The 141,994-nt window shown below is 38.4% G+C and overlaps 14 protein-coding genes across 18 annotated transcripts in view; 9 read left to right on the top strand and 5 right to left on the bottom strand.

Moving 5' to 3' along the window:
• Positions 1 to 6,141, top strand: part of LOC114548566 (cadherin-related family member 1) — an 11,690-nt gene extending 5,549 nt beyond the window's left edge. Inside the window, exons 13-17 of the mRNA XM_028568552.1 lie at positions 420 to 584; positions 1,185 to 1,252; positions 2,662 to 2,890; positions 3,529 to 3,783; positions 5,611 to 6,141. Coding sequence (XP_028424353.1) covers positions 420 to 584; positions 1,185 to 1,252; positions 2,662 to 2,890; positions 3,529 to 3,783; positions 5,611 to 6,141 — 1,248 coding nt within the window. The remainder of the gene's footprint in view (positions 1 to 419; positions 585 to 1,184; positions 1,253 to 2,661; positions 2,891 to 3,528; positions 3,784 to 5,610) is intronic.
• A 12,925-nt stretch (positions 6,142 to 19,066) lies between these two features.
• On the bottom strand, positions 19,067 to 21,087 carry LOC114547623 (leucine-rich repeat, immunoglobulin-like domain and transmembrane domain-containing protein 2). Its single transcript, XM_028566891.1, has 3 exons — positions 21,053 to 21,087; positions 20,066 to 20,847; positions 19,067 to 19,854 (listed from the first exon to the last, which is right to left on the bottom strand). Exons 2-3 carry the CDS (start codon positions 20,832 to 20,834, stop codon positions 19,067 to 19,069), a joined length of 1,557 nt encoding a protein of 518 aa, XP_028422692.1. The 5' UTR covers positions 20,835 to 20,847; positions 21,053 to 21,087.
• Positions 21,088 to 22,724: 1,637 nt separating this feature from the next.
• On the bottom strand, positions 22,725 to 25,512 carry lrit1b (leucine-rich repeat, immunoglobulin-like and transmembrane domains 1b). The gene is made up of 4 exons (XM_028568147.1): positions 25,391 to 25,512; positions 24,583 to 25,037; positions 23,935 to 24,240; positions 22,725 to 23,788 (listed from the first exon to the last, which is right to left on the bottom strand). The coding sequence occupies exons 1-4, from the start codon at positions 25,510 to 25,512 to the stop codon at positions 22,725 to 22,727; spliced, it is 1,947 nt and encodes a 648-aa protein (XP_028423948.1).
• A 3,287-nt stretch (positions 25,513 to 28,799) lies between these two features.
• Positions 28,800 to 33,232, top strand: rgrb (retinal G protein coupled receptor b). The gene is made up of 7 exons (XM_028568148.1): positions 28,800 to 29,247; positions 29,491 to 29,647; positions 30,446 to 30,567; positions 30,924 to 31,077; positions 31,321 to 31,438; positions 32,357 to 32,470; positions 32,807 to 33,232. The coding sequence occupies exons 1-7, from the start codon at positions 29,172 to 29,174 to the stop codon at positions 32,945 to 32,947; spliced, it is 882 nt and encodes a 293-aa protein (XP_028423949.1). The 5' UTR covers positions 28,800 to 29,171; the 3' UTR covers positions 32,948 to 33,232.
• A 5,631-nt stretch (positions 33,233 to 38,863) lies between these two features.
• On the top strand, positions 38,864 to 40,432 carry slc18a3b (solute carrier family 18 member 3b). The gene has a single exon (XM_028566913.1). The coding sequence runs from the start codon at positions 38,864 to 38,866 to the stop codon at positions 40,430 to 40,432; it is 1,569 nt and encodes a 522-aa protein (XP_028422714.1).
• Positions 40,433 to 42,688: 2,256 nt separating this feature from the next.
• On the top strand, positions 42,689 to 53,230 carry chatb (choline O-acetyltransferase b). The gene is made up of 14 exons (XM_028568696.1): positions 42,689 to 42,733; positions 43,588 to 43,779; positions 44,447 to 44,565; positions 46,477 to 46,530; positions 46,696 to 46,876; positions 48,909 to 49,086; positions 49,196 to 49,365; positions 49,442 to 49,542; positions 49,642 to 49,770; positions 49,876 to 49,998; positions 50,110 to 50,251; positions 50,522 to 50,584; positions 51,382 to 51,519; positions 52,964 to 53,230. The coding sequence occupies exons 1-14, from the start codon at positions 42,689 to 42,691 to the stop codon at positions 53,228 to 53,230; spliced, it is 1,902 nt and encodes a 633-aa protein (XP_028424497.1).
• Positions 53,231 to 69,020: 15,790 nt separating this feature from the next.
• Positions 69,021 to 89,520, bottom strand: LOC114548459 (poly(ADP-ribose) glycohydrolase). 2 transcript variants are annotated; one of them, XM_028568431.1, is made up of 18 exons: positions 89,182 to 89,520; positions 88,933 to 89,060; positions 88,738 to 88,826; positions 87,907 to 88,655; positions 87,215 to 87,337; positions 86,657 to 86,743; positions 86,328 to 86,402; positions 82,842 to 82,922; positions 81,712 to 81,866; positions 79,467 to 79,546; positions 79,302 to 79,362; positions 79,052 to 79,127; positions 77,655 to 77,802; positions 73,614 to 73,692; positions 73,036 to 73,144; positions 71,063 to 71,168; positions 69,889 to 70,017; positions 69,021 to 69,623 (listed from the first exon to the last, which is right to left on the bottom strand). In XM_028568431.1, exons 2-18 carry the CDS (start codon positions 89,046 to 89,048, stop codon positions 69,448 to 69,450), a joined length of 2,439 nt encoding a protein of 812 aa, XP_028424232.1. In that variant the 5' UTR covers positions 89,049 to 89,060; positions 89,182 to 89,520; the 3' UTR covers positions 69,021 to 69,447. The 2 variants fall into 2 exon arrangements, with proteins under 2 accessions (XP_028424232.1, XP_028424231.1); XM_028568430.1 differs by having other exon boundaries at positions 88,933 to 89,520.
• Positions 89,521 to 92,262: 2,742 nt separating this feature from the next.
• On the top strand, positions 92,263 to 101,212 carry adam9b (ADAM metallopeptidase domain 9b). Its single transcript, XM_028568040.1, has 22 exons — positions 92,263 to 92,491; positions 92,863 to 92,969; positions 93,057 to 93,133; positions 93,234 to 93,312; positions 93,394 to 93,470; positions 94,303 to 94,495; positions 94,617 to 94,685; positions 94,933 to 95,004; positions 95,125 to 95,294; positions 95,431 to 95,521; positions 96,356 to 96,483; positions 97,158 to 97,329; positions 97,736 to 97,828; positions 97,966 to 98,167; positions 98,403 to 98,511; positions 98,838 to 99,018; positions 99,187 to 99,273; positions 99,356 to 99,461; positions 100,075 to 100,216; positions 100,333 to 100,432; positions 100,592 to 100,629; positions 100,878 to 101,212. Exons 1-22 carry the CDS (start codon positions 92,425 to 92,427, stop codon positions 100,999 to 101,001), a joined length of 2,484 nt encoding a protein of 827 aa, XP_028423841.1. The 5' UTR covers positions 92,263 to 92,424; the 3' UTR covers positions 101,002 to 101,212.
• A 531-nt stretch (positions 101,213 to 101,743) lies between these two features.
• Positions 101,744 to 104,062, top strand: pstk (phosphoseryl-tRNA kinase). 2 transcript variants are annotated; one of them, XM_028567823.1, is made up of 6 exons: positions 101,744 to 102,082; positions 102,510 to 102,765; positions 102,988 to 103,189; positions 103,309 to 103,384; positions 103,479 to 103,572; positions 103,668 to 104,062. In XM_028567823.1, exons 1-6 carry the CDS (start codon positions 101,855 to 101,857, stop codon positions 103,883 to 103,885), a joined length of 1,074 nt encoding a protein of 357 aa, XP_028423624.1. In that variant the 5' UTR covers positions 101,744 to 101,854; the 3' UTR covers positions 103,886 to 104,062. The 2 variants fall into 2 exon arrangements, with proteins under 2 accessions (XP_028423624.1, XP_028423625.1); XM_028567824.1 differs by having other exon boundaries at positions 101,744 to 102,073; positions 103,668 to 104,059.
• Positions 103,908 to 111,467, bottom strand: LOC114548100 (zinc finger protein Pegasus). Of its 3 annotated transcripts, none has more exons than XM_028567820.1 (4): positions 111,394 to 111,467; positions 107,247 to 107,403; positions 106,970 to 107,158; positions 103,908 to 106,186 (listed from the first exon to the last, which is right to left on the bottom strand). In XM_028567820.1, the coding sequence occupies exons 1-4, from the start codon at positions 111,400 to 111,402 to the stop codon at positions 105,264 to 105,266; spliced, it is 1,278 nt and encodes a 425-aa protein (XP_028423621.1). In that variant the 5' UTR covers positions 111,403 to 111,467; the 3' UTR covers positions 103,908 to 105,263. The 3 variants fall into 3 exon arrangements, with proteins under 3 accessions (XP_028423621.1, XP_028423623.1, XP_028423622.1); XM_028567822.1 differs by lacking the exon at positions 111,394 to 111,467 and adding an exon at positions 108,488 to 108,503; XM_028567821.1 differs by lacking the exon at positions 111,394 to 111,467 and adding an exon at positions 107,721 to 107,812.
• On the top strand, positions 108,782 to 115,332 carry acadsb (acyl-CoA dehydrogenase short/branched chain). Its single transcript, XM_028567818.1, has 11 exons — positions 108,782 to 108,972; positions 109,244 to 109,403; positions 109,751 to 109,851; positions 109,948 to 110,154; positions 111,412 to 111,582; positions 111,947 to 112,072; positions 112,157 to 112,249; positions 112,369 to 112,458; positions 112,579 to 112,716; positions 113,411 to 113,510; positions 114,031 to 115,332. Exons 1-11 carry the CDS (start codon positions 108,940 to 108,942, stop codon positions 114,105 to 114,107), a joined length of 1,296 nt encoding a protein of 431 aa, XP_028423619.1. The 5' UTR covers positions 108,782 to 108,939; the 3' UTR covers positions 114,108 to 115,332.
• Positions 115,333 to 118,106: 2,774 nt separating this feature from the next.
• Positions 118,107 to 119,365, top strand: hmx3b (H6 family homeobox 3b). Its single transcript, XM_028568651.1, has 2 exons — positions 118,107 to 118,447; positions 118,765 to 119,365. Exons 1-2 carry the CDS (start codon positions 118,168 to 118,170, stop codon positions 119,355 to 119,357), a joined length of 873 nt encoding a protein of 290 aa, XP_028424452.1. The 5' UTR covers positions 118,107 to 118,167; the 3' UTR covers positions 119,358 to 119,365.
• A 1,610-nt stretch (positions 119,366 to 120,975) lies between these two features.
• On the top strand, positions 120,976 to 125,373 carry bub3 (BUB3 mitotic checkpoint protein). The gene is made up of 8 exons (XM_028567635.1): positions 120,976 to 121,184; positions 122,381 to 122,575; positions 122,664 to 122,733; positions 122,872 to 123,023; positions 123,396 to 123,554; positions 123,680 to 123,857; positions 124,057 to 124,273; positions 124,959 to 125,373. Exons 2-8 carry the CDS (start codon positions 122,381 to 122,383, stop codon positions 124,966 to 124,968), a joined length of 981 nt encoding a protein of 326 aa, XP_028423436.1. The 5' UTR covers positions 120,976 to 121,184; the 3' UTR covers positions 124,969 to 125,373.
• A 15,175-nt stretch (positions 125,374 to 140,548) lies between these two features.
• The window catches only part of si:zfos-911d5.4 (uncharacterized), a 15,948-nt gene continuing 14,502 nt past the window's right edge, over positions 140,549 to 141,994 (bottom strand). The window contains exon 7 of the mRNA XM_028567935.1: positions 140,549 to 141,994. Coding sequence (XP_028423736.1) covers positions 141,827 to 141,994 — 168 coding nt within the window. The 3' untranslated portion in view covers positions 140,549 to 141,826.

Genomic DNA, 141,994 nt, shown 5'->3' with positions numbered 1-141,994 from the left:
GCAACACATTATTATCTTACCTTTTTCTTGTTATCTTTTGGATTAATCAATTAGGTGCTTTGCTTAGAGCCCAAGATGACATCTTAACTTCAAATTGCTTGTTTTCTCTGGCCAACAGCCCAAAACCCATAGATGTTCAGTTTACACTGACCCAACATTTGAGATGCTGGAACAAGCAAATATTTGCCATTTTTTTCTTCATAATTAGAAACAATTGATCCATTATCAAAATTTTTGGTGATTTATCTTTAGCCACGCTATCAGCATGGCTCTAGGGATGGCCAAAGACTGAAATATCGTAATGACAATGGAATGAATTTTGGCTTCACATAGCTGCTATGGTGACTCTTACAATAAACTAATCAATTAATAACTTTTCAGCACTGATTTAATTACACTTTGCATGTGTCTCTCTGCAGCTGCTGGCGGTGGAGATCGACACTCCAGAGAGGTTCAGTGCAACAGCTGACATAGTGATCAACTTGCTGGACACCAACGACAACATCCCAAAATTCACATCCGAGTATTATATCGCCAGGGTCCCTGAGAACTCTTTGGGAGGCTCCAGCGTTGTGTCTGTAACAGTGAGTCAATCACGATTAAACTCAGCTTTAACCGACCAAAGTGATTATATAATCCATCAATCCTCCAATAAATGCATATTACTTGGTGCAGTTCATTAGATTAAAGCAGGTTATCGGCAGACAAAAAAAGCTTGCTGCTCCCTGGTTTTGTTTTTGTTGGTCCTGAAATTCGTGCCCATGTGGCATTCTGGCATATGCTCTTTTTTATACGTCAGGGAGGGCTTTCATTAATAGTAATATTGGCATGCTTGTTTCTTCCTTTTCATTATAGTGTATCTATCCTGCAATCAGGCAACATGTCCAAGTATGGAGTAAAAAGCTTAATTTTGCCACAAGGTTAATCATGCTGACCTACACCTCCACCCCCACTCACCACAGGAAGAGACTTATAGCCTGCCCCACCCACATGAGCTTAAGACCCTAGCTGGTTATCCTCAGCCAGTGGCAGTAATAATTCTAGTAATAAAGCCAGAGTAATTCTGTTAAATTAAATTTATCAAATTTGTAAATAATATTGCTTACACAGTATACATGTTTCACTATATACTATATGTGCTATAAGTATTGCCTTTTGAATCTCTGTCCTGTCCCGTCCTCCAGGCAAATGATCCAGATTCAGGGCCCTGGGGTGAAGTCAAATACACGATTTATGGATCAGGATCAGATTTGTAAGTAAAAACCTTTCACTCTTGCCAGTTTAGGTTTGGTCCGATCAGATACTTAATTCTTGTACTTCCACTAAACACATTTACATAGACTAAAAATTACTTTTTTATGCATATATGACTCAAGATTGCTCAGAGGTTCAGGGTGTTTGGTAAACTCAGCATGACACCAGTCCTGATTCATCGTTGTCGCTTTGATGAAAGAAGTAAGCAGGAAACCAGTTTGATTGGCCCCTCTGCTGCACAAACAGCTCACTCTAAAATGGCTGCAAGATGCGGGCTAATCTTCTAATTGGATTGGTGGGTTAAAAATAGACAGCCTGGCTCGTCTCACATAGAGAGAGCCAATTAACATGCAATGTGACAGCTGGAGCCACAGAAACGGCAGCTTTGAGAAGCAAGGCAGCATGCAGTGAAGGAAAAGTGAGAATTTATGCTCATCTTCAGGCAGCAACCTGAGTTAATTGTGTGAAAGTTATCAGCTTCAAGGAAACTTGTGAATTTTCACAGTGGAAAAAACAAGACAGAATTGGTGGCTGAATAAAATGGCAGCAAGCCCAATGTTGAACAAGAAAGCACTTTTGAAAGCACAAACCTGCACCTATGCTGTAAATTCATTTCTTATGTGTAAAACACTTATTTTCATCTTTGAAGTTATTCTGATAGCAAATCTTTTTGCTTCTAGAAAAACTACACAATCTTGGTAGAGACGGCTCAATGTTGGTGCTACATGATCCAGATCCGGACAGGAAATTTATTTATTATTCACTGACCTATCCTAGGCTTTTATCAAATGTCGCTGAAATCTGTTAAGGAGTAATTCAGTTATCAGATAGAAAAAAAATGCTGAAAAGAAAAACACACAACAGTATGTAGAAATCAACCTGAATTTGAAAAAGTACAAAGCTCATAAGAGTGTAGCTGCCTAGAAAAGGCAATACAATTAAATCTCAATCAGAATCAGCAGGCAAACAAATAAACAAAAACTTCATAACATAATTGGCAGAGATAACTTTATTTATATTGATAACTAAGACACATGAACACAAGACACAAGAGACACAAGAAATTGACCTACATTATTTAAAATGAAACAAATTAAATGAAAAAGTTAAAGAAATTAAATTCAAAAGCTATACACATTACAACACTTTAGGCAAGGATATATTCGCTTACTCTATCTTCCTGATTTCTGAGACAAATGGTGATAAACATTTTAATCTCTTAAACCATCCGTTTATTTTCACAATAGAAAGTTTTCTGAGATAAAGGACAGAAACTGCTGTGTACTCTTAATGTGAGTCATGCTGAGGTTCACAGGATGTGATGTGCTGTTAATTAGGACACCTGGTTTGTTTGACACAGAATGGACAACTGTGGTTATGACTCATGCTCTTTCTCTGAACCTGCAGGTTTGCCATCCAACCGTCATCAGGCCTCATCTCCACGCAGCCCTGGACCAGCCTGGACGCAGAGGTCAGGTCTAAATACAACTTCTACGTCAAGGCTGAAGATTCAGAGGGAAAGTACAGCTTGTCTGAAGTCTTTGTCACCATACTGGACATGAACGACCACTCTCCAGCATTTGATGAAAAACTCCTGGAAAAGACTATGATAATTGGTATACCTGTCAGAGTAGAGGTACATCATGTCTAATCATTCCTCTTGTACTGAAAGTTGATAAAAAGTTAGTTAGTTGTTTGTGATCATACTGACATTTAGAGAACATTGTATAGAAGTCCAGGACTGCCAATAAAGAAAGGAAATGATCTCAAATGATTAGAATTTCAATTGCCATTAGTGTGCACAGATCATATATAACAAAACTGATTAAATAATGTTACAAAATCTAAAGTTTAAGAGTTAATCGTAACTGCCAAAACTAAAGGATAAAACTAGTGATGTTCTACACTTGATCCTCTTAACAAGTGCTGTCTGTGTATCTAAAAACTAATATGGTTTATTCCTTTGAGGCCATTGGGGCTCCATTGTTGTGGAAGACATGATCCTTCATTACGACAGATAATCCGTGCATGAAAATATTCCTGAATGAATGCAGCGATTGCTTGTGTTTGAGTGCCAAGCTGTTTTAGGCAAATGCTTTTTTTTTTACTTAAAATATGTATGTAACAAAGGTTGCTGTACATACTCTTCATGACGATACTTTTATGGGCTAGTTTTTTGATTTACAAAACAGATATTAAGCTTTCAATTGAATAAATTGACTTAAAGTTACCGAAATATACAATAATTTTATGTTATTCTGCTTCTTTCTATAGGCGGTGGATGAAGATGCAGAGTCTCCAAACAACGTCATTGAGTACTCCATAATGACGGCTGATCCTGACAACGCGTTTGATATCAACGCAGATACTGGAGATATCAAGCTGAAGCCATACATCAAGTCCATGGAGATTGTGCAGAACATCACCAAGCAGAAGCACTGCAAGTGGTCTCTGGTGGTCCAAGCCAGGGACAGAGGCTCTCCATCCTTCAGCACAACAGCCGTTGTCAACATCGATATCACAGAGGCGGTAAGACTTAGTTCTGACTTGCAGCATGCTTGCAGCACTTTCTATTCCAAGCTTAAGGCAGCACGAACTGTAGATTCAAGCAATTAAACATATGATAATAGGCATTGTTGTCATGCTCATAGCTGCTAATTCAGCATCCTTGTTTCAGCCAGTCACACGTCATTGATCTCATATTCTTTAAGAGATAATGCTGGTAATTTGTATGCTTGTATTATTATCATCAACAAGTCAAATGAAGAGACCAAAACCAATGATGAATTTATCCTACTAACAAGGGGAAAATATCTGGCTCGTAAGCTGTTAGTTATTCCTCTTTCATCACTAACCAGTTGCTAACTTTATCTGTCCATAAAATCATCTGCCTGCTACAGCAGGAAACATTAAATGTGACATGTAACATACAAATGAGGCTAAAAAGCTCCATAGAGCTGCAGTGTTGGTAATAATTATCTGTGGGTTTGTTACAATGAGCCACACTTTCTTATTACACATAATTGTAATAAAGTAGCACTTTCTAATAGTTATCTAGTTTGCAGCTATACATGTTAATATGTCATAAAAGATGTTTAATCTATAAAGTCTGCAGTTGTACATGGTTTTTGGTCCAAGCACCTACTCAAAAGGGTTTTTCACATTTTGGTAGCCCCAAAGGTTGTTCTCATTAAGGACTTATAACTGATCTTTAAAACATTAGTAAATGGTTGAAAATGCCATTACAAACCCTTTATAAAGGATGTTTACTAGAAAATAATTTGTTTTGCCAAAACACAGCTACTTTAAATATATAAATTCATACTGTTTTTTGTCTCTGCGGTAAATTTGAAGATATAAAATAACATCAGCATTATCATTTAAAGTTTTCAGTCATTTACATGAACCCATATTTTAATTTTTTCACCATGTTTTTATTCCTTCACTCTACATGATGAGATGACTCAGTGTCTTTGGTGTTGTTTCTATGTTGTGCATCGTGCTTTTCAGATCAAAGGTCGAATTGTTTCATACTTCATGGGCCTCAGCAAGCGTCCCCTGACTGTATTTGGGATTTGTCTCAGCATTGTCACTTCCCTCATTTTACTCACAGTCTGCATATCCACAATCATGTACTGTAACTCAGTGAAAAAGTCCCGAATCAACCCAGAGAGTAACTATATCAAAGTGGTGCGCAGAACCAAGTGAGCAATATTTGACATAACCTTTAAAAAGATATCTATTTTTTTACCGGTTAGCTATTGATTGTTTGTCTGTCAAAGAGTACTGAAGCACATTTGAAGGAATAATAAAACAATATAAATTTTTTTAAATTCCTATTAATTTTTTTATTGGAAAATATTTTAAAATGCAATAATTTTTCTTGTTTTTACACTACCAAATCCTCTTTGATTATCTAAAACACGTTTTTTGTCTAGAGCATGACTCAGAGTATAAAGCTGTCAAAGAGACAAAGATGGAGCCTTTATCTTTGGATCAGTTAATCTTGTCTCACACAAACATGCACTTCACTCCATCTTATCCTTCTTGTTCAGACCTCATCATCAGTCACATGCCAAAGAGAAATCCTAACGCACGCACTGCCAGACGCATTCCCAACAACTAGTGTTGTGCATAGTTTTAGCTTTGCATCAGCAGTCCTGTACTGTAGGACAGGAGGATGACTGAGTGTGAGTGTGGGAGTGTCACATTGTTGGTAGACATGTTGTGTGGGCCTCCTCTGTCAGTGCTTTGCACATCCATCTCATGCATGCATGTTTTGGAAAAATGCTGCGTTAATGCTTGGATTCAGTCCCTTGGACTTGATTTAAACTATTTTATTGTGCTTTTTCACAGACTCCTTTCAAGGGGCCTATGGCGGCCTTTTTATTGAAAAGTAGGGACAATCCAATGAAAGCTCTAGGGATGGTCACTGTTATCATTAGCTTATTGGTAGGGGTGACTGTCTTGATCTCTACGGCTATGTACATGCGTAACTCAAAGTCAAACAGGATTATGCCGGCACGTCGCATCATTAAGAGGCGACCAAGGGACCAGCAGCCCTGGAACGTCAAGATGCCTGTTGTCAGATTCATCAACCCTGCAGATAAGTTCCGTGTTCAAAACCAAGAGGGCAGCCACCAGCGGGGCACCAGCAGCCCCCGGATGAAGCCTCCTCTCCCCAGCGCTCCTCCGCCCCCATCTAACACACGGTCTAATGAGAGGCCCCGGGCAGTCCCAACAATATCTGGTGTGCTGGCCTCCAAAGGATCAAAGAAAGCTAAATCTAATCGCCGCAAAGAGGGAAATGTCAGCTCTGCTTTGGTGTCTGAGCTTAAAATGAAGCTTGAGCAGAAAATCATTGAGAGCAACCAAGGCTATTATTAACTCTGTCATATAAATGTCTTGTTTAAGGTTCTTTGACGAGTCTACTGCTCTTAGCCTATCTACCGTCCGAGAGTTCTCACCTTCATGTGATGATCTGGTAGTGTGGGCCTACCTGTAGATTATTCACTGCTAAATGGTAACAGAGGTGTTACTGGAAGGTTAACAGATATTTATATATTTAAATGAGATATTAAACAAGTGGGCATCCTCAGTTGACTTAGAGAGGAGACTGGTCGAGTCTGTCTCTGGTACAAGGGGAGATAATTCACCACACTGCCATCTTGAGGAATATTACATCATTTTAGGAAGTATCACTGTAAATTGCCCAAGGAGAGAATTACTAAGATTTGCTGTGTATACATAAGTTGCAGAACTTCCTGAAAAGTGTATTTAATGGTTTAAACACATCTAGGATTTCATCCAATAAATCATACTAAAAAAACATTTCTTCTTGCTCACTGGAGCATGCAGCTGAATGACACGGTCATGAAGAACGACACTGCTTCTTATAAAGTGCTGAAGGACCTGTGTGTTATTTTTTTTACTGTTACATCAGCAGCTTAAAAGCTACGAGGTTGCTCTTTTGTATGATTACAATGTGCCACTGTAGGGTTTCACAGTTACACAAGCTAATAGAGTTGCTTCATTTGAGTGTGTATTTCTAGAAACAAATGTTTTTATATACATAACATGGGTCCATTTTAAATGTATATATATATATATATATGCATATATAACAAGATATGACCATTTCCCAGTTGTATCTTGCAGCAGTAAATAACATATGGTACAAAATAAACTATCTAACTCCACTTAATTTTTCAAGCACAGATCACTATGTACTGTATATAACCAGGACATTTCCTTTACAAATATAATTATTGAAATATAGAGTCTGTGTTGAATATTTAGGTTCAACTCCCAGTTACTTTCCATGTCACTCGTCAATGCTTTCAAATGTAGACAAACAGAATTATTTTAATTGCTGTTATCCATATCTTGTGTCTGACTTTAATCTTAACTTATAACTATCTAAATCTCCACTATAAATTACAATTGCCTGGTCCTTGGAAGTAACATATTTGTACCGTCTTTGTACTGTCTTGATTTTGAATAAATATTTGAAAATGATTTGGTCTCTGCTCCATTTTGTCCAGAGGTTACTGTTAGTTTAAGTTAGTTTAGTGTAGTTTTTACTATACTACATACTATACTATTACATTTTCATTGCATTTATTGGGAATACTATATTATGACTTTTTATGACATTATGACATAATATGCTATTACTTTTTTATGGCATTTTTTAATGACATAATCTATGACTTTGTATCACTTTTTTTACTTACTATGATTTTTTTTAAAGCATACTATATACTGGTTAGAAAGTATTAGTTTGGGAGTTTGATTTCGATCAAGAGCTAAATATTATTGAAATCAGATATGACTTTTATTACTTGGCATACTATGACTTTTTATGACATAGTAAATGATGACTTTCTTGTGACTTTTTATGGCATTCTATACTATAATGTTTTTTTTTTATTAATTATATTATACTTTACTATAGCTCAGTGTGTTCAATGACCAATTGGGGAGTCTGAGTTTGGGAGTTTGATTACCATCAACAGCTATTTATTATTAAAGTCAAATGTAACTTTTTTATGACTTTTTACTGCATACTATAATATGATGTTTTCCAAAATACTGTAGTATGACTTTTTTTGACATACTATACTATGACTATTTATGACATTTTTTGACATACTATACTTTATCGGTTTTATAACTTTTTTCTACACACCATACTATGACATTTTTCAAAAAGGTATTCTTTAGCCATTTTATTTGGATAGAAACAGGTCCCGGGCTGGAATTGAACCACAGGAGCTGAGATTACAATTGAGCCTTAATGGTACACAACCTACCCATTGACCTGTTGCTGAAACATTTTTCACCATAATTTACTATGACTTTTTTTTTTATCATTTTTCGGCATACTATGACTTTTTTCAACACACTAGACCATGACTTTTTCGACATACTATACTATGATTTTTGTATGACTTTTTTCGACATACAATACTGTGACTCAACATACTTTACGATTACTTTACGATTGTTTTTGACGTACTATACTATGACTTCTTTTACATTCTATACTGTGACTGTACTATGACATATTTCAAAAAGGCATTCTTCAGGCATTTTATTTGGACAAAAACAAGAACACATTCAGCAGGGTGTCCAGGGTTGAATTTGAAGACGTTCTGCAAGGTGTCCAGGGTAGGAATGGAACCATGGTAGCTTTGATTAGAATTGAGCCTTAATGGTGCAGGCCCTACCCATCGAGCTACTGGGGTGCCCTGTTTCTAAGACTTTTTTCCGACATACTACACGTAGACTTTTTAAGATTTTTTTTTGACATACTATACTTTGACGTTTTCATAATTTTTTTTGACATACTATACTATGACATTTTTCATAAAGGTATTCTTTAGACAGAAACAGGAAGACATTTAGCAGGGTGTCAGGGGTGGAATCGAAACATGGCAGTGGTACACACCCTACCCATTGATTTAGTAGGGTGCTGTGTTTGTAAAAGATTTTTTTCGAAATACTATACTATACATAATACGCTATGGCTTTTTTATTACTTTTTTGGACATACTATACTTTGACTTTTTTCAACATACTATACTATGAATTTTTTATTACTTTTTCGGACTTACTATACTGTGACTTTTTATGACTTTTTTGGAAATACTATCCTATGACATTTTTCAAAAAGGTATTCTTTAGGCATTTCATTTGGACAAAAACAGGAATACATTAAGCAGAGTGTCCAGGGCTAAATCAAACCCTGGCAGCTGTGATTAGACCTTACCCATTGAGCTACTTGGGTGACCTGTTGCTCAGACATTTTCTGACATACTTTACTATGACTTTTTAAAATCTTTTTTCGACATACTATACTATGACTTTATTTCGACATGCTATAGTATGACATTTTTCTAAAACATTTTATTTGGACAGAAACATGAAGACATTCAGCAGGGTGTCTAGGGGTGGAATCGAACCATGGCAGCTGTGATTACAATTGAGCCTTAATGGTACAGGGCCTACCCATTGAGCTACTGGGGTGCCCTATTTATAAGACTTTTTTCCGACATATTACACTTTGACTTTTTATGATTTTTGTGTCCAGGGGTGGAATCAAACCATGGCAGCTGTGATTACAATTTACTTCTTAAAATCTTTTTTCGACACACTATACTATGACTTTTTTCAACATATTATACTATGACTTTTATGACTTTTTTTCCAACATGATATACTAAGATTTGTTTTTATGTACTTTAATATTACTTTTTTCGACATACTATACTATAACTATTTTATAAAAATTTTCGACATAATGTACTATAACTTTTTTAAATATTTTTTCGACATTCTATACTATAACTTTTTTCAACATATCATACTATGACTGTTTTATGACTTTATTTCGACATAATATACTATGACTAATTTACGACTTTTTTCGACATAATGTACTATCACTTTTTTTCGACATACTATACTATGACTTTTTTTCAACATACTATACTATGACTTTTTTAAATATTTTTTCAACATCCTATGAATTTTTACAACATACTACACTATGGCTTTTTGATTACTTTTTTCAACATACTATACAATGACTTTTTTTCGACAAAATATACTATGACTTTTTATGACTTTATTCGACATACTATACTATGACCTTTTTTGACGTTTTTCAACGTTTATTTATTCATTGCTTTTTTGACAGACTATACTATGACATTTAAAAAAAAAAAAAAAACATGCTATGACTTTTTTAAACATACTATACGCTGACTTTTTTTCGACATACTATACTGTGTCGTTTTCATAATGTTTTTGACATACTATACTATGACATTTTTGAAAAAGTTATTCTTTAGACATTTTATTTGTACAGAAATAGGAAGGGATTCAGCAGGTATTCTTTAGATAGAAACAGGAAGAGATTCAGCAGGGTGTCCAGGAGTGGAATCGAACCATGGCAGCTGTGAATGCATTTGAGCCCTTACAGTACACAACCTACCCATTGAGCTACTGGGGTGCCTGTTTTCTAAGAGATTTTAGACATCATAAACTAAGACTTTTTTTTTGATATACTAAACTATGACTTTTTTTTTGACATTCTATACTTTGTCTTATTTGACACACTATTCTATGACTTTTATTTGACTTTCTCCGACATAATATACAATTATTATATTCCGGCGTACTATAATATGACTTTTTTCAACATACTATGATTTTTTTATGACTTTTTTCAACATACTAAAGACTTTTTTTTGACATACTGTACTAAGACATTTTTCGACATACTAAGCTATGACCTTTTTCGACATTCTTTACTTTGACTTATGTGACACACTATTCTATGACTTTTATTTGACTTTTTCCGACATAATATACAATGACTTTTTCGGCATACTATAATATGATTTTTTTCATCATATGATACTATGACTTTTTCATGACTTTTTTTTGACGTACTATGACTTTTTTCAACAAACTATATTATGACTTTTTATGACTTTTTTTTTTCGACATACTATACAATGACTTTTTTTCGACATACTACACTATGACTTTTTTATGACTTTTTACAACATACTATACTATGACTTTTTGTGACTTTTTCTATATACTATGACGTTTTTTCGACTATTTATGACTTACTATGCTATAACTTTTTTATGACTTTTTATAACATACTACACTATGACTTTTTATGACATACTATAGTATGACTTTTTATGACATACTATAGTATGACTTTTTATGACATACCGTACTGTGACGTTTTTATGACTTTTCTCGACATACTATACTATGAATTTTTTTGAAATACTATATTATGACTTTTTTATGATTTTTTTGACATACTATACTATAAATTTTTATGATTTTATTTATATACTATACTATGACTTTTTATGACTTTTTTCGACATACTAGACGTTGACTTTTTTTCGACACTACTATGATAATTTTGTACATACCGTACTGTGACTTTTTTAGGACTTTTCTCAACATACTATACTATGACTTTTTGCGACATGCTGTGACTTTTTTCGACATACTATACGATGACTTTTTATGACTTTTCTCGACATTCTATACTATGACTTTTTTCAACATAATACTATAACTTTTTCTGACATACTATACTATATACCAATGGTTGTGAAATTGGGGTCCAGGGACCCTCAGGGGTCCTTGAGGGGGTTCCAGGGGGTCCCCAGTAAAAAGTGAAATAACTTATTTTCACTATAATTCCATCCTTAATTAACACAATGTGTCATAGATTATTTCATAGACTCATTCATAGACGTTCTGTAATAAAAAATATAAAAGCAAAAATCCTATCAGATGGGGACACATGGACAAAATCTAATCAAATGGGGGTCCGTGGTCTAGTTTCTGTCAGATTAGGGGTCCTTGATGTGAAAAAGTTTGAGAACCACTGCTATATACTATGACTTTTTTCGACATACTATACTATGACTTTTTTCAACATACTATTATATGACTTTTTTTTCGACATACAGTACTTTGACTTTTTTATGATTTCTTTGACATACTATACTGTGACTTTTTATAATTTTATTGACATACTATACTATGACTTTTTATGATTTTTTTATATACTATACTAGGACTTTTTTCAACATAGTGGTACTAGATGTTGACTTTTTTTCGACACACTATACTATGACAATTTTAAAACTTTTTATTACATACTATACTATGACTTTTTGCGACATGCTATACTATGACTTTTTTCGACATACTATACGATGACTTTTTATGACTTTTCTCGACATTCTATACTATGACTTTTTTCAACATAATAGTATAAGTTTTTCTGACATACTATACTATATACCAATGGTTGTGAAATTGGGGTCCAGGGACCCTCAGGGGTCCTTGAGTGGGTTCCAGGGGGTCCCCAGCAAAAAGTGAAATAACTTATTTTCACTATAATTCCATCCTTAATTAACACAATGTGTCATAGATTATTTCATAGACTCATTCATAGACGTTCTGTAATAAAAAATATAAAAGCAAAAATCCTATCAGATGGGGACACATGGACAAAATCTAATCAAATGGGGGTCCGTGGTCTAGTTTCTGTCAGATTAGGGGTCCTTGATGTGAAAAAGTTTGAGAACCACTGCTATATACTATGACTTTTTTCGACATACTATACTATGACTTTTTTCAACATACTATTATATGACTTTTTTTTCGACATACAGTACTTTGACTTTTTTATGATTTCTTTGACATACTATACTGTGACTTTTTATAATTTTATTGACATACTATACTATGACTTTTTATGATTTTTTTATATACTATACTAGGACTTTTTTCAACATAGTGGTACTAGATGTTGACTTTTTTTCGACACACTATACTATGACAATTTTAAAACTTTTTATTACATACTATACTGTGACTTTTTTATGACTTTTCTAGACATCTAAATCCAAATATAATCAAATGGGGGTCTGTGGTCTAGTTTCTGTCAGATTAGGGGTCCTTGATGTGAAAACTATGACTTTTTTCAACATACTATACTATGACTTTTTTTCGACATTCTATACTTTGACTTATTTGACACACTATTATATGACTTTTATTTGACTCTTTTCGACATACTGTACTGTGACTTTTTGCAATTTTGAGGTATTTTTGCTTCACTTGAATACAGTATATGTTTATGCTACTTTATGCTTTAATGTATTACTATATTGTATTAACTACTCAACTATATTCATTTGAGTTCTATAACTACTAGTCACTTTGCAGATTAAGACTTTACATAAAATGTATGATGACATTATAAAATATATTGCATAATTTAAGATTAAACCAGTCGTTTCACACAATTTCGGCTTGTAACCATTTACAATAAAGCAGTGTAGTTGGGGCAGATTGTTTTATTCAAGGCCCAAAGTATTCAACGTTTCACAAAAAAGCAAAGGTTAGAGAAAGGTTAGAAGAATTGATACAGATATGTTTATCAGATCTTTGTTTTTCATCTGTTCTACTCTGTGAATCATCTCATGACCTGTCAGATTTATCTGGCGACCCTTTGGAAGGGCCCGACCCATGGGTTTGGAACCACTGTACCAAAGTAACTGTAACTGTATATAAAATAATATAAATTAACTATATACACACATGTAGTTAAGCTCCACCTCGAGCAGCTACATCAATAAAATGATGCTTACACATTGATGCATTGGGATATGATACTATATCAGTTACAAGGGCCATTTTTCTGCAGAATCAGTATTTTACTATTGACTTACTTAAATGCAGAACTTTTACTTGTAATTGAATAGTTATTTTTAGATTGTGGTTTTTATACTTTTACTTCTTCCACTACTGCTCAAAATATGACATCATCCTAATTATAGTTATTTACATATTAATATATCATGTTTAGCAATGAATAACACCTTTTATTTCATTTGTTAAAAAAAAAAATCATAACAGATGCAGTGATTCCACTGTGGATTTGAACTGACTAAACAACAACATTTAACACTAAAACTAATTTTCATCATACTCAATATATAAATTTAATACTATACTATGACCTTTTTTGACGTTTTTCAACGTTTATTTATTCATTGCTTTTTTGACAGACTATACTATGACATTTAAAAAAAAAAAAAAAAACATGCTATGACTTTTTTAAACATACTATACGCTGACTTTTTTTCGACATACTATACTGTGTCGTTTTCATAATGTTTTTGACATACTATACTATGACATTTTTGAAAAAGTTATTCTTTAGACATTTTATTTGTACAGAAATAGGAAGGGATTCAGCAGGTATTCTTTAGATAGAAACAGGAAGAGATTCAGCAGGGTGTCCAGGAGTGGAATCGAACCATGGCAGCTGTGAATGCATTTGAGCCCTTACAGTACACAACCTACCCATTGAGCTACTGGGGTGCCTGTTTTCTAAGAGATTTTAGACATCATAAACTAAGACTTTTTTTTTGATATACTAAACTATGACTTTTTTTTGACATTCTATACTTTGTCTTATTTGACACACTATTCTATGACTTTTATTTGACTTTCTCCGACATAATATACAATTATTATATTCCGGCGTACTATAATATGACTTTTTTCAACATACTATGATTTTTTTATGACTTTTTTCAACATACTAAAGACTTTTTTTTGACATACTGTACTAAGACATTTTTCGACATACTAAGCTATGACCTTTTTCGACATTCTTTACTTTGACTTATGTGACACACTATTCTATGACTTTTATTTGACTTTTTCCGACATAATATACAATGACTTTTTCGGCATACTATAATATGATTTTTTTCATCATATGATACTATGACTTTTTCATGACTTTTTTTGACGTACTATGACTTTTTTCAACAAACTATATTATGACTTTTTATGACTTTTTTCGACATACTATACAATGACTTTTTTCGACATACTACACTATGACTTTTTTATGACTTTTTACAACATACTATACTATGACTTTTTGTGACTTTTTCTATATACTATGACGTTTTTTCGACTATTTATGACTTACTATGCTATAACTTTTTTATGACTTTTTATAACATACTACACTATGACTTTTTATGACATACTATAGTATGACTTTTTATGACATACTATAGTATGACTTTTTATGACATACCGTACTGTGACGTTTTTATGACTTTTCTCGACATACTATACTATGAATTTTTTTGAAATACTATATTATGACTTTTTTATGATTTTTTTGACATACTATACTATAAATTTTTATGATTTTATTTATATACTATACTATGACTTTTTATGACTTTTTTCGACATACTAGGCGTTGACTTTTTTTTTCGACACTACTATGATAATTTTGTACATACCGTACTGTGACTTTTTTAGGACTTTTCTCAACATACTATACTATGACTTTTTGCGACATGCTGTGACTTTTTTCGACATACTATACGATGACTTTTTATGACTTTTCTCGACATTCTATACTATGACTTTTTTCAACATAATACTATAACTTTTTCTGACATACTATACTATATACCAATGGTTGTGAAATTGGGGTCCAGGGACCCTCAGGGGTCCTTGAGGGGGTTCCAGGGGGTCCCCAGTAAAAAGTGAAATAACTTATTTTCACTATAATTCCATCCTTAATTAACACAATGTGTCATAGATTATTTCATAGACTCATTCATAGGCGTTCTGTAATAAAAAATATAAAAGCAAAAATCCTATCAGATGGGGACACATGGACAAAATCTAATCAAATGGGGTCCGTGGTCTAGTTTCTGTCAGATTAGGGGTCCTTGATGTGAAAAAGTTTGAGAACCACTGCTATATACTATGACTTTTTTCGACATACTATACTATGACTTTTTTCAACATACTATTATATGACTTTTTTTTCGACATACAGTACTTTGACTTTTTTATGATTTCTTTGACATACTATACTGTGACTTTTTATAATTTTATTGACATACTATACTATGACTTTTTATGATTTTTTTATATACTATACTAGGACTTTTTTCAACATAGTGGTACTAGATGTTGACTTTTTTTCGACACACTATACTATGACAATTTTAAAACTTTTTATTACATACTATACTATGACTTTTTGCGACATGCTATACTATGACTTTTTTCGACATACTATACGATGACTTTTTATGACTTTTCTCGACATTCTATACTATGACTTTTTTCAACATAATAGTATAAGTTTTTCTGACATACTATACTATATACCAATGGTTGTGAAATTGGGGTCCAGGGACCCTCAGGGGTCCTTGAGTGGGTTCCAAGGGGTCCCCAGCAAAAAGTGAAATAACTTATTTTCACTATAATTCCATCCTTAATTAACACAATGTGTCATAGATTATTTCATAGACTCATTCATAGACGTTCTGTAATAAAAAATATAAAAGCAAAAATCCTATCAGATGGGGACACATGGACAAAATCTAATCAAATGGGGGTCCGTGGTCTAGTTTCTGTCAGATTAGGGGTCCTTGATGTGAAAAAGTTTGAGAACCACTGCTATATACTATGACTTTTTTCGACATACTATACTATGACTTTTTTCAACATACTATTATATGACTTTTTTTTCGACATACAGTACTTTGACTTTTTTATGATTTCTTTGACATACTATACTGTGACTTTTTATAATTTTATTGACATACTATACTATGACTTTTTATGATTTTTTTATATACTATACTAGGACTTTTTTCAACATAGTGGTACTAGATGTTGACTTTTTTTTTTTCGACACACTATACTATGACAATTTTAAAACTTTTTATTACATACTATACTGTGACTTTTTTATGACTTTTCTAGACATCTAAATCCAAATATAATCAAATGGGGGTCTGTGGTCTAGTTTCTGTCAGATTAGGGGTCCTTGATGTGAAAACTATGACTTTTTTCAACATACTATACTATGACTTTTTTTCGACATTCTATACTTTGACTTATTTGACACACTATTATATGACTTTTATTTGACTCTTTTCGACATACTGTACTGTGACTTTTTGCAATTTTGAGGTATTTTTGCTTCACTTGAATACAGTATATGTTTATGCTACTTTATGCTTTAATGTATTACTATATTGTATTAACTACTCAACTATATTCATTTGAGTTCTATAACTACTAGTCACTTTGCAGATTAAGACTTTACATAAAATGTATGATGACATTATAAAATATATTGCATAATTTAAGATTAAACCAGTCGTTTCACACAATTTCGGCTTGTAACCATTTACAATAAAGCAGTGTAGTTGGGGCAGATTGTTTTATTCAAGGCCCAAAGTATTCAACGTTTCACAAAAAAGCAAAGGTTAGAGAAAGGTTAGAAGAATTGATACAGATATGTTTATCAGATCTTTGTTTTTCATCTGTTCTACTCTGTGAATCATCTCATGACCTGTCAGATTTATCTGGCGACCCTTTGGAAGGGCCCGACCCATGGGTTTGGAACCACTGTACCAAAGTAACTGTAACTGTATATAAAATAATATAAATTAACTATATACACACATGTAGTTAAGCTCCACCTCGAGCAGCTACATCAATAAAATGATGCTTACACATTGATGCATTGGGATATGATACTATATCAGTTACAAGGGCCATTTTTCTGCAGAATCAGTATTTTACTATTGACTTACTTAAATGCAGAACTTTTACTTGTAATTGAATAGTTATTTTTAGATTGTGGTTTTTATACTTTTACTTCTTCCACTACTGCTCAAAATATGACATCATCCTAATTATAGTTATTTACATATTAATATATCATGTTTAGCAATGAATAACACCTTTTATTTCATTTGTTAAAAAAAAAAATCATAACAGATGCAGTGATTCCACTGTGGATTTGAACTGACTAAACAACAACATTTAACACTAAAACTAATTTTCATCATACTCAATATATATATTTAATTGCGTTTAACTAGATAAAAAGGACTTTTTTTATTAGACTGATAAAAGCAAATTGAAAATGTAAAAATACCCTCTATTTTCTACAGTGTACATAGAGACACACAGTAAGCTCAAAACTGTCATTAAATGGAAATATCATGTCCTGCTGACTAGGATTCAGATAGAAAATCACTTTAATCTGCTTACGGGTGTATGTATAAATGCACGGGAAAACACTGCTTATGTAACAAATCCTCTGAGTAATTGTGCTAAAAAATGTGTCTTAGCATTTGTCTCTGACTTTTCTTTAATCCACATCAAACATAATTTCATTACAAGACAGCAAATCTGCAGTCTGTGAAAAGAAAACCAATAAAAAAATATTTATTTTTTTCAACATAAAATGGGTTAAAATATCCTGAACCATGAACCAACACACACACACACACAATTTAGTTTGGTGAAGTTGACAATTAAGAAATATACAAAATATTAATTATTCACATTTTTTAAATTTGGGATTTTTTTGCATGCAGTATCAAAACTTTAAGAAAAAAAACTGAAACCAAAGACATATCAAATGCATTTCATCACAAACTTCTTTCTGTACATGTATATTAACACAGATAATAAAACTCTTCTCATGATAAGGAAGAAAGGCATCTCCGCTTTGAGCTAATAGCCTGAGAATTATATTTACAGGGTACTTACAGCACCAATTTGTGCCTCTAATGTGCAAGTGCTACATTAAAAATACCCTGCGATCTCAACGCATTCTCATGAACGGGTTCATATGATATTGACGAAAAGTTAGACACACTAAAACGTACGAAAACTGGGAGACCGCCGGCTGGCCACGTGACATCAACTACAGAGCTCCGTGCTACAGAGCAGCAGTTGCTGGATGTTTAAGCCTCTACAGAGCTTTGTGACGCGGCTACAGACCTCTGTCACAGCTCGTCATATCATCTGCAGTTAGTAGATGTGCCTAGCCACTTCTTTTCGTAGCTTTTCGGACGTATGGTTCATGAGAACAGGCTGCATTTCCAGCTTCTTGGATAGGAAACGGAGCAACTTTAGAATATTTTTTTTATCATGCAGCAGATTGAATATTTTTTCATCCGGATGGTTGCAATAGTCCTTGAGGATTGTGAAAATACGTTAACAATACCTTACCATTCCTTAAGATCAAAGGTATTTTCTGAAAATCTGATGACTCATTACATTTGAGAAAATAGCTTTAGACAAGATAATATACAAGAAGCACAACTGGTGCTACACTCAAAACTGAAATTATTTACAAATACACATATATGTACATGTATTGACTTTGATGCTAGTACAGATGAGCTGCACTTCCTCCTTTGCACCTGTCCTCAGACTTCCGCCTCTTTTTCGGCTTTTCCTCCGAGTCCCTGCACAGGCCTTCATCGCTGGCCGCTTGCAGGCTGTCGAAGGTGCCTTGCCTCTCCGCCCCCTGCAGGTCCTCTCCATGCAGCCTGTGCTTCTTCCACAGTTTCATGCAGCGGTCCACGCAGCTGAACCTGGCCTCAGTAGTGCAGGCAAACATGCCGGCCGGCACTGCCAACACCATGGCGCAAACAATGACAATAATGTGGATGAGCCTCTCTCTTTGCTCCAGCTCACTGATGTCACTTCCCGTCACAAACACTATGCACTGGCCTTCTCTCGGTGGATGGTTCTTCAGGGTCACACACACCTCATATTTGGTAACAGGAAGCAGGTCGCTGACAGTGTAGCTGTTGATGCCGGGGCCAATGTAGATCATCTCCTTTTTGTGTGAATCGTATTTGCCAAAGTGGATGGTGAACCAGGTTTCTGCTGGGTTGTCCGTTGTTGCGTACCACTCTAGGGTGATACCGTAAACTGTCTGCTTGGCAATGCGGATGTCAATGTAGGCATTCTCATCAGATGACAGCATGGGGACAGGTGGAGGGAGAGGAGCAGAGGAATTGGATGAATTGATGTTAACTGTGATGCTGACGGAGGAGTTGCCAATAAAGTTGTTGGCCATGCAGGTGTAGAGTCCTCGGTCTGCCAGGTGAAGAGTGGGGATCACCAGCTTGGAGGTGACGGTCTCCTCGTCTATGTGAGTCTCTGTAGCTGCAAAGAGATAACAGAGAGTGTCACAGCATTTCAATCAGAGCTTGTTTACATCTGATAAAGACATAGTAAGTTAACCCTAAAGACGGTATTGTTCATGTATGTATTCATTAAGCAGATGCAGCCTGAAAGTTCAACATATACCACACTACGTGCTCCCTGAGCAGGTTCACAACAGTTTAATGGATGGTAGTAATACAAAAAATCTTACCAGCAAATCCTCTTATAATCTTCAAACTGTACATCCACTGAATGGTTGGACCTGGCCTGGCCTTTACTAAGCATGTGAGTGTTGCATTTGCACCGAGAGGTAAAGTGATGTTAGTCTCTGGGGCAGAGGCCACCGGATTCATGCATGTTTTTAACTGGATCTCGTGGAAAAACTTTTCAGCTTTGGAGGCGGGGCCCGAGCACATCAAATAAGAGTTCATGAGAATGATGGGAGGGCGGACCGCCCTGATGAATTCAACAAAGCCTTTGAGGCGGCAATCACACAACCAAGGGTTGTCATGTAGCGCCAGAACCATATTGGAGACCAGCCCTTCTTTCCCCCACGCTTTCTCTGCTGTTTGGTAAAGAGGCCAATTAATGAAGACATCTTTTGATATGACACTAAGCTGATTGAAGGATAAATCTAAGTAGGTCAGTTCAGGTAAGTGTCTCAAAGCGTGTTCGGGCAGGATGTCTAGTCGATTGTGCTTTAGGTCCAAAATCTTCAGTTTTGGTGTGTCCTGAAACGCCATCCATGTTACTGAAGTCAGCTTGTTACCTTGCAGCCGGAGCTCAGTCAGGTTGGTCAGCCCATCTAAGCTTTTGATGTTCATCAAGGTGATTTTATTAAAATTCAGCCAGAGAAACTCCAAGGCACTCATTTGAGAGAAAACTCCTCGAGGTAACTCGGTCAGGTGGCAGTTTTCAATTCGGATTTTAATGAAATCATGAGGGATATCCTCTGGGATTCGTCCCATGGAGGTTTCCATACATAGTAAAGACCTAGAAGGGTAAGACGAAATATGTTTAGACAAGAGAGGTGTATATTTTATCTTCATAGCTACTCATGAACATGCACCACTGGACAAATGTATGGATAGTGTTTGTAGGTTTTAGAACACTTTGGTATAGCAGGTTACATGTAAAACAACAGGGTCATGACTAACACATACTTTTAAGAGTTTGTATATTTTCAGCGGTTACATACCTTCCCAAGTGGTCATCTGTGCAGGAGCAACCGGTCAGACAAGTTGGTGACCCAGGGGTGATGAGATAATATATCAAAGCGATATGTAATGCGACATAAAAGGTGTCCATATTCCTGGAAGAGCATTTGGAATAGGCCTGCGGAGGCAGGACATGGGCTTCATGGAAGAAAGCCTATTACCTTAATCTTCCTTGACGTAAGACTTAAGACACCAAGTGACATGTGAGACAAATGGGAAAGGTGTATTTATAGCGGAGGTCCACTTTGTCTCGAAAACATTGTCAATACTCCTCAAAAGCATAAGAACACTCACCACAAATGTTCAATCAAGATTTGTCAGTCTAATTCAATTTATTTGTTCCCCACCAAAGCCAAGGCATTGACATGACAGGATGGCCGTCTGTATTAAGTGGGCCTGAGCCCGTTGGGCTTAGTAGCACACAGAGGGAGGGCGGCAGAGGGACAGATGTCTGGAGAGGACTGTAATCTGACCTCAATAATCTGAACACTGGTTGTCTCTCAGGTTGTTAAATCAGCATATAAAGCAAGTGTGAAAACAGACATCTACAGCATTTCAGGTTCAATCTTTAACAGGTATTTTTGCTTTAATATCCTTTTTTTTTGTTGGTGAACATGCTAGTTTAACAGGCAAAGAGATAGAGCAGATGTTTGGTAATGCAAACAATCTCCCAGTTATCATAAAATTTTTTCATACGTTTTATGTTAAGGATATATATTGATGATTCCTTGGTTTCATGGCATTTTCCAAATGTCTTGAACAAACGTATCTTTCGTCTACCTAGATAAGCCTACTACACACTATTTTTCCTGAAGGGACAAAACAAACTGCCCTGAAGTTGATTCAGCATTCTTTTTATATTACATATTTAAGGATGTAGGTGAGAGGTGCTAATTTTTCAGTGAATTAGCAATCTGCATAATACATATGTTTACGTTTGTTACTTGTTACTTTTTAATGCACATAACAAGCCATTTCCTGCTTTAGTCAAGATGGCTATTGATCTATTAAAAAAATAATATTCTGATATGTAAGAAAAAAGCTTGAAAGCATATATCAATATAAAAAAGTTTTATTGTTATATAGTACATTCATGCATACACATATATTTCAGGTCCCAAATATTTACACGTTATAAAATGTACCGTATTTTATGTTTTCTGACCCAACAGTAAACCTGGCACATGAACATCATACTGACATACAAAACTAATAACTGCTGTTTCATAATTTCTACAAATAATTTATGTTTTAAATAAAGACTTTAACACAATGCAAGGTAACATTTCAGAAAAAAATAAAAATGATTGGGTTTTAGACAGTTTAGGGCAACATTTTCCTATGCAAAACATCACCTTTAAAAGTGCATAATGAATTAAAAAAGTTTATTTTTTTACACATATACTGTACACCACATGTAAATATTGAAACCGTGTCACTGTGTATGTTTTCCCTTTTTTGCTGCCACCAAATGAATGGCGTTTTTTATTCCCATAAGGCTATAAAACCACTTCATACTTCCCATGCTGACTGAGACATCAGTGTCCTCTGTCTTTTGAGTCTCTGAGCACAGCGGTTTTATTTATTCACAAAACCCAAAAGTCCATTAAAAAACAAAGTGCATCCTCTGGAGGTTGAGGCATTCATTTGGTTTTAGCAGAAGTACTCGTTAGGTGGTCCCTCAGTCCTGGCTGTGGCCGCCGAGTCAACACTGGACCTTGCTGAGAGCAACCTGTTGGATTCGTCAGGATTGAGCCTGGTCAGATACTCGCCCTCCATTCCTTTAGCTTTGGCTGTGGGGCCCAGGGTCTCAAACGTGACGTACGAGTCCTGCATGTCTTTGGACTGCCGCCCTAGCAGCTTTTTGCAGCGCTTCTTTAGCGCCCCGCAGCACACAATCAGTGTGAGGGGGACAGCAATCACACATGCCACCGTTATCACCACCACATTGATGAGCTTCTGAGTGCCACTCGCACTGGCCGCCTCATCTGTTGAGAAGATTACACACTGCTCCTTTTTTGGGATCAGGCCTTTGACGCAAACACAGGCAATGTACTTTGTCTTCGGCACAAGGCCGTCAATGGTGATTCGGTTCTTTCCAGCACCTACGTTTAGCCGACGCATGTCTCTCTCACCAAATATAGCATATAGGACACTGAATTCTGTGGTGTTTGTGGCTGTAGGGGCTCTCCAGTTCAGAGAGACAGTATGGTCTGTGTCGCCAATTACCTTCACAGAACGCACTACCCTTTTCTCCGGAGCTTGCTGTAAGGACGAGGCATTGGCTGCTAAATTGCTCAGAGCATCCACCTCCACCGGTTTCCGAGGGTCTGACGGCTTGCCTCGTCCCTCGGAAGCACCGTCAGAGATGCTGTAGCTCTCGATCTCATACTTCCCAGTCGCACCTTTGCCATTAAGAGGTTCGATGATGGGCTGAGCAGCTGTGGTGGATGGTGGAGGAACATATCTGGCAATAAGTTTCTCTTGGTATGCCGCTCTTCCAATGCCACCAGGTTTCTTCCCTCTGGTTTTCTTAGGGACACCCCCTCCTGTTTCCTCTGACCGAAAGGAATCTGTGATCACCAAAGAGATAATAGCGTCTGCGGTGCCCACAAAGTTGGTTGCTTTGCACACATATTTCCCAGAATCACGGTAGGCGACTGCAGGCACACTCAGAATCGACCAAATGATGCCCTCCTTTGAAACCTCTTCCTGAACTGAAAAACAAAAAGCAGACACCCACAGATTAGTTAAACAGATTAGCAAAAAAAGAATAATCATAATCTCATTGACACTTTGACTTGCACAGGAATAGATACTGTTCTAATTTAAGCACATCTGGAATTACTTCAGGAGAACTTACCAGTGCCGTTCATTTTCTTGCCATCGGCGCGGCTCCAGGACAGCTCAGGGATGGGAACTCCAACTGTGCCACAACGCAGCAGGACATTGTTGCCCAGTGAGCTTCGTACACGTGCCACGGCCGTGTGCACCCGGGGGCCCTGGCACCTCTGCAGCTCCGCTTCAATGAAAAGAACCCCTGACAAGCTCTCTGGATCAGCACACCTCAGCCTGGTGTCGATGAGAGCAACGGATGAGGAAGGGGATTTCTGAAATTGGACCAGATCATACAGCCGGCAGTCACACTGCCATGGGTTGTCATGGAGTCCTGCAGAGGAAATCAAGTGTGACAAAGTGCTGTCAGTGAAAAGAAAAAACTCAGCATCCTTTTATGAACTATCACTACCATCCAGTACATTTTCCTTTACACAACACCAACAAGTAATTTTAAGACCAAGTATGTGTGGCTGTGAGTTAAAATAAATAGAATGACTTGTTGCAATGTGTCAAGAATTAACTTGACACATTGACACTTTGCACACAATGAATATAATTATATAATCCCTAACTCATCTTAAAATGCTTCTGATGTCAAAGAAGTGGTCGTCATGCAAGGCAGCTTAAAAAGAATACATTCCGTGATCCTTATATGTCACAGCTTGATCCTCACCGAGAATTAGTTTGGAGGAATCCTGGGATGGCTTCACACTTAGCCACATTGTGAGAACATCAGCAGGAACGGTTGTCAGAGTGTTGCTGGATAAGTCCAGATAGGTGAGATTCTTTATGTGCATGGTGGCATCGGCAGGGATGGTGGAGATCTTGTTGTTGTGTAAGTCGAGGAGCCTCAGGTTTGGCATATCAGTCAGGGACTCCCAGGGGAAGGAGGTAAGGGAGTTGCCATCCAGTCGGAGCTCATCCAGGTTGTAAAGACCACGAAAACTGTCAACATTCAGTGTATTTAGTGAATTGAAAGACATCCACAGATATTCCAGGCTGTTGAGGTAGTGGAAGTTGTCGCTTGAAATCCGTGCGATTGCTGTCTTTTCGATGCGCAGCTTCGATGTGTCAATGGGGAAATTTGGAGGAACCACAGTGATTTCCGGATCATTGCAGAGTACACTCCTGCAAGAAATGAAAATGTGATAGTTTACAATGTAGACAGTTAAAAGGAACAATATTAAATCTACTTTCAAACTGTAGGGGTTTGTAGAAGTGGTCTTTAAAAACTAAATTTCTTTAATTTTACATAAAGAATACAGTTAGGCATTTATTTGAGAAAACCGTAGTAAGCTATTGTTCAGGAACAAGCAAAGGAGATTAAAGGGCAACTCCAAGTTAATCCTCCACTATACAGAGTGACTGAACAGACGAAAGCTGCAGTGAAAATCACATTTGCATGCAAGAAAAAAAAGAAAAAATGTACTGAGAATTAAATTCAAACAATAACCTTTAATGTAATACATTGACATATTTACCTTGCTTTTGATCCATCGCTTAATTTGTGGAAGAAGCAGCTGCATTGTGCAGGACATGAACTGCTCAGCAAAGGAAGACAAACTAAAGCCAGACAAACAGCAGCAGTAAAATGTCGACTCATTTTCTCTCCTGCAAGCTACTAACTCTATGCAGCTAAACTACAATTAAAAAAATTGGCACTACAGCTCGAGTTTAACAGAGCATCAGATGCATCGTGGTGGTTAGCAGGCTCACAGCTCCATACTGTTCCGACTTGTCTGAATCCTGAGATAAAAAGGATAGGCAGGGATTAGTGAAGGACTTGGGTTATTTCCATTCACACGATTAGGCTATTGCTTCCTGGAAGCTGACAGGCTGCATAGTTTTCACTCATTCTAAGGGAAATACTTTCCAAAAAATTGATTGGATGGTAAATTATGTACAGAAAAAACTGTACTGCACCTAAATGAAGTGGAGGCTGCAGGTAGACAAAATTATAACTACATGTAGATAACCATCATGAATATTTGAAACATTCAACTTTCTTTTACATAAAAAGATTTTACAATAAGGAATGTGAAAATAAATGTGAAATATAGATGTTTTTGGTTTTAACCCTTTTATTTTTTCATATTAAGTCATACTATATAATGGTGATATCACTACTTCACGTTACACAGTCACTCACCTAAAAACAGGTTACAACTCTGATATAAAAGCACAGGGACGTGCTACAGATTCAAATAATTTTAATAAACACCAGCTTTTCTTATGTTACCCTGTCCTTAAATTATTATAATTATTGATGTAGTCTGTTAAATTGAATACATTGACAGACTTTAGTTGGTACGTTGGCTAGAAACTTAGCAACACATGGCCACTAGATGGTAGTGGAGAGTTGCTATGGGTACTTTATTGTGTTACTCACCCTCTTGTTATTAGACCAAAGGCAACACTACTATATGTAACCACATACAGTTGATCACTGGGCATAAATATCAAATAAAGAATACTTTTTGAAACTTCAAAGGAGTATGTGACAATAACCTTGTATTTTTTAAGATTACTATTGTACTATTGCTTTCATACTGTATTATGTAGTTATATATAATAAAATAATATATATATATTTTTAGTAGTATCCTGCAGAACACATCTTGTGTGTGACGTTTTGTCACAGTCTTTGAGGGTTTGTCCACAGGTGCAGAGGTTTAAAGACACGGCTGTAAGGCGGGATTTCAAATCCTTTAATCCAGTCATCTCTCTGTCTCTTATTAATACATCTTTGTTCTATTTTCTTTAACGAGGGTTATCCCAGGCAAAGAAAAATATATTTGCAAGAAGAAAAATTCTCCTAATGTCAGTGTAAAATTATTAAAAAGCCCCATACTTGGAGAAAGTGAAATAATGAAGAAAAAAAAGTTTGAAAGAAGTGGAGATACAAAATTAAATGAAAACTGCCCAATTGTGATCTCTAATCTAAGAAATGTTCATTTGTATTGTGTAAAACATGCTAAACAAGAAAATCCTGAAGTAAAAGTAGAAATACCATAGTTTAAAAAATACTGAATTCAAAATATTGCTTAAGTAAAAGTAAATAAGTATTATCAGCTAAATGTACTTAAAGTGTCAAAAGTAAAAATACTCATACAGAAATACTCCTTTCAGTGGGTTTTATTATTAATAAAGTTGTAATTTGACAATGTGCTGCCACTTGTAGTTAGTAAAGCACATACTTTCTATGGGCTCATGATGTGTAGTAAAAAAATGTAATATTTCCCTCTGGGAATATAAGTAGAAGTATAAAGTATTAAATGAAAGTAGGTACCCCAAAAGTGTACTTAAATATAGTACATTGGTGAATGTGCTTAGTTACTTTCCACCATATTATACAAATTGTAAAATTTGAATCGGCAAAGTATCTCGCATCAGATTAAGTGGAATACAATTATATTTTATATCTTTTTTTATTTATATTTCATATAAATTATATATCTCCCTCTGAATTGTAGAGAAAAAGCAGTCTTAGTCTCCCCTACCTAAAAACATTTATTTCAGCTTTTCATCTTGCTCCTGATCCTCAGAGTCTGTCAGTACGAATGCCATGTCAACAGTGAAACCTTTGTTCCATTGCAAAACCAGTCAGCAGATTATGATGGTGTAATAACTGTTAACCAGTGCATTCATGTGTAACCACTGCAAGGGTGACGAAAAAACTACAGACAGGATATCCTCGTCAGATTCAGTAATAGGTTTTATTCCCACATTTTAGCTTCACAATAATATTAATAAAAAAGTTAAATGAGATCCTATTTCCTTCAGTAATTTAAGGACGTATGGCTTTATGGTGCTGACTTTTGTAAAGGATATAGCTTCCACTGTGTGTCAATATACAAAGAGTAGAAGTTTGAGCTTTCAGTCAGGACAATATGGGCAGTTTGAGAAAAGGCTATTATGAGTCCATTGGGACACATCATTACTTCATAGTTAATGAGTTTCTGGTAATCTGGGGGCAGATTAGTGGTGCAATTAGACACGGCCCAAATGGTACATTTTTAAATGTTCAGGCTGTTGCAAGAGTAAAGGGTCACTTTTCTGCTGCCCTCATTTTTAAGGTTATTTCCGTCAACAGATACATAAGTAAATGAATAAGGTCCTGGTGCTTTCACAGAGTTTTTTAATCGACCTTTCACATTTACTGTGGCTAGTAAGAGAGAAACAACTGTATTTTGAGTGTAAAAGAAGAGATTATGTAGTAATTTCTCTGTCAGGTGTACTGTACAGTAGAGAACTGGTTGTTGGGACTGAGTGGTGCTTTTACAGACTCAGGAGACACTTTCTCTGCAATTTTACTACACAACATACAACTGAACCTTTATTTGTGTGTACAGTATATAAATGTATGCAGTTTGAATAAAAGTGATGTCTTCACAACTTCCAAATTTTACTGGCATTCAAAGAAAAGGTATTCAGGAAAAAGAAAAAAACATGACGATATGTCATGGATAAGTCCTATAGCCTAATAAAAATATGATTTGATGAAAAGATTTCCAGAACTTGAGCAGTCAAATCAAGTCAATTCTAGTTACATAGCACCTAATCACCAATTTGTCTCAAGGGGCTTGCAATATGTAGGCTACAGCATACTAGACCCCTGATTCAACTAAGGAACCCCCCAAAAAAAAAAAAAGCAAGAGCAACAGAGGAGGGATCTTGCTTCCATCACTGCCCTGTATTAGAAAAACATGTTTCCTAAATTAATCAAATAAAATATTAACATAAAGCTAAAAAAGCACTGAACAGAGTGATTTAACCATGTATATTGTATATTTAAAAGTTAACGTCGTATGCGCTCCTGTTGTTCAGCCTATAAAATTAGTTTGCTATAAACAACATTCCCCATGCTTCCATTAGTCCTTATCACCCACAACAACATTGACACTGTCAGCTGAGTGAGCAGTGAGTTTAGGGGGTTTCTCCAGAAGGTGTGCTGCAGTAGCCATAACTCAAATCGACAAAAATCACAGCTGAGCTCTGAATCCACAAACTTTGGATCAAAGATTTGCGCAGCGAACGCACAAACGTTTGGCGATTACAAAGTTGCAGTAAGTTTGAAGGAAGTCTGCTCGTTAGGACATTCTTCGGGGGATTTTAAAAGGGGTTTACTAAGATTAGTCTCTTCGTGCTTTTTCACGTGAAAAGAGCCTTTATAAGGCGTCTTTTTGTTGGAGCGGTGTTGCGCTACACAACTTGAAAAAGGACTTGTCTTTTTGTGAAAAAGTTTATTTTGTGCATTTCAACATGGCAGCGTATACATTACCGGAGGGATTCACGGAGTTTGATATGTTTACATTCGGCACAGGGCTTCTTGTTGCGGGTAAGTGGACCGATCACACCGGAAGACACTTTCTGCAAGAATTAAAGGGACAGTTCACTCTGAAACCATTTGCTTTGATTATAAAAGCAAAAACACATCAACCATTTTCCTCATTGTGATGTTTGAAGTGCAGCCGTTTATTCACTTACAACCATAAAACTGTGCTGATAAATTCAGGCTGATAATAACAATGTGATACCAGAAACTAAAAGGGGCATATCTATTCATTTTTTTCACTTTCAGGCATGGTTGGATTCTTCCTCAATGCCATCAGCATTGTGTCTTTCCTCAGAGTGAAGGAAATGCAGACTCCCAGTAACTTCTTTGTGTTCAATCTTGCTGTGGCTGACCTCTGTTTGAATATTAATGGACTCACAGCTGCATATGCCAGCTACCTCAGGTATCAGAGAGAGGACACACTGAGGGTTTAAAGATATTTTCCTTACACAGGCCCTTTTTTATCATGGTGGGGGTACTACATTTCTTTTGGCAATCAAAAAAGGCATAGTATTTGGGTAGCACAAACATAATAAGCCTTTTGCTTTCATAAACCACAATCCCATTTATTCAGTGTGGAAAGTTCACGTTTTTTAAGGTACCTAACAACATCTTTATTGAAATGTTGCAATATTTAAATAGGTTATGTTTATGTCCTGTTTAAACCTCTTATATATTTGATTTAGTGGTTCCAAACCGGGTCGTCAGCAGGACCGGATTAACACACTAGGGGCCCCTATTGACCCCCCTTATTGAACCCAATATGCATTGTATATGAATTATACAAAACTCTATTCAGAAAAAATGAACTATGAAAGCACAATAAACTAAAATATTAAAACTAGATATTAATTGAATAGTGGTCCATACAAAATTAATGAACAAATTTGCTATTTATTCTATTACCACCAACTAACTTCCACATGAGAGCCTACGGGCCCTGGTGCAGTATCTCGCTCTGGTAATCAAGCCTTGGGCATTGGGAAGATAAATCTGATGATTAGTTTGTTTTTGGGACTTTTTTTGGGTGACACATTGGAGAGTTCTACCTATTTAGGACATTGACTGAAACAATCTGAGAAGGGCACTTTGGATTAACTGCTCACAGCTCTTAGACATTTTCAACTTCTTTTGTAATATTGGGTTTAGGCAAAATTCATCTGCATCCTGGAGTATGATTCAAGTTTATTGTCATTTCTAGATATTGGCCTTTTGGTCAAGATGGATGTGCCTATCATGGTTTTCAGGGCATGATAGCGGTTCTGGCGTCAATCAGTTTCATGGCTGCCGTCGCTTGGGACAGATATCACCAGTACTGCACCCGTGAGTACAACATATCACCAGTACTGCATCAGTGTAATATAAAACCATATATATTTAAGTTACAGACTAATTTTGGAAAACAAAACAACAGATGTGTTGATGCCATCATGCTGACTGTATTTGTAAGACTTTGACACTCAGTACTTAATCATGTCATTAAGTTTTTTTTTTGTTTTTTTTATAAATAGTGCATCAAACTGAATTCCTTAGATTCGGTCGCGGTTTACTTTTGTTTTTGCAGCAGAAATAGCATAAAAATGTCAACACACACGCCATTAGCTATCTAAAAAACAACAAATAATATATCAAATGTCTACTTAGATCCAAATGACATTATGCATGTCTTTATTCTGTAGAACAGAAGCTCTTCTGGAGCACTACGCTGACAATAAGCAGCATCATCTGGATTCTTTCCATCTTCTGGGCTGCTGTTCCTCTTATGGGATGGGGCGTCTATGACTTTGAGCCTATGAAGACTTGCTGCACCTTGGATTACACCAGAGGGGACAGGTAGAGTTGTGTAAAGAAATTATACTAAAACTGGAATGTTGTCATTGACGATATGGCCAGTATGCAGTTGTTTTCATCACTATCAATTCATGTTGCGATGTCTACAGTCAGCACAAAATGATGATTACATATTTCGACTAAACAACACCTACACTATAAGTATATGAAATGCAGCCATCCATGGCATTTTGACAAATATTTACCATATTACATATTATTTACTTTTGTTTCTCTTTTCAACAGGGACTATGTGACCTATATGCTGACTTTGGTGGTGCTCTACCTGATGTTTCCAGCTTATACCATGTACTCAAATTACGATGCCATCCACAAACACTTTAAGAAGATCCATCACCACAGGGTAAATGTGCAAAACCCATTTTAAAGGAATACAGATTTGGCAAAGACAATGCATTTTTCTACTTAACCTGAACTCGACTGACTTGTTTTAGCTGTGCATGTAGTCAGAGTGTTTTGCTTTCTTGACAAATGTGGAAAACACTAAACTGTGATCAGTGGCAATGTGGGGAAACAGCAGCTTGAATGTTAAAGGAATAGTTCAACATTTTGGAAAATGCAGTTAATCTCTTTTTTACAGATAGTTACAAGCTATATACTGCTCTCATGTCTACAGCCAGTAGGCAATACGCTTAGCCAGTGTTGCCAACTCTTCTCCAATGAAAGTAACTAGCACTACCTCAAAAGGTCACTAAAAGCCCCTAGATGAACCCTGAACTAATTACTCTGGGCAGCATGCCTGGGAATGAATTACAATATAATATTTCTCACTTTTCCCCTGATGGCCTGAAGTCGCCAAATTTTTCGCTAGTAACTTTTTTGAAATAAAGCCGCTAAATCTAGCAAGAAAGTTGCCTAGTTGGCAACACTAAGCTTAGCTTTGCATAAAGACTGGAAGCAGTGTAAACAGCTTGCCCGGTTCTGTCCAGAGTTAGAAAATACATCGACCAGCACCTCTTAAAGCAAAGCTCACTAATTACCACAGTATATCTGATTTGTTTAATTTGTGCACAAAACAGCAAGTCATGGTATTACAAAAGGGTACAAATGATACATATGTGCCGGAACTTTTTTTTGGCCAGGTGCACGGACCCTTTTCTTTCTAGTTAGCTTACAGATAACGTCTGTACAGTCTGCACAGTCAAACTGTAACTGACAAAACTGAAATGTGGTGTTCTTATTTCCAGCTGAATATTGTTAAAAATGAACCACCAATGTTCTAAATCCACTACATCGCATGTGTAATATCTTTGTTTTCCAGTTTAACACCAATGTGCCTTTGAGGGTAATGCTGACGTGCTGGGGGCCCTACGTCCTCATGTGTATCTACGCCTGTTTTCAGAACGCCAAGGTTGTATCTCCCAAACTAAGAATGGTGAGCACTTATTTAGTTTAATTTAATCTGACAGTTTGAGGGAATATACTGCAGTCGAAATTATTAAAAAAAGAAAGGAAGGAAGTCATATTATTGCTGATTTAATTCAAAGGAGAATTCCAGTTTATTTAATCTGGCTAAACTGTTGGCTTGTTTACAATCTGATCATTTGACCGCTCGTGTTTGTTGTTGTAGCGAGGTAACCATGTTCCTATATTAGCAAATACTTTGTTTTCATGATGGCCAGAACGGCAAAAATGAGACCAAGTTGTAATTAACTGGAACTGTCCTTTAAATCAAGTAGTTGCATGATTAAATTCTTGTTTGTGCTCGCAGGTGCTTCCAGTTCTTGCAAAGACAAACCCTATCTTCAACGCTCTCCTTTTCTCATTTGGTAATGAGTTCTACCGAGGCGGCGTGTGGCACTTCCTCACCGGGCAGAAGATCGTTGATCCGGTTATTAAGAAGTCAAAATAAAAGGAAACTCATTACGCTCTGGTGAAAAGTCTAGTATAATTTGCTCTCATTATAGGTTCCTGTTGTAAGCATGAATGGGTCGTTTAGATGCCTGTCGGTCGAAATATTTTCACATGTGGACAGTAACTCCTGACAATCTCTACATTTGGAGCCTCATGGTGGATTTGTGTACATCTATTAAATGTGTTGCAGGTAATTCATCCACTTTCAAATTACTGTATTCTTTCTACAGCAATTTGTCTTTAACCTGCACTGCTCCTCTGTCCGTGTGAGACCACTGACAATAAACCCATTGTGTTGCTGCTTTTCTATTGTATGCTCCATCTACTTTAAAAAGCCATATAACTGAGCTGCTTTAAAGAAGAGCCCTGATTTCTACAATTGACCAGCGTCAAGAGATGCCCTCTCATGACACACTTGTCTCAAGCATTTACTAAGCAGATTAATGAACTGTGAGGAACTCTGTCTCTGTTGAAACCAACAAGTCATGGTAGCCACATTATGCAGCTTAAAAATGTATTTTGTTCTGTTGTACCGGTTTCCCTGGATTACATGCATGCCATTTTGTGTTTTCTAAATATGAGCCACATTTATAGCAAGTGTTACTGTGTCAGCGATGCAGAGAGGAAAAGACTACAGCACTCTGATGTCTGAGCTGCTAAATACATGTACTCCAGAAATAAGCCCACTAACCTCAGACGCGACTGACGTTCTTGCCAGTTGTCAACAGGTGAAATCCTTTCACTGTTATTGGCCACCTGTCTTAAAAGAGGAGGAGTCTTCCTTAATGAGCAAAAATTGCACAGAGATAGGCCTGTTGTGTATTTAAATCAGAAAAACAACACATTTATTTCATATGTAATCAACTCTTAATTTGCAATGTTATCAGCATGTACCAGCCATGATACATTGTCTAATGAAATGATCAGTGCATAAATCAGGAGATTACATGGCCAGGTCTTCAGTATGAAATGTGTGATCTTTGTTTTTTGGAAATAACAAAGATGAGACAGAAAACTTTAATGAGAGTCAGAGTCAATGTATAAACTAGTTCAACACAAAGTCATTCATTTGAAGTGAAACAAAATATAACTCTCCTTTCAGTGTAAGCAAGTTTTTATTGGCCATGTTTGCTGTGTGGCTCTAGTGATGCAAATGGATGGATTCCCATGAAATGTTGTACATACATTCATGGTCCCCAGAGGATGAATTGAATTTCTTTTTTATTGAACCCTTGACCTGTCATCTAGCGCCATCATCAGATCATAGTGTTAATACTTCCAATACTTTGTTTTATGACCAAATACAGGCAAAATGGTGTGACAATCAAAGCAACCCTTGTGTCAGCAACTTGTGTGTGTTACTGCTAATCAGCAGATGTTCCGTGCTAGACAGGCTAAACTAAACATAGCAAACATTATACCTGCTTAACATGTTAGCATGTTGACGTTAGCATTTAACTCAAAGCACAGCCGTGCCTAAGTACAGCTTCACCGAGCTGTTAGAATGGCTATAGACTCATGTCATGTCTTGTTACAATGTAACAAGACATTAAGGTTAAAATCTTTGGATTTGGGATATTTGCATGATGTATCTTTCTTCTAAAAGTCGGTGTAAAAAAAAGGTGAAAGAAAGTGTAAATAAAAAAAATTAAAGCTAAATTGGTAAAAGAAACAAAAGAAAAAAGTCTTAACTAGTCAGAAGCTAAATCAGGAGTGCTGTTATGCAGCCGGCTCTTTACTGTCCTTTCACAGAAAACAAGCTTTTCTAATTAGCAGGTATTACATGTTGGGTATAATCATGCACTTCCTCATAAACTCTGCTCCTCATCTACCTGGCTGATCAGGGTATTTCCCAGGAAAGACTGTGGAATCCAACAGATTAACATCAAATTCTTGGAAACAGTCGTATCATTGACAGCCAGCTGATTACAGACAAGTGTCTGTGGACTAGTGATCTAATTCGGTCAGAGCAGTAGATAGAAGGAGCAGTAATAGCAACAAGTTCACAGGAAGAAAGAACAACTTGCCACAGACAGATATAGTCTCATTGAGCTTTCTCACAACACATTGTGCAAGTAACTTAATCCGACTACAATTCTTTTAATTCAGTTAGGATTTAGATCACAGTCCACACACAAGGTGAGGTGAAGGTGTTCCTGCCTGTGCTCGAAAAGTAGGCTAATGATAAGTATGTTAAATATAATGCTAGTCACAGACAGATGGTGTTAAAAAAGAAAAACATGTCGCAGCACAAACAGCAGCCCAACCACACATGGGTGCACACATGGCATTTTGAGAGATTTAGGTAATCAGTCAGATTTTGGCCTTGACCAACTGCCACTTTGCTTGTTTGAAAGCCATGATGTCTCTCTCTCTCTCTCTCTCATGGGTGGGCCAAATTCTCTGGCCGGGCAAAGCAGAGAAAGGGGAGGTAACCTTGCTCCTTATGACCTCATAAGGAGAAAGGTTCCAGATCGGCCCATCTGAGCTTTCATTTTCTCAAAGACAGAGCAGGATACCCAGGGCTCGGTTTACACCTATCACCATTTCTAGCCACTGGGGGACCATAGGCAGGCTAGTGGAACTCATATTAATGTTAAAAAAACCTCATAAAGTGACATTTTCATGCCATGGGACCTTTACATTTGCCATTTTGAAACTCTTAAAGTTATAGATTTTGCAGTAGGTGTACAATATGGATCATATTTCTACAAAAATAAAAAAGCATAATACTTTTAAAAGGAGGATTAGTGTTGAAGAGCATTTTATCTTTTCCCAGCTGATGGTCTGTTTAAGTGCACAAGATCTGCTGCTGAGTTACAATTTGGGAAATCAATAAATAGCGTATAACTGACTTTACTGAGTAAAGTTTGAAGAACAGAGGTCAAATGAGGGAAACAATGTTTGCATTATGTCCCAAGTTAATGATCAACTTTGTATTGGCCTGATATGCACAATGGTTGATGTTAAATAATAATCTAGCTGAGAGCTACTACAGAGAAACAAGCAAAGGTCAGCGTAAATCTTACATTAAAGATTACATGTTACAGCCCACGGATCAGATTCAATGCCTCAGTGGAAGGAGACATGCCACATGACAAAAACAAAGATCTTATATAACACTGCATGTCCTTTCATAAGCCATAATGATTTCTCATTCAACAAATGATATTTTAATTTTAACACAACAAATTGTGTCAAAGATGTGACACATTTCTTGTGGATTTCTCTTGAAATGACTTTTAAAGGATTGTGTTTTTTTATAATCTGGATTAGATATTTGAGTCACTAGACAGACTTTCTTCTGGTCTCATTGATTAAACTTCTCTCATATCGTCTTCACATCAGAGGCCAGGTCACTGTCCATGTCTCAACCCAGAGGACAAAGCTGACACTCTGAACTCCTGCAGACGCTGCCGAGATACCAGAATGAGTTAGAGATAACCCATCTAGTCACATCTCTCCACTGTCACTCTTATGAAATCTGTGTATTAAAAAAATAAAAACAAAAAACTGTAGTGTGTTTATCTAACGGCTGCTGCTGTGCCAAGCCACTCTCATTAGTGAAATTGGGCAGTTATTTCCTGTGGTGTGTTAATCCTCCTGTTGGTGTATTAATGTTGCCTTTTCTGCCTCATATAATCCACAGAACATCCTAGAAACACCCCTCTGCCATCTACTTGTCCTCCAATATGCTGTTTTATAACAGTAATCATCAAAATGTGATTGTTATTCTAATAAGAATTATTATTATCCGTAAAATAAGTAAAATCTATGAGGATCTGTTTGAACTTTAAATTTCCAAACGTTATTATTAGATATTTTTTATTTATTCGTAGGGGGACAAATACGGTAAATAAATATTTACAAGTATAGCATATATAATCCATACAAGTATGTATCCAAATCGAGGAGTTAGACATTCAGGTTAACATTTCCTGTTAAAATGGGCCTGTTAAATTGTTGTTTTCACAACTATTACTGATGTAAAGAAACATGTTATAGCATTGTGTAGCACCAGAAAACAATATATCTTTAAACTTAGATTGGATCACTAAGGTAAATTTAGATCCCTTGTTTGTTGCCTTAGGTCAGATAAAGGAGCTTTCAGTCCTATGTTTTGCGTTTTGGTTGGTGCTACCCTATGTTCGACCATGGATTACACATTGATTATTATTTGCAAGACTTCGTCGCCCTCTACTGGCAAATAATGAAAGTTCTAGTGAAGAAATAAAAATTCAATGAACAAGGCTTTTATACTTTAAACATAATTAAAACGTAAAATCTGTTATTTTATTGTTGTTGTTTAAACCCATAATAAAATTAACTACTCCAAAATAAGAATGTATCTATAGAAGACAAAACCTGGGAAAACAAATAATACAAAAAAATCATAAACTGATAACAGGAAACACCATTTGGTTTACGTGGTTGTAATGGTGAAAAATGTTTAGTTATCTTTCAACTTAATTGACAACATCAGTGAGATGAGGTAGTGGGACGATTTGCATGGTTGTTGTGTGTACTTGTAGATTTCCACCACAAGGTGTCGCCGGTGTCTTCTTGTGTTGAATCTAAAAAGGTCCCCACATCCCGTACTGTTTGGTACGATTCCTTCTCAGGACGTAAGAGCTACATGCAATAGTTTTTATATATATATATATATAGATAGATAGATAGATATATGGGCAGTTTTGATTAATGTTGTTATTGACATGTTTTGGTTTTTTGGCTAAATTTTAACGAACAGTTTTTCATTCACAAATTAAAATACCCCTCAGCTGCCGTTCATGTTTGTCTGTGTTGACGGGTGCTGAAATCTCTTCAGCTCCTGCAGCAGTGGGTCATTTATGAGATCATGTCTGGTACACATTTAAAAAGCTAATATCGTAAACTACAAACGTTTCCTTTTAAGGCAACTACTGACTTGAATATTTTATCAAGTGTTAATATTTGAATTTCCAAAAACAGACTCAGTGGCGAGAAGTGTGTTTAAAGTTGTTTTATGTTTGTGGTATTTAAAGTCTTCTTTAGATTTATACATGCACCCACTGAGTGTGCACACGGCTGTATAGGCTACTGTATGTGTTTGTATCTTATCTTGAGATTATTTGAGTTTCTTTGGCAAAGATGTATTACTGCAGATATCTCAGATGTGTGTGTGCGTATGTCTATGAATGTATATAGAAGCATTGAAGAATAGAACCAAAGTCATGAGTCACAAACTGGACATTAAGAACAAGAAAGCCTCTTTTTCTTAGTCTCTTGTGGTCGTGATGTGGTGCTCACTGGCTCTTATTGGTTGAAGTGATTGCAGCCATGGTTGGAAATTAACATAAAGGAGGCAAGTGGCGAAGGGATCCACATGGGGGCAAGCTAGTGATGCGTCATAGCACTTTGTGAAAAGAGGAGACAAACAAAGGACTAAAATTGCGCCGAACCTGCGGGTTAACGTGCACCAATGACCACGAATGGTCACTCGTGGTCTCAGAGCTGAGCGCAAAAGTGCCACAGGTGATAGGAGATATGGACACAGAGATGAGAAAGATTGAGCGTCCTATGTGTTGCAAATAAGTAACCAAAAACGCTCCAAACTAACTTTGCCATGTAAGATTAGCGAGCGAAACCGTGCAGAAACTCCACGATTTCACCACGTCACTTCTCAGATCATGAAACAGCATCGGATGTGGCTGAGGTGAAGACACGTCGAGGAAGCTGAGGAAAGCTATCTTCACCGATGAGACAGCCAAGTTCCCCTTCGCCTTTCCCTTTACGCACAGGCGAGGTGAGGACGGAGAGCATCACATAAATGTAAAGAAAACACCAATGCGTCGTCCGAGTTGTTGAAAGATCGGCAGCAAACGGGAGAAGCACAACAACAATTTTGAATCGAAAATCATAAAAGAAGCACATCATGGATGGAGAAGGAGGATCATCCGGGCTGGTCAAATCAGCCGCCGTTAAACTATCCGAGATGAGCGAAAGAACCAAGCAGTTAGGCACCGCGATAAAGGATCCTCACCAGCAAAGACGGATCATATTAGTGATTGTTTGCGTGGCTCTCTTGCTGGACAATATGCTCTACATGGTAATCGTGCCAATTATTCCAGACTATCTTGTTGAGTTGGAGAGTCAGCAGGCAGAGCACGTCCATGTAGTGATGCACCCAAACTCTTCAGCCAACAGCACAAGCCAAGACAAAAGCAACAAGGACAATTTAGATGTTCAGATAGGAGTACTTTTCGCATCTAAAGCCATCCTGCAGCTGCTAGTTAACCCACTGTCGGGAACTTTTATAGACCGGGTTGGATATGACATTCCACTTTTAATTGGACTGTCTGTTATGTTCGTTTCCACCTGCATATTTGCGGTTGGTGAGAACTACGCGACGCTCTTTGTGGCCAGAAGTTTGCAGGGTCTGGGGTCTGCTTTCGCGGACACCTCTGGAATCGCGATGATAGCTGACAAATACACGGAGGAATCAGAGAGAAGCAGGGCGCTGGGCATCGCTCTGGCGTTTATCTCTTTCGGTAGTCTGGTTGCGCCTCCCTTCGGGGGCTTCCTGTACGAGTTTGCTGGCAAGAAAGTGCCCTTCATCGTGCTCGCCTGCATTTGCCTGGCGGACGGCGTTCTGGTGCTGACCGTGATCAAGCCGTTCTCCAACAGGACTAGAGAAAACATGCCAGTCGGCACACCCATATACAGACTCATGGTTGACCCGTACATAGCCGTGGTGGCCGGGGCGCTGACAGTGTGTAACATCCCCCTGGCCTTTCTAGAGCCCACCATAGCCAACTGGATGGAGACCACCATGCACTCCTCTCAGTGGGAAATGGGGATCACCTGGCTCCCAGCCTTCTTCCCTCATGTCCTCGGTGTGTACATAACTGTGAAACTAGCAGCAAAGCATCCACATTTGCAGTGGTTCTACGGAGCTTTGGGTATGGTTATAATAGGGGCGAGCTCCTGCACAGTCCCTGCATGTAAAACTTTTGGGCAGCTTATCGCCCCGTTGTGCGGCATTTGTTTTGGCATTGCACTGGTAGACACTGCTCTGTTGCCGACACTTGCGTTTTTAGTTGACGTGCGTCATACTTCAGTGTACGGTAGTGTTTACGCTATAGCAGATATTTCCTATTCTGTTGCATATGCTATGGGTCCTATAGTAGCCGGACAGATAGTACACAATCTCGGATTTGTACAACTCAATTTGGGTATGGGCCTCGTCAATGTGCTTTACGCACCAGCCCTGCTGCTGCTGCGCAACGTGTGCCAAATGAAACCGTCCTACTCAGAGAGAGATAACCTGTTAGAGGAGGCTCCGCAGGGGCTGTACGATACTATCAAGATGGAGGAGAGAAGAGCTAAAAAGAAGGGCTACAGTTCGGCAGGGAATTGCTTGTCAGTAGATGAAAATGGGTTTGACACCTTCAAAGCACAGCGGTCCTTGTCAGAAGAGTCGTCCGGTCCGGAGAACACTTAACCCGGCCACACTCGTACCGCCCCACGAAACATTCCCCTAAAGAGATTTGGAGATGAGGCAGGTTGTAGTAAAGTAATTTAAACTTTTATGTAAGTACCGATGTGCAATATCAACACCCGATCACCAAAATCATGATGACTGATCCACTTTCCAGAGTACAGTATATTGTAGATTTCATTGTGTCGAACAAGTCTATGTAGCGTTTGTCATGGACGTATAACTGGAGTTTTGTGAGAGATCAATAAGCTACTGTTAAATTTGTGTGTATCACTGAGTATTGTAAAAAGATATAAATAGATAAATCTGCGTACAAGATTATATGGGACCAACTATAAACAGCACATTCCCCGTCCTTACACAAAATAGCCTATATTTTTAGTCTCTAAAAAAAACTTTTTTACTTGCACATCAAAGGCCTGATTTTCCTTTTTGGTTGTTAAAAAAAATCGTGAATTTTAATTTTGTAACAAGTGGGCCTGTTTGTCATTTCTTTTTATTTCAAATTAAATGTATCATAATAAATTGATTTTGTACATATGTGGATATAAGCACAATGTAAATTCTTTAAACATACGTGGACCTCTACAAAGTGTGTGTGTGTTTGTGTTTGTTTGTGTGTGCGCGCGCGCGTGTATGAAACATTTTGTCAAGACGTAGCAAATGAAGTCAGTCTCCTTCAGATGAACAAAGATGTATTCATTTATTAATTGTCGTTTTAATAAATCTCTGTTTGGATCTGTGTGAAACTGGTGAATTCATTCTTATTTTAAGCGTCAAACGAATAAAAACGAAATAAGTGTGGAACTTATTTCGTATAGAAATATCATACATTTAGATTATAAAATAATTCAAGAAGTATTAACAAACAATGGTTTACTTATACAAGTCACATTTGGATGTCAATGTGAAAAAGTATGAAACTTTTTGTGATTAATATAAAATAATGACTAAAGTTAAATTCAGACTTTTGATTTCCAAAAGTTATAACTCTCTCACATCCACAACAAGCACACTGAGAAAGCACAGAGAGAACAGACATTAGCCATAGTATGAAAACATATAAATCAACAGATTCAAGTGCGCAATATTGTCTAAAATCAGGCTGACAAACTCTGCAGAAATCGTAGGACATATACATCTGAACCGTAAAAGCACCATGACTGTTATCTCTGTCGATCCGCAGGACCATCACAGTCCCTATGAATAACAAACCAAAAACGTCTCACTCTTTTTTTCTATATTAAAGTTATTATCGGAAGAAGTTGTCCAGACACAAAAGCATACTAGGCTGAGCCAGTTTTGGAGGCATGAGCAATGTTGTCAACCCAAGAAGGATGTGCATGCTGTCACATAATATGTTCCGCAAATAGATTTCGATGGGAGGAGTTTCTTGCCCCAAGGGGGTAGGTAGACGCAAACACCTTCAGCATCTTTTTGCAAGGCGCGCTTTATGTGGAGTCACAGCCTTATGGCGAGGCGAGGGGACGGGGGAGAAGTCCAGTGCCTGAACGGAGCTTTACACTAACATGGGATTTCACAGCGTGGACGTGGGAGGCAATGTGAACTTCCACACACTTCTCTGACCTCTTGAGCGGTCCACCGATCAGTTAAGGTAACTTTTCTTTCAAGTAATATGTGTTTATTAAAAATGTATCTTTGGCGAAAAGCAATTAAGATTATGTATCTTAAAAACTTAACATCGCTTGAGGTCCACTTTGCTGTGAAAATGAATTTTCAAAAGTTGTCTAATTGTTAATCATTTAACTTGTTTTCAATCAAACCAACTTGCATCCAATGATACAGAATTATCAACAAATTCTATATTTTGGTTTCGGCACGATTTTACATTACATTTCACATTAAAAAGTGAGACGGCACTGAAATATGTACACATGTTCTCCTTTTACTGGCTGAATTTTAATTTGTTTTAGGAAATATGAAGCTTTTAAGACTGACAGAGATGACATTTTTGAAGATGCATATCTCTTTGCAGTGGTGAGCGATGAGGCGCAGCTGGAATTCAAGGACATGCAGCAAATTGCATTAGGCTGCAAGATGGTGAAGAATGGAAGCCTGCTGGTTTTCCTTTAAGACAGCACTAAGTAGCTCCATTGCTCAGTAGGCCAAATTTTATTTACTTGTCTGCTCTCTTTCTCAAATGTCTTAACATGCTTCATGCAGGGAAGACTGACCTCACGGCGCCTCCAGACGACCTCTTTCTACATTATTTTACCTTGACTGGACTGGAATGCAAAGATGCCCATCTTGGAGAAAGAAACGGCCAGAGACCAAGACAGCCAAGTATGAAAACGTGTCATTGTTTCTAAAGTGAATGTGTGTTTTTTTATTTACATTAGCATTCATCCCATACCTTCACTTCAATTCATTTCAATTCAATTTTAATGCGGACCCCTGTCTCTGTCCATGGTGCTGAAGTTGACAAAGTAATGGTACATTTTCAGCACCATAGACAGCAGTAGCGTCATTTACGCTAACTGACCACTGGGGGCGAAATGATAGCAGACCTTGCACCTCTCAGGGATGTAAAACCTTATTCCATTAACATAGAACATGTCTCATTTTGTGCTGTCATTTAATCCACATAGAGCAATTGGTGGATTATGTTATTATGGAGTTTGCTGTGGAGTTGTTTTCTGTGGTTTGACTGGCTCTGAATTTGTGTTTTTTCCCAGTGTAACACCTCTGTCCTATAACTTACTAAAAAAATAAAAAATAAAAACAATAATCTCCACGATTTCCATTTCTTGGAATCAACAGCTAGACAACTTATTTTACAATTCCAATGTAACGGTCAATATTAACATATCAGGCTTCTAACAGTACTGTTATGCAAATGATCAAACATCAGACAGAAAAGTATCAATTTGCATTTTCCATCCTTATAAAAATAGGAGTGTTCAAGTCCCAGAGGGCTGTAGAATTTATTATCAAATATGCCTCAAAGCATTAAAGATGAATTATTAACTCAGGTTCTAATAATTAAAAAAAATCAAGAAAAGATGTGAGGGAATTACCCCTTTAGCTAATGAGCCCTCGGTGAATCGGGGAAAAGACATAAAAATGCTGAACAGCTGCTGTCATTTCATTACTTGTCATGAGTATTAATACCAACCTCCTGTTTTTATGACCGTCAGATGTTGCCAAAGGTCCCTGTGCCCCCACTGCAACAAACCCTCGACACTTACTTGAAGTGTGTCCAACACCTGGTGAAGGAGGAGCAGTTCAAGAAAACAAAGGCCATCGTGGAGAAGTTTGGGGCTCCTGGAGGCGTCGGAGAGGTTCTCCAGAAGAAGCTTTTAGAGAGGAGGGACAAGATGACCAACTGGGTAAACTCTCTGATCTGCAAGATAAAATTTAAAAAAAAAAACTGCTGCTGCTCTTTGCAATGGGGCCCCCTGTACCAATAAAGTTTCTTTTGTTTTATTAGTCTTTAAAAGTTGGATGTGTTTCTCCTTTTGTGGTTCATCAAACATTCATTTTGGAAACTTAAAGGCAGTCATTGAAAAACTGAATTCTTCAGTCAATACACTTTTTGTATCATTCATTATCATTATAATCTAATATGTTGAATTTGACCTTTTACAATACAGCTTTTATTGTATTTATTTTGTAATAAAAAGGTATTGAATTCTATCTGCTCTATTTAGTCTGAGACAAAAAATTGAAATGACCTCAGATTTTTCTACCCATTCATAAAAGAATGGAAGAAAGTGAAACACCAGGTGATAAAGATTTATTGGATGTTGCTTCAATCTTTCAACCTGTGTTTAGGTGATTGGTCAGTCCACAACTCATCCAGCTCAGTGAAATCTATCACGCTCCCACTCTCACACATACTCTCTCCCACTCTCCTTTTCATCTGACAGTGATACACTGTAATGTTTTTTTTTTACTCCATTGCCCACAGGTCTCAACTCTGAAAGTAATAACTCAAGTCCAAAACGCTTAATGAAGTCACATTTCTCAAAAAAGTGTCCCTGTGGTTTTATTTAGGTGTATGACTACTGGCTGGAGGACATGTACTTGAACAACAGGTTGGCCCTACCGGTCAACTCCAGTCCTGTCATGGTTTTTCCTAAGCAGACGTTCAGAGATCATAAAGACGCCCTCAGGTATGTGCTGAACTTTTGGTTTGACAATATTGTAAAACGTTTCCATGCGCTAAGTTTATCCACCCTCCTTCGTTAGCTGTGATGCATTCGAGACTCTGAAATAGCTGCTACTAACTGTGTAGGTCAATAAGAAGAGCAATTAAAAATAAAATCTCATCCTCAATCACTTTAGGGTAAGGTAACAATATGTAAGACAATATAAAAAAATATATATTTATCTTGTGACAGCAGCCTATCAAACAGAATACAATACAATGATTATTTTCTCGATTAACCGATTTGTCCAAAAAATCTCCCACCACAGTTTCCAAGAGTCCAAGGTCTTCAAGTTGGTTGTTTTGTACAACTAATTATTTAGCTCTGAAGGAAACCCTCTTTCTAACTTTGTTTTAACTTTTACATATAGGAACATACATATAGGAAATCTTAAATTGAAGTAGAAGTGCTTAAATGTAGGGCTGAAACTAATGATTATTTTTATTGTCGATTTATCTGTTGATTATTTTCTCAATAAATCGATTAGTTGTTTGGTCTATAAAATGACAAAAAAATGATTAAAAATGTTGATCAGTGTTTTCCAAAGCCCAATATGGCGTCCTCAAATGTCTTGTTTTGTCCACAACTCAAAGATATTCACTTTACTCTCACAGAGGAGAGAAGAAACTAGAAAATATTCAGTAACACTTTACTTGAAGGTATCTACATAAGAGTGTCATGACACTGTCAGGACACATGAATCCTAACCCTAACTCTAACTCTAACCCTAACTCTAACCATAACCATAACCATAACCATAACTTGTCATGACAAAAACAGAATGACACTTACTAAAAGAAACGTTTATGACTTGTTTACAATGTTTATGACACGTTCATGACAATGTCATGTCACTCTTATGTAGATACCTTCAAGTAAAGTGTAACCAAATATTCACATTTAAGGAGCTGGAATCACAATTTTTTTTAAACTTTTTTTCATAAAAAATGACTTAAACTTATTAATCTATTATCAAAATAGTTGGCGATTTATTAAATAGGGGACAACTAATCGATTCATTGTTGCAGCTCTACACAAATGCACCAAGTTCCAGCAAAAAAAGCTAATCACAATACTTCATATCACATAATAACTCCCAGAATGCACTAAACATCAGATTGTTGCAATGGTTGCAAATTGCTTGCTACTTTATGTCAAAACAACCAGTTTTTTAATCACAATACAACACCATCAGTAACAATACAAAGTACATAGTATAGCACTCAGTTCTGCAGCCACTAACAGGGTTTATGTTCTTCTCAGCAGGCACTAGACTCAGATTAAGATCTGAATTACAAACATGGAGAAAATAACTGGCATCATCTCTTGGCAAATCTCTGGCCATTATTAAATAAGCCGTGGTCCATCAGACATTACACCAGTCCACCCAGCTCTGTAACTCAGCATTAGCTTTTGTCAGCTCACGCCGCACTAACTGAATATTTCCAAAGCATGCCAACCTGGGAATCTACTGACACAGACACTTATTCAATTGGGAGTGACAGGGCCAAGCTCTCCACAGAGACTGCTACTCAGGCCTCATTTAGGGGTGTGGTGCACTGCAGCCACCTCTTTTGTATTGATCTGGCTTTGAACGTAATAACACCAAGACAAATGACATGCAACATAAAACCTGACAGGGCTCTGTGTTTTCCCTTATTGCCCACACTGCCCACTCACACATACAGACTGACTCTCTCTCTCTCTCCCTCTCACAAGCACAGATAAACGCAAACAGTTCGCCCACTGTATCCTAGTAATTTACCATAATGTGATTACTGTTAGTCCTTTGAGAGTAGATCTAATTATAATCACTGGCCAGTTCGCTGTGTGTGTGTTCAGTTTTTCATGTGTTTTAAATTTCAAACTTTTAAGATTTGCTGCTCGTCTCATCAGAGGAGTGTTGGACTATAAGGCTCTCATTGATGCGTAAGTTTAACCTGTAATGAATTACCTGTCTATCTGCATGCCGTACACCTCATCTATGTTATCTGCACGGAGTAAAGTTAGTGAATTAAAAATGAAAATAAAATAAAGTACCTATAATAAGTGAGAGTCTTGAGGTAATTTGATGTGTGTAATAATGTCTCTCAGGCGAGCACTGCCTGTGGATTTTGCTCGAGGCCAACTAGCTGGGACCCCTTTGTGCATGGAGCAGTACTACCGCCTTTTCAACTCCTACCGCTACCCGGGACTAAAGACAGACACGCTGAAGGTCCAGATAAACGCAGCCTCCTCAGCATCGAAGCACATCATCATAGCGTGCAAGAACCAGGTCAGCATGCCGGCCTCTGAGGAAAGTTTTCACACTCCATCGCACTTCTAACTGAAGACAGTGTCCTGTCCATTTGAGAGGAAATATAAGGAAATGTAAGGGTGTTTTAATATTGTATTCAGAGTTTATTGATAGATGCTAGAAGGTGAAAGTTCTTCTACAAAGTGGTCAGTGTGTCACATCAGACATAAGACTTTCTTTGGTTTGAAGGCCTTTTTTAACCACCAGAGATGTGGAGCTTTACCACTACATGCAGGAACACTGGCCTCTAGTGCAGATAACCTCTTTCTTCATCAGATTAAAAAGGACTATTCTGAACATCTAAACTGGCTACAATAGACATTATCATCTACGCAGTCAAGGTGACATCTTTGAATATAATGTGTTACAGATTTAAGGTATATGACCATCTACATTCAACTGAAAAAGTCAAAATCCTCCACCCTTTTAAACATTATCAGTCATGAATACAAGGTTTGTTTTCCAGTAACAGGCAGTAGGAAAATGTAAGGACATGAAATGTATAGAACACTTAATTACAAACATATCTCAAATGACTTTAAAGAGGATGCACTTGCCTACACAATAAATTAGCAATGAATTACAAAACAGATCAAGAAATGATCAAAAAAGGAGATCAAAACACAGTGAAAGATACAAAATTCTGAAAAAGTGCTTACCTAAATTAACAAATGTTACTATGCCACACCTACCCCTCAGGATCTTACAGACTTTGTATACAGGGCAGGCTAAACAATATGACGTCTATTCATTTGACTGATTGAATCTATAATTTACATGTCTAAGGGATAAGAGAGCAAAACCTGCAGTATGCATGGCTGCATTTCAGTTTCAGTTTGAAAACTCTGTGCCTTTATACAATTACAAAGCGTAATGCTATCTAGCAATGTTAACATGTTCATTTGAATATTTAAACTGGTGCGATGTAAAATTATTTGCGTATGATCTGTATAGATCTCTAATAGAATAAAACCATTGAAAAATACTTTGATCGTTGGGGCTGACTGAGTTGGAAGTAGTAAACAGAAAATCTTGGAGCAGTCTTCTTTCACAATTCCCAGCCAGACTCTTCCAGCTGCCCTGTAAATTTTAACTGGAAGATTTTCTATTAATAAGAGTCGTTTTCCAAAATGTACGGCATGCTGGTAGCTTCAGTTACATAGTTGCTATTCTTACTGATCGAATCAGACAAAAGATTAAAGATTATAGGTAATAGGTGATCGTATATTTTTAGTTATATACAGTATTGTGTGTGTCTCAAATGATCATAATAATAAATACAAAATTTACTCCAGTGTTATTTAGTTTACTAAAGTGTCATTTAGTGGTTGTCTCGTTGAGTTTTGTGTAAGTTTGTTTCTTTAAGACCACACAAGCCCACTCCCACAATGCCTTCTACCAAGCAGGCCTGCTTACTATCTGTAGTCTGTGCCATTTTACCCAAATTACCTTTGAGTCCTGGCTGATAGTCCTCTGTATAGATTTCCATAAATGCATGAAACCCTTGTCACTATCATATGCAGGTCTTATGTCCAAGGTTACTACATTTTTATAAATTTAACTCACGTATTGTGCCATTATTTTTTTTTTTGTGTGCCATTAAATTACCACAGAAACGGCACAGTAGGAGTTCTTAGCTGGAAATGGTTCTGGGAACCATCAATCTGTGGCACATGGCCCATCCCTATGGAGATACAGGCAGTTAACTTAATTACTGTTAATTGAATCTGCCACTTCAGGAGCTTTCTTGAGTTCAATTGATCGCAGTAGAGGAGCAATATTTTAGGTAGCAATTGGCCATTTTCATAACTTACCATAATTACTTGTGTCCTATTTTATCTCAGCTGTTCAAATACTGCACCACAGTAACACTACATTCAGATTTAAATTACGATTAGCAGGCGAGGGCAAATATAAACTGAAGTAGTCACTATTTAATTTACATCAGGTAATGCAGTACATAACAGAATAGTTAAGAAACATAATTTCTGTCACCTATTTATCTCACTAGTTTTTCGTGTTGGATACAGTCGCAAACAGCAAACAGCTCAACGAGACAGAGATCTTATCCCAACTGGAGAAAATTGTGAAAATGGCAGAAAACGCCAAAGAAGGAGTCCCTCCTTTTGGCATCCTGACATCTGATGGGAGAACAGAATGGGCACAAGCCAGAGATGCACTAACCAAAGGTGTCAGCTTGAACATTTCACTAATGTCTATTACTTTCAGAAGTTTTAAACAACTGTAAACTATTTTCAGACAAATAAAACAATACATATCCTTCCCTTCTCCATCCAGATCAAACCAACAGGGACTCTCTGGCCCTGATTGAGAGCTGTCTGTGTGTGGTGTGTCTGGATGAGCCTTGTGGCCTGGAGCCTCGAGATACTAACAGGGCCCTGCTGATGCTGCATGGTGGCGGCCGTGAGAAGAATGGGGCAAACCGCTGGTATGACAAGTCAATGCAGGTAGGGCTACGTTCAAGGCACTAAAATCCTTAATAGATGTAGAGTCTGGCCTGTTAGCTAATCCACCTTCTCTCAGTTTGTTATAGGAATGGACGGGATATGCGGAGTCGTGTGCGATCATTCGCCATTCGAGGGAATAGTTATGGTGCAGTGCTCCGAATACCTGATGAAATATATGTAAGTCAGCCCATCATAGCAAGATATACATATTATTGTCTCACTGAATGCTGCTGAGGCTTACAGTGAATGAGACATAAGTGTTTTTGTCCTGAACAGAACAGGGAGTCCCTCCAAGATGGCGAGAGCATCCAGCATCAGAGAGTTCCCCTCTCCTAGAAGGCTGCTCTGGAATTGTAACCCACATATACAAGGACTCTTAGCAGCATCTGGAGACAGACTCAAGAGGCAAGACCAACACTAACTAACTAACTAACTAACTAGCTTAACCATATATACAAAAGAAATTTCTACAGACATCGTGTTTCATATCTTCTGTGCTTTTTCCTTCAGGCTGGTTGATAATCTTGACATGGATGTTTTCAAGTTCAACGTTTATGGGAAAGAATTCATCAAAAAGCAAAGGATGAGTCCAGATGCGTTCATACAAGTTGCCTTACAACTTGCATTTTACAAGTAAAGTACACATTCATGATCTCTATCTTTTCAAATTTGGGCATTATATATATATATATATATATATATATATATATATATATATATTAATATGCAGATATTGTCATATAGATGCAACAGAAGACTCGTTTCCACTTATGAGAGTGCGTCCATTCGTCGTTTCCAAGACGGTCGGGTTGATAACATTCGCTCGGCCACCCCTGAGGCCCTGGCCTTTGTGCTGTCCATGACAGATGAGAGGGACACTTTCACCGTGAGTCATTTTTCTCACTTAGACCTCAATTACTGAGTAACTCCCACATTACTTTTCATCACGCCTGCTTAAATGAAACAGGTGCGACCAGCAACCTCGACACGCCAAACCTAGTGTCCCCTTCCAAACAGATGATCTCCCTGTGGAGTTAACGGGTCCATGAAAAAAAAAAAAAAAAATGTACTCGCTGTACTGCTCTCTTTTTGTACAATGTAAAAAGTGCCCTGTGTTTACTTTTAATCTCTAAATTTTTTCTCACTTCTCCAACAGGATTCAGAAAAAAATACACGATTGAGGGAGGCAATTAATGCCCAGACAAATTATACAATTGCAGTAAGTATTTCAAACAAGTTTTTTTTTTTTTAAATACATTAATGTTATAGCAAAATTTCAATGTGTAAACTAAATATCTTTATCTCAACATATATTTTGAGTATTAAACATTTACTCCCTGGAGACTTAAAGGAATAATTTGACATTTTGTCAAATATGAAGCAAATATGAAGCTCCAGCCAGGGCATGGTTAGGACAAAGACTGTAAGCAGAGGGAAACAGCTAGCCTGGCTCTGTCCAAAGGTTAAAAAAAAGCAGTACCTCTAAAGCTCACTACTAATTACTTGTTAGCCAGGCTAGCTAATTCCCCACCTCCAGTCTTTATGCTAACCTAAGTTAATTGTCTCCTGGCTAGAGCTTCATATTTAACACATATGAGGAGTATCCATCTTCATATCTCAGCAAAAAAGCAAATAATGGTATTTCCCAAAATGGTTGTACAAAGGTTTTATCATCCTCCACAGGAGTTGCTGTTCACATTATCTTGAGTTGAGTTTATTTGTCACAATATATTCCAATATTAACCACCAGAACAAATATAAATTAATATATTTTGGGTGGGGTATCACTTAAAGAAGATGAAGATGAATCTTTAAAGGCACAGTCATATTTCTATTCCAATCATCACAGTGCAGCTAAGGTCATTCAGTGACCATGATCTGCAATCTAACATGATGTAACATGTTTGAAAAGGTACACAAAACAAGGACTATGCCTGTAAATAATTGCCTGTGCTCATATTGAGGTCGTAATTGAAAATACTTAATTTAGCACTAAGCAAAAAAAATATTGTTCAGGCTATAACAGGAATGGCAATAGACAATCATCTCCTCGGGCTTCTGAGGATCGCAAAGGAGCTCAACATGGAGAAGCCGGAGATCTTCTGTGATAAGACGTATTTGGCCAGCAACCAGTTCATCCTTTCTACCAGTCAGGTAACATTTTGATCCCATTCTATTCTTACATATAACATTTTCTCGCTTGAAATTATGGCTTCTGGATGAAGATAAAGAATACGGAGGAGATACTGTTGCGGAACTGCTGATATTGTTTAGCTGCTTTGCATAATTCCATCCTAACTTCCTCCTCTTGTGAGCAGAGGTACAGTGATAGGAAAACACCTGTCAATGCAACAGAAGTAGATATACTAATTCCTACCTGAGCCTGAATAGGCTGTGAAAGGAGATACACTGTAGTTCTTGGAGCCCAGGGAACATCACGTTTCACTGCTTTGCTAACCACAAATTACAAGGTTGAGATCAACCAGGTTTTCATAAAAATAAAAACTGACTTTTAAACTGTTCCACGTGTACCTCTCGACAAAGATAACCTGACTCCCAACCGCAAATTTGTTGCCACATGAGATCAAGCCTGCTAATGATTTTTGTAATATATCATTTAAGGTGAGAAACACAGCCCAGCCCACTAGCAAACGCAGTATAGTAAATAAAGAGAACCAATTTCAAATGGCTTAGGTAGAGACCTCTCAAAAAGAGTCACTGAACTCTGTCATTTTAACAGGGACTGAGACTGAAAATGTGCACATGCAACACAACAAAACTTTATATGCACAAGTCTAAATAAAATATTCAGTTTCTGCTGGTGTTTGGGATCCTCACCCAGGGTTCTGTGCTTGCTGTTATAGTGTTCTTAATTGGAGACCCTGCCAGGCTCATCTAGTTCCCTCTGCATGAAGTTTATTAAATGAGACCATGTCTGTATTTAGCTTTCCTAACAGCACTTGAACCCAACACTTAGAATAATATTTGTTTTACTAATATTTATTGCTTAAGGCAGCCACATACCTCAACTATATGGAGTACATACACTATACATTCACAGTACTACAGATATTTTTATTTTAACATTTGTGAAAGAAGCCGTCATTATGTATCAAAAATGTAGATGTTGAATATTAGTGGAGTTTTCCCAGTGGTGCAAAATACAAAAAATACAAAATACAGATATATAAAAAAACAAAATATATATATCATTTGGAGCTTATTTTATTAAACAATTCATATTGTGGGTAATTTATCAAGAAAAGATGGCAATCATTTTACTGGTTCCAACTTGTCAAATGTGAGGATTTGTTGCCTTTTCTGTTTTATATAATTGTAAACACAATATCTTTATGTTTTGGACTGTTGCAAAATAATGTGAAGATGTGAAGATGTCCCCTCAGGTTTTAAAAACATGTGATGAGTATTACATTGGCTGTTATACACTAAAATATTTATCCAAAAAAAGAATCAACAGATTAAGCAATAATAAAAGTTAGTTAGTTGCAGCCCTATCTGATTAATCTTTCTTAAATACTAAGCATATCATTCTCTTTACTGAACTGGTCTAACCCAGACTGTGTCCTCATGTATCCAGGTCCCTACCACAGTGGAAATGTTCTGTTGCTACGGCCCAGTGGTGCCCAACGGCTACGGCGCCTGTTACAACCCGCAGTCAGACCACATCATCTTCTGTGTGTCTAGTTTCTGGGAGAACACAGAGACGAGCTCGGCCGTTTTCGTCAAAGCCCTGAATGAGGGCCTGCTGGAAATCAGGGACCTGTGCAATAGAAGCAGCGCGGTGGCTACCAAACTTGCTGATAGCAGCCAGGGAGCCGGCCGGCCTCATATATCAGGGAAGTAAGTCATACTGAGAGAGCATGCCCACTCTAGCTGCTCCACTCAACACTCTTAGACTTCGACTCAGTAGTTGAGATGCCTTTGTGTGTCTTTGTTGTCTGTGCAATAGTGTTCCTTTAACAAGAAAATACAAAGCCTTAAAGTATATTATATATATATATATATATATATATATATATATATATATATATATATATATATATATATATATATAAAAATATATATATAAATATTAACAAATGTGAATGAAAACTGGAACTTTTTTTTATGTGTGTAGACATAATAATAATAATTTCAGGTCCAATGACCCCGTTTGACTCGGCAGACTGAGAATAACTGGTCTGCTGCATTTAGGAAACTAAAGCCATGCCCACTTAGTAGCACTGATGACAGGGGCAATTTCTCTGTTAGAGCGAACCAGCTGAGTGATCCCAATGTATATCTTACACACATAGAGTAGTAATGTAATATATATAAAAAATACAGTATATTTAAGTGACTTATAACAATCATGACATCCTAAAAATGTGATCCTGTTTCACTTTATGTGTGACATTATATTAATGGAAAAAGTTAGATTATATACTATCTATTTTAATGTGCTGAAGTTGTGTACATTCTTTGACTATATTGCCACCATACGGTTGACAAAGAGGTTGTGAACATGTGAAGTCTGTCTGATGAGGCACTTTAAGATATTTATATGAAGATATGATTGAATAACTGCAAACATAGAGGACTAATGAATAATGTGTGTAGAGGGAAAATATATGTGGTTTCAGTGGCACATTTGAAGTCGTCTAGATGTACTTAATGTATGTGTTCCATATTATAGCAGTAGTTAATAAGTGTAGAGTGTAATGAACAGTGGTACTTTATAATAAAATACAGTCCAGTGGTGATTGAGGCAAACCACTGTGTTTATGTGTATATAAGTGCTTTTTATTTGCACTTAGAGGTAGAATGAGGGATGTATTGATATACTATAGTGCAATAACACAATAGCAAGTGCAGTGAGGACATATGTGCAATTTACCAAATCAACTCATTAGATGCATGGAGCTCACGTAATATTAAATGAACTATTTTTGATATTCAGAAATATTGGACTATCTGTAACATTAGAATAAATTATGTCAATCTACATAATGCATGCTGTTTGAGTCCAAAAATGTCCATTCAATGTGTACTGTGACTTTGATTCTTCTAGAAAATGTATATGGTGTTTTAATCTGTGGTGGTTCATGTTACAGCAAATTGAATCTGTGGTCTGTAGCTGTGAAAATGTGAGGATATTTGTTGTCCTGTATGACTCTTGTCTGTTACGTATCTACCAATCATCAGCCAAAGTAAATGTGAACCATGAAGATGATTCATCAACAATTTAAAGAAAAGACTATAAGCGACACATGTTGCATGTTTATTCTTACATACTAACTGTATTTTTATATGTTCACATGAAAAGCTTATATAATGACATATATGATAAAATAAAATATAAAATATTGGTACACATAAGCAGCAAAAATGCCTTAAAATAAAGGGATGCAAACAGTTTTCCTGCCAGATGTAATATTCTATAAATGTTTAATGTTTTACCTCTGATGTTAATTTGATCTGTTTCTACTTGGTGTTTACCGTCTAATCTGAGTGATACGTGTAAAAGAATGTAATATTTGTCATGTGTTTTTCAGTGGGTCTTCCCTTTGTCTCATTCATAAAAAGTAACAAATAATCCTTGTGAGTAAAGCTGGCTGTTATGTCTACTGAACCAAGGCAAAGTATTAATATGGCCTGATGAATCAATGTCACTCATCCACGATAACATTTTTGTGAATGGTAATTAATGTGCAACACGTCATTGTCAGGGAGAATATAGTGTTTCATTATGTAATTTAATATTCAATGAATGTTCAGTGAAAACTCATATGTTTATCATTATGAAAAAGAAAACAAAAGGATGATTTATTTTGTTAGGCTACAACAATATTTTGTTGATTGAAGACTTGCTCATTTATGTTGTAGCAAAAACTGTTACTCGATTCCAGAAATAAAATTAATTTCAAACTATTATATATAATAGTTTCAGTGTTTTCTGTCAAAATTGATGCCCTGTCTTTCCTTAACCATATATATAATTCCCAAAGTAGTTTGGTGGCACATAATGGTATAATGGCTGTAGAAAAATGAGGCCATCGCAGTTAAAATGTTGTGTTGCAAGATTTAGAAGGTTACAGCACACTGTTACAGTTCTGAATTCCACCTCTAGTATTGCCACAATTAATACAATCACTCTTGTGTTGCTATGCTCTAAATTAGAATGGATACTGACTTTTTTAAAGTCTACTTAATTTGTTCTCATGCTGTGAAAGATCTGTAATGGTTGTTAACACTAGAGTAAAACAGTTTATAATTGTGGCAATGTTACATCCTGAACAAGGATATGAAATACATGTACTCACTTTCATTTTTGTTCTCAAACATAATGCTAAGCTAAAATGGCTGTGAAGTAAACTCCAACCATGATGATTAGTCTCAAGTACAATTGTAATTGGAAAAACAACGGGACTTATTTGCATAGGGTTGTCTGTATGCAACATGGCCACCACACTAACACACTCCCAGCAGATGGCTTTGTTTTTACTGGCATATGATAAGGTCTACAGGGAGAGACCCAAATTTATTTCTCCATTGAACCAGGTCAATTAAGTGCCCAAAAAACATTAAACATTTAGTCAAGCTTCCATGAACTGGGTTACAAATTGGGATGAAACTATATCATGCAGACTCATATGGATTAAACAAACAGTTCAGTGTGTTAGTGGTAACAAGCACAAAACTGCCCACTTCCACCAAATTCATTCACAAGCAAACATGAAAGACAATGCCAGCAAGCAGGCATGCAGTTATACGCTCGTCATGAAGCATGAAGCACACTCCATTCCACTTCATACAGTTGCAGATGCAGCAAGCTAAGCAAAGCAAGTAAATAAAAAAAAAGTAACAAAGAAGACATCCCACAGTCCCAGCCACATCCTCTGCCCCTTCTATGGGATTATAGGCCTTCTCAGACAAAGTGCAATAAGTACTCAATGCTGTGTCTTGGGTCTGCCCCAGGGTCTCCTCCCACTTGAACATGCCCAGAAAACCTCCACTGGAAAGCATCTTAGAGGCATCCTGATCAGATATCAGAGCCACCTCAACTGGCTCCTCAATTAAAAGCAGCTGCAACTGATTTCAGCCACTTGCACCTGCAATTTAAATTTCTCAGTCACTACGCAAACGTTGAGGTGAGGGTTGAAGCACAGATTGTCTGGTAAAACTCCTCATAACAGAAATGACATACAACAGCGACCTCTCACCTCACCATCATCTTACCCTTTCTTGTGAAGAAGACTCTGAGATACAGTAATTGAAGTCCTTTATTGAGTCAGCAATAAGCTTCCTGTAGTATCTGGACTTCTAACGGACCTTTTATAAACTTTGTCTTAAGTTTTTGGTAACAAAGAAACTTGTATGAACTTTAGCCTACATTGGCTGGACACTTCTCTGGAAACATCTGGAAAGAATTAGGGATTCCCTTGTTGGCTTGGTTCCAAAAGGATGATAGTCAATGGTCAAAGTATTGTTTCCTCCCCCATCTATGTTACACACATTATAGAATATATACCATGTTAAAACAAAGAAAGTCAGAGGACCACTGGAGAATTGGAAATACAGGTCCTCTCCGAGCTCTGCAGGGCTTGTCAAATGATGCTGATTTCTTCGATGTAAATAAACCTTTATAATCAAGAAACAGTGTCGGCGGATTCCTTTCCACACAGCAACGCAGCATCACTACCAATTACACCACATTCCAAATAAACGTTTTTTGATAAGTACCATGGCCTAAGATTTACAGGCGTGGACTCTTTCCATTAAGTTGCAAATCACTCAGTGGGACTTGGTCATAAGCCTTCCCCAAGTCTTCAAAACAAATGTAGACTGGATGGGATAACTACAGTGATTCTTCCAATATACTTGCAAGATCAAATCGCATACTGACATTAGCTTTCCTGGGGAGGCAGAGAAGTACAATTTTTCAACAATACCCAGTGGCTTCATCATCTCAGGGTGAATAATCTACTGTACAAATGGTACACATTGATTACTTATATTGTAAGTAGGCTATTTATTATTGCTTACATGCAGGTAGTCAGACCAAAAACAGCTGCATTGGTGGAGGCATGTTGTTTAAGGTGCCGTTAAGAGATGAAATATGATCCAGCAAGTCCAGTTTGAGTACAGATTCACGTGTTTAAAGGCTTATCAGACCGCACACTGCACAGTGGTTTATAATGCTCACCGACAGGATTTTACAACTCTGGAAAGTTATCACGGCAGCAACTATTTTTTTTTCTCGCCATGATGATCGTAAACAGAAATACAACGTTCATTGTGTTGCAGTGAGCCAAGATAACTTTTTTGACAGACGACACTGCATTGTTTTGCCGAAGCCTCTTACGTTGGCACCAATGCTGCACCGATAGACTGGCTCCATTCAAATGAAAAAGAAAACTGCGTTATTTCAGGTAAGGCAACTGTCGGTCTGAACACAGAATCACAGAAAGAATTATCCCATTTCAATGTATTACAAGAGTCAATGCTAACTAAAAGAATATAGATGTAAATTCTCCTATTGAGCGATGACATATGAACTCACTGCTATATGAATATATATAATATATTATATATATATATATATATATATATATATATATATATATATATATATATATATATATATATATATATATATATATTTGTTCAGGCGGAATTTAGGTATTAAAGAGCACTGTGAGGAAAACATCTCACGCAGCTGTGCAAGTCACCTCACAGCTCTAACACTGGCTGTCCAGCAGCGAGTTTATTGACAGAACATTAAGCTGGGTCATCTAAAGCCAGTGCTGGCGGCGACCAGTGCTTTCACTGTGTGAGGAGCAGCTAGTGACAAGCCTTGGTGTTGAGATCAATGGCGGAAGCCCACCTGGAGATGGATGATGGGAGTACATTACCACTAATAAGTGTCTGCCACGCTGCAGACGGAGACAGAGTCTTACCTGCTGGCTGCTATCGACTGGAGAAGGAAGCACAGGGGAGCAGAGCTGTCCATCCAGATTCCCTCCTCTCAGGCTAGGGGCCTGCCAGAGTCCAAGAGAAATGAAAGGCCAGTGAAGATGGATTTTTACCTCAACTGAGAATGACAAAAACAAAGCAGGGGCAGTGTTAATGTAAGTTTAAAACCCCTACATAGAAACTTAATAACCTCTTCAAAAAGTAGGATGCCTGGGTAGGGCGAGTTACAAAGAGATCCGCCGCTGTGCAATGAGACTTTGAAGATGATCTCAGGAGGAACAGGTAGGAAATGATAAGTAGCTTCAAGACCATGATTTGAGTTTATAAACTCACTCAGAACTGCAATGACTGTAGATTAAACATGGAAACAAATACATACACATACATATCAATGACAATAGTTCTTAAAACAAGTGCAGAAGGCATTGATTTGTAAAAACATAGCTTTCTGTCCTTATCTGACCAGTGGACATGCTTCACAACCAACAGCGCATCAGTTCTCACAAATCATGTCATGTGCTGTAATCACTAATCACCATGTAGTCGTAATGAGCCTCTGTAATTGAACATGTGCACATGAATCAAAAATAACAGCTACAAGATTACAATCTGATTTCACTCAAGAGCCAATTAGTTACACTGATCCTGTCATCCATGTGTGTTCCACACACTAGGTAATTCAGAAGCCATGAGCAATGATGAAGCCATCTTTGAAAATGAAACTGAGCTTGACATTTTCCCTCCAAAATGATACAAGGGAAATACATGTCCCATTGTCTTGTGTTTCAGATATTGGCATTTAAGGAGGAAATTCAAAGAAAGTACCACTTCCATTCTTACAATCTTTCGATTAAGGCAGAAGTCTATATTATAGCTGTCTGTTTTCACTCACAAAGAATTCTGATAATGGCCATTCTGGCATTTATGAGGAAACTGCTCCCATGGCAGAAGCTATATTTACACACCATCTTGAAGCCTAATTGGGCAAGAAGTGAAGCCCCATTAAAAAATGGGCTACAATATAGTATATGCCAAGAGCTGAAATTAAGTACTTCCATGGAACCTGTCCCATTTACAGTAAGTTAGATGCAGATAAAAGTACTGATATTGCCATGACAGCATCCTGTGTTTTTAAGCGTCATATAGTGATTGACTGGTTTTCATTATGGCTTTTTAAATAGAGTCAGAATCAAGAGGTGTGTGAGGGAATTGTTTCCATCACATGAAAGAAAAATGATTGCCAAAATACAGCATGAACTGCAGAACAATAATATCATAGGCACTGCAATTATTCAAACAAAAATATTAAAATGACTGCAGCCATAATCACATCACCACAGCAGAATAGCCAACTTCAAGCTCTTTACTTGAACGACCGTCAAGAGTTTTTTTTTTTTTTTTTTTATATGTTATAATGAGGTTCTGGTGGATGACAACATGTCACCTACTCATCTCAAGCTAGACTGCTTTTAATTTCTTTTCTTATTTACTCTCTGTTCAGTGCAGGTTCTTGTTTCCCATGGTTTCTAAACAATAATCCATCCACAGGCTGCATATCAGCAGTAACAGCAAGCTACACTACTGTAAACATAGTACCTAAACAGTGTTGGCAACGTATGATTCATTTTGGGATTGGAAGATCAATAACCAATTTGAAGATGACCTGGTGGAGAGGATCCAGATTGCCGGGTTGTGCTTCAATGTGCAGCGTAAATCTCGGGTGGTGGATGTGCGTCTAGGCCTGCCACAGCTCCTGCTCTGGGGAATGATTTATGCCTCGGTCCTGCAACATGTCCTGTAGCGGTTAGGCTCCAACCGAACGGCCGGAGCTAATTTGAGTGGCTTCACAGAAAGAGCTTGCAGGGTGAATAGTGGGTGTGGTAAGTGAAAGGGTCAGGGTGTTACGATTAGAGAAAGTGCAGAAGGTTATGATTGGTGTGGAGGACAAAAATCTCAACAGTCATTAATCATTATCTTTATCATCTTAATCATTATCATAAGCACACTGTTCAGTTCACAGCAGGATAAATGCCTTGGCTTCTCTCATGCACACACAAGTACTTCTACTATCTGAGCAGAGATAAACATAGAGAAAAAGAGGGAGAAAGTGAGAGTTCATGACTAGATGTGAGCTGAGTAGGTAAATGGTTGTGCCAGGCCATCATCCTAACACCAGAGTCAATCATCCACAAAAGCACTGCAAAGAGACAATCGCTTAAATGCTCTCCTCACATCGGAGTAACAACCATTCGTCCGCATGCATGGCCTCCCAGTTCAGCATGAGAGAAACTCAGAGCCAGTTGCATAAGTGCCATATATGAATGGATCCAAGGCGACAGGAGGGATAAAAGTTAGATGGAAAGAACTCATTAAGAGCGCTGCACTCTTCTCACAAACCCCATCTCAAATTTGTGAACTGGCCATGAGTTTTGAAGGAAATCTCATAATGCTTGACAAGTGAAAACCGCCACCAGGCAGCTAATAGCTATACTGTCATGAGGGCAAATAAAAAGGCATGAGTTTGCATGCATGTAAGCTTTGTGGCTCTGGTCATTTGAGACACACACTTTGCAAAAAGCAATTCCCTCACTCCCTCAGTTCCCCAACAGATCTGTTCTGCTGCCATGCCAGATGTGAGATGGAGGGATCATGCTTCATTACATGCTCAGCTCCCAGGTGGCCACTTGTCCCTGTGGAGGTGTGGAGTACAGACGAACAGAGGCCTGCAGTGAGCAGCAGCATCCTCAAGCCCACAGCTGCCAACGGCTCCATCGCTCTCAGGACTCTAGTAACTAAACCAAACGCCATGGAGCAGCGCCGACTTCCTTACTCCGCCAATTACAGTGAACCATTAAGAAGAACATACGCAGCTCCAACCGATGGGAGAACAGAGGTGTGTTTATGCGCTTGTTTGGTGAAAGGACACCTATTTTGATGCTGATGGAGTCTGGTCTAAAAGGGACAAAAAAGTGACTTTTTAAAGTTTTCATAATAGATCATTCATATTTTTGTCTGTATTTTAGTATGGTTTAAGGATTTTTAAGGATGTGAAAGTCTTATGTCATAATTTGGTACTTCCTACACAAACATGTATCAGCCTGAATATTTCATTTTTCAATAAAAGAAATGTAAAAAAAAAAAAGGTTACTAATGTTTGCACGTTTGACCTTACTGTATATACACAGACCAAACATTCAAGGTTTTTAATTGCTTTTGCATTACCTTAGGTCAACAGACTATTAGCTATTCCATAAAGTTAGGTTATGCTGTTCATATTGCAGCTAAAAAGGAGAGTTAAATGGCATTCAATCAATCTTCCACAGAGAGTTCAAATGATACTTTTTAATACAGCCACTATTTCACCATTAGAAATACTCAGACGACAACCTAAACAGGCAGAAATCATAAAGGAGTTATGTGACTCTCCCTCCCCTACTGGTGAAGCAAACAACACAGTTGAAATCCAAACCACACCACACTGATCAACAAACACATTACGCTGCATAGTTCACAGGGGAGTCTCTTCAGAAGTAAACTTAATCTGACCACTTAAGAGATGTTATGAGAAATATGGTAAAAGGCATTAGGAACTTAATGGGCCTCACAGTTGGTAAGTAATATTGTATGGCCACCTTTCACTGGTTTGGCTCATGTGCTTTCTGTACATTCTTCAGCTCATTTGTGTCTATTTACTTCCAGGAGGCTGTGAGGTAGATGAAGGAGGAGCAGAGAGAAGCGAGCCGGGGCTGTAAAGTAATGGTTTTATCTTTAATGAGCGGCTGGGGACCGCAGTATCTGGTGACAGAGAGGCTTCCTCTGCCGAGTCTCTGTCACAGTGGAAAGGCTCATCCTAAATCTCGCTCTTATTGCTATGAGCATCGCAACTATATCTCACTCCGGAGACAGAACCTCAGGTTTTTATGGGTGCTTGGATAATTGAGCAGCAGGAGGAAAAAATATCTAATCCACTTCAATAAAGAAAGTGTATCCAAACTAAATGACTGGTGAATTAATAATGGCACTCTCTCTTTAACCCTCCTCTGTACTTGTGTCACTCGTAGTAGTAGTTTGTCAATGAGATTTGTTTGTAAACCCACTGGAGCAATGGTGTCATCTAAGCTACATGTGTCCTGCTGCAAATAAGCCTGTCAGTTTAGCCACTCGTTCACATGTAATAGAGGAGAGGACTGAGGGATGGTGGCAGTGCCGCTTTATGGCCCCTCAAACAACACTTGTCAAGAAAACAGGCACACGAGACAGCTCCGATGGGAATGAGAAATAGGCTTTGTTTCTGTCGTTTACAATTACCCAACAAAGGGACAGGCAATATAGCATTTTCAGTCTCTAAACTGACTCCGAAAAATAACAGCTGACACAGACTGGCTGTTGCTTTTGCAAACATTACAGCATAAAATAAAACCACTGCAAAGTCAGACTTTTACTTCCGCTATCAAACTAAATACTGAGAAGTAGAAAGAAACAAATCGTGGGAGATATCACAATATGGTTGTCAAGGTGCTTGGGCCACAATACGATACTACTGGACATCTTAAAACATATTTTCACACATGGTATAATATCATTAGATTTACATCTCAATATTGAAAACAAATCTTATTTCTTTTAATGTTTAAACAGGCCCAAATCAACTTACTGTGTTTTAATATATCCTCTTAATCACAAATTAAGTACTTAATAATGAATAAGATGTTAATCAAAGTACAAAGATAAAAGAATGTTCACAATTACAAGTCATAAATCCCCCCAGAGTTATGATACTCAATTTAGCATGTCTCATTTATGTCTTGATTAAAAAGGATGTCTCTGTAAGGACTGGAGGGCTTTTCACAGATGAAATCCAATTAACATTCAGTAAAAAAGCCCAGCAGGGATTCACTTTCTAACCAGGAAATCCTCAACCCCCTGTGCAGCCTTGCTGGTGAGTCAACTGTGCTTTCAAAACACTGTAATTACAGTTTTGTCAAAGAAAAACAGTCACATACTAATAGTTTGGTTTCTTAAAATATGTGAATAACAGTCAAGGAAGCACAAGCAAATGTCTTAATCGAACTAATTTGCTTGTGCCTTTCTTTTACACTCCACATACATCCTGTCCAACTTCCACAAAAGGGGCCGTTGCACTGTGTGCTGCCACCCTAACAGTGACAGCTCCATAACAAGCCCAGTGTATGGCAGAGCCTGGAGGTCGACTCTGACAGAGCTACTCTGAATAGCACTAAAGGCACATGCAGACAGCTCCCTTCTCTCTATGGACAGACGCACACAGAGTCAACCTGCAACACGTGACAGGCCCTGGCCTCAAGTCGCTCTGTTCTGCTATCCCCCACAGTCCACTGTCACAAAGTCCTCACATACATGCAGCAAACATCATATCAAGCACTTTGAGATGTCAGGAAAAAAATCCGGTTGATGTTCCCGTTCTCCAAGTATTGACCATTCAATTATATGCCTACAGTTAAAGATTATTTACATCGTTGATGAATGCCTTTTTTCACCTTAACTGATTAGTTTTGTGTGTTATGTTAATGTCACAATAAAAAAAGAAGTTTACATTGCATGTTTGTTCGAACAGTCCAAAGCCCAAACTATATTAAATTTGCAATGATATAAAACAGGAGCAAGAGGAAGGCAACAAATCCTCACATTTGAAAAGTTGAAACCAGTCAGTCTTTGACATTTCTGTTTGTCAAATTACATAAATGATTAATCCATCATCAAAATAGTTGGTTAATTTTCAACTGACTAATCAATCAATTAATTAATCGTTTCAGCACTATATATAAAGTAAAACTCACTCAACCTTACTTGCTTTACTTTGTTTTTCTCCCAGTTAATGACTGTTGCCATGTGTTGGGATCTAATCATATCCTGAAAATGATCAAGACCAAAAACCAGAAAAATGTCTCCTTTGAAATGTGTGGGAAGCATCTGTTTCTGGCCCCTTTGAAACCCAGAGAGAGACATCTGTCTGATGTGGTAACATACACAAAGTACCCTAAGATCAACATATATGCATATATATTGTGTGTATATATATATACAGTATATCTAATTCCAACACATAATAACACACACAGTAAATAATGGTGTAATATAAAATATTTTTAAAGCAAAAAGAAAACATTTCATATTCCCTAATAGGCTTCATGTGGCACTCAGAAATCTTTGCCAAGGAACAGAATATATTTTTCTCTTTTTGAAATGATGATTGGTCTTGTGCGGACACAGAGCAGATGGTGTTATCTACCTCGTGGGTGGAAGGAGCAACAAGTGTGCAATTACAGACCTGAAGAGATGCTTTCAGTTCAAAACAGATAAACTCAGGAAAGTAAACCAATTTAGCCGTATAGCATAAAACTATTAAATCATACCTGGTGCATTTGGAAAGTTAAATTTGGCATCTACAATCCTAATATATGGTAAAAATGAAAATTAAATCAGCATGCATATTTTGAGGGGGCAGTAGCTCAGTCTGTAGGGAGTTGGGTTGGGAACCGGAGGGTCGCTACTTTGGTCACCATATGGACCAAAGTACGGTGTTGGACTGTAGCTGTAGAGGTGCCAGTTCACCTCCTGGGCACTGCCAATGTGCTCTTGAGCAAGGCACCGAACCCCCAACTGCTCGGAGCGACTGTCCATCGACAGCTGCAGCCCCGTCATCTCTCCATTGGTGCATGTATAGCAGTGTTCCCCAACCACCGGTCTGCGGACCAGTACCGGTCCGTGGGTCATTTGGTAAGTATGTCTTACATGAAACCCATCCATGGCGCAAAAAAGGTTGGGGACCGCTGATGTATAGGACCTGAGCATGTGTGTGTATTTCAGGCCTGTGTGTGATGTGTATTCTAACAACAGAGTGAAAACATTGTAATTTCTAATTATTATTATTATTATTATTATTATTATTATACATGAAAGCTAATGAACAGTTCATGCAATTGTAAGTGGTCAGCAATAGGTGTCCCTAAATTAACAGTTTTTTGCATACACACTTGGTGGTAATCATCCTTCCACAATTGTCTGCCCAGGTGTTTTTTATTACCACTATACATGCTGAGGTTGTAAGTTTTATGACTAAAAATGCCGTCTGTAAGAACATAAGTGAGAAGTGTACAAGTAGTAAGCACTTAGCTAGTAATTTTATATCCTTCAAGGGCCTCTTCTACATAAGTTGCTGTGGCAATCAGGCTACTCCCTACTGTGGGAGCAACAATGGCCTTGCTCCGTCTTTCATTCAAGCCGAGTCAGTATCAATCACATGCCACTCCAATGATAGATAGGCAATCTAATAACACTAGGAGCAAAAATAACTTCACTCACTCAATCCTTGACCTTACAGAGCGAGCAGTCAGTTTGGTTAAAAGCTACAGCTATCACATAAAAATTGATTTTTTCTTTCGGATCAATTGCAGTGTAAACATTTGAACTAAAATGGCCAGAAACTTGTCACTTATAAATAATTGCTATTGTTATGGATTTATACACCGCTGCCGCCTCTTCTAGAGCAGCCCACATTTTGAGCGTTTTTGACTTCAGGCTATTCAGACTGAATAAAAGACAACGCAAGCAGGTTTCAAGGAACTGCCTTTGGACGAGGAACTATCTCAGAATGTGTAGAGCCGGAGGAGACACAATTACCATCAAACGATAGCGGCTATGACACAGCTGAGGCGCCACACAGGACACAGAGGAAATGGTGAAACATTTAGGTCGCACCGAGTTCAAACATGTCAACAGCTACAGCAATGAGAGCGGAGGACATGCAAGATTTGTTGATTGTGATAGCACAAAATTGATTTAAAAGAAGAATGTGAGCACGACAAGGCAAACATTCTATCTACAAAGCAACATTAAGGTTCACTGATTGCTTTTATGCGTCTTTCTGAAGTCTGTAATTACAGATAAGGGTGCCAGATTTGTTAAGCTTTGTTGTCTGCGTCCCGCTCCAGCAAGCTAGTAACAAGATTCACCTGTGCTGAGGGTCTTGCCAAATAAAAAATAAAAAAACATTTCTTCATAAATCCCTTGGAAAACTGCAATTAATTAATTAGATTAGACAAGACATATACCCACCTTAGAAGGAGCTCTCTGATGTCTAAAATTTAATTTTGAACAGGTGACTTCTGTAATAGCATGGTCATACTAGAGGTTTAATAATGAACTTGAATGAAAAAAAATACACTGAAGCTATCCCAAAGTGAAGGAACACATGAACACATGGAAGGAAAATAAACAAAGCAAACAGGAAGACAATGTTAAGATGCCCTCATGTTAAATTTTGGGAACCTAATCCAACATTTAAACCTTTTTTTGTCTTTTGATGTTAGAATTCCTGACTTTCACCAAGAGTGTAATGCATCCCACATGTACTCCAATGCCACTGTATGTATATGCAGTACGTGCAGCATCCATTTTGTTTTTCGTAAAATAAGATCATTCTCATGGAAAGGACAAAGTATGAATGCTTAACAAAAGGCAGCTCATGAGAATGAATCATATTTTTGTATGTGTTCAGTCCAAACAAATGTAAGCCACAGCTCCCAGGGTTCCATCAAACATATCAATATTCAGCTGATAATGCCTTTAATCTGTGGCCAAGAGATCCTGGCATAACTCCTCCAAACACTACAGAGAGGTTCCACTAATGATCAAAAATGATAAGGAAATATGAAGTAAAGCGCTTATGATGAATTTAAATAGGCCTCCCCATTTATAATACAGCACCCTACATTATCAGAGCTGACCTTCTTGGATGGAAACAAAGCAAAAGTGTAAAGATTATACATCAATGTCATTCCAACTTCAAAAAGAATCTAATGATTAACTGTTTGATGCATTTTATGTTCTCTGGGGTCCATTGATAATTTATACAATAGACTCAAGAATACATGGCTTGTACTGTAGTGCTTTAAGTGGGTAATTACTCAATTAAAATGTATGAGTGCTCTGCCTAAAAAAGTACCTGTTAAAGGTTGCTTGAACCCCTGATTCACCACATCAAACGTTAACTCAAACCCAGATTTTCCACTAAAGCAGTTGACTGCTGCTCTTTCTAATTAATGCTTCAACACAATGCTCACAAATCAAGACTCTTTGTTACAGTTGAAGTGTAGCATTTGTCGTTTGGGTAAATGTTTTGCCCACTAACAAACAAAACAAAGAAAAGTAGTTTATCCAACTACCGCTCTACGCTAAGCTTATAAAATTCAACGTGTTATCTGCAAACGGCATTATTTATCTGTTACACCCTTAACTGCAGTATAGTCATGTGTCAAAGTGTGATCATGTTTAAGAGACTAAACACTGTTTGTGACTTTATGACAGATGGTATCCAAAAGGTCAAAGACACACATGGGGCTTACTGCAGAGGGATCAATCCAGTAGGATACCCCTGTGTGTCTATGATGGATCCCATTAGGAGAGACGCCACCAAAGGCTTTTTTTGAACTCAGCAAGCTACAAAGAGAGACCCACCTACTTCAAGTCCTGATTCCATGAAGGCACCAAGCTCCCCCCTTATTCATTCACTTACAGTATACAGGGTCCCAGGAGTCTATTTAGTGAGGGAACAAAAATAATTTAACATTCAACTAAAAGTATTTAGTCAATAAACTCCTGCTGACTGGGTAATCTGTAAATTGACAGATAACATCTTATTAGACTGTAACTAAATAATCACACAATGAGAAAAAGTCACAACACTGAAATACCAAACATTGTGTCAATAATCAACTAACCATAAGTGGCTAAAAACATTCAATCAGTTTTAAACAGGGTATTTGTATACATATCAACTTAAATTTTTTATGTTGTGAACCCAGTGTCATATGTGAAATTGTATTGTGTGCCCAAGATCATTTTTACATGTCTACAAATACCACAATATCAAACCTAAATACAAAGTGCCAAAGATCTAACCTCTGAATATTGTGTCAAGCAGCTTCCTCTTGATGCGAAAATCAGCAGTGTTTCATCTGACAGACAGAGAAATCAGCCAGGAGCCCCACTGCCTGGCTCTCGCCTCTGACTGGATGTTCTATGATCTACTCTTTACTTAATGAGGTGTCATGTACAGTTTATATATAAGGTATGACCTTATTAAACTGTGAGTGAAAGGATGAAGCAATAGCTTGGGGAAGATAAATGGCAAGGCTGTATAGAAACTCATTTGCCTTTAACATTCATGGGACAAGAGGGCCTCATTCTGATTGTTCAGAGATGTATTACTGACATTTGTGGCTCTATTCAAATGGTGCTTCAGAATAAAACATAGCCAATATTAATAATTTGAATATTACATTTACTTTAAAGTGATTTTATTTAGGCTGTTTGAAAAACAAAATTTGTCAGAAAAAAATCTCACTTTTCATTCAAGTGCAGCTATACAGCAATTATTAAGAAAGCCTACAAATAACAGATTCACACTCATGAGTTGTAAAATACAGAAACAAACAAACAATCAAATTAATATTTTAAGTGCAACTGAGTTCTTTGGAGTGTCTATCACATTCAGCAAAGAACCCAAAAAAATTATTCATGGATTTTTCTAGAATTCTGACATCAGACATTATTTCCCAATGAGCAAGGCTGCTCTTTAAATCAAACCACTTTCCTGAGAACACTCCAAGCTTTCCAAAACCCCATTCTTGTTATTCTTCTCCTTTAAATTGATTTCTGACAGCCAATTCAATTAGGCCGGATATGTGTGGGTGTAAAAAAAGGCAACATGAACAACTCAGAAGATGGATGGCAACCTTTGCTTCACCATTAAAATCACAATTGCGTCGTATTGAAGCTCAATGGATCGGCGTATTACCAGCAGCAGCAAAATGAACACAGCGCCATACAGGGTCATAACTAATCACCCCTTGCAGTTCAGTTGTTTGTGAAAAGGATGTGCATGCTAGATCGTCCTTTTTCAGCTGCAAGTGGTGGAGACCACATTTGGTATATCGACCACTGTTAATCAAAACTTTGTCTTATGAAGAAAGAAAAAAAAAAGTTTAAGGTAGACGGAGAATGTTTTAACTCGCTTTTGTTTCGTTTTCAGAAGATAAGGCACGGTGACTCATCAGCCACCTGACCTTAACGGTAGTCTGCGGGGACGTGATGTCTGGCCGAGCCCCTGTCGGAGTCATCTGGCGCCAGGGAGGAGCTGACCTGTTGGTAGATGAAGGAGTAGAGGCTGACGTCAGGGCGCCGGCCAAGGCAGCTCTTGCACACTGAGCTGTAGTACTGCCCCAGGAGATCATACACCTCCCCTACGACGGAGACAAGGAGATTGTATATGTTATCTAGTCTCTAGAGTGGACTTGTATCACAGCAAGCAAAATGTAAGAGGGATAAGAATTAGCCATATCATATCATATCATATCATCACATTGTTTACAATAAAATCCTGAGAGGAAATATTCCAAAACATAATAATCAATGTCATTATTTCATTATCACATCCTTAGCAGTGAATCTAAAAGAGTACACAGTTGCATATAAACAGGGAGCAGGCTGGGTTGTTGTTTTCCTTACCGACACTGATCTTTCTCTGAGTTAGGAAAGAGTGCATCTTGTGGACATCTGTCATGAGCTGGCTGTCACCAAAGGTAAAATAGGCCACATCTCGGCCCGCCTCAGCAGCTGCCAGCATCTGGAGCAGAGCTGGGAGGAAAAGAAGCCTGTGTTAAACCTTAACAGTAAGAGTCGCACAGTCTGGTTTTTTTGCAGGTTTGTTTACACATTCTTATCTTCTTACTTGCAAAAATACAGAAAAGTTTAAATAAACAGAAGTCTAAAGAGTCATCCAGTAGCTGATGTTACCATTTATTCTGTGGCATGTACAGTAAAAGGCAAGTACTGTTATCAGGGAAATAGGTCCCACCCCCACAGAGAACTCTGGATTAGTTACAAAGAGAGTCCAGATCTGGCCCCAGAGAGTTGTGAATATTTTAAGAGACTGGAAATATATCTGCTGATTAATGAAGGTTGGAACAGTGGCAAGTTAACAAGCATAACTGAATCAACATTTTCAGAAGAGAGCTAAGCAGAATATACCTACACTTCAGCAGTTTTTCTCCCCTGCTCTGTTACAACTGCTTTTCCCAAGAATTGTCTGACAATTAAAAAATAGGTGGCTATCTGAGGCCACAGACGAAAAACCCAGGAAGAGAACAGCATCTAAATTACAAAGCTCTTCCCAGAAGGCATGTCATTAAGCAGACAGTAGGTGATTGTGCCTATGGGGGGGCTGTACCTTGCTACAGCTAATTAACAAATATATGTATAGTTTGCAAGCACAGCGGCTCTAAGTCAGGTAGAAAGTATGAAGCATGAAGCAGAGCTACTACTGCAAACAGTAAGCATAAACTCTTCTGGAGCTCCCTGCTCAGTAAAAATGATACAAGTCTGAGACAGAACGCTGTGACGGATTGATGGACTTGAGCAAGCGATCAATTTCACTATTAATGAAACATATTAACTGTGTCATTTGATCAATAGAAGGAAGGCGACGAATAGGCCTTAACTAAATGAACGCATTCCCGGAAGACAAATGAATGCCGACGCTGATCTACTGGAGCCTTTCAAGCTGAAATGTATTCCGTTATATCCAGTAGGAGAGTCTGCTTAGACTGCCAAGTGCAGAAAGATAATCTGAGCACATTTTCTTCACAAGATCTACTGTCGGGGATGTTACGTCAGTGCTTACCTTTCAGACGTGTGTCCCCTCCAAAAACCCCACAGCCCCAATTCCCTGTAGCAACTGCTGCAAGGTTTATGCTTTGTTCTTCAGGGCGAGCAAAGCCACAGTAGGCCTAAATAAAGACATAGAGCAATAGGGAAGATCAACAATATTAGGAAAGGAAATGTAAACACAAAGAAATTCAATATGATAAGTGTTCTGTAGCATATGCTAAGGAGATAAGTACACTGTAAACATTTGCTGTGTCAAAATCATTCACTATTATTGACACAGTAAAAAAAGTAAACTTATAAACTTATACTTTAGTCTATAGTGAGCATTACATTGAGATTGTATACACCTATGAATGATTATCATTACGTAATGTCATAAAACTGTTATTCAAAGGCAAAGAATTGCACTATGGGATTTTTGCAAAAAGTATTATGCAAGCTGTGAACACTGCATATTTGTTCACTTGTGGGAATTTTTGAGGGCTCAAATAAAGTGGCAGAATATAAATATAATATAAAAGCACTAGGTAGCAAATAGGGACTGATTTCCGATATGGCCATTGTCTCATTGTCATCCAAACTGTGAATGCACCAGGTTTTTTTGGGGAATGACATTACATCAAGTCATTAGCCAGACGAGACAGAGCTGTTTGAGTACTGTAAGTGGAGAATGATATGTAATTTGGTATAAAAAGGCAGAATCAGCTCTGTTGAGCCTCAGGTCTTGGGATCACCTTATTGTTCCAGATCACTTGTATGTTTTATAAGAACCAGGCCTACATAACGTCTCCATACCATCAAACATAAATGGAAAGCAGCAAAGTCATTCCATTTGCCTGTAGGCCTGTGCAGGCAACATAATTCAATGCATTAACACATAGAAATTGGTTGGCCTGGCTGAACATACATTTTTAACATTATGTCATTTGGCAACATCTCATTTCACACCTATTCTCTCAATTCAATGGCCATTGGTGTGAAATTGCTGTGGGTTTGACATATTAATAATTGCACTGACCAGAGGATTTGACATGTCAACATGTCAGGTGGGATGTACGTATGTCACATCGGAAATTATTTCCAAAAGCTGGAGATGTTAAATGAAAGATCTGAAGGGTCGCTGGACATTATTTTTCACATTGGAAATTAAGTGAATAGTGAAAATGAATTGTGAACGCCCACCCTCCCCCTGACCAGTCATAAATTATTTCTGTGAAAGGGCAGATGTGACAGTTAGCTGAACAATAACCGAAACAGGATTGATCTATATGTTGGTGCATTCTTCACACACTTGTCAGAGCTGTCAAATGCCTTTCATGCTTTCTGACTTGACAACATCAACATCTTTATTTTCTATTACAAATGGACATATCTGACTGGGAATATAGCACACATGGAAGGATTCCTATTTAAATAAAATCTGTGATGTATATGAAATAATTGTGATTGATCGCCCTGAGGTCAATTATGTTCATTAAAATGAATTCTAGGCCTAATGGACAGTGTAATGAATAAGCTAAAGCTTGTTCTCTATATGATCATCAATCAGTCTTATCTATAATTCTTTACCTAGAATAAAGTAAACATGGGTCAATGTCATCTCAGCTGACATTTGCTATGAGACTGTTTACCAATTATCAACCAAATGGATTGGCACTAAAGTCATTAAATCAATGTCAAATTAAAAGTGTCAAATAAAGTTAAAAACCCAACATTACTGCAGCCATACACTGTTAAAAAACATGACTATGTAATACCAAAGTTTAACATCAAAGAGCAGTGGTATATTGCCTCCACACTTCCACTGCCATAAATTATACAAACTGTGCACACTTTGTCTACAAAACAAAAAAAGCACTTACAGCAGCACTGCCCTAATAGTTCCTAGTAGGCACAACCCAGTGTTTATGGTTTGTTAACAAAAAGACAAGAAAAACACTCAAAGAAAGCAGGCAGAAAATACAGATGATAAAAATAAAAGATAACCTTGTTGAGTTCTCTGTTAAGTCTCTCTGGGCGAAACTGTTCAAGAAAGTTATTGAACTGCAGAGCATCAATGGCCACAATCTCCGTGCATCTTCTCTGCCAGCCATCACTGAAACAAGTCAAAGAAATACCATATCTCGTACAACAAAACACCGGGCTTTAGTCAAATACGGCGATAATTTCTCGTAGCTACATCCATGAAATCAATAAAACCTGACAGAAAGCATGCTTTGTGATGGTTTTATTGTGGGAAGACATTAAAAGACATGTCTAAATTTTACATGATGATGGCGCTTAATGAAAGGTCAGGGGATAACGAAATGTACAGTATGTAATATGTAAATATGTAATTTTTTTTACTTCAACCTAATGGTGGTACTATACTATGGATTCAACTGCTGGGGACCATGAATGTCTGTATAAAATTTTATGGTAGTCCATCAAATAGTTGGACCCACCAAAGTTGCTCGCCATGACCTAGCATGGCTAAAAATGATTGTAAGGAAGGGGTTAAACAAAGCTTTTTGTTGTCATTTGAGGATATTAAGTTCTTTAAAGCCGCTAGGTGCAATACATACCTTGGAATTGTGTCCTGGTGGCTGCCATCCCACTGGTAGGTCTGACCATAGCCTGTGTATTTACTGTACTGCTGTGTACCTGGTAATAACAAACATTAGTCACACACTACTGCAAAGCATTAACACATTAATCTTGCTTTTTAAACATGGTCAGAATTCATTAAAATAAAAAAGTCCAGTTGTATTTAGATGACAAAGCAGGCAGGTAAGATTACACTGTGTTAAGAGGCACATTTAAACCAGTTTAGCCACAAATGATGCTTAATTAAAAAATGTTTTAAGGTTTATGGTGTAATAATCCATGTAGCTAAAATCTACATGGATTTTTCATTCAACAGAATGTCTGCCATTCCTACTATAAGTGGTGGATAAATTATCTGAAAAGGCCAGATAATATACTGTAAAACCAACGACAGCTTCTTAAAGAGCCATATAAATATGTTGAAACATTCATTTGTATACAGACAATCAAATAAACAGAAAAAATAACATAAAAAAATAATCTAAAACAGGTTACTCTTTAAAACATTTGCATAAACATCCAACAATAGAAATTGCTTTAAAAATCATTGTAATGACAAAGTTATTTTTTTCAGTAGGTGTATCTGCAGAGATTCTGCCTGATGTGATTCAGAAGCAGGAGCAGCTGTCTCCTGACAAGAGGAAGGTCAAGTTATTACCCCCCTTGAAAAGACGTGAGAAGCAGCGACTGACCGCCAGCCCACAGGGGAACACTCAACACCAGTTAAAGGGGAGCGCAGGGTGGGGAGGCAACAGCACAGTCAAAGAAATGAGGCCACAAATTAACTTCCCATTCATTAGCGCTCATTAGTACCTGGCGGTCGAAAGCACTCGCTGAGATGCTTCATGGTGCAACGTGAATAAACCAAGTGATTAGTAGTAGGGCCTTGGTCAGCAGGTATTAGGAGGTGCACAACGGGGGGAGGGAATCTCTAGAGTGCTCTCCACTTGACAGACATTTCACTAATAATCAGCCTGCCTCTCACTTTTTGAAGTAATAAACACAATTACTGCCCGAATAAGAAACTTAAGTTCCTAACGTAGTTCACCATTATGCCATTAAAACAAAATAGATGAGAAAAAAGCAGAATGGGCAATATAACACACCTAACGTTATATTCACTTTGTGGTTGGCCAAGGCATACAACCACAGCAAAAGCATTTTATAATCCAACTACAGGCCGCAAACACCAACATGGGAGCTAAATAAACAGTTATTTACACTAAACTGAGAGTTCAACTTAGCACAAAAGTCTGTGCGAAGTTGTATACTCTTCTGGTTCGTAAGACTTCTGGACACAGATGGAAGATCATGGCACAGTAAATTATCTTCACTCAGAAGATAACAGAATCTCTTGTTGGTTTGTGCTATTCAATGCCACAATGTTGAGTGTGGCAATCATTATGTGGGTATGTGATAAATATTATGCTTTTAGCTTTAAAGTTTGACTAAATGCATTACAACGTTGGATTAAAAGAATAGTTAAAATATTAAGAAAAATATTAGTTACTTTGAGAATATTTTAAAAATATTCTAGTGATGTTAGAAATTAGATACAGAAATGTAAAGCATGTTTACTACAAAACAAAAGCAAAACATTAAGTTTACTACAAGATGCCACAGACAGACGTTTGCGTAGCTGAAAATCTTAGACACTCCAGCCATAAAACAAGATAGCCTGGCACTTGTGTTAAGCATGCATATACCTGATCTTTACTGGTTCTCCAAGAATATCAAACTCTATGATCGACCATATTTGCGTTTGAAAGGAACAACCTTCAGGAACAATATGAATTATGATTTAGATTTTTTTTATGCAATCTGCTTGACATTCAAAAACTATTTGTAGTGTGAAGCAGATCAATCTTGGCCAGAGAAAGACATGTCTGGTTATTAGAAATTATTTCTACATAACAAATAGGTTGCATAAAAATCGCAGGTATATTTCACGATGTTCCTGAAGGTTGTTCCTTTCATGTGTAAATACCTCAAAACAAAGTGTCCACAGAGTGTAAAAGGTCAGAGGCGCATCGCATTCCCACATCCAGGCAAAAGTGGGTAACTGAGGAGGTTTTACTACTATTACTGTCAAGGTCTGCATGTGAACAAACAACCTCCCCGCACGCTGAGGCCGATGGTGCATTTACATGCTTTGTGGATGGTCCCATTTCCTGATTTGGAAAGTCATTCTTTCAACTTTGGTCTGTACAAGAGCTTTAAGTCGTAATGTGGAAATAACATGGATGCTACAAAGAAGATGTAAACAACACCTTGATAGCTTTTTTTAGTATTTATTTATTAGTATATATCTCACGATGTTAACAAAAGTAAAAACTAATTTGTGCATCCGCCCAGTGAAGCGGATCCGCTCCAAAATTCAGTGGGTTCTTCCTTAGCCCATCTTACACTCTTCCACCAAGTTTCATGAATATTGGGCCAGTAGTTTTTCTATAATACTGCTGACAGACAATCAACTAAACTAAGAAACCAACAAACAGACGAACCAAGCTAAAACCATTATCTCCTTGGCGGAGGTACAGTATTAACATTTTTGTGCAGTCAAACAATATCTCCTGCTTGCGTGAAGCTTGCACCACATTTTCTGGTCAGCACTGCCATAAATAAACCATGACTCCTTAATACCGTATATACTTTTGACCGCCCTGATGGCAACCACATATCTAGCAATCAAGGAAAATTCAATTAGGCTTGGGCACTTTTGCAAATTTTAGTGCAGAGGTAAGATCCATTAGCTTCCCTACTGTATGCCAAGACGTATATCAAGGGGATATGCTTTACCACATGGCCACAATTCAGCTAAGGCTTGGACTTTGCTTTTACAACGGGGAACAAGAGATACAGGCAGGGTTTAATAAAGATGATGGAATGGAAGAGTCCATTAGCGAGCAGGTCTTGGGCAGGTCTTCCAGCTATAATTAATTCTGGGCCCCAGTAATAAAGTTAAGTGCCGTAAGTGGAGGCAAGGGAGAGATGGCCGGCAAAAGTCTGAAGGTGACTCTGCCAAAGCGAGGAAACCTGATGCAACGGTATGATTGCTGATCAGGAGGGCGGAGGCTCTGTTGCCCCCTTCCTGTTCTAACCCACTTGTTAATGCAATGTTGAGGCAGTCAGTCAATCCATTTATGGGTGGCGGATATTTGCGTTGTCACAGAGGTTTACGTCATGGACTTCATGCCAGAAGCTTGGGCTTAAATACATTTAACTGTTACAAGGCAAATAACTATCATTTGCTCTTACACACATCTATTTATTTCATTTTAGCCATAACATGTATGCAGACATGGTGTACTTGCAGCTGAATGGATTTATTTAAATAGAAGTAGTCATGACTTTTAGTAACCCAAATTGAAATAAGTTTTATTGTTGCAGAATGACATCTGGATTTGTGTAGGCTTCCGTCAGTTTTGATAACCTATTATTATAATAACATTACTTTTCTAACCTCTTCATCAAAGACAATCAAGCAGCTACGACAGTCTAGACAAACCGTGTTCCACAGATTGGGGAAAAAACAGTCAGGAGCCATCAGCCTCCTGCTGGGGCTCCTGAAGTCTAGCTCTTATTACTGGGTCTACTGGCCTGTCCCAGCCTTGTTTGTTGCAACCACTCAATCTTGAAGTACAGTCAGTGGAAATAACTCAACAGGAAGACACCAACAGAGCAATCAGGACAGACCAATCTACAACTCCCAACTGATGAGACCTTTGCAGCCAATCAAAAGGAACCGTGACAAGGACAGATACTGAAAACAGGGCAATTGCCACAAACATCCTTTAGCCTCTTGCTGAGCCCAGTGGGGTAAATTGAAAGTGTGCATTTCATGCTGTGTGTGACTACAAGAAACACCTTCTGTCAAATTATAGGTTAAGCATGAGAAACACGAGCCCGGGGGCATTATTGATCTGATCGGAATAACTGACTAAATCATGAATTATTGAATAGTAGGATTAATTCAGTGGAAATAATTTTTAAACATGGTGAGGTTTTTGATCACTGACCTGTGATGATCAGACATTCATTATGATCCAGGGCTTCAGTGAAGAGGCGAGAAACAATAAGCTCGGGGTTGATCAGAAAACGGATTTCCTCTTGGACTAAACCAGAACTGGTGACTCCTCCTCCCACAAACCGATTGGCAAAATCCACCTGTAAATCATGACTGATGATGAAGAAAGCACTTCGGAACATCGATGCCCTTACAGAATTGACTACATTTTGTAGTCAAGTGCACACATTTGTTTAACTATACATTTTGTTGTACTGTGAAATGTATATTTTCCTAAACTTGGACAACAGGAAGAAAACACATCATGAAAGGGTCTCAGCCCTTTTTATTTGTGACAGAATCCCTGACAAGCTGATTGGTAAAGGGGGCCTGAGGTGCTCGCATTACTCAGACATCTGTCCCCCATGTCAAAATGAGCTCTCCCCAGGGGCAGCACTTAGGTGTGCTGCTGCCAGTAGCAAATATCAAAACAAGAGAGCAGTCCTGCAGTCCAAAGTAAACATCTCCTTCCAGTCATAACATGCTGCTAAATTGACTGCTGACTGATGCCAGTGATATATCTTGCTGATTGTGTGCTTTTAAGGTTTGTGGGAAGATCTATGTGTGACACTGATTCTTATTTTTGGTCTGTTAGAAAATACGCATCTCATCGTTTCAGCTCAGGCACAGACGTAACAACTCATTGTTTCAGTCAGAAAACAGCCATGTGGAACATACAATGCAATTTCCGGACTGACAGTTGTTGCTCATTGGCTTAAAGACAGCCGAGACCAACCCCGTCACAACCCCTAAGAAGAGGCTGCAAAGGGGTGAGCAGCATTCTGAGAGCAGATCTCCCCAAACTGGTCACTCAACTCTGGGACAGCAAGCCAGCCTCCAAAGTCTGCTTTGACAGGCTGTCAGCAACCCCTTCCCCCCTACCCCAGCAGAGCATCCATCAATCCGGGCCGCAGCGTGCCCCAGAGCTGGTCATGTGTGCACATCAACTGTCAGCTTGTGGCAACTGAAGGCAAACAAAAGGTGAAAGGCAGAGCGAGCCATCCTGACAGTGTACAGGAAGCATGGCCGACACAGAGAGCAGAGGAGGCTCAGAGGCCTCGACCCCAGTCCCAGCACACACTTCCTCCGACGTGTCACGGGCTCCCTCAAAGGTCTTTTCAGCAGTAGTAAGCATTCTGGGTGAAAGACTCCAAAATGTGGCGGCTCAGTGACTGACTACAACAGAGGGAAAAGAGGATGGGAACCAAGCACAAAGTGGAGTATCCCTTAAACTAAAAGCTCCTTCAAGCAAAAGAATAGGATTCTGCAAGGTTAAGTCCCTCTCACACTATCATTTTGTCTATCCACAAGTGAACATTACTGGTGTACTTCTCCTCCTCTGTGGCTTACCTGAAGCATTCCATAACCATCATCCTCAATGGTCCCTTCACAAGTAATGTGGAGGTTTGTGAGCCGAGTCTGTGAGCTGAAACACAAAGAATGAATGATGTTTTCCAGTTATCGACTACAGTTGAGACAATGGATCCTTGCTTGCTTCCCAACTGTCTACTGGATTTAGCAAGCTGCAGGGATTATGGCAGACACAATTGACATAGTACTACTACTATGTTTCTTTGATTACAGTGTCAATACACTACACCTTTTCCAATTCAGAGGTTTATCCAAGCTTTTCCGTGTGAATGTCACAAGTCCAGTAGGCTCTGAAAAACAAAAAAGGGAATATATATATATATATATATAAGAAATATTCAGTATTGTATTGTACTTTACATCAATAACTGAAAATGATAATCTGAACACCTACTTTGCTCAGTCAAACTTTTAAAATAGCACATCAGGGTTTTCAGTTTCTCAATCTTCCTTGAAGAGGACCCCTCAAACAGCCTGAAGGCAAGAAGAGATTATGGATTTAATTTAGTTATTGACTACATATTATGTTCTTCCTCTAAACATGAAGCACACTTTTTAAGCAAGCAGGTTGAACATTGCATCACAGCCAACCACCAACTCTTTCAGTCCGCCAACAATTAAACAACTGCAGCCAAGACCAGGAAAAAAAAAAAAAAAAAAGACTCTCCAGTGACGTTGAGACACAAGACCTCCACTTTAGCCATGTGAGTTCAGTCATGCTTTAACTTTTGATATGAATTGGTTCATCCCTCACTCAGCTTCCCTTTCAGTCACTAGCCGATTATGTAGGAGTTCCTTCGCTGTTAGCACAATGAAGTTGCCCCAGGCTCGCTATCACAGAGTCGGACTCGTGTGCCACTTCACAGCACTCACACAAAAAAGGAACAGAGAGGGAAACAGGGCTCCCTCCTTGTGGGTACATTAAGAGGCCCTGTGTGCCTTTTAAGCATAAGAGTCCTCAGGAGGTAAAAGGTCAATCTCCCTGAAAAATAACACACAAACGCGCACACACACATACACACACAAAGCTGCTGGTAGTGAGGGGCAGTGGGCGGGTTCAAATGCACTTTTACCATTAAGCCCCCCATCTCGGTCTCGAGCAGGCTCTATAAAGAATCCCTCAGCCTGCCTCACATGCCACAATAAAGAGAACGGAATTTCATGTGAGTGAAATGAATTAACGACAAAAGCTTGATGCACTGAGAGCACTTCAGGGCCTGAGAAACTCATTCATCCAAGTCAGCTCCTGCATTTTTTGTCAGTGTGGCCCCTAGAAACAATTGTGGGTCGTGTAGTCCTCAGGGCAAATAAGCTAGACACTAGTGAGAGCGGGCTTTTAGTAACAAAGTGCAATATGGTCTTTGGGGAATAGAGAATTAATACACAATTATATAACATCAATATACCCCCCACAGATGTGAAAAAAACTATGATGTAACTCAGGAAAGGGGTATAAGTGACTACAGTATGTGCATCATAGAAAACATTTATCAAAAAACAGGGAAATCCAGTCTGGAAGCTTTTGAGCTAAATGCATTTCATGGTATAATAATAAAGTTTGCTTCTGAAGAATACTTTGAATGACAGAGCAAACAATCAATCAAGCCAAGAAAAAAAAATCTTAATATTAAGCTTTATCTCAATGCAAATAAGAAGTCTGCATTGAGATAAAATAAGACCTGAAGACAGACTGTTTTTGTTTTCCATCTACCTATTGCTGTGAAAACAAAAATGCAGAAAAAAACAGCTTGAAACTAACATATCTTCATCAAAAGTAATACAATTAAAATAAATAAAATAAATGTCTTAGCTGCATTGTGGCCATGGTGATAAACATTTTTGATTAAAAAAAAAACTAATTTAAAGCTGGCTTGCACCAAATTGGTTTTCAGGACAATTTTTAGCAGCAGTCTAAAAAGATGGCTTTTAAAACCTTTATGTGAATGAAATTCTGATGCAATTGAACTCTGTTACAGCCTTCTGCAAACATAGCCAATGGCTTTCTCCATTGTCAAAAGCAGCCATCTGAGTCAATGTTAATCTAATTCCCGCCTCCATTTAGGTAATTACACTGTGATGCCAACAGAGATGGAGGACATGACTGAGCAGTGACCTGCAGACTGTTTTTGCATTACACCACCCAGACAATCTCCACAGTGAAAGCTTGCAGGGATTAAAGAAGAGACCCTCCTGTCCTCCTCTTTGTCATATTTGATGCTTTTGAAGGACAAGGTTTGGCTCTGAACTACACATAAAGAAAAGAAGAAAGACAGAATGACCAACCAATAGTACTGTAGTGTATAGTTCTGGTAAATATTGCTGGCTAAAGGAAACATCTGCCCCGTGCTTAAAATGTCATTACAGCTGTAAGTAAAATCTTTCAGATCAGTGGAAATACATCAGTGATCACTGTCTCTGATCAATATACTCCAGTTATAAGAGGTTTGCTAATGTGTAACTAAATATACGCACAATGTAAATGTTTGTTTTGACACCCATCCAGGGGATAAATTGATTAATGAGGAAAACATATACAGAAGCACTCCCTGATGGAAATGAAACTAAACTAGTTGTCACAGCAGCATAATTTACAACTAGATTATGTAACCATGTATGAAACTATCACATCCCTGTATTACCTGAAGAAGTTGATGTCTGGGTAGTTGTAGTACTCAGTCCTTCTGGAGTTGCGTCGGGGGAAAGTGCAGAAGAAGGCGTTGGCGAGCAGACATGCCACCTGCTTCTGAGACATGGTGATGGAGTGGTTCATGCCTCTCTTGAGGAGTGGTATCGGCTAGAGGACGAACAGAGGTACAACTCAGGAAGGTCAAAATTATTTGTTTTGTCAATTTGCCAAACGAGACATTGACGTATGTTGCAGAAATATACTAATTTAAAACCACTCCTTGCTTCTTGAATCAGCAATCATAATCACAATCAACGTCCATCTTTGCTCACAAGAGATCCATACTCCCAATAAGGCTATGGGTTAATACATGAACAATGCATCGGTGTATGCAATTCTGCAATGACAATGGGGAGAGCTTGCTGCATTAGGACTATAGACAAACAGGAAAAATGACGTTGTTTGGCTACAAGTTGCACAGCCAAAATGTTTGAATTACCCATTTAAGAACAACACAGCAATACAAATATATGATGCAAATATATATATCCGCAATGTAAGAGCACATTCAGTTTACTTTAGTATTGATATCATCATCTAATCACATCCAACACAGACCACAGTTTTCAACAGATTAAATAGATTTTTTGAATGATTTTAGACTAGCTAATCAATTTTCTATCCATTAAATAAAATCCTATTAGAAAAAATATTATAGGGGACAGAAATCAACTCTGACACTGCAACACACAACACAACTTTTTATGCTACTCACGTGTAGACTGTTGTTTAATTTTGATGGCCTACTACTGAGTTTGCTACACTCATTACTAAATGCTGTTTGCGGATGATGAAGTTGATGAGGTTTTTACTTGTGTGGGACACTTTGAGTGTTAAATTAATCAAAATCAAAATAATAAAAATGAATACACAAAACACCTGTTAATGAGACTTTTTTGGCTGCAAACACACATTGCTCTTCATCATCCACATGCCAAAGACAATGACCAAGATGACTATAAAACACTGGACAAATGACCATCAATAGCTACATGCCTTGACCTCATCATTTCACAATATATTTGCCATGTCATGAGCTACCATGTCACAGACGTGTGTCTGTTGGTTAGTGATGGCTGTTACCTTGGTACAGAGCTCAGATGCTCTCAGTGCTAATTGCGCCATGTCTGGCAGCAGATGTTCAGCAGCATCAGGCTCCAGGACCTTGGAGAGAGCAAGAGATCTGTTTAGGTTTGTTGTTTTGCCACAAAACTCAGCTGTGACATTATTAGCTGTTTTGGTTGATTAAGACAGAGGACATCAAATTAACAGTTCTGATCCATGTCAAAATAATGTGGCTTTATGTAAAACTTTACGGAGAAAGAAAGATTAATTAAATATAATCAATACAGAACATCAAATGGCAATACCCTCTTTTTGAAAAAATGAGTACAATCGCACTATCCAACCTACAATACTGTGTACGCGGATGCAAAACAGCTCGTGGATAATGAAAACCTGAATAACTGACTATTACCTTATATTGGATATTTAAATGGGATTGGGAAATATATGGCCTTATATCATTAAAATCTGGCTTTAGCTGGATAGATTGTCATTAGAAATATCACCAGAAACAAATATCAAAGTAACATACCAAATCATCCATGACTTCTAACACTGCTTAAGTGCAGTAATGTATCTGCTACCCATTTTTACACCCATATTGGCAACTAAATGTCAGAATGATCAATCAATGAGCAATTTCATCAAGGTTGCACGGCCATGCCAGCTGATTAAACAGTCTTCCTGGAAGAGATGCAAATGACCAAGTGTTTGAAATAGAAAGGACAGAGTGTTCCCAGGACAAGGAGCCTTGACTTGTGATTTAGCAAAGGACATTTAGTATTACGGCAAAGAAAGCCTGACTAAACACTGTCATAAGTAATGACCTGGTTGACATCATAAACTGCTCCTATGGGCATAATAAATGAAGGCAGTTGACAGTGCGAGAAGGTGGATATAGCTGAGGTAGTATAAGCCAAGCTCTTTAAATCAGCAGAAGTGCATCAAATCAACTGAACTAACACTCTGGATGACTTGATACAGGTCTGTACATCACACTAAACTGACAAAGTAATCAAGCAAGATGCAGGGTGTGGGCAGTGAGAAACAGAACTCCCATTCAGATTTAACACAACTCCTGATGCTCCTGTTCCTATTCCCCACAGATCTGAGCAATAAAGCAATCTGCTTGACTGCGTCTGTGGACGTGTGACCATGTAAAAATAAAACACTTGTGTGCTCATAACCGTAAATACAACACTGGGTAGGCTGTAGAAAGAGAAATTGACAAAAACCAATGCTGTCCGTCAACAGCTTTTCTGTTATTCATAAGGTGTGCGTGAACAGATGAATATTCAATGAGGGTGCCTGGCCCGTCACTCTATGCCATTCATGTCTACTTTTTTCTGACATTCAAAATAAGCCTGCTCCAGTGTCTCCAATCTAGCATCTCCAATGGAAAAGTAACAAAGTGAAAAAAGGGGTACATTGCATTGCATTCTTTACCATTCCCCATGTTGCTTGTGTTGTAATGGAAATACATTAAAGATGTAGGATCCTCTGTGATTGTTTTTTAAAAGGAAATGTGTTTAACACTAGCAGGGCTCTATGAGCTGCTTTCTATAAATGTATTAAAGACACTGTACATGTAGCCTAATTGCTAATGCCCCTTCTGCATATTCAACTATTAAAACACAGATGTATTACTCCGTCAAGCTATGAATAAATTCTGTAAGGGACAGATGCAATAAACAGTCTATGTTAAGAGGAACTGTGTGTGTCAACTTTGCAATAATATAGAGTATAAATAAAGCAAATGTTTTTAGTGTGAGCTACATATGTGGCTACTGAAGAACCAATCATCAGTGATTTCGACATGCCATCTTCACTTCAACAAAAATGTGTGATCAAATGTTTGATGTAATTACCTACCGTTTTTGTGACAATTCACATAAAAATCCAACTCTAAATGTTATATATTTCATGGTACTGGGTATTTTACAGTCAGACAAAATCAAATTTTGCCATTCCAGTAGACTTGTCACAATTCAAATCCAACCACAACAACAAAACTTGGCCTACGGCTGAAGCCTCTCAACATGTTCAGATTGTATCTAATAAAATTCCCATTTGAACATGATTTATGACATACATATGGCACACAATTGATCCAACAGTATAATGCTGGAGTAAAGCATTGTCTGGGATGTAATGTCAGCCATTTTCATTTCTGACAAATTACTAAATATGACCTTTTGGCAAAAGATTAAATTATTTCTCTAGACTCCCACTTTGACTCTGAAGAACCTTCTACTGTGAGAAATCCATTACTGTTCTTGTACAAAATGACAGAGACACATTTGACAAACTGGCATTATGAAAAAAAAGCATTACTTGTACTGAAATACCTGAAATGTGAGATTTCATGAAAACATGTAGCGAGGAATTCTAGACGATGGCGTACACAGAACGGATGAGTGCTGTCTTACTATAAAGGAAAATAAAGCCTACTATTTGTCTAGTCTTACAGGCTCAGGATTTGTTATATCAACACTCATGTCACAACACGGTCCATCTCTCTAAATGGAATATTTCCAGACCCTTGAGCCAGGGAGTAGTATAGCCCTCCCTGGTTCTCTACAAAGGATGACGCAGAGCGCATCAAGACAAAAGATGATGGATGGCCTCCAAATCAGGCTGGAGAAGACACTGACAACTCTGAGCAACAACCAATATACTTACAGTGCTTTGGCCATCATGATGCAACTCGGGCCTATTTTACCCTTGGCCTGTAAAGAAAATGACTTAGCCAACAGTAAAATAAATAAATAAAATCACAACACCTTTGAAGATACAACCTTATAATCTATGTCTCAGAACTCCAGACACACAGATATTTAAACAGCCCAAGAAGATAAATACAAATGAATCACATTCTATCAACTGTGAGCAAGTCTTGTGGCTTTATTAATGTAATGCACAAATCTTTTCACACATCCTATTAAACTTTATTTCCACAGTTTAAAAATATGTTTCAACTCTCAATTGCTCTTCATGACAGGGCCATCATACTGTTATACTGTATGAATTCATAACTAGGGTTTTCAAGTAGTAGAAAAACAAACACAAGAAAAATGGCTGCATAGTTGGCCTATCTATCTATATTGATTCACAATGCCACTTAAATACTGGTTATAACAGGCTAAATCTAATCTGGTGTCAAATGAAACTTCTGTATCACTGTGTCTTCCACAAACTGAAGACATTATCCTCACTAACTAATGAGACATCTGTACTTTCTTTGACCCAAGCTCTGTGAGAAGCACCAACACTGGTTTACGATGCCTTCTGTTTGGCAATTAAGTATCATGATTGGACAGTTGATGTTTCATTAATCCACAGCTAACCCTCTAACATCTCCAACATGTGTGTCCATCTATGTCTACATGCCAGTATTAATTCAATCACTCTGCCAAACCATGATTTTTGAGAACAAATAAACGTCATTCACAAGTTCTGGGTTCAGTGATGATTGTAAAAAGATCATTAAATCGTATTCTTTACCTTAGTGCAGTACAAACGTAATGCGGTGAAGTCCCATTTCTTGGCCTGTGAGGCATTGTATTTCAATATTGCATTCTGTAACAAACAAATACATTTATATAAAAACATTCAGAAGCAACATGAATCTGAATGGCCATCTTAAATCTGAATTACTTTTTGTGTATTAAAACAACAAATAGTCAAAATAGCAACATTCTGTGAGACTGCGTGCCTCTCAGTTTCTGAGCCAATGACGCCATCTTATGGCATAGTATGGTAACAACAACTATAGTGCACTGTGCCCCTTGTTTTATGAAGTCAAAGAAATAGGACACAGATGTAAAGCTTGCCTGCAGTGCGTGCTGACTTGTAAATGTGTTGTTTAAAGTTTCCTTAATCAGCTCCCACCGACTCCTCTTCTGCAGTTCAAGTGTTTCCTGTGGAAGCACAAATTATATTAGGTCTCTGTAGGAGGAACTCCGTTTAGCTTTTCATATGCAAAGAATAACAACACTGTGTCGTTGTGCCTGTTTCTTGCAGTGATTTCATGAATTAATGAAATAATACACGTTTCATTCATGCACATTCACCTTTGAGACATGAAAAGTGAATGTGGATGGATAAGCCTCCTAACTTCTAGAAACGCTTGACAGTCTTGGCTAAAGTGATATTTCAATACAGTTCAAGTTAAATTTCACAGTGTTCATCCTATCATCCTCATTGGTAGCAATAATAGAGTGATATGGCTCCAGGCTGTTTGCATGACCCATATTCAACCACTGGTGTTAAATCAGTGCAATTAAAAGCAGTCCAGCGCATATTTTAATGTTCCATATATCTTTTTAACATAATCCATTACTACACCTTGTTTTTTATACTGACAGGTCTATAAACAATTGGACCATCACCTCATCCTGTACAGGAAACAGGTTCCAACTGGAACAGGGCATCTTGACATGGACATCATCCCAGGTATCAATAAACTTAGCCGGATATGGAACAGGAACTTTACCATTCTGAAGAAGGTCTGTCTGTCAATGGGAGTGAATGAAAACAAATGGTATTAGTAAATGGGGTGGCTTGTGGCTCGGAGGTAGAATGGTCGCCCCATAACCAGAGGGCCACATGTCAAAGTGTCCCTGAGCAAGACACTTAACCCCAAGTTGCTCCCCAGATGCTATTAGCTGTCCACTGCTCCTAATACTTAGGATGGGTTAAAATGCAGAATTGAAACTGTAATTGTACTGTGTGCATGTGACGAGTAAGAATAAAGTTTGTTGTTGTTTTGTTATGCAATACCTGTGTGTGTGTGTGTGTGTGTGTGTGTGTGTGTGTGTGTGTGTGTGTGTGTGTGTGTGTGTGTGTGTGTGTGTGTGTGTAAAATGAATTGTCCTATTGACAATACAATATAGATCCTTGAAAACTTAAAAGAAAATTCATCATAGTAAAGATCATGTTTTTATATGTTAACACTTTGCATGCTTATAATTATTCTGAAATAATTGGAATACAAATATTATTGGTCAATTCAATTACTGTATGTTTCTATGATGTTAGAAGTGCTGTGTGAATATTATTAAAAAGAAAGAACTGCTCAAACCCTTATCATCACAGTGTGCTGGCCAGGAACATCCTTCAGTGGAGGAAGCGGTCCACCACATTCAGGCATTCTCTTTAGTTCATTGATTGGCATCCCCAGCCATTTGACATCAGGCTTGACCACAGCAGATGTAGTTTCCTTGTCTGCATTTTGTTTCTTGGTAGACTTATCTGGCTTGCCCTGTCTCACATGTAAACCTGGTGATGATGTCCCTGAAAAGAAATCTGTTATTTTGGTATTGTGTTTGACAGTGCTCTCTGAGCTTGCTGAGCATGTCTCTTCTTCTTCGGTGTCTAATCCACCATAATTGTGGGACAGTGTCTGCATGAGATCACTCTCTGCAGAATCCTTGTATGCTGGTGACACAGGATTGTCTTCATCCAGGTCTTGTGGCGTCAAAGGTTGGGTTTCTTCATCAGAGTCAGATACTTCAGCCTTTTGGCAGTACAGATCCTGAACTGAAGTGCTTTGAAAGCCACCATCATCGTCCATCTCTACATCCTCTTGGGTTTGGCACACTTCAGCTGTACATGGTTTTTTGGGGGGCTTAACCAACCATTGTTCAAGAGTATTTCGGAACTTCTGTTTCTGCCTTGTTCCGTTTTTTTGATGGTAACCTTTCGTCTTTACACCTCGCAATCCATCTGCTCCAGTCTTTGGCCGTATATCCATCTTTGTGTCTAGGTTTTTTTGACTCCTTTCTTGATCTACTGTGTCATTATCTCTGCTCCGAATACATAAAGATGGGACTGCAGAAAAAGAAAACAAATTGTTTTAACGAGAGAGATACTAAAATGAAGCCGCATACTGCAAGAAAAAAATGTTAATTACCTTGGAGAGATGATGAAGGGTACGTTGGGGCACTGATTTCAACACTGAATGTCTTTGCTAAAGGTCCAAAGTCTGTCAGCGCAGTAATTCTACAAAAGACGAAACCAAGACATAAGACATGCCCTCATTATTTTTGAGACAGAGGTCGACATTGGTAGTTTAATTAACATGAAAAGACACTAAATGTATACTCACAACACAACTTGAGCTGACACCACAATTGAGGTGTTATTTGGTTTTGTCCAGACTTGTTTCCTGGGCAGTCCTTTCTTCAATAGGTGAGTAAATCTTAAACGATGGTATGCAGCCATACATAACGCAATCTATTTCAAGAAAGCATAGGTTTGCCAGCCGGTGCTTTAGTTAACTTAGGGACGCCGTGTTGCTGTGACTGATTAACTAACGTTAGTGACGTTTCCTAACTAATAAACGTTAGCTACGTACCTAATGATGCAGTCAAATGCTGTTTGTCTTATAATATTACTCAGACTTATGCATCCGGGTCGTAGTTAGTTGCTGTCCAACGATAGGTTGATAGACTGTCTAGAAAAGACTGTCAACAAACCACAGCTTATTAGCTAATGCTTAAATACTAACTAGGCTTGGACTACAACCAAAAAGATAATTTAGAATAGCGTACGCTGTTAGAACATTTGTTGGTATTCTGTTAATGTTAAACCGTACACTGATAGTTCTTATTTCTAACTGTGCACTGAACCCATGGATGTATTAAGAGAACCATTCTACAATATGACAATAACATTGCCGTAACGCCAAAACACTTCCGCACTATAATAACGCGATATTTCCAAAGCAATTCTCGTTACGGCTAATATAGAAACCATGGGTGTTGTTTTTAAACACGGAACATATGTTTTCTCTTGTAGATTAACTAAGTGCTTTTAGGATACTTTTCAATATAATGACTTATAATAATGATCAAAGTATACCGATTCTAACATATGAAAATATAAAATAAGTATAACATAATTTTGGTCTCCAATTGGAAAGTAGTTTGGGAAAATCAATTTAGTGTAGGCCTACACAAATATCGTTTTTACTAACTTACTTCTATATTTTATGCATATTTAAACGAAATAATACTATACAAAAATATGTAAAATTCTGTAAAATTCGAAAAGCATATCTGTAGGAATATAGGCTATAGTTTCTGACTGACCAAATTGCGTTTTCTTCTTTTTTTTCTTTCACCATTATCTCTGTCCTGTTATTTCCTTTTGAATATTAATATCTCCCGCTCGTTTGTTTTTTGTTTGATGTGATCTGTAGGCTATTCTCCTGAATATGACGCTTTTTAATTGTGCCATACAAAAAACTTAGGTTCCGATATTCAGATTTTGTTGTAACGGAGGAATGTCGAATGAATGAAGCAGAACCCACTTGGCGCCTAGTGAAGCAGGTTAGGCTTGTAGGCTAAGGTAGCTTATTGTTAACAGACCACGTAGGCTTCACAACATAGCCCATGCCTATACGTGTAGCCCTACTGTAATGTTAAATAAGCCATACTCTCACAAACAATTATAGTATGATCACTCCCCTTTGCATTTATGTCTTGGAGACTTGCTGAGAAAGGGGTAGCCAAAGCACAAAAGACAAGTTTTGGGTGTCTAGGCAAGAACAGAGCAGATGGAAGTTCAAAACATTTAATTTTGTCCACATGTTTTGTGGCCTGTGAGGCCAGCCTGTATGCTGCATAGTGCTTGAGTGGATCTGGAGCTGCTGAATATCACGCGCAGACAAAACAGCTGATCTAGATCAAGAATAACTACTACTACTACTAGGCTACTACTAAATTACAGTGTATAGGCATTATGTAGGTTATTATGTAGCTACAGCTTTTTACGCTTACGCAGTTAGTTGAGCTTCTTGCAGTTCTGTCATTACAATGGGTGCAGAGGTGACAGCACATAAAATACTCATCTGCAGAGTCATCAGTGCACTATCAAGTTTCAAAGCAGGATCAACGAGAAATCATCAAGATCTGGATATTGTTTACTAAGTAGGTTCGCCAGGTAACTAGGAATTTCAGGAAATGAGAGAGTGGATAATATACCAACGGAGGCGGTCAAGAAAGGAAATGTAGAAAACAATATTAACCCTTGTGTGGTCCTTTGGGTCCCGGTGACCCAAAGGACCACACAAGGGTTAAACTGTCGAAGCATAGTATGGAGGGACATAACCAAACAGTAGCAACAATATTGGAATAGTGCAGAAAAAAGGAGACACTTACATGCAATACAAAAAAAAGTAGGAGGAACCGAAAAGAGCAGATCATTATCAGTAAATTAAGAATTGGTCACAGCCGATTGAACTTTTTATAATAGAAAAAGACCTAACTGGACTGCAGTCAGTGTGAAGAAAAGGAAACAGTGGAGCATGACCTGATTTCATGCAGGAAATAGCCTAGGGCCTAAAGGAACGAAGGGTCATGTTTGCAGATTAGATTAGATAATACTTTATTCATCCCACAATGGGGAAATTCACTTGTTAAAGCAGCAGTTTTTCCACAATAAAAACAAACCAACAAACAAACAAACAGGCAAATAACAGACAATGTGCAAAAAGTACTGAATGGATGTAAACTGGCATTATATAAAAAGTATTGTAAAGTAAAGTAAAGTGAGGTGGCCATATTACGAACAATTGTAATGTAAGTGGGTAATTGACGTGAAATTAGATTGAATAATATGTAATTAAATAACATAGCAAAAATAATTAACCATAATAAATAATAAATGATATTGAAGTGTGACCATAATATAAATAATATTGAAAAAGTAAGTAGGCAACTCGGAATGGAAAAATATGAATACAGATAATAACAATAAAGATATACATAGAGCCATGGTGAGTGGTGGGTAATTGAAACAGGAACAGAAAACTACAACATTATCGGGTGGTGCAGGTGTTGTAGAGTCTGACAGCGATGAACGACCTGCGGTACCTCTCCTTCTTACAGCGTGGTGTAGAGCTACATGAGTTAGGACCAGTGGTAATCAGGATCAAAGATCACTTCCAGCAGAGATTTCCAAAGCGCACAATAAATCTAGCTTTAAAAAACGAATAAAGCAACAGTAACCATATGTTGTACTTTGTTTATGTATAGGAATATTGATATGTTACAAAGATGTTGTAAGATTTAACTTTTCTATATTCTGTGCTTATGTATATTGTGATGTAATAGAGTACATGAAGAGGAATATGTATATTTATGTTGCTCTTATGTTTATATCATATGGCTGTTTTGTCTGAAAATGTCTTATTTTTTATTAATTTTTTTATATAGCTGATGTTCTGCATCAGCTAATAGGGATCCTAATAAAATCAAATCAAATGTGGTTGATATTGGAGTCACCGTGAAAGGGAAGAAAAATATTTTAACATTTTTGAAAAACACCGGTCTTATTAAAAAGTTGTAATCGGATAAAATAATAGATGGCGATTAAAACCAACTGCCGTAAAACGAAGAAGAAGAAGAAGAAGAAGAAGAAGAAGACTGGACACCTTTGTATTTTGTTTTTTCAAGCCGCGTAGCTCACCTGTCGTTAGCCACGCCCATCATGACGCACCTGACCAGCACAAGGAAGCAAAGACACAAGAACCTTGCATTCATTAATAGTAGACAAACCGTAGGCCGAATTGGGAAATCAACTTAATACTTTAACCATGATCCGAAAATACATCGTACTCGGTGTTATTTTGCTGTGTTATGTTTCTGGGACTGACAACATAGGTGAGGTACAGCTGATCTGGGTTGTGTAGTCTTTCGAAAAAAAGAGCGTGTTTTTTGTCTTTTGTGAACAACGACAACGATGGTTGGACGTTTTGAGAGGTGTTTTTTTTTTTTTTTCAATCAAGCCTGCTTGTGGTCTGCACAAGATATTTCATTTTGTATGATCAACAGTTTTTCTATTTTAAAGGGACAAAGGGGTTCCTAAAGAACAGTAACTCCCAAGAGATCTCAATATTTCACAATTAATTTTCCCTTTTTTGTATGTGGCTAACTTATTTGTGTGTGATTTGTGTCCTGAGAAGAAAAAGTGTTAGTTAACCACAGATTACCTAAATTTTTACAGTTTCTCTGTGTGATCACCTTTCTTCCAGACATTTTCAATGGGCTTCCATTACAACTCTCCAAGTACTCCATTGTAAATCCTCAGGTGATTCACAGATATACAAGGAGCATCAATAGATCATCACAGTCACAGGAGGTAGGTTAACAACCCTGATTAAATCCTTGTAAGTGATATTTTAATATGACCACATCAAAAATGCATTCTTGTTTTTATCCATTTCAGAAATATGGAGAGGAGACAATATCATATGAAGTCAACATAAACAACAGAAAGCACTTCCTTCATCTAAAAAAGAACAGGTATGTACAGTTAGGACTTAATTTAATGTAGCTGACATTATTGTTGTTTTTAATCCTACAGATGAAATAACCTATATGTTTTTCCCCCTCTTCTTGTTAGAGACTTTTTACACCCAAACTTTGTTCAGTATTCACTTGACGCCGCTGGTAACCACAAGCCATCATATCCAAAACAGCATGTAAGTCAACACTTGCCCATTCTGTTTTATGGCTGGTTTGAACTTCAACCCTTGAACCTGTTTATACTTTTCTTTTTCCAGGTGCATTGCTATTACCATGGAGAAGTGGAGGGATATGAGGATTCAGTGGTCGCGCTCAGCACATGCTCGGGCCTCAGGTTTGAACATCTCTCTTGCTGTTTCTAGTTTGCCCTTTAGAGCTAGAGCTGAGCTCTAATTCATTATTGACTTGTTTATTATTCATTGTTTTGACTTTCAGTGGAACCATATCCTGATTATATGATCGGATTGTGTTATAGTTCCACAATATATACAGTAGTTGTCCAAATTAATGATCCAGAGCAGCAAAGGCACTTTTATTGAAGTTTTGAACTTCAATAAGTTGGACAATTTTTCACCTCAGACATTTGTTTACTCACTTATTACAAAGAAGTGTTTTAGGTTTATTTATTTGAAGGATCTTATCAGTCAAACTTTACCAAATCAGATAGAATGCACTTTATTGTCCCGGAGGGGAAATTTGTCTTGGTCAAAATGCTACAATCTGTTGCTTCACAACACAAACTTGTAACAGAAAAAAACATTCTAAAATGAACATGTGACTGTGCAGACACCACGACATCTTAAGTAGTAACTGTAAAAATTAAAGTGCGAAATGCAAAAGGGCTGGTGTATTTACTATTGGAGTTCAGCAGCTTGATAAACGTTGGAATAAACGATAACTTTAATCTGTTTGTTTTACATCTTGGCACACGGTCTTCCTGATGGCAGAAGTTCATATTCAGGAAAGAGGATGTTGAGAGTCCGCATTGATACTTTCCGATTGTTTTCTAACAGCTTGCTCGTCCAGTTCGTGATCAGTATGTGTGCCTTTGTTCCTCAGTATGATGGGCCAACCATGTAATGCCAGGAATGCAGTGCCACACCCAGGCTTTGATACCAACTGAAAGAATCTATCTAATTGTGTATCTGCTATGCACTTCTCTGTAGAGGTGTAATCCTCCTTGGAAATGAGACCTATGGACTTGAGCCTGTGCCACAGTCTGCTACCAACGAGCACCTTCTGTACCTGCTGAAGGACATTCAGTCTGAGCCCGTCACTTGTGGGGTCGTCAGTGAGGCTGCATCAACTCAAAGCCATGAACCCTTTGAGCCTGGAAAATCGCTGACTTCACTGCTGCGGGTTAGGATGCTCATTACCTTCACCTGAACTTATATTTATAGTGTGAACCCTTTTTTAACATTGAAAGTGGCTGAGGTTCTAAGGGACTGATTTCATTCTTTACTGTTTGTTGCTTCAACAGAGGAAGCGCAGTAGCAATTTACCTCAAACCAGTTATGTGGAGTTGGTGCTGGTTGTTGATAATCTCAGGGTGAGTGAGTATATCCTTTTCTTAATTCACTGGTATGTAAGTGAGAATGAATTGGCTGCAACAGGTTTGGTTTTTAGACTAGATGCAAGCAAATTAGCACTTTTACCATACTTAAATTGACAAATCAGCCTGTAAAAGTTATTTAGGAATGTGCTTTTCCCTCTCAAATGTTGCAGTGCTTTTCCAGTGCTGTGGAATATAATGCCAATGACTGTTAGGAAATAATCTTCTATAATTGTATTTACAGTACATTATTAAGAATCGAAATGAGATCGCGGTACAAGCCGAAATGGTGCAAATGGCTAATCTACTCGATGCGGTGAGATTTTAAGTTGTTTGTGAAAGAAAGTATCTAAGTATGCTTAATTCTAATATTGTTTTGTGATAGTGCTGTGTTATGCATTATAATCTGCTGCTTCTGTTTTCTGTTGTATTCTAGTATTACAAGCAGCTGAATATCCGTGTGGTGCTGGTGGGCCTGGTGATTTTTAAGGAGGCTAATCCCTTTAATGTGGAGGCCACTGCAGGAGATGTGTTGGGGATGTTTGTCAAGTGGAGGAAGGATGTACTGTTACCGATGATCAGGCATGACATTGGTCAGCTCATTGTGTAAGTAACATGTTTTCTTTGTTTTTGTTTTTAGTTATATGATGACATCAGATTACATCGATGGCCACATAGTGGGAATCATTTTAAAATGTAGAGTCAAGTTTGTGACTTCTCTCTTTGTCCACTTGTTTACCAGTGGTCTGTCTGAGCCATACAGTGGAAGTATATTGGGTATGGCCTTTGTGGGCACGGTCTGCTCCGCTTCGACTTCTGGAGGAATCAACGTGGTTAGTTTAATTCCCTTTTAACTTCTACCACCAGCTGACTACTTAGTGCTTTGGCTGCATGAGTGTTTGAGCTGAAACTGATACACTCTGCATTATTTATGGTAGGCTCTATAAGTGCAGCTTATTCTCACATGCTCTAAATAACAAAGGAGTTAAAACAGATTAGACCTAAACCTACACACAATATGTATATGCTGTATATATAATTAATATCAATAAGTCAATATTAATGTTGATATTACTGTTTATTGTATGTCCGAATATTTGGACAAATTATATTTTGATGCTTTGGCAACATTGTTGAAACTTTTATTGTTGTGAAACTTTCAGGCCAACCACGCCTCATTGAATTGAATTAAGACTTGTACAAGGTCTTACGAAACACCATGACCAGGCAACTTTGTTTGGATCATTGAATTCCATAGATCCTTTTGCATTGTGATGCCTTACAATGTTTTAATAGACATTGAAAGTCACTCTGACAGGAATAATATTCTTTTTAGGTAACTTAAATGTATTGTAGGTAAGTTTTGACAGTTTATGTAACAACTGACTTTAGTTTCTGACATGTTCACATGTGAATTATTTTTACTTCCTAATGAACTAAAAATAGTATACTTGTGTGCAAAATTCAATCGAATAATATAATTGAACATTTGCCGCCATTCTTTCCACTATTAAATTAAATTGATTTTCTTCATATAACTATCCAATTTTTTTTTTTTTATGTTTTTTTATGGCTGAAAAACTCAGGTTTTTATTTCCTGATCATATATTTAAGTATATTAACTTAAGAGAATGTTAGCACTGAATACATTGAATGTGTTTTCACAGTTCAACGACGACCGAGTCAATTTTGCATCCACTGTGGTGGCCCATGAGATGGGCCATAACCTGGGCATGAATCACGATACTGGGATCTGCTGCAGTGTACAAAGCTGCATCATGGCAGCTGGTGCTAGGTAACACATCTTCTACAGAATATTTATTTACCCCTTGTCATGAAAATGGTAAATATATACAGAGTATAGTATTATCTGTGCCTGCCACAGTGCCTTACAGGCTGCTTTTATGCCCTGAAAATAAGTCTTATGTGAAAAACTAGCAGATGGCAGGATTTTTTTAATGTTTTCAATTAAGTTGGTCCATGAACTTACTCGACAGGATTTAACCTGTCAAGCGTAATATCGGTTCTGATGTAAATATGATTATAGCCTCTTTTTGAGGCAGTTCATATTTCATATCAAAAACTACAGTTGCATATGCACTCCATTCATCTTGGGATATTAAGAAACAAATAAATGATCTTTTAAATGTTTAACTTTTCTCTATCAGGCAGGATAGAGATCATGTAGCCTAATGTTATTTAACAATATGTGCACTTTGTGCTGATATTGTTTGCTACGCAGCTCTCAATTTCCATGAAAGATTTTTTTTTACCATCTTTTGGGACTTTGGTGGATTAAGGTTGTGTTTTTGTATAGGCTCACAAACTGCTACTTCATGTAAAACACTACAAGTTAATGTTAACTTGACAATGAAAAATGTCCTCTGCTCAATGGTCAAAGATTGTTTAGTGATGTGAGCCCTGTCCAGTTGGATATTTTCAATAATGGTTTGTACTGCTACTCCGTAGTGGTTCGACGACTTTCAGCAACTGTAGTCGAGATGACTTTGAGATGCTGATCCTTCGTGGAGGAGGCTTGTGTCTGAAAAACCCACCAGCACCATCAGATGTGGTTAATATTGCTGTATGTGGCAATGGCCGGCTGGACAATGGAGAGCAGTGTGACTGTGGCAAACCTGAGGTAGAGTCCTGCCTGCCAGATAAACTCACACATAGAAAGTTACAGATTATTGTATTGGATAAGTATGTTTCAAAGGGTTATTTTTGCTGTAATGTAACTGATAGTAGTTTTCACAATTATTTTATTTATTTCTGTCGTCATTTTTAGAAATCCTATAGGGGTTGAGTTGTAGAGAATATCTTGGTAATTAACTTTTCAATTTTGACATTTGTAAATTAATGATGTTAAGAGTTATAACCACTTTCTTTGTAAATCAAGAAGAACACAGACACAATTTGCTTTCAGCTTTACAGACACTAGACACATTGTCATGTTACAACCTCACTGACTTTTGCATTAAAAAAAGTTAAATTCTTGTTTTTTATGTGGTGGTGAGCAGTTTTTTTTATTGTTCCATTTTATACAGGAATGCAACAATAAATGCTGTGATGCTGCCACCTGCACATTTACACGTGGGTCTGCCTGTGCTCAGGGCGGCTGCTGCGACGACAACTGTCAGGTCAGGATTATGTTGGTCTTAAGTCCAGAATTATGTAGCTTATGAATGCACTGAATAGAGGAAATCAGTTGTACTTGGTAAAACATTCTTTGCATTTGTAAAAGAAGAGTGAGCCATGTGATTATTTTTTGTTTCAGATCAGAGTATCTGGAACTCTATGCAGAGAGTCCGTCAACACCTGCGATCTACCTGAATACTGTAACGGGACGACTGCATACTGTCCCAGAAACTTCTATATCATGGACGGCCTGCCCTGTGAAGACCATCAGACTGCTGCGTACTGCTATGAGGGCCAATGCCAGACGTACAATTTCCAGTGCAATCGTCTCTTTGCACCAGGTACGTTTTAATAATGCTTGATACAAAGACTTTTGCAGGAAAATAAACCCCAGGAACTGTGAAGTTTGTGTACTTTTAGTCATCATTTCTGGCTGGGAGTTATACCCCAGTCAAACATGTAACTTGATTTTTTTGTGTAAAACGCTAACTATGGTTAATCCAGTCAAGAACACATCAGCGCCCCTGGCAAGATATTAATTCACTTCTCTTGTCATTAATATTTTATCTTGGGCAGATCCAGCAACAAAGGCAGCAGATATTTGTTTTACGACTGCAAATACGCGGGGAAACGAATTTGGAAACTGTGGAATCAATGGCAACAAACTTATACCATGTAGTGTAGCGTAAGTACGCTACTTTTTAATAACTGTGTGTGTGTGTATATGTGTATGTATATATATGTATATATATATATATATATATATATGTATGTATGTATATATGTGTGTATATATATGTATATATATATATATATATATATGTGTGTATATATATATATATATATATATATATATATATATATATATATATATATATATATATATATATATATATATATATAAATAAAACCCCTAACCCATTTTGTCAGTTTAAAGATGGATTGCTTTATCCCTTCAACATTTAACTCATTAACAACTGTGGGAACTGACTGTGTTCTCCTGCACTGCAGAAACTCCATGTGTGGAAAGTTGCAGTGTGTAAACGTGGACCCCAACAATCCCCCTCCTCTTGCCCAAGTCAGTGTTGAAATAGTCCAAGGGTCAAAGTGTATTAATGCAAACTTCAACCTTGGCACAGATGTGCTAGATCCTGGCTATGTTAAGCGTGGCAGCCCTTGTGATGAAGGAAAGGTAAGCAGACAAACTATTTTAAGAAATGCGCCACGCCAAAGAGAATGAATGTAACCAGGAATGTGATTATGCTTCTTCCAGGACAGTACTATCATTGTGAAAGTGGAAATAATGATGCCTAATGATTCATTTTGATTGCATCAATAAGTTATAAGTATTCTCTCTCAGACCTGCATAGACTTTCAGTGTGTGAATGCTTCTAATCTGCTGCCCAACTTGACCTGTGGTGCCCAGACCACCTGCAACAGCCGAGGGGTGAGTTGGAATTGTCTTAACCTTTTTTTTTGCTCAATTACCAGCAAATAATGACAAGTCTGATTTATAATGTTTTCTTCAGGTATGTAATGACAAAGGGCACTGCCACTGTGAAAACGGGTGGGCCCCACCTAACTGTGACAAGTCAGGGCGAGGTGGCAGCATAGACAGTGGTCCTGCTCAGATAGGTAGGTTTAAATTGATTTTTATTAATTTACTTTTCAAGATATAGTACACAAAAAGTCAAATGCACTCAACTCTGTACAGTTCACCTAATTCAAACTCATAAGCTGTAATTGGGGCAATATGTGGAAATCAGCCATGAAGTTCTGCAAATGCATCATTAGATACACAGTAATCTAATACGGTAGTCCTTTATTTGGCTTCATATTACTCATACATTAATCATTCTGTCTTCTGTTGGCATAACCGTGGTAGCTGTGGTTTCTTATTGCATCTGTTGTTATAGCGCCCAGACCTAAATGTGTTTTTTTCTTGGATCATTTTAATAATATTGAAAATGTATCATGCCAATTTGTCCATTTCCTCAACTGTATGTCATCAGAAACCAGAAACAATGTGTTCATTCACTGTTAAGTGTCTTCTCAGAATGCGATGCTTCTCATAATGAACTACAAGAAGCCAGATATTTTAGCTGTTATACTGGCATTAGATATATATGGTGAATCTAAGTTGTCTTTTATGCACACTGGCTGGCCTCCTGATGTATTTAGTTTTAAGTTTAAATATACTTTATTTAATATACAGTTTCTTTTTCATGCATGACCTTTTTGCCCTCAGACTACTCCCTCAGGAACGGTCTGTTGATCTTCTTCCTGTTGGTGGTTCCTGTGCTGGTCCTTCTCATTCTGGTGCTGCTCTACGTTTTCAGGAGAGACACCCTGGACCCGTGTCTAAAAGGAAGCCTGGCCAGCTGCCTCAAGTAAACATAACCTCAATTTAAAAATACAACAATATATACAGTATTAAAGATTACAGTTGCACAGTTTTATTTTGATTAAAAGATCCTTGCTATTCATGAGCTTTCTGCTTTTACAGGTCACGTAATGCTAGAAATGGAAATACAAATGGGCAATCAAACAGCAATGTTCAGAAAAGTACCACAACCCAGCCTCCATTAAAGGCTCCTTCTAATGTGGTAAATATTTGTTGTTTTTCTTAATGATCATCACTGCAGGGAAGGCAGCACAATTATTTATTTATATATATATTTTTTTTATTAACTGAAAATTGTCAAACAAAAGAGGTACATGTTTAGCTTTGCAGATTTTAAGTTGTTTTTTCCTTTTAATTTCAGCCTGAATATCCACCAGCTACTTCAGTTCCAATTTCTGGGTATGAACTTTTTTTATTTAACTGAACTGCCTCACACATTCATAAAATGAATTTATTTATACTGTTTATTGATCCCCAGTGGGGAAACTACAATTTACACTCTGTTTGTTAGAAGTCACTACACACAGGCCTGAAATACACACAGACATGCTCAGGACCTATTCATGCACAAATGCAGATGTGAAGGCTTTAACTGCACAAGCAAACCTGTATAAACAGTTTAACCCAATTTGCACACAACCTGTCAGTTTCAGGTATGGAGAACTGGATTATTGGAATGCAGAAACAAGCACTGCCCCTGCACGACCACCAGCTCCTAAGCAGGGCCCCGGAGTACCGAAACCAATCCCACCCAGGCAGCTACCATGTTGATTTTATTTTTATACAAAATGTTTTAATTTGTATTGTGAATGTACGGAGTTTTTACTTATAAAACACTGTGATAACAATAGACTTTGGCTGTTGACTGTAGTAACATTGTAGATAAGACTGGTAGAGGTTTATGTATATACTTATTGGAATATGTGTTTTATTAGATTCCTGTTCATCACTTATTGGAAATACTCATGGTATTGCATAAAGTATTTTTTAATTATATTTGAAAAAATTACTATGTTTCAAAATATGTTAAAGACTTTGATTTAATCAATGTCAATTGTAATAAATGTATCAGGCAATGGGTTCCAAGCTTTTTTTTTTATTGTAAATGCATGTGTATTTCTTGGAACAGTAGTAACGCGTCTGTGCTATTAAGTGTAGCCCTCCTTGTTCCACTCTTGTAATACAGAAGAGGCTAAACTAGTGGCAGAAATATGCATGAAGCAAGAAAATATGGAATATGCAAATGGCCTTAAAGTAAAAATGATCTTTCCTTGCGTTTGACGCTAGATGTATCACTGCTCTACCTGACTAGATAATGACTGACTGATACCCAATTAATGCTCTCGGGAATAGATCATCTTTAGGGACCATAGGTAGGGGACTTGATAACTGCTTTCCAACTGCATGTCCCGATTTCACTTGCCTCGCTTTTACTTTGTGGGGTTTGGGGTTTTATTCTGAAAAGAGTATAGCCGGAAGTCACGTGTTTTACTCCTGTTTTGAAGCAGCATGATGCGGAAGTTCGCTGTCAACCGCAACCCTGCAATCTTTTACTGTCTATGGCTGCAACCACCACAGCCACACCATATAAAAGCTGAGTTTTGAAGCGGGTCTATGGCAGCTCATGGCAGCAGAAGAAGCCGGAGGTGTCGGCCGGTCTCCGGCCTGTCTGTGTGTCCTCTGCGGGCTACCTGCTGCTGGGAAGTCCACGCTGGCCCGCAAAGTGCTCCGCTCCGCTGCACTACACGGATGGAGAGCCACTGTTGTGCCGTATGATGACCTGATCCCCGAACATGCTTTTCAGACCAGAGCGGAGGAGGACGGTGGCGTACTGCAAGAAATAGTAAACACAGTTGAGCTAAATTGGCAGATTTTTCTCTCCGAATTTAGTTTTTCAATTGCTCACAAGTTCAAAGTGTTGTATCAATATCAATTAATTGTTTTGGGCATTATGATACAGGAGAGAAAGAGAAAAAAAGTTCAATAAGTGAAGTTGTTATTTGGGAAAAAGTGCCACAAAATTTACTGTTTTTATGATTGTATGATTGATGATGGTATTTGGATTTTGGACTGTTGGTCAGACAAAACAAGCAATGTGTGACCATCAGGCTCTGTAAACTTATTATTTTATTACATTTTATAGACGAAATCATTAATAAGTACACTGTATTCACCATAAGGTTCCAGAGTCTTTCCTCATTTGGGTTTCAGTGATATGTTCAGAATAGTTTTGTGCTATAACACTGTAAGTTCAATTTCATATTTTTCTTTTTCTCTAGCACACTGAATGGAAATCACACAGACAAGCAGTTTTGCAGTGCATTGAGCAGTTCTTGGAGAAACCTCAGCTTTTGGCAGAGCTGCCGGTCAGCTGTCAGATCGACAGTGCTGCATGGCAACAATGCATTCGAGCTCTAATGCAGCCTGAAGCTTTGGACCACTCACAGGCTGAACGGGCACCACTTCTCTTTTTACTGGATGACAATTTCTACTATCCAAGCATGAGATATGAAATGTACCAACTTGCAAGAAAGTGTAAGTACTCCATTTTCTGTCTACAGTATATATAGGACACTAGTTTATGTTCATAAAGGACCATTTGATTTCAAGTCTCTGCAAGTAAGTTTGTTTTATTATACTAAAAAAAAGGGATACCGGTGGCTGGACGATAAGAAGTCAGTGGAAAAACTCTGGAACTGGGATAAAACATGCAAAGTTCACCCTTTGGTTCAACTAACTTGTCTGTTGTCTTTTCAGATTCCCTGGGTTTCTGCCAGGTGTACCTGCAGTGTGATTTGGAGTCCTGCATCAGCAGAAACCAGAGCAGGCCTGAACCTATACCCACTGAGGTAATATTGGAGATGGTGAAGCGTTTGGAGTCTCCAAATCCACAGAAGAACTCATGGGAGACAAACAGCATTTCACTCAACACCACAGATGATTTGTCCAAATGTGACATGTAAGACAGCAGAATAATCAGTTATTAAAACTTAATTACTCACATTCACAAACATAAATCAGGTATTCATGGGATGCCTTGCCTCTTTCTGTTTCTCTTCCTGTCTGGCTTATCCTTAGCCAGAGGGTGATGGAGTTGATCTCCTCTGCACTGAGCAACCCGCTGAGCCCAGCTGAGGACAACACTAAACAAAAAGTGTGTTAGCGTAGCTCCCATCAAATCTGTTAATAGTGAACTTTAAAGAAAGAACTGCAGACTGTATTTGTATTGTGGTTTTCATAATGTACAGGAAGCGGACCGCCTGAAATGCGCCACTAATGTGGTTCACCAGACTGACCAGGCCTGTCGACGCCATATATCTGAAGCCATGAAGACTGCCAGAGGTCAGTTGTTGTGAGCTTCACTATTAATACTAAACGTTCGCCATTTTACTAGTCATTTGAAGCCCAGCGTAATCATTTTGTCACCTTTACTTTAGAGAATCAAGTAGCCCCTAAGCACATGAAGTCTTTGGCCGCTCAGCTGAATGAATCCAAAGCAACATTTCTTCACAACCTGCGGAGACAGTTGCTCCAGGAAGCGTCTTTCACTCAAGAAGAGGACATTGATGTGGAACGTGTGGTGAAAAGAGCAGTGGACGTTTTTGATCACGAGAAAAAGGAAATTCTGTTGAGAATCATGAATGAAAATAACTGACTTGAATCTTTTCTTGAATTTTCATAAAGACAGGTTTAATTGCATCAAAAAGTCACAAGTGAATGCATGACATTGTATTTAATTAAATGTAAATAAATTGTACTTTTGCTAGTTTGCTGGTGAAACATGGAAATGTATGTACCCTATTATTTTATCTTGTAATTAAAAGCTTTTTAATATCCAAACCATACCCACTCATTTTAAACTTAAGATACACTGATACACTTGTGGTCATCTACACAGTATCTGCAAATCTGGTGTACGTACACAAAAGAGATGAGAGCTCATTGATCTCAAATGTTTATATAATAATAAGATAATTACATACAAACAAGTATTTCCTTTAGACCAGGATTTACACAAATCAAAAGCTATTAATTGAAATAAAAAGTAACATTACTACACATTATATCTTAGAGTCACAGGGATCTACAGTGTTTAACATCTGCTACTATACACATAAAACGTGGCTACAGTGAAATTAGAGTTTGTACTAAAAATTGGTAACACAAAACTACTCAGGACATCTTATAAATATAGACTTCTTGGGTTCCATGGGTACAAATTAGTAAGAAAAAAAAACTATTGAAATCTATAAAATATTAATGATTGATTTGGCTGACACCTGCTGCAGTCTACGGAGTGAGGTATAAATAAATATCAGAACAGCAGGCATTATTGTAATAAATCTGGTTGGACACACGCATGATTTGAACAGAAAATGAGCCAATTAAGCTTCTCACAGTGAAATTTATCCAACTAATATTAACTGAGGTGGAAACGGTGTATATTCAGACTAACAGGCCATATACAAATGCTTGACAAAAGTTGAACAGCCCCATTATGAATACAGAGCTTGAGAAGCTCATAATGTTTTCTGTTAAATACTGTTGGTATTTATTTTAAATGTCTCACATAAAGCAGTCTATGTAATTGTGATTTATTACAGGAGCTGAGTGAAATCCTGGTCACTGCAAAGTAATGAGACACTGAAAACAAAATCTAAAAAATATCAGGATATGTCAAACAAAAGCAGCTGCACTGGCAAAGAAGGATGTTAGTAACAATGCCTTAACTAATACTGAATGTAGGACGAGTTAAAATGACTTAGTGAGCTTCAATTGGTATTTCTACTGCAGAGCTGTTGCAAGATATTTCAGTTGTTTTGTCCACCCTTTGTAAGTATCAATCCAAAACTAATAGGAAAAGCTGAAAGCCATGTAGAACTGCAGTACAGTGAGTATAAAAGGAAAAGGGAATAGTAAACCGTACATAACAAACGTGTACATCAGTGTCACCATGTTTAGATGCTGTACAAGCAACATACTGAAAACACAGGGACCTAAGACTTTATATTCATCTATGTTGCTACAAGGAATCACTTTTTATGTTGTCCACGGGCAAAATGGCACGAAAAGTCGTATTTGTCTATGCACATGTGACCACAGATATTGCACTGGAATGGATGTTCGTAGCCATGACAGCCCATGTGAATGGTGTAGAGGATATTATCCAGAAAGTGAATATCACAGTGCTGGCATTTCTGTAACAGCTGTTGGTCTGGTGTGTTCAGGACAGGGGTGGGTGTGCTCGGCTGGCTGTTGCTACGACTCGCAGTAAGAGTGCTCTCAAAACCGAGGCCGGGAACAGGACTGCAACTCCCACGGCCTGAGGTGGGAGATTCATTTTTAGGTGGTAAAGTCTGCGCTTCATTTGAACACATGGCAACGTCTTCACCAGAGACCTGTTGTATGACGATGGGCTTCTCGTCTTTTAAGGACTCCCTGTCTGGGGATGCCCGAGTCTGGGACTCAGGATGAAGGTCGGCTAACTGGCCAGCAAGTGTAGACAGCTGGTCCAGTGGGTTATTAAAAGTCCAACCATTAGCACCTCTGTTGTTAATGTTGTTGTCATCTACCTTGGGATGGTTCTTATACTCACTGCTATTCAAATGGTGGTGGATCTTGTGAGACAAGTCATTCAGATAATCTGACTTTGGCATCACCGTGGAGGGAGGGTTGAAGTTGATGAGTAGTCGCCTACCAAAGCCCAGTGAGCCTGTTCTCTTCTGCAGGGAGCTCAACATTCTCTTGTTGGAGAAAGGAGACCGGGCAACCCTGGTGGGCAGGAGCTTGTGGCGGCGGCGACGGTGGTGCGACAGGTTGCTGCGGTCGCTACAGCGGAAGGCGCAGAGGTCACATTTGTACGGTTTCTCTCCTGTGTGCGAGCGCATGTGGGCTTCCAAGTGGCGCTCGTACGCTGAAGCAAATGGGCACAGCTGGCAGCGATGTGGCTTTTCTCCTGGGTGACAACCAAGAGAGGAAATAATTGCAGTTATAATATGGATATTAACAAGCATACTTTACTGTTAACGGCTATGAGGCAGTAGGTACAATGTAGCATGTGTGCTGCACAAGGCATCATACAAAATGGGGCAAGATTACATAAACAATCCTCCAAATTGTCATCCTTGATTGTCTAGTCAATGTACAATTATACCAGTAGTTGATTGGCAATATTTCCAGCGGGAAAAAAAGTGTACATTATCCAAATGTGAAATTTGGCTGGGAATCACCCTCAACTTTCTTAGTGACCCCAAAGGGCCACTGACATCTTCATCTTCATCTTCAGCAGTGTGTTTGGATTTCCAGCAGTGTTTAATATGGATGTTGTTAAAGGCATGGTGTTGCCTTAATGAATGAATGCAGTGTAACTAGGGCTGGGCGATATGGAGAAAATCAAATATCTCGATATTTTTGACCAAATCAATATCAATACAGCAGCGATATTGTAGTGTTGTTTATTGGTGCTTTTACAACATATTTACACAATGAGATTTTAAATAAATAATCATCAGTAATAGTGCATATAATGACTAAGTGGGTAAAGGCAAATAATAGAACAGTTACAACAGTCTGGTAAGTTCAGAAAATGACATCACTTTTGCTGCCTTTAAAACCAGGAAAAGACAACACTTATGCCATATCACGATATTACGATTTCCAAAATCTAAGAGGATATCTAGTCTCATATCATGATACCGATATAATATCGATATATTGCCCAGCTCTAAGTGTAACTGACCTGTGTGGATGCGGATATGCTCTATTAAACGAGCCATGCCCTTGTTGGCATAGCTGCAGTAGCTGCATTTGTACTTTCCATCACAGGTCCTCTCCAGGCCATCCATTTGTACATCTGACCCATCCTCCATTGGCAGGCTCACCTCCACAGACGGAGGAACCAGACCATTCTGCTCACTCCTGGGCGCAACTAAAACCAAACGCACAATGACTTTAAGATTTGACTCTTTACTTATCAAATACATATTGCTGTATAATTTATTGTACTCCATTCCCACCGGCTTGAAACGGCTCCCCTGGCTCTTTTTCTCCGCAAACAGAGCCTGAGATCATGTTGACGTGCTGGGTTTGCTGTGTCAGGTATTCTTGGAATTCCTTCACAAAATCCACAGGCTCGGTCTTTATCTCTTCCATTGTCCTTCTTCTGTATTGAACCTGAAAAGATCCAGTGGAGATTAGTTGATAGTCAGACGTGTGTCAGCCCTTTACTTATGACTGCTGATAACGTACAGTAACCTAAGTTAGCTGCCTATAAAATATGTTGATTGTTAGCTCATAGCTGTAACAACAATGCTTTACGTGAGGTTGCTAAGCGAGCTCGACACTTAACGTTACATAAATTTTCATTATTATTAACACCGACTATTCAACACCACCAGTTCATATCGTGGCTTTCAGCGTCTAAGTAATGTTATCGCTAAGCAAAGATAAGTGTGAATATTGGGGATAAATTATCCAGCTAGAATTGTTACCAAATGAACGCCTCCGTTTTGGGTGATACGTCTATATTCCGTGTTACCACAAACGCAACTGTTGCCTTCGGATACTGTTGGAAAAATATAAGCAGCAATTTGGCACTTGCAAACGAGTCCCAAGAACGCTTCTCAAGTAAGTGTTTTTATTGGGTATAGTGCGTCCCATTAATTCAATCGCCATGCCAACAGTATATAATTAATTATGAAAGTTACATCTTCAAAAATAAATATGACTTTCTTTTACACACACAAAAGCGCTTTCAGTTTATGTTTGTTTAAACCTACTCATAAAGAGCATCATGACAGGCAGCTTGAATTTAACTTGTGCTTACTTAATAGTTGTATCAATAACGTTAATACCTAGCTATGCTTAATACACAACCATAGAAACGAGCATGTGATTCGCACAAGGGGCACTTAAAGGCAGCATTGGACGTAGAAGGAAATCCGGTGCAGTCTGTGTTTTGTTCAAGGGGGTAAGCAAGCTTCGCTTCAGAACTCAAGCCATCTATGGCGCCATTTTGTTGCTAACTGGCCATCACCTCCTGTTAGCATTCCGCTGACCGCCATTTTTCTTTTACGTCACTTGACTGCGAATAACTTTACATGAGAAATGTTTGAAGACTCTATTTGTCCGTTGTTTAGTTCCAAAGAAACACGACAATGTATAAAAGGCTTCATTACCTTGTACCTCACGTTATGGCTCCGTAGCAGACGTTTTTGTAAATATAAGCTAACGATTGTGTCATAACCAAGTGACTTACTGTCGCATAGTAGAGGAATTACCGTATAGTACAGTAGAAGCTCGCAGGCAGTTTCGACTTACATGAGCTGTTTAAGTTTAATTACTAATGTTAACTAGCATGTTAGTTAGCAATAATTAACCTGTGCCCATGTTATCTCCTTACATCCACCTACACTCTCCGTATCTGTAAGATTGGGAATGATTGAGATTTCTCTTGGCACAGCTGCCAGAAGACTTCCAACTTTCAGACACGTTGCTCACGTCACATTCTCTCAGTTGGAGGCTGCGCAGTAAAGCTGGCCATCACCGGAAAAGTGCTTCTAATAGCCTTCACTGGTCTCCGTCCAGAGCAACGGGGTCTATTGGTCCATTATATAGTGTCTATGGTTTTGTTATATAATGGTTGTCGCCTGCGCACTGTGCTCGTGTTGTCCTGTTGTCGTAATCTACCCACATATTTTGTAATAAGTCATGGCTGCACCGTTGGTTAGGATTTTCTCAAAGGTGAGACTGAATCATATTGTCACTGTAGCATTTGCCGGATTTCTGCACTTATTGGAATATATTTTCCTCAGTATCAATGCTCAGGTATCCTGGAAACAGCTAACGCGAGCATGAAGCGAACTTAGTTATAACTTGTGACGTTATCGTAAACTCGGCAGTAGCTGATCAGTGCAAGAACTGCCCGACTTGACCGTCTAGCACTATTTTTCAACGTGTGCGTTCACACAAATACGCATATAGACATTCCCACTGTTGTCTGTCCTGTTTTCAGTCATGCAGACAGATATCTCGACCATGGGCTGTATGCCAGGCTGGATGGAGGAGCAGGTCCACCACTCCTGCCCCAGATATGGCCTCAGACCACCCAGCTGGGCTGGTCTTTCCTCCCCTTCAAACGTATTCAGAGGAGGAGAGCATGATGAGGGAAGCAGGTGAGTTGGACATCTTCCCAGCGGGAAATTCCTCTGTTACAGCAGGTTAGAGCATAAGACGAGATAAAAAGCAAATATACAATTCTTATCAACAATATACAAAACTCATTTACAGTAACTTAAATGTGTGACGACACGTGTGAGGAAGACATAGTGCAAGTAGTGCAAATTATACTGTAAGGTTGTAGTCCAGTTAGAATAAAAGGTTTGAGAGTGTCTGTATCGGTCTTTAGTCCGTTAGTGGGAAGCGTGAGACTTGACTGGTTTACAGTGAGATTATGTTCAACTGCTGACAGCTGGAGACAAAAAATCCTAAAACACTAATCATATGTCTTGTTCCTTGACAGTTAAAAAATATGCACAAGAGCGCATTGCTCCGGTTGTGTCAAAGATGGATGAAAATTCTGCCATGGACGAGGAAGTGCTTAAATCTCTCTTTGAACAGGGTGTATGTAATTCATTTATTTATTACACTAAAGTCAGTGTCCATCTTTTCTTCCATCAGTACTGACTCTAATATTGAATTTTTTATTGTTTTTTACAGCTCATGGGCATTGAGATTGATCCAGAGTACAACGGCACTGGCTCCACATTCTTCTCCTCAATTCTGGTCATTGAGGAGCTGGCGAAGGTGGACCCCTCTGTGGCTGTGCTCTGTGACATCCAGAACACACTGATCAACACACTGTTTGTCAAACTGGGTACAGAAGCTCAGAAAGAGCAGTACCTGAGCCGACTGTCAACTGACATGGTGAGCAATTTGACAAACTGTCTCTCAGTGTATGGCATAAAAGACTACATTGTTAGTTTGACATACATACCAAATTGCAATCTGAAGATGAAAACAGCTATGACAGACAGATGTTGTTAGATGACCAACCACATAATACTGTAGTAATAGTAATAAGTATTTATTAAGCTTTTTATTTAATGCACTGTGACTGATTCTTCTGTGTATACAAATACTCAGTGAAATGACAAATGAAGTGATACTAGATCTCTTGACTGGTCGCGTAGGCCTATATTCTGCACTGTATTTACTATGGGTGGGAATCTCTTGGCACCTCACAATTCGATTCCGATTCAGAGGCCAACGATTCGATTCTAAACCGATTATCGATGCATCTCGATGCATACATTTTTTTAATGTACATTTCCGTGCGTGATTTTAAAAAAATATACATATAAGGGCACCCAGATAGCTCAGTTGGTAGAGCAGGCGCCCATATGTAGTGGTTTACTCCTCAACGCAGCGGGCCTGGGTTCAACTCCGACCTGTGGTCCTTTGCTACATGTCATTCCCTTTCTCTCTCCCCTTTCATTTCTTCAGGTGTCCTGTCAATAAAGGCCTAAAATGCCCAAAAAATTATCTATATATAAATCTGAGTTTGCTAATCACTTCCTAGACAAAGCAGCTAGACAAAGCTTAGATTCTGACATATACAGTATTTGTCACACACAAGTTTTAATGAAATGTTTTGTTTACTGAGGTTTTTATCATTCCATGTTTAAGCCTTAAACAAGCTTGTGAAAGTCACCTTCTCTCATAGTAATCTTCCATGTCAGAGGCTGAGTCATGTTTAAAGGTGGATAATTGGCTTCTTAGAACATGAAACATGAGGTGGTCAGATGTAATGTGATATAGTAGATGAACAGCCTATATGTGTTTTGGCTAATTACTTGATGTACATCTTACTAGATCATGTGTATATATACAACATTTTATTTTATTTTATTTATTTATTTTTCTGCACTCTTGCCTAAACTCTAAGTTGTTGTCCATTATCCCATCCTCTTTCAGTCACTCTCTTTTCTGAGTTGTACATGTCTGGAGACCGTAACTTTTAAATAAAAATCAACACATTTAAAAAAAAAAAAAAAATGTTTTAGCATTGAATCGTTGTAGAGAGAATTGTGATGCATCTAAGAATCGATTATTTTTCCCACCGCTAGTATTTACTGTAATGCTTTCCTGCACTTCCTTATATACCTGTATCATGTCACACAGATTGGAAGCTTCTGCCTCTCTGAAGCAGAGTCGGGGAGTGATGCCTTCTCTCTGAAGACGCGTGCTGAAAAACACAAGGACTATTACATCATCAATGGATCCAAGATGTGGATCAGCAATGCAGAGCATGCAGGTGTTTTCCTGGTGATGGCCAATGTAGACCCCTCTGCTGTGAGTAATTGCTCATCTTTCTATACTTGTTGCCTCTTGTCAGCTAAAAAAGATCAACAACATACTCAAGTATTTATAGTATTTCTCTTTCTCTAGGAATCTTAATGTAAAAATACCTCATATCATCTCGCATCACAAAGATGGTTTGCAATAAAGAGTAATTGATCCAATTTTTCCTGTTTTCTTATATTTGCAATTCAGCTATCAAATACCGTAAATATGTAATCCAAAATGGCAACATCAGAAATTCTAAAGGCCAAAAATTGTCACAGAGTTTAAAAAGAGCTCTCAAACTCAGTCTCAACAAAGTTGTGCCTCTATCATGTACAAATGTAAAGACAAACATTTTTGTTTCAATTGACAGGGATACAGAGGCATCACATGCTTCATCGTGGACCGGGACACAGAGGGACTTGAGATTTGCAAGAAGGAGAACAAGCTCGGCCTGCGTGCGTCCTCCACCTGCCCTCTTAACTTTGACAATGTCAAGGTACTACCAAACGGCTTGTACAGCACCGGACCAGTATGAAAGAAATGCATACTGTGGCTACAAACATGCTGCTTTATATTGTAGGTACCGGAGAAGAACATTTTGGGACAGGTCGGTCAGGGGTACAAGTATGCTATCGGAATGTTGAATGAGGGCAGGATTGGAATTGCCGCTCAGGTAAACCATCATTATTTAAATGATTTACTTAAAACAAGCTAAACGTGCTCTATTCAAGATTACAAAGTGTGAACTGTAAATGTTGCATGTGCTAACGTCTTTGTCTCTGTGTGTTTCAGATGCTTGGGCTGGCACAGGGTTGCTTCGACCACACTATTCCTTACACCAGACAGAGAGTGCAGTTTGGAAAACGCATCTTTGACTTCCAGGTTAAAACACAATAGACTCCTCTCTTTCACACATCACATGTGTGATTATTCACATTATTCTGGTGGCCAGTGTTTTGTTCAATGGGTTCTAATGTCGTTATGGTACTCTGTGCTTTCCAGGGCATGCAGCACCAAATAGCCCACGTAGCAACACAGATTGAAGCCGGCCGGCTGCTGACATACAACGCTGCTCGTCTGAAGGAAGCTGGGAGGCCTTTCATTAAGGAGGCCTGCATGGCAAAATACTTCACTGCAGAGGTGAGCTTCCTGAAGGCCTCTTTACAGTCGCCGCACCCGACCTGTTGCGCGGCAATGTGACGTCAAAATGACGTAGATCTCGCTGGCGCGCCAGGATTTAAAGTGGTCGCACACCACTCAAAGTGGAAACAGGAAGCATGGACGAGTTTGAGAGCAACCGGATGCCAGGACTCTCTAAGTTCCTGCAAGTCTCTCTTGTAAAACTTACTGGATTAAGATGAGTTCTTTTATGGTGAATAAAAGGCTTGATCCGACGAAGTAGGTCATCAAATCGTAGTGCAGACATTCTGAAGTATTCAAACTGCTTCTCTTTGCCATTTTTTACCTTTTTCTTCTAGTCCGTAGAAATAGCAAAGTCTGTAGCCTTTCCTCAGTTGCGCCACCTCTGTTCAGGAGAAGACTGCAACTATTGTCGCGACCACCACGCGCAAGTATAAATAGTTACGGCGCTTCCATGACGTCACACTGGCGCGCAACAGGTCGGGAACGGCGAGTATTCAACACAAGGATGGTGTTGCAGAGGGTTTTGAAACTGTATTTCTAGGATATATTGTGACATCAGGCTTATCTGTTTTTTTATGCTCTATGCTGTCCTGCTATCTGGGCAAGGAAGCTCCTGTAAAGAAGATATTTTCAGTCTTTGTGAAACACCTTCCTGGTCATCATAATATCTCTTCTGTTTTATTTTCCTCAGGTTGCAACCCTAACAACATCGAAATGCATCGAATGGATGGGAGGGGTAGGCTTCACCAAAGACTACCCCATAGAGAAATACTACAGAGACTGTAAAATTGGTGAGAATGACTGGACAAATATGCACTACTAGACAAATATTAACTTGTTGGCACACTGTTTGTTAAATTGTTTTGCTGAGAGCTTGCAGAGCTGGTTTAGGTAACTGTGACTAAAGCTAGAATGTGGGAAAAGGACACAACTCTTAAGGGCTGCTGGAAGGTCAGGCATAGCTGTTTGTGATTGGACCAGAGTGGGGCGGAGAGAAGGGCTGGTAGCAGTGGCTGTAATCGGACTCTGCAGGAATTCCCCCCCTCCCCGTTGAGGTGTTTATACCATTATACCAACACACAGCCAAGGAAGCTGCCAGGGCAAAATGTCACTTTTCCTGTCATCACCACCATTTTGGCTCCCCAGTTCTCCAGCTGGAGCACCGGCATACTGAGCTACATAATGAGCCCCCTTGTCTGCTGATAGCGAAAGCTGCAGGTTAATGTACTGTGCAGGGGAATTTGACAAAAATTGACCTTGTTTTGTACAGCAGGAATTCATTCCAATGCTTTGTTTTGTCTCCATGCACAGGTACCATTTATGAGGGCACAACAAATGTCCAGCTATCCACTATCGCCAAGTTCATTGATAAGGAGTATGATCGCTGAAACTATCTGACCGGAGCCTGATGGATTGCACTCTGCTGTGTTTCACTCCACATTCTTCCAAATGACTTTGGGGGAATGCATTGCTGTAGATCTGCTTTTGTGTTTCTAGAGTTTTGTTGCAGTTATAGAGTTGTTGTTCTCGATATCACCAATTTTGACTCTTGTTAAGTAGTTTGCTCTACTGATGTTGTGGTTACATTTCCCCAGCTTTAGGGTTAAAGTTGCTCTGGTGCAATAATGTTTTTTTTTTTTTTCTTTCCATTTGCTCTCCATCAGACCATTCCAAAAGTCTATAAGACGGTGTTTGTCATATATAGAACTCTACCACTTCCCTCTTGTCCATATTTCTTGTTTTAGGTGTAACCTAACCTAACTGGAGAGGGCTGGAGCCTGGACATCAAATATCGGACATGAGGCGCCAGAATTAGGGAGAGTGAGCCAGCAGATTCCACAAAAAAGAGACTTTATTCAGACATGAACTTCCTGTTTAACTTCGTCAAGTGGTGGGTCTGTATTAGTTACACAAACAGAGAAAAATGTATGACATAAAAGCTCAGTACCATGTATTTACTCATTTTAAATATTCTTTATTATCTAACTAAAATTCTCCTTGTCTCTGAACAAAGTTAGATAATAACAAACACAAACAATACATCAGTTAAACACTGGAATCAGTCATAAATGGAAGGCAAACTGATACACTTTAAAGAATAGTTCACTTTTAGACACGTAGCAAGCGTAATGGAACACAGGTCTGATTGGTGGAAGAGAAAAACGGAGCAGTGGCCTCCTCCTAGTTATAGGAGCAATGATTCGGGGTAGATGAGTTCACCTAACTGATTCCAGACATTACAGGTGAGCTCGTTGCTCGTCCCTGAGCTCAACAGGAAACACTTCTTCTGTTTATTGCGATATGGTGATGAATCATGTCAGCATAACATAACTGATCCATATGTTGCAATATGAGAATTTTGAAAGATATTGTTTGGTATTGTCTTTGTATGTTTCGGTGCCTTCAGAGTCTGCTATGACTTGGCTCAGTAACTTAAAAGTGTGTCTTCTTTGCAGGATACTCTCAAATAGATTAATTGTAACATTTCCTTCACTTATATGATCTGTAAATACTGCACAGTTCCTTTTCACATCATATAAAGAAATTCTCTGTATAGAGCGATCTGTCAGTAACTATACAATATGAATAAATGTGAAGTATGCTGACCCTCTTCCTTTGGTGTGACTGAGGCAGATTAATACCAAGTTGTGTCACTAGATGGCAGCCTTCTCCAGAGTGACTGAGTAGAGGCAGCTTCTCATTAAGAGAACAGTCAGTTACCATGTCATTTCACAGCCTGTCACCTCTAATGATATTTTATATCAATTTAATTATGCGGGTGCTTCAGATAAAAAGAGCCTGCCTTGCATAATTGACTCACTGATCCTTTTTCAGGTGAGATTGATTACATTTCTGCAGCCTACATGTGCTGTGTAAAATGAGGTCTCTTGTTTTACACAACACAGACAAGCTGTGTCCAAGTATACAGACCTGTAATAGCCATTACCCATGATGAGCCCTTGTATAAATGAATTTCGCAAGGTATCTGTTTGACAAAAAGTAATTAATCACTGACAGTACTTAATATTTATTAACAGTCCGATTCATACGCACTGCAATATTGATGCCAAATATGCAGACGTTCAGATACCCGTGAAGTGAATGGATAACAGCGTTTTCATACACTCTTAACATACTAGATTATGTCATTTTTCATTACATTGATTATACCTTATTTTAATAGGGAAATAACAAAGCTCTCTTTCTCTTTGGTGCCCTGAAAACTATAGTTTTTAACACTATACACAGAGAAGAGAGCAGAGAAAAAATTAACTGGTCTATAAAAGAAATACTGACAAATATGTAAAGATACCTTCTGTTGACAAAGTATTTTCCAACAGCAGCTAAAAGTGTCCAATTTTCCTTTTTTGTAATCACTCCACTAAATGTTGTCTAACCTAATTCTGTTAAGTACAGTTTGTAACCATTAATTTGTGATGAATATAGATGGATAGATTTTTTTTATTGATCCCAAAAATGGGAAATTACAGGTCACCTGTTGACACCAGATCAAACTCAACAGTTGTTTTGATATTTTACAACAAAATATCAAGTATCATTCAGGCATGAGTCGTCACTGAAAGAACTAATGAGCTGAGCTGACACGAGTAGAGTCTGTCTATTATGTGTGATGTAGATATAAACATGAACATGAGAGGTTCAAAATGAAGACAGACAGAAAACATCATGTTACTAACAAGATCAGCATCATGTTTTGCCCAGACATTTCTAACGACATTTCTAACGACAAATTTGAAACACAGGCCTGCTTTTTGCATCATTGAGTGTACTTGGTTTCCCCTTCTGATCCACTCTGACTTGTTCCGTCCATTGTTCAAGCCTCTGTTTAATGAACATAATCTGATGAAAACAGCTATCTGCTTTTCACTTTGCATTGGCAAACACAGCTCAACCAGCCTCTTTCTCCGCCCCCATCTTTAACACAGCTATGAGACCTCTAATTATGCAGGGATTCAAGTAGCTTTTCACAAAACACAGTGTTGTCCTTTAGAGCTGGAGAGCGCTCCGTGAGCTAAAAGGACAAGCTGCATGTTTGTAGGTTGTGCAAATTCAATTGGTTTGATTGGTTCTCTGCATCTGCTTCAAGTCTGGTGTAAATGATGAATCTTAAATGCATCCCATGTGGTGTTTACTAATACATCTAAGCCAAATGTTACCTCTATACACAAAACAATCTATATCCACAGGCTGTGACAGACATTTTATGTGCGTTTGCTTTAGGATTCTCTAAGCGAAGTACAAGCACATTGCAGTTTGCTTCAAAAATTCCTCATACCTCTCCCTGGTGAAGTCTCAAACATATAGTTCCCTCAATATTAAGAGGAAAACGGTTTAACTCAATCTCCCTCCTGTTCATTTTATGTCTTTATCTTCTAATTTCATCTAATCTGACCACACTGGATCATATTAATGTCTCATTACACATACAAATATAATTTGCAGCTTCCAAGCACCAGTGTTATTATAATATGTGACAGAAACAAGACTTGTGTCATCCTCATGCATTACATCACCTGCTGTCCCTTTGGGTTTGCAGGCTTGTGTACAAAGCTGATTTGAAAAGCCTTTATCACAGTGGTAAGCATTCATTTTGATATCTGCCTGTAGCACTTCCTGACTAATAAAATTACATTTAAGTCACTGAGCTCTGGTACAGGAGAAACGCAGGTACATATTGCGTTCCTCTTGCACACAGGTGGAATAGAGGATATTTGACTTAACCGATGAATGAGGTTGATCCTCCGCAGGTCACTTCAACCTGTTTAACAACAGCATCAACACGTGCAGTCAAAAAAACATTATTGTTTGTGCTGTAAGGAATAAATATTCTTTAAGGTCGAAATCTACTATTTTGTATTAGTTGTATATGTTTTGGGTGCCTTAATTACCTTATTGCGGAAAATATGCGTAATTTGCGCAATATTTGTGCCAAGGCCAAGCTGCTCACAACTTCACGTTGAGGTGTGATAATCCCTGGACCGTTTATTCAATTTAGTGACAGGTGATTGCGGCTCGTGCACGCACCCAAAACCCCGGGACATTCTCCTCTTTAATCTAATTAGATGATAAGTGGGTGCGTGCTGTTGAGCCCGAAGCCAAAACGCTTGCGCGGCCTTTTTTCTTTGGAGTCTATTCTCGTCACAGCCCCTCGCGGTTTCATCTCAAATCCCATTTGCTGTTGTACCTGCCCAATAGCAGAGACCGAGCGCGTTTTAAGTGGGATGGCATTTTTTTTATTTCATCATTACAATCCAGCGCAAGTTTGACGCAGTGATCTGAGCTTTCGGTCTGATCATCATCAGGAGCTGGTTCTTTCTCTCTCTCTCGTGCAGTTTTAACAGACATAAAACAAGATTATCTTTTTTTAGGTATTTCCCTTAGATAAGTTTTGATGGTGATCCACATCGGACATCAGGCTAAACGGTGATGGCAGACTCTGATGCGCAAGAGACTCGCCAACCTGCAAAAGACTCTCCCTTCTCTATAAAGAACCTGCTAAACATCGAAGACAAACCCACAAAGCCCAAAAGTTTCCTCGGCTCATCCAAAGCAGTGTTTGAAGCCAGCTTCTTCTCTCGGTTTGGTGACTTGTCTTTCCCTCGATTTGAGTTGCCCACACAGAGAATTGGACTATCAGCGCAATATTTGGAGAGAGCGTCTACCTGGTGGTACCCATACTCGCTCGGGACTCATCTGAGGACTGGAGGTAAACATTATTAACTTTGACTCTACTGGTAAAAAAAAAAAAAATCTGAATTTAGATTATGCTACTTTTACAGCAAAAGGCCTATCATGTCATATCTTGAAGGGATGGGTAATAGGGGATTTGAATTATACCCCGAATTATGAGGAATTATGCCCCTAACCTCTATTAAATATGAGTATTTTAACAATAAAGAAAAACGCATATTTCACCAATAACTGAATGTCTGAATCAATTAAAATACAGATAATTGACAGTTTAGATCACACGTTTGTTGGCTTAGATCAAATTTGAATACAGTATATATATTTTTCCTCCAGGGTCTGAGAAGGCCAACCTGAGGGAAGCTTCACCAGCACCGGACAGGCGCTCACCGGATCTCCAAAAAAGTGACCAAGATGCCAGAGAGGAAAGTGCCGATGACGATGTCGCGCTGGAGGAAAGCGACTCGGAAGAGCCAAAGAAAGAAAAAGACCAGGAGGACGACTGGAGGAGGAAAACGGACGAGCTGGACTCCGAGAGGAAGCCCTGTCGGAAGAAGAAGACGCGCACAGTGTTTTCCAGGAGTCAGGTCTTCCAGCTCGAGTCCACCTTCGACATAAAGCGCTACCTAAGCAGCTCGGAGAGGGCCGGCCTGGCCGCGTCCCTGCACCTGACAGAGACGCAGGTCAAAATCTGGTTTCAGAACCGGAGGAATAAGTGGAAAAGGCAGCTGGCCGCGGAGCTGGAGGCGGCCAACCTGAGCCATGCGGCGGCGCAGAGGATTGTGCGGGTTCCCATACTTTACCACGAGAACGGAGCCCCAGAAACGGCCGGGGGCCCTGTTGCAAACTCACCGGGCAGCCAGTCACTCCTGTCTTTTCCCCACCACATGTACTATTCCCACCCGGTCCCACTGCTGAGGCCTGTTTAACACTGACTGTACATACTGTACAGCGCGACCTTCAAGAATAACATTTTGTAAATTTTGTAGATTCAATGGACACAATGTTACACACATTATTATTATTATTATTATTATTATTATTATTATTATTATTATTATTATTATTATATAATCATCCTTTATCCTGCTGAAGCATCCTTGAGCAAGTCACTATTACGGCTCCAATTGGTGTTACAGGAGGGACAAATTATTATTATTATTGGTGAAATTGTTATATGCTCAAAAGTGGGTGAATATATTTAAATGTATTCAAAAAATAACTTGTTTTGAACAGGGTTGACTGTCCATATGTATTTTACAGAGATTTGTGTCAGTGTTTGTAGCAAAACGTGGAATTTGATTTTTGATATTTTCCAATATTGTGCAATAATGTTGGCTTCACATTAGGCTACCAGCCTTTGTCACCTATAGTTCACTTTTTCAGAAAAAAAAAATTCTCTTTGTAATAGTGAGGACAATCATGTGATCCTTTAAAACAATCCCCGAAAAACTGCAGGTGTTTTGACGGTAATTTAAAAGCCATGCAAGAGCCAAAAATAGCCTCTGTTTTTGTGTATGTTTTTTCTCTGATGTTGTTATTGGAATTATGTATATTATTATGGTCTTACACTCAGTAAAGATTTTGTTCCAAAAAGAAATGTGTCTTCATATATAGCCTATGTTTCAAACATTTGTGAGGATGGAGCGATCTTTTTAAATTTTGGAAACGAGGTTAAGGCACATTGGGGGTCTGCAGAGATCGTGCTCTCCAAAATTAAATATTAAAATTGGATCATTTTAACAGTTAATTAACGATGGCTGTCATTTTTAATCTGATAATTTGAGAAATATTGCCCAATGGTAGCCTAATTTTAAACATAATTTAAGGAACCATTATCCTGGAATTTTGAAAGTGTTTAGGCCTATTTGACTACACAAACACTTTGATCTCTAGTTAGTTCTTCTTTAAATAATCAATAGCTTATTGTGCAAAACGATAGATTAGCACATAGTCACAATTACACGGCAAAATCAATCATGGTCTAGTAGTCAGTTGTTACATTTTCCCAAATGTTAAATATTTGATATTATGTTTAGGAGGCTGATTTATTAAATAGGCTTATTTTTCTTTTCATTTGCTGGAGTCTGAGAAAAGCAGCCAGACTGTTAGGGTACTAGACTGGACCTATTGGTTCCTAAAGTTCTTCTCAAACCACAAAAAATAATATTAAGGCTACAGATACAGCAGGCTATATCATACAATAGCATAGTCTTGTGCACCGTTGCTGAAGCCAGTCGACTTGATGACAAATCACTTTTATACTCCTATTGTAAGGTTTTCCTATAGTTTGTAGTAGGTAACAATAATCTCAATGTGGGCTGATTTTTATTTATTTTTAAATTGGTGCATTATAGCGTTTTTATATTTGCATTGTATCCATGGATGTATTAAGAGAACTGTATCGAGAGAGAGAGAGAGAGAGAGAGAGAGAGAGAGAGAGAGAGAGAGAGAGAGAGAGAGAGAGAGAGAGAGAGAGAGAGAGTCCTGTGTCTCGTGATCTGCGTTGAGACTACGGAAATGGGTTAAATCAACCAATCTTATCGCAGGCGGGAATTTGAACATTCGTCTCAACCAATCAGCATCCACTATCCACTGAGGCATCGGATTCGGCGGCGCTGGATACGCAGCCACATTGCTTTGTAGCATATCTCCACGTTATATATTCTGTATTTTTTTTTCTTAACTAAGGCATAATAATTAGGTTCGTTAAATAAAACAATCAGTCGCGCCCTGAAGGACACCAACCCGAAGCGGTAAGTAAAGTGAAACGGCTAACACCAGGGCTTGTAACGTTATTTACTGTTACAAGCTAACGTTCGTTCGCGTTAGCAAACACCGGTGGTAGCTAGTAGAAGTGGGCTCAGTGTAGTTGCTGGATGTAACGTTAACGGAACAAGTCGTGTTGGCAGTTTGAAAAAGAACAAATGATCGAAAACACACAAAGTAGCTAAAGGTATTCCACCAGCCCTCGCAATAGAAAACCATGTTATTCAGCTTGTATGTTAGCAAGCTAAGTACGGTGGCTAACGTTAGTTTAACTAGCTAGCTAGTTAGCGTCACACAGTCACTGTCAGTGAGCTAATTTAGCTAACGTTCACAACAAGCTGGAAAGCCAGTGATCCACCAGTAACGTTACGTTATGCCAGTAACGTAAGCTTAAGGGTTAAAATCAGAAAGCAGTTTATTGCCACAGTAATGTAACCATAGACCTGTAGCTATATGAGTGGAACTACATGGAATTTGCCTTGGTGAGGGTTGGTGGAGGGTTACTCCCTAGGAAAATGTACGTTAGTTTTGAGAGATGTTTTCAGGCAGAAAAAACTGCATGACACCCATGTTTTATAACTCGATGAAGTGAACGTGATCTAATGTGGCAAGGTTTTAGAAAACAAGTTTTTCATCAGAGATGTGGAGGGAGTCACTTGCTATTACCAAACTTAAAACGACTTATTTTCCCCTGGCGTTAGCTCAATGCAAACTTTTATAATCACAAACCTATGTTATGGTTTTTATCTAACATTATGACTGTTAAAGTAATTTAGTGTGAATCTTGAACATTTAGCAGTCAATAATCCTGAACTTTATAGCCATGAATTTGTTTTGTCAGTGGCAGCAGTGGTTTAGTTTCAGCTCATCTGGTTTTGGATGGTATTATAACAATAATATAGAGAGGATGAACACAATAACAATATATGTAGGAATTCAATGTAATTTATCTGCAACAATTGTTGCTTTCCTGAACCATATTATTTAAATAACTGTTTCAGCCATGTCAGAGAGGTGTTGCTTAAACTCTGGACATTTTTAGAGCTCTAGTTTGTCCATATTGTTTTGTATTGAAGTGTAGTTATATTTGAACATGTCATTTATGCACAAATTAGACTCATTAAAGTCACCTTGGAGCAGAACTTTGTCTCTAATTTCAGACCTATATGTTTCTTTTTTGCAGATGACAGGCTCAAACGAGTACAAGCTAAACCAGGGACCAGAGGATGGCATCTCTGCTGTCAAGTTCAGCCCCAGCACAGCCCAGTTCCTGCTGGTTTCTTCCTGGGACTGCACTGTTCGTCTCTTTGATGTCACAGCCAACACCATGCGGATGAAATACCAGCACACAGCTCCAGTTTTGGACTGTGCTTTTTACGTAGGTCACAGATTTTTATATTTTTCCTTTCTGCCATGTCAAAGCCCGGAAGTCTGCTGCACACATAACATTCCTCTTTTACTTGCAGGACCCAACACATTCTTGGAGTGGAGGTTTAGATGCACAATTAAAAACTCACGATTTGAACACAGACCAAGGTATGTCACAAACCTGTTAACTAAGTACTAATAAAAAGTTTCAGGTAGTATCACCTAAACCTGTCACAGATCTTCATAACTATGCCATTTTTCCTGTACGTGTTTTTTATGCTGCCCTTTCAAATTATCCTTAAACAGATACAATAGTTGGAACACATGATGCCGCCATTCGTTGTGTGGAGTACTGCCCAGAGGTTAATGTCATGGTAACGGGTAGCTGGGACAGATCTGTTCGGCTCTGGGACCCAAGGACGCCCTGCAATGCTGGCACATTTACCCAGCCTGAAAAGGTAGAGCAAAAGAGACCCAGTATAGCCAAACAATTAATTAAAACTGTACAATATTTCCTGAGAGACTTTCCTGCAGGAAAACCTAAAAAAAACAACTTTTTGCTTTAATCAAGGAGTTTTCAAGAACAGCTATGACTGGTGCACAAAGAGGTAGCCATGAAGATCCATTGTTTCTGAGAAAGTACTGTAATTGATAGAGAGAGAGACCTTGTAATTTAGTTTACTGCCAACTAGTTGCATATTACTTCATGTGATATGTGAAGGTGTTCATTTTGACAGATTTTGGCTTGTTCCATGTGTTTGTGTAGGTGTCAAGTAAGCCCTTTGCTAGGGTTGTGTCTCAGTTTTTTCCTCATCTTGTCTATGTGAAAGGTGTATACCCTATCTGTGGCTGGAGATAGGCTGATCGTTGGCACAGCTGGGAGACGAGTCCTGGTGTGGGATTTGAGGAACATGGGCTACGTACAGCAAAGAAGAGAGTCCAGTCTCAAGTATCAGACGCGCTGCATTAGAGCCTTCCCCAACAAACAGGTACACTTTAAATTAGAATAAACTTTTTATCCGTTAAAGTGTCTACATTTCTGCTGAAAGATACAGACATTGTGTTCATGAAAAGAAGTGAGATAGTAACTGAATATTTTCTGTCTTGGCTCCAGGGCTATGTGTTGAGTTCAATCGAGGGACGTGTAGCTGTGGAGTACCTGGACCCGAGCCAGGAGGTTCAGAAGAAGAAGTATGCCTTCAAATGCCACAGGCTGAAGGAGGAGGGAATTGAGTTTGTTTACCCCGTCAATGCCATCTCGTTTCACAGTATTCATAACACCTTTGCCACAGGTACGACTGGCTAGTTAGTACTTGACAAAACACAACCTTGGTTTTTTTGTCATGGGGCAAAGCTCATGGATTCTCCAATGACATTTAGTATTGAGCTGCCAAGGTTGCATGAGGAGCACACAGTTATTATAGATCCATATCTCAGCAGGAACACGGCCTGAATCTTTTGTGGTTAACCTTGAGCCTCTCCTTCTTCCAGGTGGCTCAGACGGCTTTGTAAACATCTGGGACCCGTTCAACAAGAAGCGCCTGTGTCAGTTCCACAGGTACCCAACCAGCATCGCCTCACTGGCGTTCAATAACGATGGCACCATGCTTGCCATCGCCTCCTCCTACATGCACGAGAGGGGGGACATCAGCCACCCAGAAGATGCCATCTTCATCCGCCAAGTCACGGATGCTGAGACGAAACCCAAGTGAGTCTTCCTCACCTCTTGCGTCCCCAGTATGACTGAATGTATGCAGCTGCATTTACAAGGAGCACGTCCAGCTGCAGCACACGCCGATCTGTATCTCTGCCTGTCCACTTTTCAATATCCGACAGATGAAAGACCGATGAGACCTTGGAAAAACCAGTTTGTGTATCTATGCTGTGGTAAATGACCAGACAAATGGAAACCTGCTGTACAATGTAATGCAATCCACAACAATAGTCCTGTAATAAATACTACCTTTTGTGAAACTAAATCCATGTTTGACCAGAAACTATAATAATACCTTTTTTTAAATGTTTGTTTGGAGTATATGGTATAAAATGGACTCAAAAGAGTAACCCAATGTTGGTTAAATGGTTTTCACTCAAATTGTGGCAGTTGACTGGGTTTCCAAGAATGTTTAGGATGAACTTTGTTGTAATGTCAGAACAAAATGCTCCCACTTATGTCACAATAGCGACTTTGGACTAAATAACCTCTTGTTTTTGCTGATCCAAGTGTAATAAACTGCTAAAAACATCTGTTTTTGCAGATCTTTGTTTTACTCGGACTGTGTTGAACCTAACAGTGAACTCAGCGAATGGGATATCACTTGTCTCCCATGCATTAGTTCAGTGATTGCTCCTGAGTTGATTGTATCCATTCTCTCCTGTCTTTTGGTTTACAGGTCAACCTAAGTCCGCCTCGGAATGGTTCCCTCTGCGTATGAAGCCTTTATCACATTTGGGTTATTTGCTGGCATCCAGTGTGTACCATTACCATATTGTTTGCTTTCATTTCTTTCCATTCCAATTTCTTGTAAGTAATTTATGTTAAAACCTTTCTCCTCTTGTTAAATATTTCATTGTTTCATGTATGTTATGATAACCAACTTGTTTTCTTGACTTAAACGTATTTTGTATACACTTATTTAGATATTTTTTACGTGGTCATTTTGGAGTCATCAGCTATGTATCGTTGATTTTAAATTTGTTGACTTGACTAGTTACTTCTCACTTCACTTAAGCTGTCCTTGCATCAGTCTTGTAAAATTGATAGGAGTTTGACATTTTTACGAAATAATAAAACCATTTGTATCTCCAGTTTTGTCACATGTACAACCTGCGAACGAAATCCTGAGAAATGCTAGAAATGTGTCGGGGCAGAAGAGGCTGTTCTCTTGATGTGGCGAGGGAAAGCGATGATCTGCTCGTCTTGCCTAGGGCTCCACTTGCCCCCAGACAGCAACCTGTGTTGATAGACATCAGAGGTCTACGGCCTAAACCAGATCCTGCTTTATTATTGGGGGGAAATTGGAGGAAAAAACTAAACAAAAGTCAATGACCTGTCTGCATCTGTCAGACTGAGGGGGGGGGGTTCAATTCTAGATTTCTCTTTTTGAATGGTGCTTTATCAGTTGCGTACACTAGGTTGTAATTTCAGGTTGGTCAGGCCGGAGTGCTATCCATCTTGTTGGCTTTACTGTGATTTAATTGTTTTTAACTCGTTCATTGAGAAATCTTTACAGAGAGAGAATGTTTAATGCACAAACATTGAGCTAATTTATTATTATAGAAAATACAAGTGTAATGGCAGAAATTTTTCAGTGGACCAAAAAGTTTTCATCATTAATGCAGTATTCAGCATTATGTGAATGTGAACAGTGAACACGGAGCAGTGTCCTGCAAAAGTCTAAGCAATGTCTTTTTTTTTTTTTTTTTTTTTTTTTTCCCTCAGTTCAGATTTTCAATTGCAACTAATGTAATTTCTGCAGCCCTTCAGCCAAAGCAGCAGAGAAGATCTAGATGTCAATTATTCTATTTAAGAGCTCCAATTTTTTCTAATGGCTCTATCTGCTTCTGCAGTATCCTGGAAATGATTAGTTCGGATTGGTAAATTATGTAACTAATTCCCATGATTGTTGATAATGACTCCGTCTTTGACGTTAGATTATGACTGCAGCTTAATATGAAATGGCATTCATTTTGGGACATAATTACAGCCCATAAAGCGGAGAATGGCCGGGGGTTTGTTGTTGGGTCTACAGTGAATTACCTTGTTAACTGTCATCTTTGGCTTCCGCCAAATTGGAAAATTGAGTTCTTTGAGTGTGCATTAAAATGGTTGAGGTTTTCTTGTCTGTATCGTATAGCTGTTTTGTAAGAAAAAGTAATTTAGCGGCCAATTTGTCAACTGCGTTAAAGCAATATGTATGTTTTCCAACCTTAAAACCGTTTGCAAAGAGTCACAAATAAAAGTCTGTTTTTATTGTGAACCTTAAAGGATTTATTAAAGCCTTAAACATAACATACATTGCAGTTGCATTAGCTATCTGCATCTTCCTCTAAGCCTGTGTTCACAAATCTCTCTCCAGGTTTTTTTTTTCTTCCTCCAGCAAAGGCCCAGTTAACCACATCTGTGGTTGTGTGACCAGGCTCTGGTTTCCAACCACTGAAGTGTTGCAGACAGTTTGGCTCTACATGAAACCGTTACATGACAATTAAAAAGGGTGATTGTGCTCCAACAGCCTGTCATATGCATTTAACCCAACCACAAAAGGCTCTTATGTTCACTCAAGAGGGCACCGATGACCTTCAACCAGACACCTTATCTCTGAGGACCGGTTTCTAATATTATATCCAGCTAATGATAACATCCTTCATGAGCTGTGTAGAAATGGGGAAATCACATGATGCATCAGGAAACGTTGACAGCATTCAATATTATGGTTTGTCTTCTGTTTCAATACAGCGACACCATGCAATAATGCATTTTCTTATTCTTTAGTAGTACAGATCAAGCTATTCAGTATGTTTCAATAAGCAGCATTATTTCATTTTATAACTAACTGCATTTTCACATCAAAAAGTAATTGTTTGATTGCACAGCTTTTCAACCATGATGGGACATGCTTCTCTGAATATGGTGTTGAAAAACTAATTTCCATTGATGGTAGCACTTCAGCAGCTCTTTATGATACTGATCTTGTCTCAGTAAGGAAGTGTTTTTTTTTTAAGTAAGGCTGTTTTATGAAGAATGTCAATCAAAGGAACATGCATGGAGGGTTTAAAATTTCTAATATTAAGCCATTAATAAGGGCATATTTTGCATTGCAATGTTGCAGTTTCACTGTAAACCCAGATTTAGTTGAAATTAAACTTTTTAGTGGTCACTACTTATTCTTTCATGTTTTGTTAAAAACCATATTCATTACTAAATCACATTAGTTGTTTGTAATAATCAGCTTAAGTATGCAGTGCACAGATCATGACTGATGGCTTGTGGGTCATAAATCAGATTTTAATATGGTGTACTGAGTGACACCCACCATGCAACCTTATTCTGTAATAACAGTCTATGCATGCAACACAATACATTAGAGGATGTCATTGTTATACATGGCTTTTGTTTCTCTGTAATCCCAACTAATATATTAACTACATTACTATTGGAGTTGTTATTATTATTGTTAGTTTATTTACGTAGGGACAGATACAAAAAGCATAGATAAGCTTACACACTCATCTGGTGTATGTAAGCTAATTCACAACACTACTGATACAAAGGAAAACAATTATGTAAAGATAATCAAAATAGTTCTTTAGTAGTTGCAAGTAGCACAGTCTTTTGTATTTGTTGTTTCTTTGCATGATTAACTTAACATGCTTATTTCCGACAACAGGACTTCAGAAAATAATGATTTAAGTTTACTAATGATTTTTAGTAATGACTACTAATGTAAACTTGATTGTCTACTGCATAAACTTACCGCTGTTGTAATACAACTTCGCCTGTTGCGTTTCACCTTGTGTAAAAACTTAAACGGTACAAGGCAATGGGTTTCCACGCAAATGTCCAAGTAAAGTCAACTAATTTGGGATAACAGTGTTATAGTAGTAAGCATCCTCTTCCAGTTTATTTTGCTTATTGCTTATCTAGTTAGCTCTTAAATTTAACTTAGGAAGACCCCTTCAGTGTATAGTTCAGTGTTCATTACTTTTTTTTAATTTGCTTTCTTGCCAAGAGTTAGATGAGAAAATGAATTCTCTGTAATCTGTCTGCATATGGAAGCAGTTGGTTAGTTTAGCATGAGGGGGAAACCTGTAAAGCAGGACTTACAATCAGGTATAAGAGTGTAACTTTTTGTATTTAAGTCAACAACGGAATTATGATTTAAACAGCATCACATTCTTTCATCGAGGTGGTCGCACTTGACATGAACAGAGTTTGTACACAACCATCAAACTGGGCCAAAATGAAGATCCTGGTCTTGTCCTGCATATAGCTGGGGTCCTGGTTCCAGTAGTACATCCCTGCTGGAGAATGAAACCTGAGCTTTTCACTTGGACGTGGCCTGCCACAGCTCCCCCTGCCCCGAGGAGGCTTTTAAAGAGCTTTGGTGGGCAAGACAACATCTCCTCAAAAGCATTGAAGTTACATTAGAGCCTAATTAGATGGTAAAGCTCAAGGCCATGTAACCCACTGCTAGGTTTCACACGCAGCAATCCATCTCTTTACAGGCCGGGCCGACAGGCAGCATGGGGCTGACTGGGGAAGGGGACCCTCACCTGGGAGCTGGGCTATAGTAAATCAAAAATCTCTAGGCGTGACAGGAGGGTCACAGATTTTGGGCTCAAGGTTCTTTTTTTGGCTCCTAGGCTTTGTGCTGCAGATTAATCATAGGGTAAAGAAATCTGTGGCATTGGGGTTTTTACAATCAGGCCTGTAAGAACATGAAACCAGATTGAATGAATTCACAAGAGTGAATGAAAGATTGTACGTTAGTATGCTGAATTTAGATTACAGGTTGTGACCATAAAGAACCAGAAAATATACTTTTTATATATTGTTTTTTTTGAGAGTTGCAACAGTAGCGAGGCTGAATCTTTTTCTTTCTATACATTCAACTTTAGGACACGCTTAGATCGTTAATTGACATCCCAGGACACATTCACTTCAAAAAGTAAATTCTGGAAGTTGATGTTTTAGTAAAAAAAAAAAGAAAAAGGCGCAGCATTCAAATCAGCTGTCATGCCACCTCTCAAACTGATGAATGTATGTCTAAAGAAGGCGGGGGCAGTCAGAGCATCGGGTCATGTTTGAAGATGTATGGCCAGGGGGCACCAGAGCTGCAGAGATTAAAGGTGAAAATACTCAGAAAAGGAAAGTCTTGTTTACCACTTTTGCTCTCCCAGAAAAGAAACACCTCAGCCCCGAACAAGTGAGACATATGTATATCGATTAATTTATTTTGTTCTGATTAAGTGTTTAAGGTGTGGCCTACTGAGGAAGGACACTGTTCCCATGTGTAGGGTGTTGTATTGAACCATGACTGGTTATGTCCTCCAGGGGTGAAACCACAAGTGCTTCACTGATCCACATCCTACAGAGAGCCACCTGTCAGGCTCTGTGGGAAATGACGGCAAGGCTTGCCGATCATACGACATAGTCCACATAGAACCTGTTGCATTGTATCGATGATTTGCGGTCAACTTTGGAGTGACAGCTTTCTTTATACAGCGAGGGCAGATCCCAGGGGGGACTTTGCAAAACTTGTTATCCCCATTTAAACCAAAATCAGATTGCAGGCCTTTTCAGGCCAGCCTCTTTGTACGCTCTCCATGTCTATGAATCCCTCTGTGCTGTTAAATGAGTTCATGGCCACAGGGCAAGGGTTACAGTTTGTCCTTCCTGCAATTACCATTCACGGTTAGCTTAGCAGAACTAATGCACCACATCTTTGAGGCTCAAGTTCCCTGTGTGCCTGTGAGTGACTGCGTGCAAGATTGAGCTGACTCCTTGTATCCATTTCAACCTGCTTTTTTTGTTGTTGTTGTTATTGGCAAAATCCCCTGAAGAATACCATTTACACTTTGAAACTATTATCAGCTAATTAAGTGTAGGTGTCACATTGTTACTCTCAGGGGGAAAAAACAGAGGAGATGGTCAAATTTGTGTGCTGATATAGAGTACAGCTCCAGGTTATACAATGATATTTTCACATCACAGATCAATATGGGGAATTTTCTTGCTATGTTTTTTGTATTGTTTTTTTTCTCCATCATAACAAAAAAGTGCATTCTCTGTTTTGTCATATATAGTCTGGTTTTTCCTGTGATATTTAGGTCAAGACACGACCTGACATGATCTCATGGCAGTTTCAGCAAGCAGAAACATGTACACCAACTCTATTGTGGTAGCAGTTGTGCGCTGTGGGGATCTCATGGTTCTTAAGTGACAGTTCTGTTGAACTGAAGCAGCTCAGAGCTGTTTTCTGCTAATAGCCTTTGTTCTTGTTGGGTAATATTACAAAGTTTATGTGGAAATCTGCGTATGTTTATGTAGGTTGACTGCAGTATTGTCTGAGAACTGTAGCAAGTATGTACAGTAGGTTGTAATGCGAATGCATCTTTTTTTAAAAGGTTGGAAGTAAGATGACAACAGACATAGGAGTACAAATGGTAAATACAATGTTAATTCAACATGAATAAATATTGAATATATGAAAATATGCTAGGTCATATGACGTTATATATATCATCAAAATATATTCTTATATATAGTTTCTATCGCAATGTCAAAAAGCCAGCAGCCGAACTGCATGAGGGCAATATTTATTTACAATTTATTTATAAGCTTGCTGTATTGTGAGATATATATATATATATATATATATATATATATATATATATATATATATATATATATATATATATATATTTTGTTATCGAGATATAAAATGCCCTATATCGGGATAGAAGATTTTGGCCATATCGCCCTACCCTAAATTAAAGCATGAATGCAGTAAAATGACATTTAGATGTCTACATCAGGGTGATTTGACACAATTCCCAGGTGATTACTGCTTCAACATCCCAGAGTTCAATGAGAACAAGAGGATGATCAATGTTACTATTAGTAACTATTATGAATGTGGAAAATGTGTGTTTAAACTCCAACATGTGGTTAAGCAGGGACAAATCCATGTTATTGAATATAAAATGCATTTGTCATTTACTAAGTGCATTCTGCCTGAGTGATCAGTGACTGCAGTGCATTACAGAGTCAAATCAATGACACACAAAAAGAGGTGCTTTCATAAACAGCTTTTGATTATTGGACATTATTAACTTTTCTGAATTCAGTGAAGTGAAACAGTGTGTGTTGCCCCATTGACTCAAATGCAGATTAAGCAAACTAATGTGAATACAGATCAATGCATTCATCTGATGTTTCTGTGCGTAGAATGGCAATGCATCAAGAAGTCTGGCTCTAATTTATCAGCGTCCACACATTATATTATTATTGATGGCTCTTGCCTTGGGCTATTCCATTTGTTTTTCAGATTGGTGACAGGCGGCAGAATGCTAGATGGAGGTTTATTTTGCAGCCGTGCCAGCAGCGTTGCACACAGCTCTCTGTTATTTATCTATTGATCATAATACCTCCCAATAATCTGGCGCCTGACACATTTGACAACATTATGTGGAGCAGGTCAGAGGACAGTGCTAATGAAACTGAATGATGGATGTCGTTATCCGCAGCATTAACCTCGCTGATAGTTGTCACAGGCAGCACATTTACACACAGTAGCTGTGACACTGCAGAGCCTGCTGGGATTGCCATTAAAAATAAAGAGCAGAGCATTCATTGAGGTGGTCCAGAGCATAGGCGCATTTTGGGGGGGGTTACCCCAATAATGACCATGTACACATACCAAGAACCATGTATAATTTCCTTTACATAAATAAAAACATTTGCACCATAAATTGATGCAGAAAAGACACAAATTGTTGAAGAAAAATTCACCAGAATGCAAAAAAAGGAAGTGTTTGATGCTGAAAATTTCAATTTGGCTCAAATGTGGAGATCTCAACCCTTTGAAACCAAAGAAACGCCCTTGGTTCAGAGGCATGTACGTACGTTTTATAATTAAACAAAATCAGTGTTGCATCCATTTGCATGTCAAAATATGTCTAAAACAGGGCTATACATCATTTAAATGTTTCAATGTGAAGTAGATCCTCACTGCAAGATGAAATATAGTCACAGAAAAACATTCTTTTTCAATAAAATTTTAGCAGGTTTTAACCGGGACTTCCACATGCAAATCACCAAAACCATGCTTACTGGAAGGGTGCTACTGGAGAAATATTAAGTTTGAAAATTAATCTGCGAAAAAGGAAAAACAGATTGTTTGGGGGATGAAACTAGCGGCTGTTGAAGCAAGAACAGGCTCCCTTTGAAATAAGTTTCAACATATCTGACTAGGTTTATTTTACCTTTTTTCATGTCAGCACAATGAAAAATTAAACCACACACGAATGTCATCACTGCAATTTATCCAATCAAGATAAAGGTGAGCAGATATTTTCCACATCTGGATTTTTGTCTTAGAAAGAAAGTAGAAAATGACATTGTAAAAACGTCCCATTCTGTGCGAGCACTGTGAGTGAAGTCATAAGAGAGGTCTGTAACACCAGGCGTGAAGTGAGCTGTATGACTGTGAACGCTCCGCTCTCCTCCTCTCCACTCCATCCATCCATCCCTCCATCCCTGCCTGGCTAATGTATCCCTCTCAATAGCCGGGGACAAGGGGAGAAAAGACTGCCTGTGTGTGAAGCACAAAAAGCCCCACCATGGTCACGTTAGCCACAGTAATTGGCAAGGAAGCTTCATTTCATTCACTCCTGTATGTCTTTTGTTGTCCTGTAGGTTTTTACAAGTGTGGTCTTTTTTAAAGAGCGGCTATTTTCTGCAGCCCCCTGCCTGTTGCTACCTATGTGCCCATTCATTTATTCTTTTTTTGATACACAATTGAAAGATTTTGTCTTTTTTTGTTGGACACTGAAATGTATTAATAACTCAACATTTAATAGAGTCTTAATGATACTTTTGAGTACCCTACTTAATTTTGAACATCTGCAAGAGGTGGAAAAACATTTAATCTCTTCCGAATCCTGCTGCTTTCACACTCTGAAAGCTTTGTTGCTTTTCAGTAAAGTAGTGGCCACCGAATAAAGGTTGGGGAGCATTAGAGGGACAGCCTCTCCTTTTATCATCACATTTTAGTAGCAGTATAAAAGCCTGCAAAATGTAGCTTGTAGTTATGTTTTCCCCACAATTACACTTATCCTGTCGTAAAATGCATTAAAAGATTTTTCACCATGCTACATCGGTGCATTTTGTTTCTCATAAGCACTCTTAACCTTCTGATACACCAGCTTTACATGAATACTGGTGCTGAGAAAGGTCTTGGGGGAATATCTGCTATTTCTATATCTGCGATTTTTCAGGTGTAATTCAGTTACTGTATGTATTTTTTTTTACAGATCCTGTATTTATGTATTTACATGTTCACAGCAGATATATAGAGATTTAACAATGTTGTGTGCCAGTGGTTTCCCAACCTGTTTTGCTTTTGACCCCATATAAATCAATGTCGACCCCTAATCACAGGTTGCGCATACATGCGTATGTTTGCTGTATGTGACGGAAAATGTTGTAGCCTAAAAAACGCGTCACATCACTTAGAGCACCTCTAAAGGTCCCATGGCATGAAAATTTTACTTGATGAGGTTTTTTAACATTAATATGAGTTCCCCCAGCCTGTCTATGGTCCCCCAGTGGCTAGAAATGGCAATAGGTGTAAACTGAGCCCTGGGTATCCTGCTCTGCCTTTGAGAAAATGAAAGCTCAGATGGGCCGTTTTGGAATCTGCTTGTTATGAGGTCATAACAAGCAAGGTTACCTCCCCTTTCTCTGCTTTGCCCGCCCAGAAAATTTAGCCCACCCATGAGAGAGAGCGACATCATGGCTTTCAAACGAGAAAAGTGGCAGTTGGTCAAGGCCACACCCCCACCCTCCACCTTGCCCCTCCCACTCTCCTTCCCAATAGCTACAGACCCAGAAATGGCACATCCTAAGGAAAGCTCATTGTGGGACAGGCTCTAGTGGCTGTAATTCTGCACCAAGGCTGAATTTTGGGAAAGAGACTTCAGATACAGTATTAGGGGACCACTAAGGTCTATATAAAAGCATCCAAAGAGCACCATGTCATAGGACCTTTAAAGGGATACATCACCGATTTAGCATTAAGCTTTGTATCAGTAGAAACCCGGTAGTATTTTTGAATGACCGTGCTTTCCTCCCTCATGACACCCTGAGACGATAGATCTCTGTATTGTGGGTCTGGAAAACAAATCTTCCCTATGACAAAAAAATGGCGATTTTTGCGTCATCAGAAGATTTTTTGACCAGAGACAATGGACTACAGCCAGTAGTAGGAGCTACTTTCGCATGTTTTCAACCCGCCCATAGGGGGTTGGACCGTTTTCTTTCTCCGAAGATTGGCAAAGCAAAACGAGCATGAGCCATCTTGAATCCTTGCTACACAGTAAGTCTCTCAGCAGCTTTTACAACAATTATGTGCATTCAGACTACCGCACATGCGTACCACCGGGATACATTGGTACAGATCGGAGAATATGCAGGACACTATTACAGACGGAATACTCAACACACTACGCGAGCTTCGCCAGCCTGCTGTGGAGACCAGCGGTGTTGCTCGATGCCTCTGGCCAGTAAAGGGACATCATCAGCGGGGAACGTTGAACGACTGCCGGTGGAAAGCTAACGCTAGCCCGCCACCTGTTCCATCAATCCTGCTTGCAAGTGTCCACTCTTTATCCAATCCAATCCAATACAATCCAATCCAATCCACCTTCATTTATAAAGCACTTTAAAAACAACATGGTTGACCAAAGTGCTGAACACAATCTAAAATAAGCAATAACATATAGTAGTGGCACAATAGAACAATAAAATAGCAATACAAAAAATTCAAAAAAGAAAAACAACCTCAAAAATCATCCCTCAAACTGAGTTAAAAGCCAAAGAAAATATATGAGTTTTAAGACGAGATTTAAAAACGGGAAGAGACTCGGTCAATCTGAGGTGCAAAGGCAGATCATTCCAGTCTCGGAGCTGCCACCGCAAACGCACGATCACCCCTGGATTTAGGTTTGGTCTTAGGGATGACCAGTAGTGCTTGGTCCGCCGACCGGAGCAAACGAGAGGGGGTATAGGGTACAATCAAACCGGACAAATACTTGGGGGCCAAATCATGCAGACAACAAACTGGACTACATCCAACTTCAACGAAACACCCAACAAGTTTAGAGACTGCTGTGTTTTTGTTATTGTGGAAACATTGCTGAACAACAGTGTACCAGACTATCCAGCTACCAGGCCTGCTGCTCTGTTGCCGGGTAAGACTAGCTAGTGGAGGTGGGCTGTGTTAACACGGACTGGTGCTTGTATCCAACTAACTGCTAACTGCTGGTGGAGTTTCTGACTGTTAAATGCCGACCATTCTACATTCCCACAGCCCACCAAGTGCTAATGCTAGTATGTGTTAGCTAAACTTTACGGAGCATATAATGTGTGTGCACTAAATGTAGCCTGTTTCATATGTTGTTTTCAGAGGTGTCAAGTAACGAAGTACAAATACTTCGTTACCTTACTTAAGTAGAAATTTTGGGTATCTATACTTTACTGGAGTAATTATTTTACAGCATACTTTTTACTTCTACTCCTTACATTTTCACGGAATTATTTGTACTTTCTACTCCTTACATTTTAAAAATAGCCTCGTTACTCATATTTCAGTTCGGCTTGTTTTCATTCCGGCTCGTCATCGTTCAATTGGTTTGTACGCGATCCATCAAACATGCACAGACCCGGTGCTAATACGCCACCGGTGCTTTAACGACCGTTATTTACTGGACCGAATAGCAACGCTGATTTCGGTGCCTTATTTAGGTGCCACTTGTAGATGCCTGCGCTTCTCTCTGATGCTCCAAAAACGGACGTTAGAGGGAACTGAAACATCGCCGCACGGGACGCTAGTTAACACTACAGTTGGCAGCAGCTAACGTTAGCCTACGGTTAGCTAGCAGCGGGAGTAAACACGGTTAAAATTCTGACAGCTAAACGGTGTAAACGTGTGTCTGTATTTCACTGGAGAGGATTGTAACACCAGATTGTAGCTGCCGTTGTCTGAAAAACACAGACACAGAGATGTGTCACCTTTTTCAGCCCTTCTGAGTTTGCAGGTATGATTTTAATATTACATTATTATAGTCATATGATTTTGTCCTAACGTTTTGGGGTTAAGCTGTTGTCCTTAATGGCATTGTTTCCCCCTTACATCAGGGGTCTTCAACGTTTTTTAAACCAAGGACCCCTTAACTTAAAGTGAGATGTAGCAGGGACCCCCTACTACATATTGTATGAAATTAAGTTGCCTATTAAACTGGGCCTACAATAACAGTTAGGGCAACCTAAAGCCTTCTTACATACCCTTTTTTCATAAGCTATTAAAATATTAATTGTTGGCATGATTTTATAATATTTTAATGTTACATACTGTATGTGGCACAGTAAATCTAGGATTAACTGTATCTGTGGGCTGATATCTTAGGGACTCCCTTACCTATAGGCCAGTAAGCCTATCATCAGTGGGAATTTATATTTGCTAATAATATGTTGGAATTATGTTAAGGCATTTTAATTTTAAAAGACTCAAAGATAATAAAAAGACTAAAAAATTTACAATAATTTGGAGGCCCCCCTGCAATGACTTTGAGGACCGCTGGTTGAAGATCTTTGCCTTACATTACTTTTACTTTTATACTTTAAGTAGTTTTGAAACCAGTACTTTTACTTAAGTAAAAAGCTTGAGTTGATACTTCAACTTCTACAAAAGTCTTTTCAAACCCTAGTATCTATACTTCTACTTGAGTAATGAATGTGAATACTTTTGACACCTCTGGTTGTTTTTATATAATGTTGTTTTTATTTGTTTTAATTGTGTAACCACTTGAGCCACGGTGAAACGGTGTTTTTCGTGTATATTTGAAATTGACATATAAAACACACTTTAGTTGACTGTCTCAAGTGTGTTGGTAGGCATGGCTTGGGAGTATACTCTAAGCAGCGAAGCAAGTGCATTCTGGGATTTGGTGTCTTTCATCCACATGAGCCAAAAACCCATTTTCTGGCTTTTCTCGGCCTAGAAGCCACCAATTTCTAAAAACATTTCACATTTCTACTACATAAGTGACCCAATTTAAAGATATATTCATCTTTCCAACGGTGATATATCCCTTTAACAAAAAAGGACAAGTTTGTGAACGGCCAACACAGATTTGATAATGAACAACTAAGAACGTTACACACTGGACCTTTAAAGGTCCCATGGCATGAAAATGTCACTTTATGAGGTTTTTTAACATTAATATGCATTCCCCCAACCTGCCTATGGTCCCCCAGTGGCTAGAAATGGTGATAGGTGTAAACCAAGCCCTGGGTATCCTGCCCTGCCTTTGAGAAAATGAAAGCTCAGATGGGCCGATCTGGAATCTACCTCCCCTTTCTCTGCTTTGCCCGCCCAGAGAAGTTGGCCCACCCATGAGAGAGAGAGACATCATGGCTTTCAAACGAGCAAAGTGGCAGTTGGTCAAGGCCACACCCCACCCTCTACCTTGCCCCCCCCTCCTCATCAATAGCTACAGACACAGAAATGGCACATACCAAGTAAAGCTCATTGTGGGACTGGCTCTAGTGGCTGTAAAATTAAAAGAGACTTCAGACACAGTATTACTAAGGACCACTAAGGTCTATATAAAAGCATCCAAAGAGCACCATGTCATGGGACCTTTAAGGCAACGGGTTTCGATGCAAATTTCTAGTAAAGTCAACTAATTCGGGATAACAGTATATTGGGACTATTTCTTTAGTATAAAGTAGTTTTGAGTGAAAATTGTTGACAGCTGGGTCTATGGACTATCCAGAGTAACCTGTGACATTGTTACTGGAGAGATTGTAGCTGTTGAGTTGGTGGTGTCTCAGATGATGAAGTATCCTAATTATTTTTCTGACCTTTCCTTTAGCGTCATCATATTTGTGTTTTTTTAGTGAGATGTCTTGACAACTATTGCATTGCTACATTCATGTTTCCTTCAGGATTCAGTATGATTTGTAAAATAAATTAGTTGTGCGTTTGGTTTTTAACACCTGCATTCCCATCAGCCTCGGTTGTACTTTGTATTTGTGCTTATTAGCAAATATTAGCATGATACTAGTCTATATCCACGATGTTCCCCTTCCGGGCTTGCTCTCGTTCTTCCAGACATTCCGCTGGATGTCACTCTTTTCGATGTCCCTTACCTTCCGCTTTCTTTGTGTTGTAATTTTAATCTTTGGTCGATTTATGAGGACTATGATTAACTGCTCCTCAGATCTCTGCAGCGTGAATCCAGACAGCTAGATAGACTATCTATCCAATCTGAGGTTTCTGTTGCACGACTAAAACAACTTTTGAACTACACATTTTCCACCAAAACAAGTTCCTTCTCGAGGCTATTTTGCAGTGTCACCGTGGCTCCACTTGGCACTTAGCACAGCCCAAGACAATTGTGATTGGTTTAAAGAAATGCCAATAAACCAGAGCACCTTTTTCTCCCATCCCGGGAATGCTGTGAGGACTAGCCAGAACTTCTTTCGCAGCGCTGTGGAGGAACGTCTGGCAATGCGAGGCTGGCATGATACTAAGCTAAGATGGTGAGAATGGTAAACATTATACCTGCTTAGCATCAGCATGTTAGCATTGTCATTGTGAGCATGTTAAAACCAACACTATCTGCATGGCTAGATAGAACCAGGTTTCAGTGATTTTTTTTTTTTGGGGGGGAACAACTGACCCTTTAAGCTGCAATAATGTTGTATGGTGTCAAAGTCCTATTTAGAAGAAAAGCTTTTGTAAGACTGAGGGATTTGAAGCCGAGATAGCTGCCGTGATTACAGGTAGATAAGAGATGCAAAGTAATCGTTAACTGCTGAATATTAACGCACTGACAGTTTAAGTGCATTTTTACTGTTCACATTGTGTTTATGTAAGTTTATGCACGATCAGAGCCAAGAGTCATTCCTAACTGTTTCCCCACTTACAGTAAACACAGCTTTTCCCGTGAGGTTAGACTCTCAGTACAACACAATCTCATCTCTAGGGCCCTTTACACATGAAAAAGGCTTGCATCTCAGAAAATATTACAGTTAAAAAGAGCGAATTGACCTCTCCCTGATCACAACCTTTTAGCTAGTCAAGCTGAAGCAGCAAAATCACAGAAGATCGGAGTTCATATAATAAAGTCAAACTGTTGAGTTTGCTAAGCGCTGCAATACGGTTTTCATACTGAATCTGTGTTGAAGCAGGTGAAAGGAAGTGTTTCAAACATTTTGGAGAGAAAACACAGTGATGTCCTCGAGTACTGACCCATATGAATACAGCACTGTGGTGCAGGGTTTCCAGCTAAATGGCTGTGGCTGAGACAGTGGCTCGTTCCCTCGCATATGTTATTCGAGAGGGAATTGTCCTTCATGTCCTGGCTGCTCTACAGTTCCATGTCCTGTACAAAGGCAAGGGCAAACCAGTGAGCTTACCCGATAACTCTGGGGATCGTGCCGAATGACCAGAAGTCAAAGTTGGACACCTGGTCTTACTGCAGGGTCAAGACTTTTAGTTCTTTACAAGTCTTTCTTTATATGTCAAAGCATTAACTTACAGATGGTCGGAGCAGCTATCTGCAGGTTACATGACGCACGTTTACTGCAAAGGAAAACATATTCACAGCTGATTCCATTGTGTTATAGATTCACCTAAACTCGATTTCCATTTGAACAGAACCCTCATTGATTCAGTTTCCAGAGGAATTGCAGGCTGCGATCAGTTTACCTTGTTACCTTGTCACACTATGTTCTGGTCTGATCTCCATGTCCATTTCCACTCAGCTTCCCCTCCCTCTTGCCACCACACTGCCCAACAGAGCTTGCTTTGTCCCCGTGGCCAGTCATCCATTCCTAATATCCAGTCTTTTACCGCACTGGAGACGTGCTGCATGCTTTCAAAGAGCAGAGTGAGCGGTTGATTGGATGCCCTCCATCTCCCAAATGAAGATTTGAAGAAACCTTATGGCCCAGTGGTGACTTTGAATGAGCATATAAATGATCAAATATGTTTATTATGACACCAGATAGTACAAATACATGTAGACATAAATACACTTGAGGATGCCATGACTAAAACACACACACACACACACACACACACACACACACACACACACACACACACACACACACACACACACACACACACACACACACACACACACACACACACACACACACACACACACACACACACACACACACACACACACACACACACACACACACACACACACAAATAAAACAACTATGCTTAAATTAATCAACTGAAGAGTATGGTTAACAATCAAGTTGATACTGAAAGTGCTTGACGTTTTAAAATTAAATGAGCAAACATTTATATTACCCTGCATGCACCCACCACTCAGAATAGTAATTTCTCTAAATCCTTCTCATCCCATATCGTCTTGCTATTGTCAATATTGATTGTCAAGTCCTGTGGAGAAAACAGTTCCTGAGGACACTCTTTAGTACTTTAGTTTAAATATGCAAGACAATACATTCACCAGAACACTTGTAAATTCAAGCAAATGTTGGCCAAGATCAGAAATAGAACCAGAGTCTACAAAATGTGCACATACAAATGCAAACAACACAGTGCTGTTTGTACAATCTGTCCCTCAGGTAAACCAGTAAACAGACATTTAAAAAAAAAGGAGCTTGAGTACAGTGTAATGATGTTTCAGGTAGAGAGATGCCATGCAAAGAGATACCATCAACACAGAGAGCTCCTTCTATTGCATTAGCTAAAGGCACTGATATCTTGATGGAAATAACTTCATTTTGGCCACAACCAGGCACAGTAAATACAATTGCTAGCTGTTAGCGCAGCTGAGTAAGCCTAATAACTGATGGAAAGTGACTCAGACACAGTTATGAATGGTGCTGGTGGCTGCGCCTGTGTGCTCTTGAATATGTTATCATCTCCTCTGTGCGGTGGAGCATATTAATAAAGCACCTAACAGTTACACCGTCTAAACAGACCGTAAATCACTGCCGATTAAACCCACAGAAGCAGTAACGTGCTCGGCCCTCATCGCGCTAGAGGCCACCAGTTTTTAACTGCCACAATTAACACATTAAACACTTCAATCCTGAACTGATGTGACACAATTAGCTAGCATAATGATTAATTAATGGCTGGTGTAAAGTGTGGGCCAGCCCTAGAAATTCAAAACAAGAGAAAGTTAATCAGGCTAATTGTCTGAAACCATCTTCATTGACATAATATTGCCACTGAGGTTAATAGAATCAGGGAAATTGGCCTCTTTTTTTTTTTTTTTTTACAATAAATTCCCACTTAAAGACATTCAGAACTTGTGTTTTTAGTACAATATAACAAAATACAAACTGCATAGTAAAAGTCACTCGGTAAAAACAGATTTGAGCTAAATTAAGAGGTTTTCTTTGATGCATCTGCATGCGTCCTCTTTCCCACAGCGGCATGTTGTAACAGCTATTCCCTTTATTGACCGATACACACCGTCAGTTGCTGAGTGTGATGCTGTGAATGGTGTTTGCTGGGATTTTGGCATCTGCTTCCTCCCCGCTGATCCTGAAGATCACAGAGGTGCTGGAGGGGATAGTTGTGGTGGCGTTCAGGGATTTACCCAGCCAGCCCTGAGATCCACGCTTGTACATTCGAACTGTTAC

This window comes from Perca flavescens, chromosome 21 (assembly GCF_004354835.1).
Source record: "Perca flavescens isolate YP-PL-M2 chromosome 21, PFLA_1.0, whole genome shotgun sequence".
Classification (NCBI taxonomy): Eukaryota; Metazoa; Chordata; class Actinopteri; order Perciformes; family Percidae; genus Perca; species Perca flavescens.
The sequence above is the reverse complement of the archived record's forward strand: the minus strand, read 5'-3'. Positions and strand labels throughout refer to the sequence as shown.

What these genes read in the sequence shown, in the direction of transcription:
- LOC114548459 (XM_028568430.1), bottom strand. Translation starts at nt 89,048, where the DNA reads ATGGCTGCATACCATCGTTTAAGATTTACTCACCTATTGAAGAAAGGA. An exon ending in CATCTGAGCTCTGTACCAAG is followed by an intron (nt 81,867 to 82,841) that starts GTAACAGCCATC and finishes TTCGTCCTCTAG; the next exon opens with CCGATACCACTCCTCAAGAG. An exon ending in CACCAGGACACAATTCCAAG is followed by an intron (nt 73,145 to 73,613) that starts GTATGTATTGCA and finishes GACTTGTTTCAG; the next exon opens with TGATGGCTGGCAGAGAAGAT.
- hmx3b (XM_028568651.1), top strand. Translation starts at nt 118,168, where the DNA reads ATGGCAGACTCTGATGCGCAAGAGACTCGCCAACCTGCAAAAGACTCT. An exon ending in GACTCATCTGAGGACTGGAG is followed by an intron (nt 118,448 to 118,764) that starts GTAAACATTATT and finishes TTTTTCCTCCAG; the next exon opens with GGTCTGAGAAGGCCAACCTG.
- lrit1b (XM_028568147.1), bottom strand. Translation starts at nt 25,512, where the DNA reads ATGAGTCGACATTTTACTGCTGCTGTTTGTCTGGCTTTAGTTTGTCTT. An exon ending in TTCCTCCAAACTAATTCTCG is followed by an intron (nt 24,241 to 24,582) that starts GTGAGGATCAAG and finishes TTTCCTCTGCAG; the next exon opens with GACTCCATGACAACCCATGG. An exon ending in CAAGAAAATGAACGGCACTG is followed by an intron (nt 23,789 to 23,934) that starts GTAAGTTCTCCT and finishes TTTGTTTTTCAG; the next exon opens with TTCAGGAAGAGGTTTCAAAG.
- pstk (XM_028567823.1), top strand. Translation starts at nt 101,855, where the DNA reads ATGGCAGCAGAAGAAGCCGGAGGTGTCGGCCGGTCTCCGGCCTGTCTG. An exon ending in GTACCAACTTGCAAGAAAGT is followed by an intron (nt 102,766 to 102,987) that starts GTAAGTACTCCA and finishes TTGTCTTTTCAG; the next exon opens with ATTCCCTGGGTTTCTGCCAG. An exon ending in GATTTGTCCAAATGTGACAT is followed by an intron (nt 103,190 to 103,308) that starts GTAAGACAGCAG and finishes GCTTATCCTTAG; the next exon opens with CCAGAGGGTGATGGAGTTGA.
- slc18a3b (XM_028566913.1), top strand. Translation starts at nt 38,864, where the DNA reads ATGGATGGAGAAGGAGGATCATCCGGGCTGGTCAAATCAGCCGCCGTT.
- adam9b (XM_028568040.1), top strand. Translation starts at nt 92,425, where the DNA reads ATGATCCGAAAATACATCGTACTCGGTGTTATTTTGCTGTGTTATGTT. An exon ending in GCTGCGACGACAACTGTCAG is followed by an intron (nt 97,829 to 97,965) that starts GTCAGGATTATG and finishes TTTTTGTTTCAG; the next exon opens with ATCAGAGTATCTGGAACTCT. An exon ending in GCCCTTGTGATGAAGGAAAG is followed by an intron (nt 99,019 to 99,186) that starts GTAAGCAGACAA and finishes ATTCTCTCTCAG; the next exon opens with ACCTGCATAGACTTTCAGTG.
- chatb (XM_028568696.1), top strand. Translation starts at nt 42,689, where the DNA reads ATGCCCATCTTGGAGAAAGAAACGGCCAGAGACCAAGACAGCCAA. An exon ending in GAATACCTGATGAAATATAT is followed by an intron (nt 49,543 to 49,641) that starts GTAAGTCAGCCC and finishes TGTCCTGAACAG; the next exon opens with AACAGGGAGTCCCTCCAAGA. An exon ending in ATGAGAGGGACACTTTCACC is followed by an intron (nt 50,252 to 50,521) that starts GTGAGTCATTTT and finishes CTTCTCCAACAG; the next exon opens with GATTCAGAAAAAAATACACG.
- LOC114548100 (XM_028567820.1), bottom strand. An exon ending in AGGGGAGCCGTTTCAAGCCG is followed by an intron (nt 107,159 to 107,246) that starts GTGGGAATGGAG and finishes GTTTGGTTTTAG; the next exon opens with TTGCGCCCAGGAGTGAGCAG. An exon ending in GCATATCCGCATCCACACAG is followed by an intron (nt 106,187 to 106,969) that starts GTCAGTTACACT and finishes GTTGTCACCCAG; the next exon opens with GAGAAAAGCCACATCGCTGC.
- bub3 (XM_028567635.1), top strand. Translation starts at nt 122,381, where the DNA reads ATGACAGGCTCAAACGAGTACAAGCTAAACCAGGGACCAGAGGATGGC. An exon ending in TTTTGGACTGTGCTTTTTAC is followed by an intron (nt 122,576 to 122,663) that starts GTAGGTCACAGA and finishes TTTTACTTGCAG; the next exon opens with GACCCAACACATTCTTGGAG. An exon ending in CATTTACCCAGCCTGAAAAG is followed by an intron (nt 123,024 to 123,395) that starts GTAGAGCAAAAG and finishes TCTATGTGAAAG; the next exon opens with GTGTATACCCTATCTGTGGC.
- LOC114547623 (XM_028566891.1), bottom strand. Translation starts at nt 20,834, where the DNA reads ATGGAAACCTCCATGGGACGAATCCCAGAGGATATCCCTCATGATTTC. An exon ending in GATTATAAGAGGATTTGCTG is followed by an intron (nt 19,855 to 20,065) that starts GTAAGATTTTTT and finishes ATCTCTTTGCAG; the next exon opens with CTACAGAGACTCACATAGAC.
- rgrb (XM_028568148.1), top strand. Translation starts at nt 29,172, where the DNA reads ATGGCAGCGTATACATTACCGGAGGGATTCACGGAGTTTGATATGTTT. An exon ending in CACAGGGCTTCTTGTTGCGG is followed by an intron (nt 29,248 to 29,490) that starts GTAAGTGGACCG and finishes TTTCACTTTCAG; the next exon opens with GCATGGTTGGATTCTTCCTC. An exon ending in GCATATGCCAGCTACCTCAG is followed by an intron (nt 29,648 to 30,445) that starts GTATCAGAGAGA and finishes TGTCATTTCTAG; the next exon opens with ATATTGGCCTTTTGGTCAAG.
- acadsb (XM_028567818.1), top strand. Translation starts at nt 108,940, where the DNA reads ATGGCTGCACCGTTGGTTAGGATTTTCTCAAAG. An exon ending in TTAACTTTGACAATGTCAAG is followed by an intron (nt 112,073 to 112,156) that starts GTACTACCAAAC and finishes TTTATATTGTAG; the next exon opens with GTACCGGAGAAGAACATTTT. An exon ending in CAAAATACTTCACTGCAGAG is followed by an intron (nt 112,717 to 113,410) that starts GTGAGCTTCCTG and finishes TATTTTCCTCAG; the next exon opens with GTTGCAACCCTAACAACATC.